Source organism: Spermophilus citellus (assembly GCF_964194105.1).
Source record: "Spermophilus citellus genome assembly, chromosome: 10".
Taxonomy (NCBI): Eukaryota; Metazoa; Chordata; class Mammalia; order Rodentia; family Sciuridae; genus Spermophilus; species Spermophilus citellus.
This window is the reverse complement of record NC_138197.1, coordinates 76,440,774-76,584,952: the sequence shown is the minus strand read 5'-3', so window position 1 is coordinate 76,584,952 and position 144,179 is coordinate 76,440,774. Positions and strand designations below refer to the sequence as shown.

General features: G+C 38.8%; 5 protein-coding genes across 6 annotated transcripts; 1 reads left to right on the top strand and 4 right to left on the bottom strand.

Annotated features, from left to right (window-relative positions):
- Positions 1-19,626: 19,626 nt before the first annotated feature.
- LOC308658270 (olfactory receptor 6C4-like) lies at positions 19,627-20,577 on the bottom strand (the record flags this gene model as incomplete). The annotated part of the gene is made up of 1 exon (XM_081310845.1): positions 19,627-20,577. The coding sequence occupies one exon, from the start codon at positions 20,575-20,577 to the stop codon at positions 19,627-19,629; it is 951 nt and encodes a 316-aa protein (XP_081166971.1).
- A 12,479-nt stretch (positions 20,578-33,056) lies between these two features.
- Positions 33,057-33,992, bottom strand: LOC308657690 (olfactory receptor 6C4-like; the record flags this gene model as incomplete). The annotated part of the gene is made up of 1 exon (XM_081309628.1): positions 33,057-33,992. One exon carries the CDS (start codon positions 33,990-33,992, stop codon positions 33,057-33,059), a length of 936 nt encoding a protein of 311 aa, XP_081165754.1.
- Positions 33,993-64,477: 30,485 nt separating this feature from the next.
- Positions 64,478-124,514, bottom strand: LOC308657692 (olfactory receptor 2AP1; the record flags this gene model as incomplete). 2 transcript variants are annotated; one of them, XM_081309632.1, is made up of 2 exons in its annotated part: positions 64,478-65,347; positions 124,449-124,514. In XM_081309632.1, 2 exons carry the CDS (start codon positions 124,512-124,514, stop codon positions 64,478-64,480), a joined length of 936 nt encoding a protein of 311 aa, XP_081165758.1. The 2 variants fall into 2 exon arrangements, with proteins under 2 accessions (XP_081165758.1, XP_081165757.1); XM_081309631.1 differs by lacking the exon at positions 64,478-65,347 and having other exon boundaries at positions 123,588-124,514.
- On the top strand, positions 115,579-119,879 carry LOC308657694 (thiol S-methyltransferase TMT1B-like). The gene is made up of 2 exons (XM_081309633.1): positions 115,579-116,311; positions 117,795-119,879. Exons 1-2 carry the CDS (start codon positions 116,144-116,146, stop codon positions 118,029-118,031), a joined length of 405 nt encoding a protein of 134 aa, XP_081165759.1. The 5' UTR covers positions 115,579-116,143; the 3' UTR covers positions 118,032-119,879.
- An 18,577-nt stretch (positions 124,515-143,091) lies between the features above and the next one.
- On the bottom strand, positions 143,092-144,021 carry LOC308658269 (olfactory receptor 6C4; the record flags this gene model as incomplete). The annotated part of the gene is made up of 1 exon (XM_081310844.1): positions 143,092-144,021. The coding sequence occupies one exon, from the start codon at positions 144,019-144,021 to the stop codon at positions 143,092-143,094; it is 930 nt and encodes a 309-aa protein (XP_081166970.1).
- Between the last annotated feature and the right edge of the window lie 158 nt (positions 144,022-144,179).

Here is a 144,179-nt window from a genome sequence, read left to right as displayed (position 1 = left end):
TTTATATGACCATTTTTCTGATGACTCTAGGTCCTCCTGAATATTTAGGCTGTCCTGCATTGTTTGTACTCCTTTTCTTCCTTGCTTTTTGAAGCTGCTCATGTTACTTCTTGTTCTGTTTGACTGCTGAGTTACTGTTTACTCCTATAAATTTATTTGATGCTTGGGAGGAAAGGTATTAGAAGGGAAGGGAAGAAGTCAGTAAAGAGAATGAGAGTAAGCAGGTAGAATTCAAGGAAGGGGGGATAAGAAAAATGAAAAGACAAAAGAAGAAAAATAATAGGAAATTAAAAAAAGAAAAAAAATTAAAAAAATAATAATAAAAATTAAAATTAAAATTAGAAGAAAAAAAATTAAAAAAAATTGTAAAAAAATTTAAAAAATCAACAAGAAAGAAAAATGAAAATGAAAGAAAAACCCAAATCAAAAAAAAAGAGAAAAAAAAAGGAAAAAAAAAAACTAATAAATGCAGTCTTAGAGTTTGATTAACTTCTCTTCCAGTAGGTGGCGCTGTGCCCACCAGGTCAAGTTTCTCCTGTCAATACGCGGGAACCAATCACTGTGCAGCAGCTCCTCCTCCCAGACTGGGCGAGTCTCCAATCCTGAGTGTCTAGGGCCTCCTCTTGTGTCTAGTCACTTCCCACTTTTCCTCTAGCCAGGCCCCTCTCACGGGTGCCGCTCATCACAATACTGGCTACATGCCAGGTCTGCTGCTCCCGGGAGCCCTGTTTTCATGAACGACTGGGCACACTCTTCCAGTTTGCCATTCCCTCAGACCCTAAGTTTGTAGAGCTTGGGGCTGAGAATCCTCAGCGAATTTTACTTGCCCTCTGGTAGCCACTCCCCCGGTAGCTGGTGCAAGAGACCTCACAGTCATCCCTGGTGGGAGCGGTAGTTCTGCGCCGCGGGTCCCCCGCCACCTCTGATTCCCTCGGGCTGGCTGTCGCACTCAGGGGAGAGCTGGGAGGGGCCCTTAAGGTTTCCTCGATGTGTGGAGAGGGAACGCTAGGGGATTACACACCTGTAGCCGCAGGTTTCAATGAAGTTATCTCCTCCGCTGCAGTCTGATGACATCAGTTCTCTGCCATAGTGGTGTCTCTTGCAAATGGCGACAGTTCTTTTCCCTTTGCCGGGCGACCAATGCAATGGGTGGGTCCTTACTGTCTCTCCCAAGCCCCGTTTCAAACCTGTGGCCACTACCTATGAAGGCTCGGTAGGCATTTACCTCCCTAGGATGAGAAGGGCTGACCAGTTGTTTCAGCTGGATGGATTAATGCTGAGTCACAGCTGTTTGTCTGTGGGAAGCAGGCGAACGGGAGCTTGAATTCAGCCGATCCGGGCTCATTGTGTGTTCTGAGAGGCCCAGACTGTTTGCCCCAGATCCACGTCAGCTCAGCATTGCCTAGTGATCCTGAGCAAACATATTTAGGTTGTTTACGATTCCCTATGCCCGCACAGCTGAAGAGGTCAGAGACTTGATCTCTCTGTGCCCGCTGCCATGTTGGAATCCCCTCCGTTGGCTCTATTTCTGTGTGGAATCATTAGTAGACTAACTAACCAGACCACAGACAACTTGACCTTGCAGACTTTTTTTTGTTTTTTTTAAAAATCTGGGCATCTCTGTTCCTACCTTCCCCTTCTCCTCAATAGAGGCACTGGCCTTCTCAGATCTGTATTCACAGCAAAAGTTTCTACCTCCTAAAGCATCAATCACATTTGTCACATGTAATTTTGGTGTAAGAAGCCATTTTTCAGTCACCTTGCCATTTGTTTACACTAGACTCTTTAAAAACTTCCCCCAAACCCAACCAACCCACCAACCCACCAACCCTGCCTGACCTTCGTATCTGGATGGTGAATCACCTGAAGGTAGGAATGAATGTCCTCTCATCTTTGCCCAGACCCCTTTTGTATAGATCCTGGGGTTTGACATACCATAGTTATCTATAGGAAAGAAACACCATAAGACTTGTTGCATCCATTTTTTTTGATTAGGAAGGTAAGCATCAGAAAAATTAACTATTGACCTAATGCCATGGTAAGAATCTGAAAAATAACTCAGAGGCACTTGAATGGTTCCATGCCATGATCTGAGGCTTTCAGACTTACTATTTCACTGAGTGAAGGAGGGTTTTCCCTGAAGACACTATTGAATTCTCATGAGTGATTTTCTCCCACTCTTTTTTGTTTTGAGGCAATGGTCCAGGAACTCCATTGTCCCTGTCACTGGTTTTCAAATGTGGGTGGCACCCATATAATGGTGATTCAATCAGATTCCTTGTGTCATATGTTCCTTTGGGTATGGGAGGGAGGTATGAGAGCTTTTAGTTATTCTGTGTTTCATAAAATCTAAGGCACAATCTGGGCTGGGGTTGTGGCTCAGTGGTAGAGTGCTCGCCTAGCATGCATGAGACACTGGGTTCAATCTAAGGCACAATCCAATGTGACCTTCAGTATTATTTTGTGAGCCATTAACAAAGAAAAAAAAATGATGCCAATTAGACTAACTAGTAAACATGTTGCCTTGAACTCATGGGTAATAGATATATAATAATAGCACAGGATCTCTGCATGTAGTAGGTGATCAATCAACATTTATTTAAAAAATATAAATGTATTTGTATTTTTATTTTTACATAACCTTATTGTAATTGACAAATAATGATAGTATAAATTTTGGAGTATTAAGTAATTAAAAATTTTTTTGAAGTTGTAGATGGACAGAATGCCTTTATTTTATTTGTTTATTTTTATGTGGTACTAAGGAGTGAACCCAGAGGTAGGCAAGCACTCTGCCACTGAGCCTCAGCCCTAGCCCCAGCCCCTTAGGTGATATTTTGATATGTATACATATTATATACTAATTATTTCAGTTGATTAGTATACGGTATCACCTAATCTGCTTTTTTTTTTGTTAGGACATTTAAAATCTACTTTTTAAAAAGCATATTTGAAACATGCATTATTATGTACATAACACATATATACCAAACTGTGCAATAGATTTGGATAACATTACTCCTAACTGAAACCTTAAATCCTCTGAGGAGCATCTTCTCACTCCCTTCTCTCTTTTGTACCTCTCACCCCCAGCCTTCACCATCATTCTCCTCTCTGTTCCTATGAGTTTGATGTTTTTAGATCCATATGCAAGTGAGTCATGCAGTATTTGTCTGGCTTATTTCACTTGGCATAATGTCCTCCGGCTTCATCCATGTTGTAAGCAGCAAGAGAATTTCCTTCATTTTCTTTTAGGCTAAGATTTCTATTGTTCATATATATATAATTTTCTTTACCCGTACATCCACTGATAGATTGGTTTCATACCTTGTCCATTGTGAATAATGCTGCATGAACACGTGAACGCAGATATCTCTTTGACATACCGATTTCAATTTCTTTGTGTTTATACTTGAAGTGAGATTGCTAGATCATGTTATAACTCAATTTTCAGTTTTTTTCAGGGGTCTCCATACAGTTCTCCATAATAGTAATTCTGATAATGGCTATACACATTTACATTCCCATCAACAGTGGCTTATTGGTTGTTATTGTGTTTTGCTATTGAGTTGTATGAATTCCTTATACATTTTGGCTATTAACCACTTACTGGTTATATGGTGCAGAAATAATTTTTCTGATTTTACAGGCTGGCTTACTTTTTTTTGGTACTGGGATTGAAACCTAGGGTGCTCAACAACTGAGCCACATCCCCAGCCCTTTTTATATTTTTTATTTTGAGACAGGGTTTTGCTAAGTTGCTTAAGGCCTTGCTAAGTTGCTGAGGCTTGGCTTTGAACTCATGATCCTCCTGCCTCAGCCTCCCAAGCCACTGGGATTACAGGTGTGCACCACTACAACTGGCTCAATTTTCCATCTTTTAATTGTTTCCTTTGCTGTGCAGAAATTTTTTAGTTTAGTGTAGTCTCATTTGTATGTTTTTGCTTCTGTTGCTTGTGTTCTTGATGTCATTTCCAAAAAACTCAATGCCAAGATTAATGTGATGGAGATAGTTCTTATGTCTTTTTCTAAGAGTTTTATGTTTTTAGGCCTAAAGTTTAAATCTTGAATCCATTTTGTGCTCATTTTTTTGTGTGGTATAAGATTAGAATCCAGTTTCATTTTTTTGCATATAAATATACAGTTTCCCCAAACCATGTATTGAAGGGGCTATCCTTTCCCCATTGTGCATTCTTGGAACCTTTGTGGAAGATTACTTGATTGTGTGTGTGTGGGGGGGTTTATTTCTAGGCTCTGTTCTGTTCCATTTGTCTGATATACCTGTTTATACCAGTACCAAACTCTTTTGATTATGAAGGTTTTGTATATAGTTTGAAATCAGGAAGCACACTCACTACTTGTCTCCTGCTTCTCCTCCTCCTTCTCTGTGGTGCTGGGAGTGTATCCAGGGCTGTGTGCATTCTAGGCAAGTGCTATATCCCAGTCCTGTTCTTGTCTAACATTGTTTTGGCTATTTGAGGTTTTTTTTTGATTCCATATAAATTTTAGGATTATTTTCTCTACTTATGTGAAAAATACCATTTGAATATGAATATATACTGTATTGAATTTTTGTGGTGGTATGAACACTTTAACATGGTTAATTCTTCCTATCAAAGGATACAGAATAGCTTTCTATTTATTGTCTCTTTCAATGTTTTTCATTGATTTCTTGAAGTTTTCCATATATGGATGTTTCTTCCTCCTTGGTTAAATGTACTTCTAAGTATTTTATTTATTTTTTATCAACATACAAAATCAACTACATTTCTACACACTAATAATATCAATTTTAGTTTCTATATACTTATATTGCAAATGGGATTGCTTTCCTAGGTTTTCTTTCAGGTAGTTAATGTTTGTGTATAGACATGTAATTGGTCTTTGTTGATATTTAAATCTTGCAATGTCATCAAATTTGTTTATTAGTTCTGACAGTATTTTGGTGATCTTTTTAGAATTTTCTAAATAAAAGATTATGTAGGGAGCCACTCTGATTGATTTGTGTCTTTCATCTTGGAGCTGAGTGGCTTTGTCACTACATCTCCTAGTGACTCAGACATTGCCCCAGTTTGAGGATGTCTTCAGACATAGGTGTCACCCTACAGCCCTAGGGTGAATTACACTCACTTGTCCCTTGTAACTCCGCCCCTTCTTTCCTTTTTTGGATGGAACTTTCTAAGAATGAGGGTCCTCCCAATAAAAGCCTACTTCTGAACGTGTTTACTTGCGAGCTTGTGCGAGCACATATGCGTGGGGGGACTTGTGTGCTCTCTTTCTCTCTCTTTCTCTCCAGCCTCTTGTGACTATCCCTGGCTCTCCCATTTGGGGAGCTTGAGGCCGAGAGTGGAGGAGCCGTCCTGAAGATTGTTTAAAGGTAAAGTATGAGTCTGTGTTTTATTTGGTGTCCTTGGAAATTCACACAAGCGACCTTAAGTTCAGCTGCCCCTGAAGGCCAGGGGTGGCAAGATTATGATATGGTATATTAATATTATAAAACAATCTGCTTTAAATAGTGTTACACTTCTTCACATGCTGTGTATGAAAATTATAACCCTGTGTTACTGGTTTTATGTTTTTGGTACTGGGGATTGAATTCAGGAGCACTTGACCACTGAGCCACATTCCCAGCACTATATTATATTTTATTTAGTGACAGGGTCTCACTGAGTTGCTTAGTGCCTTGTTATTGCTGAAGCTGGCTTTGAACTCACAATCCTCCTGCCTCAGCCTCCTGAGCTGCTGGGATTACAGTCATGTGCTACCACACCCAGCTAATACTATTGTTATTACACACACTATTTTACATGCTATTAACTCCTCCATATAGAAGGTATTTTTGTTTTATAGTTCAATATCTTTTAAAAATGATTAATAATGAGATAATGTCTTTTATAATCACTTTTACTTTTTACCAATTCTAGAAGTCTTTGTGTAGATCCAAATTTTCGTCTGTTATATTTGTTTTACTTGAAGGACTTCCTTTAAAATATCTTGTAGCATAGGGTACTCCTTCTTCTTCTTCTTCTTCTTTTTTTTTAAAATAATACCACATTTATTAGAGTGATTAAAAAAATCAGTCGTTGGAAGGATGTAAAATGACTGGAGCCTACATTTCACAATGAAGCAGTTTGGCAGTTTCTTATAAAGGTGAACATGATGTGCCAGGTCTCCCAGAAATCTCATATCTCCTCAAAAGAGAAAGCTAATGTTTACACAAAAACTTTTATGAAGATATGTAGAGCAGCTTTACTTGTAATCACTACACATTGGAAGCAAAGAAAATATCCTTCATTTGGTGAATGGATATGCAAACAATAATTCATCCATATAGTGGAACACTATTTAGCAATAATATTGGAGAAAAAACTCAACAACTATTGATATATGTAAAGACATGGATAAATCTTGCTGGACATGGTGCTGCATGCTTGCAATTCTAGCAATTTGGGAGGTAGAGGCAGGAGGACGGCAAGTTCAAAATCAGCCTCAGAATCTTAGCAAAGCCCTAAGCAATTTATCAAGACACTGTCTCAAAATAAAAATAAAAGAGCTAGAAGAAGCCAGATCAAAGACCTCTAAATGATTCCATTTATATGTCGTTCTAGAAATGGTAAAACTATAGAAGTGGAAAAAATATCAATAGTTGCTAGAATTTCAGCGTGGAGTAAAGAGTTATGTACAAAGGAATAGCATGAGGAAAATTTTTGAGTTGAAAGAACTGTTGTGTGTCATGAATTTGGTACTTGATAAAACTCATAGACTGTATGACACAAAGTTAATTTTACTGTATATAACATAAATCATTTAAAAAGAATAAAACATAATTTTGTAATTTTTCATCAGTTATTAGATTGTTAACTGTGCCACATTATGTAATATCACAGCTTCAGATTTATTATAGCATAAGTTTCTTTTTTTATTTTATTGGTTCTTTTTTAGTGATACATGACAGTAGAGTCCATTTTGATATAATTATACAAGCATGGAATATATATTATTCTAATTAGGATCCCAGTCTTGTAGACATACATGATGGTGAGATTTATGATGTTGTAATAATATGTGTACATAGAAAAGTTATGTTAGATTTATTCTACTGTATTCTTTTTTTCTATACCTCCCTTCTCTTCATTCCCTTTTGTCTAATCCACTGAACTTCTATTTTTCCCACTGACCCCTTAATTGTAGGTTAGCTTCCATATATCAGAGAAAACATTTGACCTTTGTTTTTTTTTGGGGGGGGATTTGCTTATTTTACATAGCATGATAATTTCTGGATCCATCCATTTACCAGCAAAAGTCAAAAAGTCATTCTTCTTTATGTCTGAATAATACTCTATCATGTGTATATACCACATTTTCTTTATTCATTCATCTTGTGGATGGCACCTAGTTTCACCTCTTAGCTTGGATATTGTAAATTGTGCTGCTGTAAACATTAATGTGGCTGAGTCACTGTACTATGCTGATCTTAAATCCTTTGGATATACACCTAGGAGTGTGATAACAGGGTCAGCTAGTGGTTCCATTTCTAGCTTTTTGAGGAATCTCCATACTGCTTTCCAGAGTTGTTGTACCAATTTGTAGTCCCACCAGCAATGTATGAGTGTACTTTTTCCTTTATATCCTCGACAACATTTATTGTTGCTTGTACCAGAAATGGAAATAATTTGAGCTCTTCTTTTCCTAATTGTATCTAGCTAGAGTTTCAAGAACTATGTTGAATAGAAGTGGTAAAAGTGGGCATCCTGTCTTGTTCCTGTTTTTAGAGGGAATGCTTTCAGTTTTTCTCTGTTTAGAAAGATATTGGCCTTGGGTTTTAGCACATGTAGCTTTTACAATGTTGAGATATGTTCCTTCTACCCTAGTTTTTCAACATGAATGGGTGCTATATTTTGTCAAATGTTTTTTCTGCATCGATTGAGATAACCATATGATTCTTTTCTTTAAGTCTATGTGGTGAATTACATGTATTTATTTTTGTATGTTGAACCAACCTTGCATCCCTTGATGAAATCCACTTGATCATGGTGTACTATCTTTTTAATGTGATTTTGTATGTGATTTTCCAGTATTTTATTAAGAATTTTTGCATCTATGTTTATCAGGGTTATTGGTCTGAAGCTTTCTTTCCTTCAAGTGTCTGTCTGGTTTTGGTATCAGGGTGATACTAGCTTTGTAGAATGAGTTTGAAAGTGTTCTCTCCTTTTCTATTTTGTGGAATAATTTGAGGAAGATTGGTGTTAGTTCTTCCTTAAAAGTATGGTAGAACTTTGAGAATTCATCCTCTCCTGGGCTTTTCCTTGTTGGTAGGCTTTTAAAGGTGCCTTCAATTTAATTTCTTGGAATTGCCCCGTAAATTTTCCATGTCCTCCTGTTTCAGGTAGGTCATATGACTCTAGGACTCTAGGACTCTGTTGATGTCTTCTAGATTTTCCACCTTATTGAGTATAAATTTTCAAAATGTTTCCAATAATCTCCTATTTCAGTAGTGTCTGGGATATTTTCTTTATCATCATGGATTTTATTAACTTGAGATTTTTCCTTCTTTCTTTTGGTTATCTTGGCTAAGGGTTTATCAATTTTCCTTATTCTTTCAAAGAGCCAACTTTCTTCTTTTTTAAACATTTTTTTTAGTTGTTGACAGACCTTTATTTTATTTATTTATATGTGGTACTGAGAATTGAACCCAGTGCCTCACACATGCCAGGCAAGTGCATTACCATTGAGCCCCAGCCCCAGCCCTTCAAAGAGCCAACTTTTTGTTTGTTGAGTTTTTGAATTGCTCTTTTTAAAAATTTTAATTTCATTGATTTCAATCTGATTTTAATTATTTCCATTGATTTTTGTGTTGATTTGTTTTTATTTTTTCTTGTTTTTCTTCTTTTAGGACCTTGAAATATAATGTGAGATTATTTATTTGGTGTCTTTCTAGTCTTTTAATCTGTGAGCTCAATGCTATGAACTCTCCTCTTAAAACTGCCTTCATAGTGTTTCAGAGATTTAGATGTTTCATTATTATTCTAATTTACCTGAGTATTTTTAAATTCATCATCCATTTGCATATTATTTAGTATCCAGATGTTATAGTAGCTTCCATTTTTACCTTAGTGTTGATTTATAATTTTATTCTATTATGATCTGATTGAATACAAAGTATTTGCTCCTTTTTTTTTGTATTTGCTAAGAGTTGCTCTGTGGCCTAAGATATGATCTCTTTTAGAAAATGACCCATGTGCTGTTGAGAAGAAAGTATGTTCAGTTATTGATGGATGAAATATTCTCTGTATATCTGTTGTCTAAATTATTAATTGTACTTTTTATTTCTTGTACCTTCTTTATTTAGTTTTCATTTGGAAGATCTATCCAGTGATGAGAAAGGCATGTTGAAGTCACCCAATATTATTTTGTTGTGGTCTATTTGATTCTTTTTATTTATTTATTTTTTAAAATTTTTAATTTGTTTTAATTAGTTATATATGACAGTAGAATGCATTTATGTACTTTGATATATCATACATAGATGGGATATAATTTCTCATTTTTCTGAGTGTACATGTTGCAGAATCATATTGGTCATGTAATCACATATATACATACAGTAATAATCTCTGTTTCATTCTACTATCTTTTCTATCCTCACATCCCCTTCTTTCCCCTCCCATCACTTCCCTCTACCTAATCTAAGGTAATGCTATTCTTCCCTAGTGCCCCCTGCCTTATTGTGAATTGGCATTCATATTAGAGAAAACATTTGGTCTTTGGTTTTGTAGGATCGGCTTATTTCATTTAGCATTGTATTCTCCAATTCCAACCATTTACTAATAAATGCCATAATTTTATTCTTCTTTAAAGCTGAGTAATATTCCATTGAGCATATATAACACATTTCCTTATCCATTCATCTATTGAGGGACACCTAAGTTGGTTCCATAGTCTAACTATTGTAAATTGAGCAGCTATAAACACTGATGTGGCTGTGTCACTATAGTATGCTGATTTTAAGTCCTTTGGGTAAAAACCAAGGAGTGGGATAGCTGGGTCAAATGGTGGTTACATTCCCAATTTTCTGAGGAATCTCCATACTGCTTTCCATAGTGGCTGCACCAATTTGCAGTTCCACCAGCAATGTATGAGTGTACCTTTTTCACCACATTCTTGCCAACATTTATTATTGCCTATATTCTTGATGATTGCCATTCTGACAGGAGTGAGATGAACTCTTAGAGTAGTTTTGATTTGCATTTCTCTAGTTGTTAGAGATGTTGAACACTTTTTCATATATTTGTTGATCAATTTTATATCTTCTTCTTGATGTGTCTGTTCGGTTCCTTAACTCATTTTGGATTGGGTTATTTGTTTTGATATTGAGAAGGGTTTTTTGATGTATGTAGATGCTCCATTGTTTGGGGTATAAATATTTATTTATTTATTTTAGAGAGAGATGTGAGAGAGAGAGAATTTTTGATATTTATTTTTTAGTTTTTGGCAGACACAACATCTTTGTTTGTATGTGGTGCTGAGGATCGAACGCGGGCCGCACGCATGCCAGGCGAGCGTGCTACCTAGCTTGAGCCACATCCCAGCCCCAAATATTTATGATTATTATTTCTTGTTGTATGATTCCATTAAGCAACATGAAATGGACTTCTTTGTCTCTTCTGATTAATTATTAATTTTTGCTTGAATTCCACTTTATCTTACAGGACAATAGTAACCCCTGTTTGTTTACAAAGTCCATATAAATGATATGTTTTTTCCCATCCTTTAACCTTCAGTATGTGGATGTCTTTGCCTATGAAGTGAGTCTCTTGAAGATAGCTTATTGTTGGGTCTTGTTTTTTAATCCAACCTGCCAGTCTGAGTCTTTTGAGTTTAGGCTGTTTACATTCAATATTATTATTGAGATATGATTTGTATTCCCTGTAATTCTGATTTTTTTGAGTTTTTATTGAATTTGATTAATAAATTTTAATTGGATTAGATTCTCCTTTGGTTGACTATTCTTTAGTGTATTTCATCACTTTTCTGGTTTTCATTTTTATTTTTCATTTATGTTTTAGTGAAAGTTTTCTAGTTATAAATTCTTTTAACTTTTGTTTATTATGGGAAATTTTTATTTTATCTTCAAATATGAATTTTAATTTTGCTAGGTATAATATTCTTGGCTGGCTTTCATTTTCTTTCAGAGCTTGGTATATATTATTTCAAGACCTTCTAGCTTTTAGTGTTGAGAATTCAACTGAGATCCAGATTGGCTTACCTCTAAATGTGACCTCTTGTTTTCTCTAGCAGTTTTTAAAATTCTATCCTTATTTTGTATGTTAGGCATTTTGATAATAATGTACCTTGGTATGGATCTGTTGTAATTTTGTATATTTGGAGTCCTGTATGCCTCCTGTTTTTGATTTTCCATTTCATCCTAAAGGTTTGGGAAATTTTCTGATGTTATTTTCATGGAAAAGATTGTACATTCCTTTAGTTTGTATTTTAGAGCCTTCATCTATCCTCATGAATCTCAAATTTGACCTTTTCATGTTAGCATATATTTCTTGAAAATTTTGTTGATTGTCTCTTAACATTTTTTCTCCATGGTCAACTTTATTTTCAAGATTATATATTTTGTCTTCATTGCCTGAAACTTTGTCTTCCAAGTAGTCTTGTCTGTTGGTAATGCTTTCCATTGATTTTTAAACTTGGTTTATTTATTAAAAAATTCTTTTGCAGTTGTAGATGGACAGCATGCCTTTATTTTATTTGTTTATTATTATGTGGTGCTGAGGATCAAACCCAGTGCCTCACATGTGCATGGCAAGCAATCTGGCACTGAGCTACAGCCCCTGCCCTAATCTGGTTTATTGCTTCTTTCATTTTGAGGATTTCCATTAGGTTCTGTTTCAGTATCTCTATCTTTTTATTGGAGTGATCTTTCACTTCTTATATTTTTTCTCTGGTTTCACTTCTTATATTTTCTGTTACCTTGTATATAAGTTTAATTATGAACTTTCTAAATTCCTTCTCTGACATTTCCTCCAAGGTGGTGTCAATGGGATTTGTTGTTGGGGCATATTGGATTGTTTGGGATAGTTTGTTCTTTTGCTTTTTCCATATTGTTTGTGTGTTTACCATCTATCAGTATGGGTTTGAAGCAGAAATTTATGCTCTATGAACTCTTAGTGTCTCTGTTGTTTTCCAAGTACCTCACAGATTAAGGGAATACAAATAATAGCAACAACCAATGCAAGTAATATATAGCATTAGACTAAATACTTAGTGCCTACTATGACATCTACAATGTTATTGGCATAATAAGCAGAAATGGTTGGATGAGCAATTGCCAGAAATAAAAGCAGGAAATTATCATGTATTATGTCTGGCATAAAACCAAACATTCGGTGTCATCTGTGATTTTCATAGCATTAATAATTGATATAGTATTAGTGGTGGGGGCAGGTGTTATTTTAATTAGTGCAATTAGTGCTTAAAATGTTAAGAATAGAGTTATTTAAGAGAGAATAATAATAGGTGGGCATAAAAGAGCTTGCAATTTCAAAAGGTGAAGTAAGAATTTAGAAAAGATGGAGAAGGTGATGGTTATGAGGTTGTTGGAGAGAAAACAGAAGTAAAAAATTAAAGGAAGAGTGAAAGAGAGAACAATAAAGTTTGGCTATTAGTAAAAAGAAAGAGACAGAGACAAGGGAAACAGAAAAGTGAAAAAAATACAAAACAAACCCCAAAAATATTAATCAAAAACCCTAGACCTCAAAAGACACAGCAAGAAAAAATAACTGCCCTAAAAAAATGCTAGAAATGAGGGCTGGGATTGTGGCTTAGAGATTTAGAGCACTCACCTAGTATGCATGAGGCACTGGATTCAATCCTCAGCACCACATAAAATAAAATAAATATATTGTGTCCACCTATAACTAAAAATAAATATTAAAAATGCTAGAAATGAGAAATAAGAAACAAATATATAAATGTACAAATGTCCGTGAACCATTCAGTATATATACAGAGGGTGGGGGAGAGAGGGAGATAGATAGAGAGATAGATATGGAGATTATTGATGAAAAATTAAGGAATTATTTCCATTGTGGTAGTCAAAATTGTGAGTAATATGTTTACTAGCTCTGCCCAACTGTCTTTCTTTCTGTTTCTTCTTGAGGTAAGTACTGAGCACAAGACTAGCAGCTGTGGGCTGTCAGACCCTTTCTCTCTCTCTTTAAAAATTTTTTTCTTGTAGTTGTAGATGTACATCATGCCTTTATTTTATTTATTTTTGTATGTGGTGCTGAGGATCAAACCCAGGGCCTCACATATGCTAGGCCAGAGCTCTGCCACTGAGCCACAACCCTAGCCCCCAGACCTTTTTGCTTTTTGTGTTGCTCACCAAGTTGCCATTTGGAGTTTAGAAGTTCTCAGCTTCCCTTCTTGGCAGCATGAAGTGGGGTTGGACGGGAAGTCCTGTCAGCTGGGGTTTTGTCTGCATAGACCAGATCGATACTGTTTTAGTCAGCTTTTTCACTGCTGTGACTAAAAGATCTGATCATAATAATTTTAGGGGAGGAAAAGTTTATTTGAGGGGCTCACGGTTTCAGAAGTCTCAATCAATAATAATAGACTCCATTCCTTGAGGGTCAAGGTGAGGCTGAACATCATGGAGGAAGAGTGTGGCAGAGGGAAGCAGCTCACATGGTGATCAGGAAGCAGAGAGGCTCCACCCTCCAGATACAAAATATATCCCATAGCCATGCCCTCAATGAACCACTTCCTCAGTCATACCCTACCTGCCTCCAGTTACCACTTAATTAATCCCCTCAGGGATTAATTCAGAGATTAGGTTAAGGTTATAACCCAATCATTTCTCCTCCAAACCACCTTGCATAGTCTCACACATGGGCTCTTGGGGGACATCTCACATCCAAACTGTAACAGATGCACACCCAGGGTGGAGTTGCAGCAGAGTTCTGTGAGAGGAATTCCTAAGTAGGGCTTAGGTCTAGTCAGGCTCCAGGTGTTTTGTTAAGTGGCAACTGGTCTGGAGATGTTACATCAGTCCACCTCCAGGGCCCAGCAGCTGCTGATCAACACTGGGAGACTGCACCTGAGGAGTCTGCCCATGGTTCCACTTGTGAGGTGGAGGTGTCAATCCTTTGAACCTTCTGATTTAGTCCCTGAGCACTGTTACACTCACCCATTCAAATTTCCCACATGCCCCAGCTGGTCCTCTGAGCTACCAGACTCAAAATTGGGGGAGGGAGCTGGGCTTTCCTGGCTTCTCCAACCCATATTCTCCTGGGTAAAATAGTCTCTGTGCTTGTTTTCCTCTTTGCTTGTCAGGCACGATCCGGGCTACATAGCTGTCTGCCAGGACAATTTATCAGACCCAGCTTAGATTTCCTGAATCCCAGTTCTCAGTTCACATAGCCACCAGAGGACATAGCATGGTCGCCTCAAAATGATCCCTGCCTAAGCTTTCTGTGGACAATTGGGAAACACAAGGCATCTTTCATGCACCAGCATATTGTTCAGTACAGACACTGGATCAGCCTAGGGCAGGTTGCCCCTCTGATGGGAGGATTTTCTGCACTAAGATAGCTGTTGTATTTCCCTGTGGTCATGCTGCTGCTACTGCTGGCAGCTTAGCGCCAATGTTGTCCCTCTTCCTTGTTTAATGTACTCTAAATTTCTGAGTCTATAAGATACTCTGTCCAATATTGAGTTTCAGCAAAATCCTTCTTTTACCCACCTTGCAGAGAACAGTATTCTGATGCTTAAATCTTGGGTCATTGAGTGAAAACAAACACAGCTTTTCTCTAGTCTGCCATCTTGTGATCCTTCACATAGGTTTATTGATTGTTTCCAAACTATTTATTTAACCTTAATTTTTATTTTTTTAATATATACATGACAGTAGGGTGTGTTTTGACATATTATACATATATGGAGTGCAACCCATTCTAATTTGAATACCATTCTTGTGGTAGTACATGATGTGAAGTTACACTGATCATGTATTCATATATAAGCATTATGTCTGATTCACTCTACTGTCTTTCTTATTTCCATCCCCCTCCCTTCCCTTCATTCCCCTTTGTCTAACCCAACAAACTTCTATTCTTCCCTTTTCTACCCTCCCTTGTTATGGGTTAGCATCCATATATCAGAGAGAACATTTGACTTTTGGTTTTTTGGGACTGGCTTATTTTACATAGCATGATATTCTCCAGTTTCATCTATGTACTGGCAGATGCCATAATTTCATTTTTCTTTATGGCTAAGTAATATTCCATTGTGTATATATACCACATTTTCTTTATCCATTCTTCTGTGTAAGTGCACCTAGGCTTATTCCAAAACTATGCTATTGTTAATTGAGCTGTTATTAACATTGGCGTGCCTGTATCACTGTAGTATGTGATTTTAAATCCTTTGGGTATAAGCTGAGGACTGGGATAACTGGACCAAATTTTGTTTCCATGTGTGGGCTCTCTCTCTTCCAATGAGGAGGTCCATGAACAGGGTAGAGGAGAGTGTGGCTGTTGAGTTGCTGTTCAAGACCTCTGGAGACCAAGCTGGAAGCAGATCTGATTTTATTGCATAGTTACCATGTATATATACTCAGGCAGCAGCTGAACAGATTATAGGCAGCCACTAATGCAATTTCTGCTAACTATCCTTGCAGCAACCAATCAAGAAGTGGGCCAAGGAGTAAGCACTGGGACTGAAACACATGGCCTCAGGCCCAGGGCTGTGCCTATGGAGTAAGCAGCCTGCTGCTTCTGTGCCTAGCATGAGGGGGAGTGGCCTGCCGCTCAGGCACCCTTAACGTGTAATAATGCCATGTATGCAGTACTCCATGCACTTGTCCCCACATCCCCCCACTCTGACTGTACTGCAAGGACTTCAGCCAGCATTGCAGTTTTTTGTTCAGTGGCCTTCATATGATTTCATAAGTGTGTCATAACACAAGAAAAAACTATTACTGTCACAAATAGTAGGGCCAGGGTAATAGCATTATAAGGATCAATTAATTTGTTTATCAGGTTTTTCCAGTGTTCAGTTAAGCCCTGAAAGAAAGAGGAGGCCATTAAGATAGACACCTTTGTCTCACTGATTTTGATAATTGCCTTGGTAAGGTTAAGCATAGTCATAATATAGTAAGTATCCCAAGTGCCCTCAATATACTGAGAAAAATTGGAGAAGTATAAAGTTACATTTTCAGGTACAGCATATTGGGTGACACAAATACTATGAAATTCAGGGTCACAAGTGAGTACCTTTGCAACATAAACAGAGTATCTGTTTGTTCCTGGTGGAGGTCCAGTTCTTGATGAATGACTAAAGTAGCCACTCAGGACAGTTTATTTAAGTGATTTTGAATGGCAAAGGCTTCTGCAATGGCAGTAGATAAATTGTTTACAGTCTGAGCAGTCTGGATACTCTGAGTGAATGAAGTAGCAGCAGTGGCTGTGGCAGTGATGGCAGCTACCAGGGCAATAATCCCAGGGATGATGAGGCTAATAGCACACCTTGTCCAGTGTAGGATCTCATTCAGAAGACTCTTCATCTCCACGTCCCATGGACTCCTCCACACTCTGGACAGGTTTGCTGGAAGCCAGATTGCTGGGGGCACTCTGAGGATAAATATACATTTAGCTTTCATAGTAGAGGTTAGACAATTTGTGAGCTAGCAGGATGTATTGACTGTATGAATGATATTTATGCCACCAGTATCATTGATTATTAGCATAGCAAAAGGTGGCATAACACAAGCTTGTGCATAGTGGGTATGGGCATAATTTGGCATAAAGGCATAGGCATGGTCAGGGTCTTGACTCACTATTGACCTATTCTTTTGATGGACCTAGCAGCCAGCAATATTGGCATGCTATCTATCATTTCATACTAATTTCCTGCATAATAGTTGGTAACGGCTTGTCCCATGTAGCATGTACTGCAGTAGCCCATGCAGTTTTTGGGAACATCAGTTACATTCCAGGGGGCTGTTCCTGCCCAGGTGCATAGATGTTGTTCTTCCCCAGAGAAATTCCTGTTGTCAAGGAGATAAGGTATGGCTGAGACAGATTGATTCCATGGGATGCTATCATTTTCTGAGGGGGGGTTTGCCAAAAGGGTTTTTTTGCATTTGCCATGGGGGAGGCTATGACTATAGGTAGCATTAACTATAACTCTAAGGTCAGTGAGAGATAGTCCAACATATGACTTATTATAGTTATCTACAATAGTTTCAATACCAAGAGAAAAACAGAGGGGACTGTCTGGATTATAAGTTTCACTGTCTACTACGGAGAAATAAATGGGCTGAGTAGGTATGGAAATGTGGTATTCCAGGGTACAGTCACCTCCTGGATGGACAACTCAGGATCACTAAGGTTGGAATTATTAGAGAAGAGCTTAGGTAAAGTTCCTTCCCAATTAGCAACAGCCAGAAGGTGTGGTCTAGTGATTAGCGCCCAATTTACCTGATGGGAGGCTTCAGTGTTAGCTGTCAGTGCTGCAGACAATAAGATCACCATCATAGGCCCAGAGATGAGGTTGCCACCAGGCAAAGGGGCCAGTCTGGTGGCTTGTTCAACAAGACCTTTAATATAACCCCAGGTTACTTTACGTGAGGTCTGTTTGCATTGTTGAGTCCTTTGTGAGGTTTCTCCTCCAGAGTTAGTTCCTTCATCTTCTTGGTTTGTGGCTGTGGGTGTCCAGGGCTTGACTTTCCGGCAGGCACCCACCTTGTTTACTCTGTCAATAAACTGCAGCAAGTCCTCAGTGGCTTTCTGCCTTAACCCTGTATAGAAACTGTACCTCCCCCAGCTGGTAACTTCTTCCAGGCTCTGAGAGCACAGAGCTGCACCTGATTGAAATAATTTGGTGGGCCTGTGGCTTGTACTGCAGGGGAACTATAGATTCCTTCTTCCTGCAAGCATTAAGCCAGGAGGTTCACATTTGTGGTGTGGTTACAATCCCCCTGCTCTTCATGTTCATCATAGAAGAATGCCTTCCACTCCAAAAATGTTGTGGGCTCAAGAGCTGCTCTGGCTAGGAATTTCCAGTCTTGAGGGCAGTTAAGTTCAAGACTGAGTGATTGGAGCATTTGCTCTGCAAAAGACTCCCAGGGCCCATCCTATTTTACTGCCTCTTCATCTCCTTCAGGGTACCCAATGTGTGTGGATACCAAGTGGCAGGGTGGTATGGTGTGGGGGCCATGTTGACTGGGAAGGCTTGTACTCCCTTACCCCACTTTTCATCCCTTATCCTACCTAGATCTTTAAAAGGATCTCTGGCCTCTTGGAATGGGTTTCTGGGAGATCATGTCTTGGGCCTGTCCAGGGGCCTAGTCATTTCTAAGCTGTCATAATCCCTTGCTGGCTTTGGCAATGCCTCATAAGGAGGCAGTTGCCATTGACTCAGGGAAGGTTATAGTCTTTTTCTGTCAGCAGAAGGAGCACCCACACCATTTGTGGTCCCCTCTTTCTTCATCATGAAGGCTAGCAGTAGTTTCCTGTCTCTCCCCCTCCTGCACTTGTTGTGGTTGCTTGCTTTGAGGTAGATTTATGCCCCTGCTTTTTCCCCTTGTCTGTGTCTCACAGCCTCAACTTCCCTCATTATATGACAAGGGTCTGTTTTAGGACCCCCTACACTTTGCTGACTGGCTTTCACAATAGGAAAAAATGTAGTGGTAAAGTATACCCCTGTCTCACTTCAGCTTGCCGTGCTTTTGCCATTATCTTGTCCCATATCCTAGGATCAAAACCAACTGCAGCATTGATTCATGGGCTAGTCTCTGTCATACATCTCAGAACTTCTTGGCTTCTCTCTTATTCAGGGTTAAACAGCACTTGCAGCTGTGAGTCTTTGGTAGGTTCCCCATTTCCCCTTCTTCACTGCTCTGTGAGGGGCCATGCCCTGTCTTATAGGCTTACCTCAGGTCCCTGTTCAGGTGCCAGCTGCATGGGCCCTCTCTCATCCAGCAAGGAGGTCCACAGAACAAGTTAGAGGAGTGTGTGTCTGTGGAGTTGATAATCAAGACCTCCAGGACCAAGCTGAAAGAAGGTCTGAGTTTATTGCACAGTTACCATGTATACATACTCAGGTGGTAGCTAGGCAGATTATAGGTGGCCACCAATACAACTTCTTGCTAACTGTCCTTGCAGCAACCAATGGAGGAGTGGACCGTGGAGCACCAGGACTGCAACACATGGCCTCACGCCCAGGGCTGTGCCTACGGTGTAAGTGGTCTGCCATTCATGAGGGGAGTGGCCTGCCACTCAGGAGCCCTTAACATATGTCATGTAAGTAGTACTCCAAGCACTTGTCCCCACAGATTAGTTTTTGGCATAGGTTATGAGTATCTCTTTGAAAAGTAGCCAGTCATTTTGACACAATATACTTGCAACTTTTTGATAATAAAACAATTATTTTTTTTAGTTCTGGACATTCTAGTGAAGTACTGTGTAATTGATCTCCACCCCCAGTCCCAATAACTTTTGATGAGCCCAAGACTTCCTTGTGGGAAGATAGAATCATTCAGCTGATTTTCAGATTTATAATGGGAAAAATAGTTTTCATTCAGTTTTTTTTGGGGTACACAATTTAACATTATTATTTTTCTCCTTTATTCAAATGAATAAATATGCACAATTTTCTGGTCATATCCTTAAAAGCTTGTTTTACCTGTTTATTTCTCAGAGTATAAATGAAAGGGTTCAGTAAAGGGGCAACTGAGTTATTGAGCACAGCTACTCCCTTATTGAAGGCAACTCCTTCTTTTGCTGAAGGCTTTATGTACATGAAGATGCAGCTTCCATAAGAGAGGGAGATGACAATCATGTGGGAAGAACATGTGGAAAAGGCCTTTTTCCTTTGCTGAGCTGAGGGGATCTTCAGAATGGTCCTGATGATGTATGTGTAGGAGAGGATCACCAGCACCAGTGTGACTACCAATGTCAGAAGTGCTAAGATAAATTCAAACAGTTCCAGTAGGCTTGTATCTGAGCAAGATATTTCTACGAGGGGTCCATAGTCACAATAATAATGATTCAGCACATTGGACCCACAGAAATCTAACTGATTGGTCAGGATGATTAGGAAGAAGATGGTCAGGAAGCCACACAGCCAAGAGCAGAGTACTAGTTGGATGCAGACCTTGCTGTTCATGATGGTGGTATAATGCAGAGGTTTGCAGATGGCCACATAGCGGTCATAGGACATGGCAGTCAGAAGGTAAAACTCACTGGCCCCAAAGAGAATGGCAAAGAAATACTGAGTGAAGCAGCCAGCAAAGCTGATAGTCTTGATCCCAGTTGAGATGCTGAACAGCAGCCTAGGAGTGAAAGTGGATGTAAAAGAAATTTCCAGGAAGGAGAAATTCCGGAGGAAGAAATACATGGGAGTCTGGAGGTGGGAGTCCAGCAGGGTGAGGATGATGATTGTCAGATTCCCAATAATGCTGAACATGTATGTGAGGAGGAGAAATATGAAAATGATAATCTGAAGCTCTGGGACATCTGATAGGCCCAGAAGGATGAATTCAGTCAAAGAGTGGTTTTTCATTGCTAACTTTTGGTGCCTGTAAGCTGAGAAAGAGAAAAAGGAGTGTTGAGAAGGAGAGCAGAGCTCAGGAATATTGAGCAGAGGTTTAGATTTCCCTGGAAACTTCTTCATAGGGAATTCCTCTGTCTAATGTGACCCAAAGAGAATGTCTCTTGGTCTCATTCTGGTGCTTCACAAAATCTATTTTTCAATTCCCACCTGGAAGTCTTTGTGTTTGGGTTCCTCTTGTCAGTGTAGAATAATGTCCACCTTGGTCTCCTGAATGTTTCATCTGATTTTAATTTTTATCCCTACTTCTCACTTGGCTTTGATATGCTGTCAGATGCATGGAACAATTCTCCTATTATTTTTGTAGAAATGTGTCATCCTTTCCCAGCCTTAATGCTTTGGTGATTTGCTTTACCACAGCCCTCTCCAACATATTGGATGCCTGTTCAATCCTTTTGTTCTGATAACAATTTCCAATATGTTAATGCCAGAGTAAACCACTCTTTTCATCGGTGCTAGATTTCATGCCAGGGAGTAGATAGAGCCCAAGAAAGCTTCAAAATATTGAAATTTGTATGAATCTCTCTTTCCATTTTTAAAATGTAATGGAATAATTATAGCAGCTAGTCAATAATTCTAAGAATTGTTGTTTTTTAAACTGCCTTAAACCTATTGGTACATTGGTGCATGTGTATAATCCCAGAGACTCAGGGATTGAGGCACAAGTATTGCTAGTTCAAGTCTAGCCCAGGCAACTGAAATACATTGAAGAATACCAAAATATAGGAAAAAGTGTTTATCTGAACTAGGATTCCTTTTTTGATTTTCAGGGTGCAGGACACAGTTATGATTCTGTAACAGGATATTAGGGAGGATTTTGCCTTATAGACTGTTCAGGGTTTCTTCCAGAGAAGAACCTACTACAATCAAGGGTCCTTTGGGACATTTATCTTGTGTTGCAATCTTCAAGGAAATTATGGACCCTCTGGGTGCCATGTGAACTGAGTGCTTTTCTGGAACAAAAATTCACAATGGAGTTCCATCCATGCCTTTGTTCCATCACAACCATTGGGATTGAAGGTCCAAGGCCATGCCACCCAGTGACTGGGAGACTTGGGCTTCTGCAGAATATCTGTTCACTGGCCTGGTAGATTTTAGACCATTTTTCTGCTTTATAATTCAAACATTCACATTCATATTGTATAGAAGTTCTAGAACTAGTCCACATAGATGATTGTTTGGAGATATTCATTGCATCATTGTTTTTAATAGTCAAATCTTATAAGCAATAAAAATTTTACTAATGAATAAATGGCCAAATAAATTATGATCATTTCTTTTGTGGAATAAAATAGGAAATGTCTATGTAGTGCCTTACATATGGTGATTATAACATATGGCTACAGAAAGATGTTGCAGCCCATTACACATAGTGTGATTTTATCTGGATGTTATACAGTCCAACATCTGGAAGAATACAAAATGGTCAGGAATAGTTATTTGGAATCACACTGTACAAAAAGAATGGAAAACTTCCATTTGAACTTCAGCCTTACTTAATGATTTAAAAATTTAAAAACAAGGGCTGGGGTTGTGACTCAGTGGTAGAGCATCTGCCTAGCATGTGTAAGGCACTGGGTTTGATTCTCAGTACCACATAAAAAATGAATAAATAAAGTAATGATATTGTGTCCATCAACAACTAAAAAAATAAAAATAAAAACAAAAGTATTAAAAATTCAAAAACAAGCCCAAATGAGATTTTTATAACAAAAAATTTAAAAAGATTAGAAGATTTTCAATTCAGATGGATCTTATAATTCATTACCATGGAAGGACAACATTGATGACCTGTGTACATACTCACTTTTTGACACAGGAAAGACGATGAAAGATTGTATCTCTGAAGGCTGAGTAGCAAGCATCAGGCCTGAGAAGTCAGATGTGCATGAAAAGTTGAAATAAAAATTACATGTTTTGTTCCTAATCCTAATGGATGCCCTGTTTGCTCACAAAGCATTTAGGCAGGCTTATTGGGTCCTAATTAGACAAGAAGTCATTCTAGTTCTTCCTGCAATTAATCAAATGTTTGCTGCTACCCTTTCTCCATTGTTACAAATTGGAACTCTTCCTATAATTCCTTGAGACTGGCTTATTAAACTCATCAAAGATCAAGGAACTTCCTATTCTTTATAGTCTCATTTTTTCTCTCTTTTAAAAAAGATTTTTAAATTTGTTTTAATTAGTTATACATGACAGTAAATGCATTTATGCACTTTGATATATTATACATAAATGGGGTATAATTTCTCATTTTACTGATTGTACATGTTGCAGAATCACTTTGATCATGCAGTCATATATGTACATAAGGTAATAAAGCCTGTTTCACTCTATTATTCTTCCTATCCCCATAACCCTTCATTTTCTCCATTTTGTCTGAAGGTTGGTAATGGACTTCATTACAATTTTATATCAGATTCAGAGATGCACATTTCATATAGTTTAATCAGCAGAGACCTGGAGGGATAAATTATTGCCCTGGGATCTAGGTCCAGAAGTGTTAATTAGCCAACTGTAAAAAAACTAATATTGGGAATAAACTTTGAACAGGTAGCTAGGGAAGATGTTCCAAACAGACCCAAGAGGAAATGGCATTGAGCATCACTAAGAGGGTAAATTCTTGTGGGTACTGAAGCAATGAACATGACAAAGTAAAAAATGAAACATGACGAGCTTCTTGAGCATCTTACCTGAGCTGGGCAGAGTTTTAGCAATATTCATTGTTTTTATCATTTAATTCTTATGCCATTTGGGGCAGTGGTTATTATTGGGCTCTTATAACCAATAAGGAAATCACCTAACCTTTGAGGAAATCACCTAACCTTTCTATGTAGGTTTGCTTCATAGTGGTTTTTGGATGTGGCAGGTAGAAGTAAATCTCACTGTCTCAATGAAATACTGAGTGAAGCAATGAGCAAAGACGACAGTCTTAATACCAGTTGAGATGCTGAATAGCAGCCTTGGGGGGGGGTAAAAGTAGATATAAAGGAAATTTCCAAAAAAGAGAAATTTGGGGGGAATAAATACATAGGAGTGTGGAGGTGGGTGTCTAGTAGGGTGAGGGTGAGAGTCTAGTAGGGTGAAGATTATGATTTGTCATATTTCCACTGATGCTGAGTATGTAGGTGAGGAAGAGATGTGTAAAAATTATAACCTGAACCTTCAAGGTGTCTGTTAGTCCCAGAGAATGAATTTTGTCAGAAAGTTTTGGCTTTTCATGTTTTGACTTTTTTTGCCTATGAGAAAACAAAGCAATTAAGTCAGTGAAGAACAGAAGAGCTGTGGTACCTTGAGGAGAGGCTACATGTTCATGTTGAATGAGTTGAAGTGTGTTTTTCCTTCAATGTGAGTCGATATTGATTTTCTATTGGGAGGGACTGGCTTTTCACAGGAACTGTTTTCTTAAATTCTCATGTAAGCAGATTTTTTTTCTCTCTGGCTCCCTTTTAGGATTTTCATGTCCTTTCCTAGCCTACCTTCTAAACTAATGCTTAAAGTATTTTCTCCATTTATGTTTGTATTTTCTGTTTGAACATATGTTTCCTTTATTTTTAATTTTTAAAATGCCTTTTATTAGTTATTCTTAGTTATACATGACAGTATAATCCATTTTGTTAAAATTATACAAGCATGGAATATATCTTATTATAATTAGTACTCCTTTCTTGTGGGTGGGCATGATGGTGGGATTCACTTAGGCATTTTCATATGTGTCCATAGGAATATTATATGAGATTTATTCTACTGTCTTTCCTATTCCTATCCTCCCCTGTTGTCTAATCAACTGAAATTTTCTTCTTCTCTTCCCTTCTTTATTGTGGTTTAGCTTTTACATAATAGTGAAAACATTCAATCTTTTTTTTTGGGGGGGGGATTGGTATACTTCTTTGCTCTTTCATTATATTTGCTAATTTGGCAGTGATTTATCACTCTCTTGGTGTCAATGGGGGTAGAAATGAGGGTAACTCCCACCTGAGGAACCTTCAGTAGGAAATCAGCTGAACCATTAACACTGCCATAACTAAAGATTTCCCAACTTTCATTTGAGTTTTTGAATTTATGGGATATCAGAGTTGATATCATGAGACTCTTACGTGTTTGCTTCTGGTGCCTGCTTTCCCTTAGATTCCAATTCTTATTTAAATGGTTTCAAGCAGAAGAAAGATAATATATTGCCAATTAGATTCCTGCTCTCATCCAGGTTTATTAATAGCTTGTAATTGTGCTTTGACTAGAAAAATATAACTGAAATCAAAAGCTGAAAACCTCACTTAAGAGTCTGTAGTGTAGAACTTGATTGAATGGGGGCTATTCACATGCTTTGGGGATTTGTATAAGTACTATTTTTTTAGTATGTAGATGAGAAATAATTTTCTGAATATTTACCTAATACATCAAAATTGTATTTAACTTTAAGATTTATGTTAAATTGTTTTATGGGGACAAGTGCATGGAATACTACATATATGGCATACGTTAAGGTGCCTGAGTGATAAACCACTGCCCTTGTGCTAGGCACATGAGCAGCAAACCATTTAACCCATGGGCACAGCCCTGGCATGAGGCCACATGTTGTAGTCCCGGTGCTTGCTCCATGGTCTGTTCCTTGATTGATTGCTGCAAGGACTGGCAAGAAGTTGTATTAGTGGCTGCCTATAATCTGCTTAACTACTGTCTGAGTATATATATATGTGGTAACCATGCAATAAAATTAAACCTGCTTCCAGCTTGGTCTCTGGAGGTTTTGATTAGTGACTATGCAGCCACACTCTCCTCTACCCTGTTCCATGGACCTCCTCGCTGGATGAGAAAGAGACCACACATTGTATGTAACTTTTATTTAACATTCTCCATAAATTTAAATTCTCAAAGACATTTTCCACAGGTAACCCACATGCATTTTATTAATAAGTGAAATTTCTCTCATATAATCCCCCTCATTACCATTCTTCTGGTTGTACCTGATATGGAATTACATTGGTCATGTATTCATATATAAACCTAGGAAAGTAATGTCTCATTCATTATACTATCTTTTGTATTCCCATTCCCCTTCCTTTTCCTTCATTCCCCTTTGTCTAATCCAAAGTACTTCTATTCTTTCCTGGGCCCCATCCTTATTGTGAGTTAGCATCTACATATCAGAGAGAACATTTAGCGTTTGGGTGTTTGGGATTGGTTTATTTCACTTAGCATGATAGTCTTTAGTTTCATCCATTACCAGCAAATGCCATAATTTCATTTTTATTGATGACTGAGTAATATTTCATTGTGTATACACACCACATTTTCTTTATTCATTCATTTGTGGAAGGGCACCTCTATTGGTTTCATAGTTTAGCTATTGTGAATTGAGCTGCTATAAACATTGATATAGCAGCATTACTATAATATTTAAGTCCTTTAGGTATAAACTGAAGAGTGGGTTAACTGTGTCAAATGGTGGTTCTATTCCAAATTTTCTGAGGAATCTCCATAAAGCTTTCTAGAGAGATTGTACCCATTTGCAGTCCCACGAGCAATGTATGAGTATACCATTTTCTGCACATTCTTGCCAACATTTATTGTTATTTGTGTTCTTGATAATTGGAGAAAAGACAGCCTCAACAAATGGTGCTGAGAAAACTGGAAATCCATATGTATCAAAATGAAATTAAACCCTAATCTCTCTCCCTGCACAAAACTCAACTCAAAATGGATCAGGGACCTAGGCATTAGAACAGAGACTCTACACCTAATAGAAGAATAAGTGGGCCCAAATCTACATCATGTTGGATTAGGAACTGACTTCTTCAATAAGAGTGCTAAATTGTAAGAACTAAAATCAAGAATCAACAAATGGGATTGTATCAAACTAAAAAGCTTCTTCACAGTAAAGGAAACAATCAAGAATGTGAAGAAAGTGCCTATAGAATGGGAGAAAATCTTTGCTACCTGCACCTCAGATAGAACATTAATCTCCAGGATAAATAAAGAACTAAAAAAAATTAACATTGGAAAAACAGATAACCCAGTCAGTAAATGGGCAAAGGAACTAAACAGGCACTTCAGAGAAGAAGAAAAAGGATCAGTCATCAAATATATAAAAAAGTTCAACATGTCTAGCAGAGAAATGCAAATACAGAGATTTCATCTCACTCTAGTCAGAATGGCAATTATCAAGAATACAAGTAAACTTTGTTCTTCAAGGCATTTCTATTTCCAGATTCTACATCTCATATCACTCTTCAAAAGTGTCAGGTGAATTCTTTATAAATCCTGGAAATTAGTGTTCTATCTTGCTCTATCTGATGTGTGTGTAGTAAAGATGTTCTTCCACTCTCTGGGCTCTCTCTTCGTGTTATTGATCATTCCTTTGCTGAGAAGAAGCTTTTTAGTTTGAATCCATCCCATTTATTTTTTTAAAAATTTTTTTCCATCCCATTTATTGATTCTTAATTTTATTTCTCACAATTTAGGAGTCTGCTTAAGGAAGTCAATGTGGGCTTGCTCAATCCAGCTGAAGCTTACCGAACAACTGAGGAGGATGTGGCAAATGGAGAAAAAGAGACCTCTGGAGACCAGTTTCAGAGAACTCATTTCACTTTATTATCATAGGCAAGCCTTTTATGGATAGCCTGTTACTGGGCAAATTAGCTGAGGGTCATAATAATCCGATGAGCTAGCAACACCCTTATGAGCAGCAACCAATGGGCTAATAGGTCAGCAGAAAATAGCAGAAGGAAAAGGAATATCCTGTGCACCAGAGGGTGGCCAAGTTACCATGATGATGGGGCTGGTCATGGTCAGTGTTCCAACCACAAATATCTGGACTCAGTGGGCTGACTCCTGAGAGCCCCTCACATAGGCATCATAGGCTGCTTTCCAGCTCATGGGCCCAATAAGTCAAGACCTAATTTGACATGATAAAGATATGGGTCTATTTTTACTTCTATTAGGTGCAGGGTCTTTGGTCTAAGTCTAATTCCTCAGTCCTTGAACTCAAAAAACTTAATACCAACCCCCCCCAAAAAAAAACCCCAAAAAACAAAAAAGCCAAAACCCACAAACCAAATAACCCAATCAATAAATGGACTAAAGAACTGAACAGACACTTCTCAGAAGAAGATATACAAGTGATCAACAAATATATAAAAAAATGTTCAACATCTCTAGCAATTAGAGAAATGCAAATCAAATCTACTCTAAGATTTCATCTCACTCTAGTCAGAATGGACATTATCAAGAATACAAGCAACAATAAGTGTTGGTGAGGATGTGGGGGGAAAAGGTACACTCCTACATTGCTGGTGGCACTGAAAATTGGTGCAGCCACTATGGAAAGCAGTATGGAGATTTCTTAGAAAACTTGGGATGGAACGACCATTTGACCCAGCTATTCCATTCCTTGGTCTATACCCAAAGGACTTAAAATGAGCATACTATAATTATGCAGCCACATCAATGGTTATGGAAGCTCAATTCACAATAGCTAAACCATGGAAGCAACTTATATGCCCTTCAGTAGATGAATGGATAAAGAAACTGTGGTATATATACAAAATGGAATATCACTCAGCATTTAAAAGAGAATAAAATTATGGCACTTACAGTTGAATGGATAGAATTGGAGAATATCATGCTAAGAGAAGTAAGCCAATTCCAAAACGCCAAAGGCCAAATGTTCTCTTTGTTAAGTGGATGCTGATTGATAATGGAGTGAGGGAGCATGAGAATAATGGAGGAACTTTGGATTGGTAAAAGGAGAGTAGGGGAAGAGAGGGGTATTGGGAGTAGGTAAGATGGTGGAATGAGATGGACATCATTACACGTATGATTGCACAAATGGTGCGACTCTTCATCATGTACAACCAGAGAAATGAAAGTTGTGCTCCACTTGTGTACAATGAAGTGAAATGCATTCTGCTGTCCTGTATAACTAATTAGAAAAAAAAGTTTAAAAAAGGTGTCAGGTGACTCTTGTGCCAAAGATCAGTTTCTTTCTAATTTTTAATAAAAGAAAACAGTAGCAAATGATATTTACCATAATCTAAAAAGCATTTTAATGTGCATGGCTTTATTTGATTATAACTATCATAATGGAAAATAATAACTATCATTAATTGAAATCTTTCTGTGTACCAAACCTTGTCATTATTTGATTTGATTCCAATATTAACTCATTGAGGTAGGTATTATTACTATTCCCATTTTTATTTATTTTTATTTTTTTAAAATTGTAGTTGAACACAATAGCTTTATTCAATTTATTTATTTTTTGTGTCATGCTGAGAATCAAACCCAAGGCCTCATCCGTGCTAGGCAAGTGCTCCACTGCTGAGCCACAACCCCATTTTTTTAGATAAAAGAACTAAAGTTTGTTGAAACAGGCACATTGCTTCAAATCTCAATTACTAAATTGTGCACCCTGACTCCATAGTCTAAACTCAGCAGCCATGGTGGGATGGTTTTCCACCCTCACCCAGAGGCAGGGAGATTAAGACTTTTAGCCCAAATTTACAATGAGATAATGTGGATTAATGACATGGTGAGGATAGCAGTTGTGGTGAGTGTGGAACTGAAGCTTGCAAAGTGATTTAGTCAAGAGTCTATTCTAATAAGAATTAGAAGAATATATAAGTTCAAATTAGTGTTGTTTTAGCATAATCCTGGCCCTATGTATGCCTTTTCCAGTCACCTGCCATCTGCCACTGTGGGCCTCTGGACTGTCTTTCTTTTTTAAAGAGAGAGAGAGAGAGAGAGAGAGAGAGAGAGAGAGAGAGAGAGAGAGAGAGAGAAAGGAGAGAGAGAGAATTTTTTTAATATTTATTTTTTAGTTTTCGGCGGACACATCTTTGTTTGTATGTGGTGCTGAGGATTGAACCTGGGCCGCATGCATGCCAGGCAAGCACGCTACATCCCCAGATGAGCCACATCCCCAGCCCTCTGAACTGTCTCGATGCCAAGTATGCTTAACAATCTATCTATCCATGCCCCACCAGATTCAGAACAAGTACTTTGGGTCAGTTTCCCCAACTTCACCCTCTTTCATTACCCCACTCTTTCAGCAGGAAGAAGCTTGGAGATGTCATTGCCCATTTTTTACATAGAAAATGACAGTGGAGGAATGTAACAGTGACTCACTTTATGCTTTGAATATAGCCTTTGCTGCTCTGCCAATGCAACTTATTATTAAAATGGACATGGTTCTTTTCCTCTCTCCCTGCTCCTCCCTAATCTCTCCCGCTCCGTAATCTCAGGGAAAACAGAATTACCTTTTTTTCCCCCTCCTAGGCAGAGTTATCTGTCCTTGAGCACATACCCATCACAGGAATGAAGTAACTGAGACTTTGGGGATGGCAGAAGAACCTCTCAGAAATGACTATATTCCAGCTTAACAAGTGAATTACAACTTGGACAGAGAACATGTGGAATATAACTTTTGAACCAGCTCTTTAAAAGCTAAAAGCCCCTCCTCAACTGGATGGGCAGAATCACAGCATCTGGGGATAGGAGTCCCCTGTGCCTCTTCTTTGCTAACAAGGCAATATACCTTCTTTTTCCTTTTTAAAAAATTGTATTACTATATCATTGTAAATATTTATTCCCCCTTATTCTTGCTCTCTTCTTCAGGAATACACATTGCACATGTTTTATAGTATTTGATCTTGTGCCATGATGCTGGAATGATCTTTCCCTCTTTTTGGTTTTTTATTTTTGCATTTAATTTGGGTATTTTTTTTGGCTGGGCTGTAGCTTAGTGGCAAAGCATTTGCCTAGCATGTGTGAGACACTGGTTTCAATCCTCAGCACTATTAAAAACAAACAAACAAATAATTTGGATATTTTCTCTTGACTTATCACTGATTGTTTCTTAAACTGTGTTCAGTACGCTTCTGAGAAATTCTTTATTTCTGTCACTATGTGTTATATTTCTAGCATTCAATTACACTCTTAAAAAATACTTTGTTTCCACGAAATTTCCAAAATGTACAGGCATATTTTCCCCATTGTCCACTAAATCCTTAACATGATAAGCACCATCATTTCCTAGTTCCTGCATGATAATATGAGTATTGGTTATATGTGAGAATAGTTATATTTAGTAATTTATGTTTTACATAAGAAATTTGCTTTAGTTTTTTCCTCCTTTTTTGTGGAAATGGGGATTAATTGTTTCCTCTTTATTTTGTATAACATGTAGTATTTTATTTTATGTTGGACTACATATGTAGGTAAATATTTACAGGTAAGTTGTATTGATGCCCTAAAGAGGGATCACAGGAGTCTAAGATTGAATTAGTAGCTAATTTTGAGAGCCAGAGGGACAATGTGGTGGCTTACAAGGGGAAATTGATCTCCTATAGTATAAGGACATACAGAGTTTAGTGGCATGTTGATCTACTTGTTATGGTTGTTGAGCTCCAGAAATCTCTGAATTCTTAGCAAGGCAGGTGTGTTATGAAGCTTAGGATCCTGATGGGGGAAACATGACTAGAAATAGGAAAAAAGGATGTCTGGAAATATGTCTGAGTATTTTCACATTTTTAACCCTATGAACAATTGGAATTCAGATGTGACTCACTCTTCCTTAGTAAGAGATAGCGGGAAGATGTTTCAGAGGTGTCTTCTATGCAAGAGAACAAATGTTCCCTTTGGGAGCTGTTCCCATCTCTTTTCCTAGGTACTAGGCTGATATAAGGGTTAAATTCCATATAGTGTAGGTGGAGACCTGGTGGCTTAGTCAGGGAGACAGAATCTATATACTGAAATAATTGTAATCACCAGACAACTTGTCCAGGCTGCAGTCAGAGGTAGTCTATTGGGAATCTATATTGCTTAGGGGTCAGGCATGTAAGACTATTGGAGCTAGACTTTATGGACTTGGGAGAATTTCTCAAGATGTGGGATTTAATGTCTGGGCAAAGACCTGGCTTCATGGCTATGCTGTCTCCTAGAGCCTGGAAAAAGCAATGTCCAACACTCATTGATGTGGAAATTCCTGGTTCCCCTGGAAGGTGACAAAGGAATGAATAAAGATGTAAGAGCCTAAGGGCCTCCAAAGATTTGTTCCAGAAGAGGTCCTACATTCTCCAATGAGATGGGGACTGGGATTTTGAGAGGGGAACCAGCATCAGTAAGGTTCAATGGTGACTTTCATTCACCAAGGGTGATGGTGGGAGAGATAGATGGTCATGGAGCTGTGCTTGTTAATATTCCTGGGAGTGAAGAGGCTTGAAGCATTAGAGGCCAGTTTGCTCTACTTATGCACAGAAGCCAGGGGTCTACCATTCTCACAATGACTGGCGAGGCCAGAGGGGCACCCATGGGACCTTCTATGCAAGGAGCTGTGGAGAGGGTTAATAGACCATGGTGTAGCATCCTTAATAATCACCCTAACCTCCCAGAATCATCTTTAAATGTGTCCTCTAAACATCAGGAGCAGCCTTGTTACACTCTAGTCTTGATGGATTTTTATCATTGCCAATACTGCCTAAGATTTCTCTTTTCCTGAGTCTCCCTTACGATGGAATCTAGATGATTACATTTAAAACCTTTCCTCCTGATTTCAGCACCCAAAAAGGACAGCCAAACCTTAAGACTACTCATATTGGGGCTGGGATTGTGGCTCAGCAGTAGAGTGCTCACCTAGCACACGTGAGGCCCTTGGTTCGATCCTCAGCACCACATAAAAATAACTAACTAAAATAAAGGTATTATGTCCAACTACAACTAAAAATGAATATATATATATATATATATATATATATATATATATATATATATTTATTTATTTTTTTAAAAAGAATATTTATGTTACCTAACACTGTAACATAAAAATTCTTTTTGTGATGACAGAAAGAGGCAGTTATTAGGGTCATTGAAAGGAAAAGCTACAGAAATAAATTTGTTTAAAACTATAGAAAAGGTGATCTTATGAAGTAGTTTTATGCATAGATTATGAACAACCTATTCTGTGAAGCAGCCAGTCATTTTTGACACAGTATATTTACAGCTATTTGATAATAATAAAATAATTACTATTTTTTTCAGTTTTGAAAATTGCAGGGAAGTGCTCTATCACTGAGCTCCACCCACAACTTTGATAATTATTGATGAGCCCTAGACCTCCTTTGGGAAGATAGAGTCAATCATTTAGCTGATCATAAGATTTACAATATTTTTAAATTAAATATTTAATTTTAAAATATTTTTAAATCAGTCTTTTTTGTGTACACACTCTAAAAATATTTTCCTATTTTTAAAATAAATCTAAAAGTTATCTACCAGACAAATTGAACTAGCCTTCTTTAATTATCTATTTCTTGGTGGAAATTTGATTTAAAATTTTGATAGGTACTTACACTGAAGTTATCTAAGAAATCACTTTAACAACCAAAATTCACCTTCAGGAATATCATTAACAGTTTTCATTTGTTTTGAGGCCACTAAAATGAATCAAGATGCACAATTTTTCTGGCTATATCCTTGAAGGCTTGTTTTACCTGTTTATTCCTCAGAGTATAAATGAAAGGGTTCAGTAAAGGGGCAACTGAGTTATTGAGCACAGCTATTCCCTTATTGAAGGCAACTCCTTCTTTTGCTGAAGGCTTTATGTACATGAAGATGCAGCTTCCATAAGAGAGGGAGATGACAATCATGTGGGAAGAACATGTGGAAAAGGCCTTTTTCCTTTGTTGAACTGAGGGGATCTTCAGAATGGTCCTGATGATGTTTGTGTAGGAGAGGATCACCAGCACCAGTGTTACCCCCAATGTTACAACTGCTAGGATAAAATCAAACAGTTCCAGTAGACTTGTGTCTGAGCAAGATATTTCTATGAGGGGTCCATAGTCACAGTAATAATGATTCAGCACATTAGACCCACAGAAATCTAACTGACTAGTTGGGATGATTGGGAACAAGATGATCAGGAAGCCCCATAGCCAAGAGCAGAGTACTAGTTGGATGCAGACCTTGCTGTTCATGATGGTGGTATAATGCAGAGGTTTGCAGATGGCCACATAGCGGTCATAGGACATGGCAGTCAGAAGACAAAACTCAGTGGCCCCAAAGAAAAAAGCAAAGAAGAACTGAGTAAAGCAACCAGCAAAGCTGATAGTCTTGATCCCAGTTGAGATGCTGAACAGCAGCCTAGGAGTGAAAATGGATGTAAAGGAAATTTCCAGGAAGGAGAAATTCCGGAGGAAGAAATACATGGGAGTCTGGAGGTGGGAGTCCAGCAGGGTGAGGATGATGATTGTCAGATTCCCAATAATGCTGAACATGTATGTGAGGAGGAGAAATATGAAAATGATAATCTGAAGCTCTGGGACATCTGATAGGCCCAGAAGGATGAATTCAGTCAAAGAGTGGTTTTTCATTGCTAACTTCTGGTGCCTGTGAAGCTGAGAAAGAGAAAAACTAGTGATTAGAATCAGAGCAGAGCTCAGGAATATTGAGCAGAGGTTTAGATTTCCCTGGAAACTTCTTCATAGGGAATTCCTCTGTCTAATGTGACCCAAAGAGAATGTCTCTTGGTCTCATTCTGGTGCTTCACAAAATTTATTTTTCAATTCCCATGCAGATGGCTTTGTTTTTGGGTTCCTATTTTCAGTATAGAATAATGACCACCTGGATCTCCTGAATGTATCATCTGAATTTTAATTTTTATGTGTTTATTTTTATTTTTTCTCCTGTCATATATATGATATCTCTTTTCCAGTATTGTAGTCATCATGTTTTATCTTTCCCTTACTTTTATTTCTTGGTGATTAGCTTTACTGTGGCCCTCTCCAACATGTTGGATGTCTGTTTGATTTTTTTTCCTCTGATCAATAACAATTTACAACCTACTATTGATGGAAGAATCACCCTTTTTCTGAGTTCTTTTTTTTTTAGTTTTTGTGCCTGGAAGCATAGCTTGAGAAAGTTTCAAAATAATTAGTTCTGTATAAATAATTTCCTCCATTTTTATCTAATGACAAAACAATAGTAGATAGTCAATCATGGTAAGAAGTGTTTCTTTAATTAATTTAAACATATAGAAAGAAATGTATATGAATTGGAATTCCTTCTTATATCTTTAATGGTGCAGGTACAGGACATAGTTTTGACTCTGTTATTGGAAATTAGGGAAAGGTTGCCCTTACAGACTGATAAATATCCTCTCAGGCATTTATCTTGTGCTCTGCTCTTCCAGAATCCTTGAAACCAATGAATCTCAGGGTGCTTTTGAACTGGGTGATTTTCTGGAACAAAGATTCACAACAAAGGTCCATCATGCCTTTGCTCCATCATAACCACTGGGATTGAAGTCCAAATTCATGTCACCCAGCCAACTGGGAGGCTTGGACTTCTGAAGCACTATCCGTCCACTGGCCTTTGGCTTTTAGAGCATTTCTCTGTTTTATTATTCAAACATTCACATGCATATTGTATAGGAATTCCAGCACAAGTCCACAGAGAAAATTGTTCAGAGATATTCTTTTCATCTTTGCTCATAATAGTCAAATGTTATAAGCATTAAAATTTCACTAATAGGTAAATAAATAAATATATCATGGTCATTTCTATTATGGAATAAAATAGGAAATGTCTATGTTATAATTTGCATATGGTGATTTTAACATATGGATAGTGAAAGAGGTTGCAGCCCATTACTCTTAGAGTGATTTTTTCTGGGTGTGTGCGCAGACCAACATCCAGAAGAACACCAAATGGTTGGGCATTGTTTTGGAATCACACTGTAAGAGAAGAAAGGAAGATTTTCCCTTTTATTTCATGCTTACCTGATCATTAAAAAAACCTAAAAAGAAGATTTAAAATAAAAATCCAACAAATATTAGTAGATATTCAAATTGATAAAGAGCTGATATTTCACCATCATGGAAGGGTAATGTCGTTGACCTCTGTACATACTCACTTTTTGACACAGGAAAGATGATGAGAGACTTTATCTTTCTGGAGGCTATGTAGCATCAGTCCTGAGATGTCACATATGCATGAAAAAGTCAAATAAAATATCACATATTTTCTTTCTTAATCTTAATATATGCCCTGAGTACTCACAAAGAATTCAGGCAGGCTTTGAAAGAAAGTCATTTTAATCTTTCTTTGCATTTAATCAATTGCTTGCTGCTGCCCTTATTCCATTGATTCAAATCAGAACTCTTATAATTCCTTAAGAAGCTGGCTTATTTAAAATCATCAAAGATCTGGGAACATCCTACTCTTTAAAGTCTTAATTTCTTTATTCTTTCTTAAGATTGGTAATGTACCTAGTTGCAATTTTATAGTAGTTTCAGTGGTGCACATTTCTTCTAGTTTAATCAGCAGAGACATTGGGGGATAATTTATTTCCCTGGGACCTAGATCCAGAAATGTTAATTAGCCTCTTGTAAAAGAAATAATACTGGAAATTAACTTTGAACAGGTAGTTAGAGAAGATGTTCCAAACCAACCCAAGAGGAAGCTGGCATGAAGTATTATTAAGAGGGTAAAAACCTTGTGGGAACTGAAGCAATGAACATGACAATAGTGAAAAATAAAACACAATCAGTTTCTTTACAGTAATGATATTTTTATTAATGCATTATGGTTATACATAATAGGGACCTCATTTAAACCTGATCATATAAGGAATACATTTTGTTCCATTTTAGTTCCCAGTACATCTTATTACCTCTTTCTCTCTGCTTCCCTCCTGGTTTCTCTTATTCTACTTGTCTTCTATTGATTTATGGGTTTTAATTGGTGCTTGATATATATATATATAGCTGAAATTCACTGTGGTATATTAATATATGTACATAGCATAATTTGGTAAGTTTCATCCTTTAGTTTCTCCCTTTTCCTATCACTCTTCTCCCCCACTCAATCCCCTTCCTCTATACCACTGATCTCCCTCCAAGTTTTATGGAACTATCCCTTTCCCTTTAGTTTGCTTTAGCTTCCACATTTGAGAGAAAACATTTGACCCTTGACTTTTTGAGTCTGATTCATTTCACTTAGAATGTTGTTCTCCATTTCCATCCATTTACTGTAAATGCCATAATTTAATTTTTCCTTATTACTGAGTAAAACTCCTTTGTGTATGAACACCACATTTTATTTACCCATTCACCTGTTTATAGGCTCCTAAGTTGGTTCCATAACACAGTTATTGTGAATTGTGCTGCTATAAACTTTGATGTGCCTGTATCACTATAATATTGCTGATTTTTATTCTTTTGCATAAATACCAAAGAGTGGGAAAGCTGGGTCATAGGGTTCTAGTCCTAGTTTTTTGAGGGATATTCATAGTGCTTTACAGTGGTTGTATAAATTTGCATTCCTGCGGGGACAAATGCATGGAGTACTGCATATGGTATACATTAAGGGCACCTGAGTTACAGGCCACTCCCCTTGTGCTAGGAGTGTGATCAGCAGACCTCTCCCCCTGTAGGCACAGTTCTGGGCATAGGACTATGTGTTGTAGTCACAGTGCTTGTTCCATGGCCAGGTCCTCGATTGGTTGCCCCAAGGACAGTTGGCAAGAAATTGTATTGGTGGCTGCCTATAATCTGCTTAGCTACAGCTTGAGTATATATACATGGTAACTATGCAATAAAATCAGACCTGCTTCTACCTTGGTCTCTGGAAGTCTGGAATTGCGACTCTGCAGCCACACCCTCCTCTACCCTAATCCGTGACCTCTTTGCTGGACAAGAGAAAGCTGATGCAGCTGGTGCTTGAACAGGGACCTGAGGTAAGCCTATAAAACAGGGTGTGGCCCTTCACAAAGTGTGAGCAAGGGAAAGATGGGGAACCTACTGAGTTCCACTAAAGACACACAGTTGCAATTACTGTGTATTCTCCTGGAAACTAGAGGTTTAACCTAGAATAAGAGAGAAGCCCACAAGTTTTGGGATGTAGTGGTAGAGACTAGCCCATGGATTAGTACCACTGATGGTTTTGATCCTACTAAATGGGACAAGATAATGGCAAATGCACAGCAAGCTGAAGTGAGACAGTGGTATACTTTACCCCTATACTTTTTCCCTATTGTCATGGCCATTCAACAAAGCTTAGGGGGCACTGTGATAGACCCTTGTCATATAATGATGGCCTTGAGGGGGGATGAGACAATGGAAGAAAAACAAGTGGAAGAAAGCAGGGGCAAAAATCTACTTCAAAGTAAGCCACCACAACTGGTGCAGGAGGGAGAGAGACATGAAACCATACTGCTATCCTTCATGGTGCAGGAAGGGGTGACTGCAATGGTGCAAGTGCACCTTCTACTAACAGGCAAAGATTATATCCTTTCCTAGGTCAATGGCAACTGCCTATTTATGAGGCAGAGCCAAAGACAGCAAAGGACTGTGACAACTTAGAAATAACCAGGTCACCAGACAGGCCCAAGCCACGGTCTCCCAGAAACCCATTCCAAAAGGCCAAAGATCCTTTTGAAGATCTGTGTAAGATACGAGATGAAAGTTGGGGTAAGGGAGTTTACAAGCCTTCCCAGTCAACTCTGCCCCCACACCACAGCACCACCGTGCCACTTGGTATCCCACACATTGGGTACTCTGAAAGAGTTGAAGAGGCAGTAAAAGTGGATGGGCCCTGGGGATATTTGCAGAGCAAATGTTCGAATCACTCAGTCTTGAACTTAATTGCCCTCAAGACTAGAAAGACCTAGCCAGAGCAGCTTTTGAGCCTGCAACACTTTTGAAGTGGAAGGCTTTTTTCTATGATGAATGTGAACATCAGGGAGATTGCAACTTTCCAGTTGAATGCTTGCAGGGAGAGGGAATCTATAGTTCCCTTGAGGTATAAGCTACAGGTCTGCCAAATTATTTTGATCATGTGTGACTCTGTGCTTTAAGAGCCTAGAGGAAATTACCAGCTGGAGAAGGTAGAAAGCCACTGAAGACTTGCTGCAATTTATTGATAAAATAAACAAGGCAGTGGAAGGGAAGGTATCTCATGTAAGAGCTAGGGAAGCCCTAGCCAAGGAATTAATCTGGGAAGGATTGAACAAGGAGCATAGGGCTGCAGTTGTGCCCTTGTGCAATGGCACCCTAGATTATTTTGGCCACCCAGGACACAGGGACACAAGTGACTCAAGCCTCTCTGCTGGCATCTGCCATGGCAGTTACATTAAAGAAGGAACAAGGTAATAATAAAGAAGAGGGAGCCTCACTTGTTGGGGATGTGGAGGAACAGGACAGTCCTGATGAGAATGCCTAGAGCCTCCACAAATTATTTCCAGAACCAACAAAGGGGGCTTGCAAACAGCTATCCAGAGACTGCAAAAAAAATGTGCACCCTTTCCTCCCATTGACCCTTTACAACCTGCTGGAGTGAATCCCCAAGGGTTAAAATCCAGTGCTTATACCAAATGGATATTGCTTATTATGCACATTTTGGAAATTTAAAATATATTTCCCTAGTCATTGATACCTGTTCAGGCTGTGCAATGGCCATAGCCTCTCCAGGAGAAACCACAAAAAAGGTCATCTCCCATATACTTAAATGTTTTGGAATTATGGATGTTCCCATGTCTATTAAAACTGACAATGGGCCAGCCTACACACTAGCAAAACATTTCAAGCAGTTTCCAATGATTGTTATATGTAGCTTTTAACTGGGATCCCCTATAGCCCTCAGACTTAAGGCATCATAGAAAGAACACACAAGGAATTAAAGACCATGCTACAAAAACAGAGGGAGGAAAACTATACCAAGTTCCCTCACGATGACTTGGACAAAACCTTATTTGCTTTAAATTTTCTTTCAATTTCAAAATTTCGTGTGGAAATGGCAGCCCATAAACATTGGGCCCCCCTCACAGGGCCCTCCCATCTACCTATGGTCTCATGGAAGGATTCCATAACAAACACATGGAATGGTCCAGGGCTCCTCCTAACAATGGGTTGAGGGTTTGCATGTGTTAATAGGAGTTTCACCCCATCCAGGTGCCTGCCAGAAAGTCAAGTCCTGGACCCCCAGAACCACCAACCAAGAAGATGAAGGAACTAACTACGGAGGAAAAACCCCACAAGCAAAGAACTGAACAATGCAAACAGACCTCACATAAAGTAACCTGGGGTGATATTAAAGTTCTTGTTGACTGAGCCACCAAATTGGCCCTTTTGCCTTGTGGCAACCTCATCCCTGGGCCTATGATGGTGGTCCTATTGTGTGCAGTGCTCACTGCTAAGGGTGAAGCCTCCCATCAGGTAAATTAGGCTTTGGTCACTAGGCCACCACTTTTAGCTAATTGGGAAAGAGCCCTACCTTAGTTCTTTTCCAATAACTTCAACATTATTGATCCTGAATTAGCTGTACAAGTAACAACCATCCAAAGGAATACCAGCATTCTCATGCACACTCTGCCCATTTGTTTCTCTGCGGTTGATAATGAGACCTAAATTCAGGCAAGTCCTCTTTGCTCTTGCCAATGAAACTGTTATAGATAAATATAACAAGTTATATGTTGGGCTGTCTCTCATTGACCTTAGAATTGTAGTTAATGCTACCAATAGCCCTAGACTGCCCCATGGCAAATGCAAAAAACCTGTTGATATGCTCTAAGACACTTTTTGGTAAGCCCCCCTCAAATAAGGATACCATTCCTGGAATCAATGCATCACTTCTAGGCCTTATCTTCTTGATAAGAGGGATATCTCAAGGGAAGAATATACTTATGCACGAGGGTGTGTGCAGCTCCCTGGAATCTCTCTGATATGCATACCAACCATATGGGCTACCACAGTTCCTGTTACATGGGACAATCTGTTATCAACCATTATGCAGGAAATCAGTATGAAATGTTGGATATCACACCAATATTGCTGGCCACTAGACCCATCAAATGGGCAGCAGCTGACTGGATGAATGGGTTGATGTTGATACCAGGCTGTAAGCATGGATTTACCTTTGTCCCAAGTTATATCCATACCCACTATGCACACCCTTTGATAAACTAATAATCAATGCTACTGATGGCATAAATATCACTCACACAGAGATCCCTTGTGCAGTCAATACATCCTGATGGCTCACAAATTGTCTAACTCCTGCTATGAAAGATAAACATATATTTATCCTCAGAGTGCCCCCCCCAGCAATCTGGCTTCCAGTGAACCTGTTCAGAGAGTGGAGGAGTCCATTGAACATGGAGATGAAGAGTCTCCTGAATTAGACCCTACACCAGGCAAGGTGTGAAATTAGCCTCATCATCCCTGGGATTATTGCCCTGGTAGCCACCATCACTGCCACAGCCACTGCTGCTGCTCCACTCAGAGTATCCAGACTGCTCAGACTGTAAACAACTTGTCTAATGCCATGGCAGAAGCCTTTGCCATTCAAAATGACTTAAGTAAATTGTCCTGAGCTGCTATTTTAATCATTCAGCAAGAACTAGACTTCCACCAGAGACAACTAGATGTACTGTTGCAAAGGCACACTTGTGACCCTGAATTTCATCATATTTGTGTCACCCAATATGCTGTATCTGACAATGTAACCTTAACTTCTCCAATTTTTCTCAGTATATTAAGGGCACTTGGGATGTCAACTATGTTATGACTATGCATAATCTGATTAAGACAATTGTCAAAATCAATGAGACAAAGGTGTCTATCTTAATGGCCTCCTCTTTCTTTCAGGGCTTAACAGAATACTGGAAAAACCTGATAAACAAATTAATTAATTCTTTTTTTTTAGGTGGACACAAAATCTTTATTTTATTTTTTTTACTTTTTTTATTGGTTGTTCACAACATTACAAAGCTCTTGACATATCATATTTCATACATTAGATTGAAGTGGGTTATGAACTCCCAATTTTACTTTTGCTTTCTCTGCGTCTATCGAGATGATCATATGGTTCTTATCTTTAAGTCTATTGATGTGGTGAATAACATTTATTGATTTCCGTATATTGAACCATCCTTGCATCCCAGGGATGAATCCTACTTGATCATGGTGCACAATTTTTTTGATGTGTTTTTGTATTTGATTCGCCAGAATTTTATTGAGGATTTTTGCATCTAGGTTCATTAGAGATATTGGTCTGTAGCTTTCTTTCTTTGAGGTGTCTTTGTCTGGTTTCGGAATCAGGGTGATGTTGGCCTCATAGAATGAATTTGGAAGAGCTCCCTCTTTTTCTATTTCCTGAAATAACTTGAAAAGTATTGGTATTAATTCTTCTTTAAAGGTTTTGTAAAAGGGAAATCACATGGAAATGGAGGGAGACCCTCATAGTTATACAAAATAACATATAAGAGTTTACAAGGGGAAGGGGATAACAAACATGGAGGGAAATGAATTACAGTAGATGGGGTAGAGAGAAGATGGGAGGGGAGGGGAGGGGGGATAGTAGAGGATAGGAAAAGTAGCAGAATACAACAGTCACTAATATGGCAGTATGTAAAAATGTGATGTGTAACCAATGTGATTCTGCAATCTGTATTTGGGGTAAAAATGGGAGTTCATAACCCAATTGATTCTAATCTATGAAATATGATTTGTCATGAGCTTTGTAATGTTGTGAACATCCAATAAAAAAAAAAAGGTTTTGTAAAACTCTGCTGTATACCCATCCGGTCCTGGGCTTTTCTTGGTTGGTAGTCTTTTGATGGCTTCTTCAATTTCTTCCATTGATATTGGTCTGTTCAAATTGTGTGTATCCTCCTGACTCAGTCTGGGCAAATCATATGACTTAAGAAATTTATCGATGTCTTCACTATCTTCTATTTTATTGGAATATAGGTTTTCAAAATAATTTCTAATTGTCTTCTGTATTTCTGTAACATCTGTTGTGATATTGCCTTTTTCATCCCGTATGTTAGTAATTTGAGTTCTCTCTCTTCTTCTCTTCGTTAGCATGGTTAAAGGTCTGTTTATCTTATTTATTTTTTCGAAGAACCAACTTTTAGTTTTGTTAATTTTTTCAATAGTTTCTTTTGTTTCAATTTCATTGATTTCCGCTCTGATTTTAATTAATTCTTGCCTTCTGCTACATTTGCTGTTGTTTTGCTCTTCCTTTTCTAGGGCTTTGAGATGAAGTGTGAGGTCATTTATTTGTTGGTTTTTTTCTTTTTTTGAGGAATGACCACCAGGCGATGAATTTTCCTCTTAAAACTGCTTTCATTGTGTCCCATAGATTCCGATATGTTGTGTCTGTATTTTCATTTATCTCTAAGAATTTTTTGATTTCCTCCTTTATGTCTTCTGTAACCCATTGATCATTCAGTAACATATTGTTCATTTTCCATGTGATGTAGGATTTTTCCTTCCTTCTTTTATCATTGATTTCCAGTTTCATTCCATTATGATCAGATAAAATGCAAGGTATTATCTCCACCCCTTTATATTTACTGAGGGTTGCCCTATGGCATAATATATGGTCTATTTTTGAGAAGGATCCATGTACTGCTGAGAAAAAAGTATATCCATTTGATGATGGTTGATATATTCTATATATGTCAGTTAAGTCTATGTTATTGATTGTGATATTGAGTTCTATAGTTTCTTTATTCAACTTTTGTTTGGAGGATCTGTCCAATGGTAAGAGAGGTGTGTTGAAGTCACCCATAATTATTGTGTTGTGGTCTATTTGATTCTTGAACTTGAGGAGAATTTGTTTTATGAATGTCACAGCACCATTATTTGGTGCATAAATATTGATAATTGTTATGTCTTGTTGGTGAATGGTTCCTTTTAACAGTATATAATGTCCTTCTTTATCCCTTTTGATTAACTTAGTCTTGAAGTCGATTTTATTCGATATGAGGATGGCCACCCCTGCTTGCTTACGAGGACCGTGTGCATGGTATATTTTTTCCCATCCTTTCACCTTCAGCCTGTGTATGTCTTTTCCAATCAGATGTGTCTCCTGGAGGCAGCATATTGTTGGATTTGTTTTTTTAATCCATGATACCAGCCTATGTTGCTTTATTGGAGAGTTTAAGCCATTAACATTCAGAGTTACTATTGATATATGGTTTGTACTTCCATCCATGTTTGATTATTTATCCTTTTTTAAAAAAAATTTAGTTTGTTTCTCCATGATTATCTTTCCCCTCGCCCTCTGTCTTTACCAAGGCACTTCCTACTGATGGTTTTGGTTATTGTTTTTCATTTCTTCCTCGTGTAGTGTTTTGCTCAAAATGCTTTGCAATGCCGGTTTTCTGGCTGCAAATTCTTTTAACTTTTGTTTATCATGAAAGATTTTTATTTCGTTGTCATACCTGAAGCTTAATTTTGCTGGATACAGAATTCTTGGTTGGCATCCATTGTCTTTCAGTGTTTGAAATACATTGTTCCATGACCTTCTTGCTTTCAGTGTCTGTGATGAAAAATCCCTTGTTAACCTTATTGGTTTACCCCTGAATGTAATCTGTCTCCTTTCTCTTGTAGCTTTTAATATTTTCTCTTTGTTCTGTATATTGGATATCTTCATAACAATGTGTCTTGGCATTGGTCTACTGTGATTTTGTGTGCTCGGTGTCCTGTATGCATCTTCAATTTGTATATCTGTTTCCTTTTTTATATCTGGAAAGTTTTCTGTAATTATTTCATTCAGCAAGTTACTCATTCCCTTGGTTTGAATCTCTGTACCTTTTTCTATCCCGATGACTCGTAAGTTTGGTTTTTTTATGTTATCCCATAACTCTTGGATGTTTTTCTCGTGATTTTTTACCAGCCTTTCTGAGTTGGCTAGACTCTTTTCAAGATGATATATTTTGTCTTCATTATCTGACGTTCTGGCTTCTACTTGCTCCACTCTGTTAGTGATACTCTCAATTGAGTTTTTAATTTGGTTTATCATTTCCTTCATTTCTAGAATTTTTGTTTGATTATTTTTTATAATCTCTATCTCCTGATAAAGATGCTTAACTTCTTCTTTTATCTGTTTATGTAATTCATTCTCAATGTGTTCTTTCACTGCTTGAATTTGCTGTCTTGTATCCTCTTTAAGGTTCTATTCCTCTGTCTAAGGTGTTCCTTGAGTTCTTTATATGACCATTTTTCTGATGACTCTAGGTCCTCCTGAATATTTAGGCTGTCCTGCATTGTTTGTACTCCGTTTCTTCCTTGCTTTTTGAAGCTGCTCATGTTAATTCTTGTTCTGTTTGACTGCTGAGTTACTGTTTACTCCTATAAATTTATTTGATGCTTGGGAGGAAAGGTATTAGAAGGGAAGGGAAGAAGTCACTAAAGAGAATGAGAGTAAGCAGGTAGAATTCAAGGAAGGGGGATAAGAAAATTTTAAAAAAATGAAAAGACAAAAGAAGAAAAATAATAGGAAATAAAAAAAGAAAAAAATTAAAAAAAAATAAAAAAAAATAACATTAAAATTAGAAGAAAAAAATTAAAAAAAAGTGTAAAAAAAAATTAAAAAACAACAAGAAAGAAAAATGAAAATGAAAGAAAAAACCCAAATCAATAAAAGAGAAAAAAAAACTAATAAATGCAGTCTTAGAGTTTGATTAACTTCTCTTCCAGTAGGTGGCACTGTGCCCACCAGGCCAAGTTTCTCCTGTCAATATGCGGGAACCAATCACTGTGCAGCAGCTCCTCCTCCCAGACTGGGCGAGTCTCCAATCCTGAGTGCCTAGGGAGGGCCTCCTCTTGTGTCTAGTCACTTCCCCACTTTTCCTCTAGCCAGGCCCCTCTCACGGGTGCCGCTCACCACAATACTGGCTACACGCCAGGTCTGCTGCTCCCGGGAGCCCTGTTTTCATGGACGACTGGGCACACTCTCCCTGTTTGCCATTCCCTCAGACCCTAAGTTTGTAGAGCTTGGGGCTGAGAATCCTCAGCGAATTTTACTTGCCCTTCGGTAGCCACGCCCCCGGTAGCTGGTGCAAGAGACCTCAGTTGTCAGCACTGGTGAGAACAGTAGCCAGGAGTTCCGCCCCACGAATCCCGTGCCACAGGTCCCGCGCCACGTCTGATTCCCTCGGTCTGGCTATCGTGCTCATGGGAGAGCTGGGGGGGGGCCTTACAGGAGAGCTGGGAGAGGCCCTTAAGGTTTCTCCGATGTGTGGAGCGGGAAGGCTAGGGAATTACATACCTGTAGCCGCAGGTTTCAATGAAGTTATCTCCTCCGCTGCAGTCTGGTGACGTCAGTTCTCTGCCATGGTGGTATCTCTTTCAAATGGCGACAGTTCGTTTCCCTTTGCCGGGTGACCAATGCAATGGGTGGGTCCTTACTATCTCTCCCAAGCCCCGTTTCAAACCTGTGGCCACTACCTATGAAGGCTCGGTTGGCATTTACCTCCGTAGGATCAGAAGGGCCGACCAGTTGTTTCAGCCGGATGGATTAGTGCTGAGTCACAGCTGTTTGTCTGCAGGAAGCAGGCGAACGGGAGCTTGAATTCAGCCGATCCGGGCTCAGTGTGTGTTCTGAAAGGCCCAGACTGATCGCCCAGATCCACGTCAGTTCAGCATTGCCTAGTGATCCTGAGCAAACAGAATTTAGATTGTTTACGACTCCCTATGCCCGCACAGCTCAAGAGGTCAGAGACTTGATCTCTCTGTGCCCGCTGCCATGTTGGAATCCCCTAATTAATTCTTATAATGCTATTACCGTGCCCCTACTATTTGTGATAGTAATAGTTTTTTCTTGTGTTTTGAGACACTTATGCAACCTTATGAAGTCCACTGAACAAAAAACTGCAATGCTAGTTGATGTCCTTGTGGCACAGTCAGAGGGGCAAAATGTGGGGACAAATGCATGGAGACTGCATATGTGGCATACCTTAAGAGTGCCTGAGTTTCAGGCCACTCCCTTTGTGCTAGCAGTGTGAGCAGCAGACCGCTTACCCTGTAGGCACAGCCCTGGGCATGAGGCCATGTGTTGTGTTCCCAGTGCTTGTGCCATAACTTGCTCTTCCATTGGTTGCTGCAAGGACAATTAGCAAGAAATTGTATTGGTGGCTGCCTGTAATCTGCTTAACTACTGTCTGAGTATATATACATGGTAACTGTGCAGTAAGATCAGATCTGCTTCCTGCTTGGTCTTGGAAGTATTGATTAGTGACTCCACAGCAACATTCTCCTCTACCCTGTTCCATGGACCTCCTCGCTGGATGGGAGAGAGCCCACGTACATTCCCACCAACAATGTATGAGTGTAGCTTTTCCTAATCCTTGCCAGTCTTTATTATTATTTGTATTCTTGATGATTGTCCTTCTAAATAAATTGAAATATTAGTGTCCTTTTTTCTTTCTTAATTTGTAGTTTTTAGTTATACATGACAATGAATTTACTTTGTCATATGTATACAAACATGGAATATATCTTATTCTAATTAGGACCTTAGTCTAGTGGATATACATGATGGTGAGATTCAGTGTGGTGTATACCTATGTGTACATCAGAAAGTTATGTCAGATCATTCCACTATTCTTCTTATTCTTATCCCACCTTCCCTTCATTCCATTTTATCTAATCCACTGAACTTCCATTCTTCTCATCCTCCCATATTGTGGGTTAGCTTGTGGAAGAAAAAACATTTGATTTTGGCTTATTTTACTTAACATGATAGCATCCAGATCCATCCATTTACTGGTAAATGTCATAAAGTCATTCTTCTTTATGGCTGAGTAATATTCCATTGTGTATATAAACCATATTTTCTTTATTTGTTCATCTGTTGATGGGCACCTAGGTTGGTTCCATAGCTTAGCTACTGTGAATCGTGTTGCTATGAACATTGATGTGACTGTATCACTATAGTATGTTGATTTTAAATCTTTTGGGTGTTCACTGAGGAGTGGTATAATTGGGTCAAATGGTGGTTCCATTTCTAGCTTTTTGAGAAATCCCCATACTGTTTTCCAGAGTGGTTGCACCAACTTGCAGCCCCACTGACAAAGTATGAGTGGGCCCTTTCACCAACATCCTCACTAATATTTATTGTTACTTGTACTCTTGATAATTGCCATTCTGGCTGGAGTGAGTTGAAATCTCAGTGTAGTTTTAATTTACATTTCTCTAATTGCTAGAGATACTTAACTTTTTAAATATATTTGTTGAATGTTTATATTTCTTCTTTTGAGAAGTGTCTGTTTAGTTCCATTGTCCATTTATTGAGTGGGCTATTTGTTTTTTTTTTTTTTTGGTATTCAGTTTTTTGAGTTCTTTGTATATCATGGATATTAATGCCTTATTTGAGGTGAAGCTCCCAAGATTTTCTCCCATTCTGTAAGATTTCCACATTCTTGATTATTTCCTTTGCTTTGAAGAAGTTTTTAGTTTGATACCATTCCATTTGTTGATTTTGATTTTTACTTCTTTTTTTAAAAATTTTAATTGATTTTTTTTGAAAATAAATGACAGCAGAATGCATTGCAATTCTTTTTTTTTGTTTTTTATTATTTTATTGTTGGTTGTTCAAAACATTACATAGTTCTTAATATACCATATTTCACAGATTGATTCAAGTGGGTTATGAACTCCCATTTTTACCCTGTATACAGATTGCTGTGTCACATCAGTTACATTTCCATTGATTTACAAATTGCCTTTCTAGTGACTGATGTATTCTGCTGTCTATCCCATTCTCCACTGTCCCCCCTCCCCTCCCCTCCCCTCCCCTCCCCTTCTCTCTCTCCACCCCCTCTACTAAATCGTTTCTTCCACTTATATAATTTTTCTCCTACTCCTCCTTTCCTCTTATATGTAATTGTGTATAACCCTGAGGCTCACCTTCCAATTCCATGCAATTTTCCTTAACTCTCCCTTTCCCTCCCGCCTATCATCCCTGTTTAATGTTAATCTTCTTCTCCAGCTCTTCGTCTCTACCCTGTCCTTGGTTACTCCCCTTATATCAAAGAAGACATTTGGCATTTGTTTTTTAAGGATTGGCTAGCTTCACTTAGCATAATCTGCTCTAATGCCATCCATTTCCCTCCAAATTCTATGATTTTGTCATTTCTTAATGCAGAGTAATACTCCATTGTGTATAAATGCCACATTTTTTTAATCCATTCATCTATTGAAGGGCTTCTAGGTTGGTTCCACCATCTTGCTATCGTGAATTGTGCTGGTATGAACATCGATATAGCAGTGTCCCTGTAGCATGCTCTTGTTAGGTCTTTAGGGAATAGACCGAGAAGGGGAATAGCTGGGTCAAATGGTGGTTCCATTCCCAGCTTTCCAAGAAATCTCCATACTGCTTTCCAAATTGGCTGCACCATTTTGCAGTCCCACCAACAATGAACAAGTGTACCCATTTCCCCGCATCCTCGCCAGCACTTGTTGTTGTTGGACTTCTTAATGGCTGCCAATCTTACTGGAGTGAGATGGTATCTTAGGGTGGTTTTGATTTGCATTTCTCTGACTGCTAGCAATGTTGAGCATTTTTTCATGTACTTGTTGATTGATTGTATGTCCTCCTCTGAGAAGTGTCTGTTCAGGTCCTTGGCCCATTTGTTGATTGGGTTATTTGTTATCTTATTATCTAATTTTTTGAGTTCTTTGTATACTCTGGATATTAGGGCTCTATCTGAAGTGTGTGGGGTAAAGATTTGTTCCCAGGATGTAGGCTCCCTGTTTATCTCTCTTATTGTTTCTTTTGTTGAGAGAAAACTTTTTAGTTTGAGTAAGTCCCATTTGTTGATTCTGGTTGTTAACTCTTGCGCTATGGGTGTCCTATTGAGGAATTTGGAGCCTGACCCCACAGTATGTAGATCATAGCTGACTTTTTCTTCTATCAGACGCCGTGTCTCTGATTTGATATCGAGCTCCTTGATCCATTTTGAGTTAACTTTTGTGCATGGCGAGAGAAAGGGATTCAGTTTCATTTTGATGCAAATGGATTTCCAGTTTTCCAAGCACCATTTGTTGAAGATGCTATCCTTCCTCCATTGCATGCTTTTAGCCCCTTTATCAAATATAAGATAGTTGTAGTTTTGCAGATTCGTTACTGTGTCTTCTATTCTGTACCATTGGTCCACAAGCCTGTTTTGGTACCAGTACCATGCTGTTTTTGTTACTATTGCTCTGTAGTATAGTTTGACGTCTGGTATCGCTATACCGCCTGATTCACACTTCCTGCTTAGCATTGTTTTTGCTATTCTGGGTCTTTTATTATTCCATATGAATTTCCTGATTGTTTTATCTATTTCTACAAGAAATGCTGTTGGGATTTTGATTGGGATAGCATTGAACTTACAGAGAACTTTTGGTAATATCGCCATTTTGATGATGTTAGTTCTGCCTATCCATGAACAGGGTATATTTTTCCATCTTCTGAGGTCTTCTTCTATGTCTCTTTTTAGGGTTCTGTCGTTTTCATTGTATAGGTCTTTCACCTCTTTTGTTAGGTTGATTCCCAGGTATTTTATTTTTTGGGGGGATATTGTGAATGGAATAGTTGTCCTCATTTCCGTTTCAGAGGATTTGTCGCTGATATACAGGAATGCATTTGATTTATGCATGTTGATTTTATATCCTGCCACTTTGCTGAATTCATTTATTAACTCTAATAGTTTCTTTGTAGACCCTTTTGGGTCTGTTAGGTATAGAATCATGTCGTCTGCAAATAGTGATAATTTAAGTTCTTCTTTTCCTATTTTTATGCCTTTAATTTCTTTCGTCTGTCTAATTGCTCTGGCCAGTGTTTCGAGGACTATGTTGAACAGAAGTGGTGAGAGAGGGCATCCCTGTCTTGTACCAGATCTTAGAGGGAATGCCTTCAATTTTTCTCCATTCAGAATGATGCTGGCCTGTGGCTTATCATAGATTGCTTTAACAATGTTGAGGTATGATCCTGTTATCCCTAATTTTTCTAGAGTTTTGAACATAAAGTGATGCTGTACTTTGTCGAATGCTTTTTCTGCATCTATCGAGATGATCATATGGTTCTTATTTTTAAGTCTATTGATGTGGTGAATAACATTTATTGATTTCCGTATATTGAACCAGCCTTGCATCCCAGGGATGAATCCTACTTGATCATGGCGTATAATTTTTTTGATACGATTTTGAACCTGATTCGCCAGGATTTTATTGAGGATTTTTGCATCTAGGTTCATTAGAGATATTGGTCTGTAGTTTTCTTTCTTTGAAGTGTCTCTGTCTGGTTTAGGTATCAGGGTGATCCTGGCCTCATAGAATGTCTTTGGAAGTTCTCCCTCTTTTTCTATTTCCTGAAATAGCTTGAAAAGTATTGGTGTTAGTTCCTCTTTAAAGGTTTTGTAAAACTCTGCTGTATACCCGTCCGGTCCTGGGCTTTTCTTAGTTGGTAGTCTTTTGATGGTTTCTTCTATTTCCTCTATTGTTATTGGTCTGTTTAGGCTGTCTATATCTTCCTGACTCAATCTGGGCAGATCATATGACTTAAGAAATTTATCGATGTCTTCAGTATCTTCTATTTTATTGGAGTATAAGGATTCAAAGTAATTTCTGATTATCTTCTGTATTTCTGAAGTGTCTGTTGTGATATTGCCTTTTTCATCCCGTATGCAAGTAATTTGGGTTCTCTCTCTTCTTCTCTTCGTTAGCATGGCTAAGGGTCTGTCGATTTTATTTATTTTTTCAAAGAACAAACTTTTGGTTTTGTCAATTTTTTTCAATTGTTTCTTTTGTTTCGATTTCATTAATTTCAGCTCTGATTTTAATTATTTCTTGCCTTCTACTTCTTTTGCTGTTGTTTTGCTCTTCTTTTTCTAGGATTTTGAGATGATATATGAGATCGTTTATTTGTTGGTTTTTTCTTTTTTTAAGGAATGCGCTCCAAGCAATGAATTTTCCTCTTAAAACTGCTTTCAATGTGTCCCATAGATTCCGATATGTTGTGTCTGTGATTTCATTTAACTCTAAGAAGTTTTTAATTTCCTCCTTAATGTCTTCTATAACCCATTGATCATTCAGTAACCTATTGTTCATTCTCCAAGTGATGCATGATTTTTCCTTCCTTCTTTTATCGTTGATTTTCAGTTTCATTCCATTATGATCAGATAAGATGTATGGTATTATTTCTACTCCTTTATATTGTCTAAGAGTTGCCCTGTGACATAATATATGATCTATTTTTGTGAAGGATCCATGTGCTGCTGAGAAAAAAGTGTAACTACTTGATGTTGGGTGGTATATTCTATATATGTCAATTAAGTCTAGGTTGTTAATTGTGTTGTTGAGTTCTATAGTTTCCTTATTTAACTTTTGTTTGGAAGATCTGTCCAGTGGTGAGAGAGGTGTGTTGAAGTCTCCCATGATTATTATATGGTGGTCTATTAGACTCTTGTACTTGAGAAGAGTTTGCTTGATGAACGTAGCTGCACCATTGTTTGGGGCATATATATTTATAATTGTTATGTCTTGTTGGTGTATGGTTCCCTTGAGCAGTATGCAGTGTCCCTCTTTATCCTTTTTGATTAACTTTGGCTTGAAATCTATTTTGTTTGATATGAGTATGGACACTCCTGCTTGTTTCCGCAGTCCATATGAGTGGTATGATTTTTCCCAACCTTTCACCTTCAGTCTATGTATATCTTTTCCTATCAAATGCGTCTCCTGTAGGCAACATATTGTTGGATCTTGTTTTGTGATCCATTCGACTAGCCTGTGTCTCTTAATTGGTGAGTTTAAGCCATTAACATTTAGGGTTATTATTGAGATTTGGTTTGTTCCTCCAGTCATATTTGTTTATTTATGTTACTAAACCTGATTAGTTTTCCTCTTTGATTACTTTCCCCCCTTTCCTGTCCTACCTCCCACTGATGGTTTTCAATGTTATTTTCAGTTTCCTCTTCCTGTAATGTTTCTCCAAGGATTTTTTGAAGAGATGGTTTTCTAGCTGCGAATTCTTTTAACTTTTGTTTATCGTGAAAGGTTTTAATTTCATCTTCCATCCTGAAGCTTAGTTTCGCCGGATACACGATTTTTGGTTGGAACCCATTTTCTTTCAGTGTTTGAAAAATGTTATTCCAGGATCTTCTAGCTTTCAGAGTCTGTGTTGAGAGATCAGCTGTTATCCTGATTGGTTTGCCCCTAAATGTAATCTGCTTTCTTTCTCTTGTAGCTTTTAAAATTCTCTCCTTATTCTGTATGTTGGGCATCTTCATTATAATGTGTCTAGGTGTGGATCTCTTATGATTTTGCACTTTTGGCGTCCTGTAGGCTTCTAGGATATGGGATTCTGTTTCATTCTTCAAGTCTGGGAAGTTTTCTCGTATTATTTCATTGAATAGATTGTTCATTCCTCTGGTTTGGAGCTCTGTGCCCTCCTGTATCCCAATGACTCTTAAGTTTGGTCTTTTAATGTTATCCCATATTTCTTGAATGTTCTGCTCATGGTTTCTTAGCAGTCTTGCTGAACTGTCTATGTTCTTCTCAAGTTGAAATACTTTGTCTTCATTGTCTGATGTTCTATCTTCTAAGTGATCTATTCTGCTGGTAGTATTGTCAATTGAGGTTTTAAGTTGGTTTATTGCTTCCTGCATTTCTAGGATTTCTATTTGTTTGTTTTTTATTACTTCTAACTCCCTGTGAAATTGATCTTTTACTTCCTGGATTTGTTTCTGTAGTTCCTTGTCAATGTGATCTTTCATTGTCTGATTTTGCTGTCTGATGTCTTCCTTGAGAGTCCAGATCATCTGAAGCATGTATATCCTGAACTCTTTATCTGACATTCCATCTTTTGCAGCTATTACCTCTTCTAGGGTTGAGTTGACCTGCATTGCTTGTGGTCCTTTCTTTCCTTGTCTTTTCATGTTGCTTGCATTTCTTTCTGCTTGGTGAAACTGTTGTGTTTTTGAAATTTTTCCCCCTGTTTATTTATGTTGCTCTTGTATAGTTGGGATATCTCTCTTGTAGGGTGGGTAGTGGCTGTGATCCTCCTCTAATCAGGGTGATCTATCCACTACGCTGGTTGGTCGTAGGTCTGCCTGCCCTGCGGGCATGGGTGGCTGCTCTACTCTGCCCCCACTCCAATTGCAGTGACGTTCCTACCACGTCCTCGGATCGTTGGTCCTGATCCGGATGTGGGCGGCAGCTCTTCTCCACCCCTACTCCAATTGATGTGACGTGTCTACCACGCTGGTCGGCCTCCAAGCCTGTTCCGCCGGTGGGTCTCAGATCTGCCCACCCTGCGGGCCTGGGCGGCAGTTCTGCTCAACCCCCACTCCCAGTGAGGGTACCTAACTGCCTCTCCAACGGGTCTCTGGGTTCCTTCTGGACGCTGGCGGCAGCTCCGTTCAACCCCCACTCCAACCAGTGTGACGTGACTGCCTCGATGCTACTCGTCCACCACACTGGCAGGCTGCCGAGCCTGTCCTGCCAGTGGGACGCAGGACTGCCTACCTTGCAGGATCAGACGGCGGCTCTTCACGGCCTCCACTCCAAGTGGGTTGACTTGGCTACCCTGCCGTCGGGTCGGTGGTCCTGTTCCAGGCGTGGGCGGCTACTCTCCTCGGCCCCAGCTGCAGTTGGGATGTCGCGATACCACACCGGTGGGACCCTTAGCCTGCTCTGGGCGCAGGAGGCAGCTCCACTCTGCCCCCCAGGCCCCCACAGCACCCAGCAGGATCTGGACCAAGAAGCAGTCCCTGTAGGATCCCCAACCCTGAGCCAGAGCCGCTTCGGGAGCCAGGAGCCGGTCTCTCCAATCCCCGCCACGTTCTGCTAGGAGCAGGCTCCTCAGAGCAACCGCCACGGGTTCCCCAATCCCAGGCCAAAGCAGCCCCGGGAGCCCAAGCCTGGCCGCACCAGACTCTCCCTGCTCGGTGTCCAAGCCTGGCCACACCAGACTCTTCCTGCTCGGTGCACGCTCCGCTGGGAGCAGAGTCTAAGACGCACTTCCCGCGGGCTCCCCAGCTCCGGGCCAAAACTGTTCCGGGAAACAGAGTCCTGCTGCCCCTCGTCGCAAGTTTCACTTGTGGCTGGCCTCAGCTCGCGGTCCCCGCAGGCTCCGCGGCCCTGGGCTCAAGCAGCCACGAGAGCCAGAACCCAGCCTCTCCGATCCCTGCCACACTCTGCTAGGAGCAGGCTCCACAGAGGTACCCCAGCCTCAGGCCCAAGCAGCCCCAGGAGCCCGAACCTGGCAGCTCCAACCTCTCCCAGCTCAGTCTGCAATTCTTATTATACATATATAGCACAAATTTTCATATCTCTGAGTGTATATAAAGTATGTTCACCCAATTCGTGTCTTCATACATGTACATTGAATAATGATGTCCAACATATTCCACCATGCTTGCTAATCCCCTGCCCCCTCTCTACCCCTTCCACCCCTCTGCCCTATCTAGAGTTCATCTATTCCTCCCATGCTCCCCATCCCAACCCCACTATGAAGCAGTCTCCTTATACCAGAGAAAACATTTGGCATTTTTTTGGGGGGGGATTGGCTAAGTTTACTTAGTATTATCTTCTCCAGTGCCATCCATTTACCTGCAAATGCCATGATTTTATTCTCTTTTATTGATGAGTAATATTCTATTGTGTATATACATCACATTTTTAAGTCCATATCCATTATCTACTGATGAGCATGTAGGTTGGTTCCACAGTTTAGCTATTGTGAATTGTGCTGCTATAAACATTGATGTTGCTGTGTCCCTGTATATGCTGTTTTTAAGTCCTTTGAGTATAGATCTAGGAATAGGATAGCTGGGTTAAATGGTGGTTCCAGTCCCAGTTTTCCAAAGAATCTCCATACTGCTTTCCATATTGGCTGCACCAGTTTGCAGTCCCACCAGCAATGTATGATTTTAACTTCATGTACTTTGGGAGTCTTGTTAAGGAAGTTGGTTCCTGAGCTGACATATTGGAGTGTTGGGCTTGCATTTTCTTCTAGTAGGTGTAGGGTTTCTGGTCTAATTCCTAGGTCTTTGGTTCACTTTGCATTGAGTTTGGTGCAGGGTGTGAGATAGGGGTTATGTTTCATTCTACCATATATGGATTTCCAGTTTTTCCAGCACCATTTGTTGAACAGGCTGTATTTTCTCCAGTGTATGTTTATGTTGCCTTTGTCTAGTATGAGATAACTGTATTTATGTGGGTTTGTCTCTGTGTTCTTTACTCTGTTTCACTGGTCTTCATGTCTGTTTTGATGCCCACACTTTGTTGTTTTTGTTACTATAGCTCTGTAGTATAATTTAAGTTCTGGTATTGTGATACCTCCTGCTTCACTTTTCATGCTAAGAATTGCTTTGGCTCTTCTGATCTTTTTTTTGTTCTAAATGAATTTCATGACTACTTTTTCTATTTCTATGAAGAATGTCATTGGAATTTTAATGGGAATTGCATTAAATATGTATAATGCTTTTGGTAGTATGGTCATTTTGACGATATTAATTCTGCCTATCCAAGAACATGGGAGATCTTTCCATCTTTTATGGCTTTCTTCAATTTTATTCTTTAATATTCTGTAATTTTCTCTGTAAAGGTCTTTCACCTCTTTTGTTAGATTGAGTCCAAAGTATTTTGTTTTATTTTTTGTGGCTACTGTGAATGGTGTAGTTTTCCCAATTTCTAGTTCAGCTGATTCACCATTGGCGTATAGGAATGCAATTGACTTATGGGTGTTTGGTATATTTTATCTTCATTGCTTGAAAATCTTTCTTCTAAATGGTCAAGTCTGTTGGTGATGTTTTCCATTGAATTTTTAATTTGGTTTATCCATTCTTTCATTTTGAAGATTTCCATTTTGGTCTTTTCCAGAATTTCTATCTCTTTACTAAAGTGATTTTTTTTTACCTCCTGTATTTCATCTCTGTACATCATCTTTTATCTCACAGATTAGTTTAACTACAAACTTTCTGAATTCCTTCTCTGACATTTCCTCCATTGTGGTGTCAATGGATTTTGATATTGAGATATTTTGGTTTGTTTGGAATGGTTTGTTTCCTTGATTTTTCCTGTGTCTACTCATTTATCAGTATGAATCTGAGGTGGCAGAACTTCCACTCTATGAACTTAGAGTGTCCCTGAAGGTTTTTAGCATCTCACATTTTAAGGGAAGACAAATAATAGCAACAACAAATGCAAACAATATACAGCATTAAACTAAATACTCAGTTACTATTTTGATATTTACAATGTTAATTGGCACAATAAACAGATACTGTATGATAAGCAATCACCAAGAGTAAGTTTGCAAAAGCATTTGCTATTTTAAAAGGTGAAAAGGGAGAATGCAGAGGAGATATAGGATGTGATTATTATGAGGGAGGAGGAGAAAAAGTAGAGTAAAAAATTAAAGAGTGAAAGAGAAAACCATAGAATTTGGCTGTTAGGAAAATAAAAGAGAGAAAGAGAATCAAGAGAAATAGACAAATGAAAAACAATATAAAACCAAACCAAAATATACTAATAAAAGCTCTAGCCCTCAAAAGACAGAGTCCTGAAAAATAATCACCTTCAAGAAGTGCTAGAAATGACAAAAATGAGACAAATATGTATATGTAAAAATGTCCATGTACATTGAGCACACAAACAAATAATAAATAAAAAAGAGATAAAGAGATAAGAAAGGAGGGAAAAAGGAAAAGAAATAAAATAAAAATAACAAAGTTCTTGATGAAAAATTAAGCAACTATTTCTTTTACAATGGTCATAAGTTGTCAGTAAGAATACATGTTCATTATCTGTTCCTAAATGTCTTTCAAGTTTTTCTTTAGGTATGTAGTGTTTATAAGAGTAGTAGTCAAGGCTATCATGTTTTACCTCTTTTTGTGTTGCTTGTCAAGTTAATGGATGAAGTTAAAACATTCTGCTTTCCTTCTCAGCAGGATGAGGTGGAGTCACTTGGAGGGTGTTGTCTTCTCCATCCTCAAGGTGGAGTTGCTGTAGAGTTCTGTGAGAAGAGTTCTCATAGGGAGAGCTCCTGGGGTTTGGGTCAAGGTAGGCCCCAGATTCTTCCTTGAATGGGAATTGGTCTGAAGATTATAAATCAGCACACTTCCAGTGCCCAGTAATTGCCAATCTGTCTGGGAGTCTACACCCCAGCGGGCACCCCCAAGTTCCACTTGAACAGTCGAGGAGCCAATCCTTTGCCCTCTCTGCCACCCACAGATCCTGTCCTTCCTGGCCTTTTGGGCTCAGTCTGCAAGCACACAGTCCCTCCCACCTGCTTGCCCAAATTCTTGGCCTGCCCCAGCTGGTCCTGCAAGTCACCAGTCTCAAAGGGTGAGAGGTACCTGGTATCTCTCAGATCTCAATGACCCATAGCTCCCGGGATAAAATGCTCTCTGCACCCGAATTTCTCCTGGCTTCCTAGAATACTCTGAGTCTTTTGGCAGGACTCTACCATGTCTGTTTTTCAGACTCAGCTCATATTATACACGTCTGGGCTCCTGGGCCTGGTCCCACAACTGCTGGCTGTCCTAGTGTGGCAAGACATGTGTGTCCTAGTGTTGCTTCAACTTTCTGTGGACAACTGGGAGACATGCAGCATATTTCCCCCATGAAGATATAATGTAGTTCACCCTCTGGATCAGACTGGCAGTATTCTTGACCTCTGATTTCTCCATACCAAGACACGCCATGGTACCACCTGCAATGTCCCCAATTTGCCCAGGAAGCTTCTGGCTCTGTTGGTGGGTTTTATTTTTTATACCCAAACTTCTGAGTCCCCAAGATGTTGTGAGAGTCCAGTATTAAATTCCAGTAAAATCCCTCTTTTCACCCTCGTCACTGAGAAGCTTTTTGTCTGCTTTCTTGGTCTCATGCTGTGGAGCAGCTTGGAGAGCAACCTCTTCTATTTTGCCATCTTCCAAAATCCCTCAGTGGAGCTTTGATTTGCATTTCCCTGATTGTTAGGGAAGTTGAACATTATTTTTTTCCAAATATTTTTGTCCACTTTTATTTATTCTTTTGAGAAGTATCTGCTTAGTTCTTTTGTGTATTCATTGAGGGTTTTTTTTGGTGTTAAGTTTTTTGAATACTTTATATATTCTTGTTTTTTAATACCCTGTCAGAGGAGTGGCTGGCAAAGATTTTCTCCTATTCAGTACACTCACAATTCATGCTCTTACTTGTTTTCGTTGCTGTGCAGAAGCTTTTTTGATTTGATAGCAACCCACTTATTGATTCCTTGTTATATTTATTGAGTTTTAGAGACCTTGATAAGGAAGTTGTTCCCTGCACCAATATGTTGGAGTTTTGACTCTATGTTTACTTCTAGAAGTTGCAAAGTATGTGGTCTCTTTCCTTGGTCTTTGATCCACTTTGAATTGACTTTTGTGCAGGGTAAAAGATAGGGATCTAGTTTCATTTTTCTAACATATGGGTATATAGTTTTCCCAGCACCATTTGTTAAAGAGTCTATGTTTTCTCCAAATGTGTTTTTGGCCCCATGCTGAGTATCAGATGATTGTAACTATGTGGGTTTGTCTGTGTGTTCTATTACATTGCTCTTCATGTCTGTTTTGATGCCAGTACTATGCTGTTTTAGTTACTTAGCTCTACATTATAATTTGCAATCAGGCCTGGCAAGGCCTGTTTGATGTTATAATGTGGACTCTGGAAAAACATTACCAGTTTAGCTGTTGGTGGTGCAGGGCTAGTAAACTAAAGCCTCATGAGCTCAGCACTTAGTGGCCCCAAACTGGATCTGGTCCTAAGTTAAGGGTGCAAAAGTCTTAGGTTCAAGGAAGATAAAAGTCACTTGAAAACAACCTGGTTTGTTTGGCAATTGTAGCCAAAGTGAAACCAGATCCCTCATCTAGGGCCACACCAATCCAGTCCATGGGGGAAGGTGGTGCTGGGAGGCAGAGAGAAGCACATAATGTAAAGGTAGGAGAATTAACCTGTGAGAAGAGAGATTTGGGATTTGGCACCAGGAGGAACTCTGAGCTATCATGGCTCCGTCACACGGCAGGGTCATGGTCACTCCTTAAAACATGACTCTTGTGATTTATTTGTTAGAAGGAAATCTAAGGAGCTCTGTGGACATTCTTTTCCTCTGACAACTCAAAGAATGCTTTTTAATTTCAGGTAGACTCCTTGGAGTGAGAAAGAGCTCCCATAACAACCGTGGGTAGTTTCACTACTGCTTATAATTGAATGAGGGTTGTGGTCAAACTTCAGAACATCAACAAGGATTTGTAGGGCTCCTGATGCTGCTAATGGGATTTTTATTACTTCTGTATCTCTTTTCTGCTGAGGAGGAAGACTATCCTTAGTGGTTCCCTGGGACCTCCTATTAATCAATATTCATTGAGCACCTTCTATATGTTAGGAACACTTTATAAATTATTCCTCAACCATGGTAAAAGAAAGTGCAATTACTATACTTTTATAAGCAAAATATAGGTCCAAAGTGCATATAGCAACTTGGCCAATTTTGCTCCTGTTGTGTTATCAAAGTGGGACTTGAACCCAGGCGTGTTCTGATGGTACTGTAATCCTACTGCCAGAATTTGCAAGGTAGCAGAAATAGATAATCTACATATCAGGGTTAGCACCTCTCTGGGAATACAATATCCAGAAATTGAGCTGGACCAACAACTATCCCCATTGCCCAAGTGGGTCCTCCATGCCCAAGAGACTGGGTGGGAATTCCATGCCTCTGTGAAAAGGGCTAATTTGAGTGAGAGAGAAAACTTGGCAAGTTGGCCAAGGCAATTCTCAGCATTACCTTTGTTTGACTAGACTGGAACTTTAAGTGGTGTGATTTTTCTCTTGAACATGTCAAGAGGCCAAAGATGCCAAAAGCATGGTAGATACATGGTAAGTCTTAGCTGTTCTTGAAGGATGCAAGCTTGGCAACTAGCATCATTTCCTTTCACCAGTCTGTAGGGATCCATGAACAAGATAGGTACACATCCAATTGTCAAGAAAGTGCCAGAGATTGAAACCTCTGAACCCCAGGGAGTTCCTGATAGTGAAACATCAGGGCCAACAAGGACCCAAGCAAGGACTTGAGGGCCAGGATTCTTTATCACACTGCACATATGGCTGGTGCCAGAAGGATAGCCCTTGACACAGGAAGGAGGCTCATTGAATGTTTCATGCAGGAGCCCAGTTACATTTTAGGAGATCTAAAGCCATGGAGTAGAACCAAAATCCCAGAAGAGACACTTCTGTTACTCTGATTTAGTAAAAATGCCTCCAATGGGTCCGGTCTTTCTAGAAGGAGGACTAAGTAATAAGGGTGAGGAAATTCTGGTCCCAGTGCCACTAGTGGTAACCTAATGGTAACCTAGTGGTAACCTCCAACATTGGAACTCAGACCTTCACAATCGGCTCCTACAGCTGGCGCCACTGGCTGATGGTGGTGGGGCTCAGCTTGGACAAAGGGCATAGGAGACAGACATAGAGCAAGTGGTGGGGGAGTCTGCAGAGAGGGAGGGAGGGGAGAGAGAGAGGGGAGAGAGAGAGGGGAGAGAGAGAGGGGGGAGAGAGAGAGAGAGAGAGAGAGAGAGAGAGAGAGATAGATAGATAGATAGATAGATATTTGGAAGAGCTGGACAAAGGAAGTAAAAAGATGCTTCAGTGATGGACAAACAAAAACATGACCAAAGGGGCAAAGAACAGATCTGCCACCAATGGCACACAGATCTAAGGAATCTATACCGACAGTTTCACTTCTCATTGTTGTCATTCCACATCCAGGAGTCCTGGTTTAGGAACCTGGTTATCATTTTATGTAACATTCTGTCAGCATAGGAGAGGTGAATGAAGCAGAGGTGTACAGGAAAGGCTGTTCCTTGTGCTGAGGTCTGCAAGCACTCCAGTTATCTCTCTTATCTCTGAAGAATCACCTGACAGTTATGTAGCTTGGCTAGAAATTGCCTAGATCATATATTTGTAGTCCCCACTCTCCAGAATGTTCTGGTACATGTTGATCTCACTTTCTATCCAGTATTGACAACAACAGTCCTTGGTACTACTGGTTCTACCACTCCCAGAAGTTCTGGTCTTAGACAAAGAGTTTCTCCACAATACTAATAAGGCTCCGCTTCTGAGCCAGCTCAGAGCTTTAAAGGTCTTGGTTTTACATAGTTCTTCTGCATACTGTCCTTTAGGCCATGCTGGGCTTGGTGCTTCACCTCCAGAATGTTCAACATGCCTGTCAGCTCTAGGATCTCAAATTGGCAACACTATAGCTCCTTAAAGAAGGATGTGACCTGATGGCTGTTGCAGTTGGTCTCAACCACTGCCTCATACTGGCACATCTCCAGCACTCTGCCCAGGTCCATGGTGGACACAGTGTCTAGTTCTGTATAGAACTTGTCCCCCAGTGGGCACCTCAGAGTGTGTAATTTCTGCTCATGGCTACTGTTGAAGCAGAGCTGCTTATCCTTCAGAGACTCTTGCTGGGTCTTCAGGCTGGCCTTAGCTTGGCTCAGAACATTCAGGAGTTTATGCATCCTGCATGTGTCCACATCCACAAGTTGAGTCATGGAGCAATTAGGCATGTAGCCATCATCTAATCCACCACCCAGCTCAACTCAGTCTTTCTCCTCTACCACTGTTTGTGAAGCAGGCTTGTCAGTTTTGCCTGTCCCTTTATCTCCCTTTATCCTCCAGCCTTGTCCTCCTGGTGCAGCTGCTAGTTCCAAGCTAACCAATTCTTTCCTGTTTTGTTTTCCACTAATCAGAATTACTGAGTCCTTCCAACCTTCTGTCATTCCAATATTGTCAGTCAGTGCCACCCACCCCTTTGATCAGTTTTTCCCCCCAATTTCTTTGATTCCAACTTGCAGAGAAGTTGAGATACACTGTCTATGTCCTCTTTGCATTCTTGGGTCACAACCAACAAATTCTTAATGAAAAATGAAAGAACTGTCTTCACTGAGATGTTAGAAATGGTGGACAATACTCATTTCCTATGCCAGATTGCCCTTCTTTCTATTTATTATTGGGCTATGCCTCCCTTAGAAAGACCAAAAGCTAGAGTTTTTAAGACCCTTTCTCTTTTTGTGTTGCTCACTGAGCTGCCAGTTGGAGTGGCCTGAGACCAAAGCTGGTTAAAGGCTCTCAGCTTCCCTGCTCACCAGTAAAGTTAGGGTGAAAAAGAAGAACCCTGTATTGGAGTTTTGACCAGGCAGTAGATGAACTCACAGGGCAGGACTGATGCAGAGTTCTAAGTCAGAAGTTCCACGGCCTGAGTTCTAGCTCTGATTGGAACTCTGGAACTTTGTTGGGTAGTGTCTACCTTGAGGTTAGAATGAACACACTCTTAGGGCCTGGCGGATGACAATATCTGCTGGGAGTCTTAATTCAGGCATCACTGGAAAATTCTACTTGTAGGGTAGTGTAACAAATTTCCCCGGGTGGAAGGGGCATGGCAAGTCTTATGTATTCTATCATCCATGAGTATGGCCTTCAGTCACCACGTGCACCAATGCATTTTTGTTAGGTTTTCTGATCCTTTTCTGCTGGTGGCAAGAGCCACACAACTCAAAGGGAAAGTAAGTGGCATGCCTCTCCATATCTCTGTTCTGAATCCCCCTGGATGCAATTTTCCCTGCTAGTTTTAATCATGTTCTGCCAGGTGCATGTTAGATCACACAGTAAGCACTGGTTGGGACAGTGACAATATTTGCTATGATCTCCAGGGTTCTCACAATGTGGCTTCTCCACTCACAAGTTGAGAACCAGAGCACTTTTGAAACACCCAGCTAACTGGGCAGCCTCTAGAGCAGCTGAGTTCTGACTTCCCTCCTGTTCTACAGGTATTTACATGCCAAATTTGTCTGCTGTATTTCTCTTTCCCTTTGGGTTACCACTACCTTCTGGTGACTCAGCACAACTGCTGCATCTGGCTTAGTAAGCATGCACTCTTTCTTGTCCTCTGATCAAGAAATTAGTGTTTTTGGGTCTTTCAGAGACCCACAGTCACTCAGCTTGCTGAAAAGTAGTATTCCTGCTGCTTTAATTCTGAGACAACTGTCTTAAAGATATAAGAACTTGAAAATGGAAAGGAGATCCTAAAATGGATAGCAGAATAGAGGAAAGGGACCAGGGGGAGGAAGGAGAGGGAAAGGGGAAATACTGGGGAATGATACTGGCTAAGTGATATTGTTATATTGTGTGCATGTATAAATATTTAACAATAAATCCCACCACCATGTACAACTGTAATGCACCATAAAGTATGAAAAATAAAAAAATGCTGAAGACTCCTAAATTAAAGAAAAAGACATAATCAACTTAAAAGCCCATTTGTAAAGATAAGCATTACCAGTACACCCAGGACTGTCAGTACTGTGACAATCCTCGTAATTTTAGCCTGATGTTCTTTTCTTATACTCAGACTAATAATGTTATTTGGTTCTATTTTTTTCTCTAAAAATTTTCTGTTATGGGAATATAGTTGTATATCTTTTTTATATACTAGAAATGAAAACTGAGGACTTAAAAATCTGTATAACTTCCCTATGCACATATATGAATACACCACAGTGAATCTCTAGATCATGTACAACTACAAGACTGGGATAATACTAATTAGACTAAGATGTACTCCATGATTGTATAAACAAGCCAAATTATACTCTACTGTTATATATAACTAAAAAGAACAACAACAACAAAAAAAACTATGTATAATTCGTTTAAAAATAACTATAGTAAACAGATCTAAAAATAGATATTTTTTAGTACAAATAATATATTTTTATTTAAGTAACTATAATGAAAACGTTTTAAGAAGAGTGATATTATTTTATATTTTTGCAGTTTTTAAAGTAACTCAAAAATATATTTATTAGAAAGAAATATTTGAATTGTATTTTGGGAAGATTTCCCCCTCACTGGGAGGTTTAAAATGTAATGTTGACATCCTTTCATGATAAATTTATCTGAGATGTTGTCTTAATGAGGAGAGTGCTAGAGAAGCTCCCCTAAGTTTTCAAGGAGAGGAAATTTATGAATGTTGTCTGGAATTTCCATTGAGTTTAAGGTCATTTTATTCATTAAATACTCACAATTTTTCTGGCCATATCCTTGAAGGCTTGTTTTACCTGTTTATTCCTCAGAGTGTAAATGAATGGGTTCAGTAAAGGGGCAACTGATGTATTGAGCATAGCTATTCCCTTATTGAAGGCAACTCCTTCTTTTGCTGAAGGCTTTATGTACATGAAGATGCAGCTTCCATAAGAGAGGGAGATGACAATCATGTGGGAAGAACATGTGGAAAAGGCCTTTTTCCTTTGTTGAACTGAGGGGATCTTCAGAATGGTCCTGATGATGTTTGTGTAGGAGAGGATCACCAGCACCAGTGTTACCCCCAATGTTACAACTGCTAGGATAAAATCAAACAGTTCCAGTAGACTTGTGTCTGAGCAAGATATTTCTACGAGGGGTCCATAGTCACAATAATAATGATTCAGCACATTGGACCCACAGAAATCTAACTGACTGGTCAGGATGATTGGGAATAAGATGATCAGGAAACCACAAATCCAAGAGCAGAGTACTAGTTGGATGCAGACCTTGCTGTTCATGATGGTGGTATAATGCAGAGGTTTGCAGATGGCCACATAGCGGTCATAGGACATGGCAGTCAGAAGGTAAAATTCAGTGGCCCCAAAGAAAATAGCAAAGAAGTACTGAGTAAAGCAACCAGCAAAGCTGATAGTCTTATTCCCAGATGAGATGCTGAATAGTAGCCTAGGAGTGAAAGTAGATGTAAAGGAAATTTCCAGGAAGGAGAAATTCCGGAGGAAGAAATACATGGGAGTCTGGAGGTGGGAGTCCAGCAGGGTGAGGATGATGATTGTGAAATTTCCACTGATGCTGAATACATAGGTGAGGAGGAGAAGTATAAAAATTACAATTTGAACCTCTAAGATGTCTGTTAGTCCCAGCAGAATGAATTCTGTAAGATAAGTTTGGTTTTTCATTTTTAACCTTTGCTACCTGTGAAGGAACAAAGGACTTAAGTCAGTGATGGGGACAGAAGAAGATGTCTGTCTGATACATTGAGAAGAGGCTATATTTTCATGTTAAATTAGTTCAAATGTCTACTATTTTTCCATCAGTGTGAGTCAGTCAAGGTTTTAGATAGGGGCTGACTTTTTCAGAAGAGCTGTTTTCTTAAATTCTCATGCAGAAAGATTTTTCTCTATGGTTTCTTTTCAGGATCTTCATGTATTTTCCTGGTCTACTTACTAAACCAATACCAAACTTCAGTTTCTTCATCTGCAAAATGGGGATAGTAATAGTACATATCTCAAAGGGTTATTATTGGAATACAGTGATATAATGACAAGGTTGGCACATGTTAAATTCTGAATTATTGATATATTGCCATAAAATTATATATATATTTTCTCTCTTTTTCTTGTCTAGAACTTTCCAGAATCAGCTGAGGGTAAAGGGTAAAGTCACCTGAATCTACACACTGATTTAACTTTGTCATCTTTCTTTTACTGAAGAATGATCAGTGAGTCATATATGTTACCTTGTCTCTGCTGGAAGTTTAAGAGCTGGGAGTCATGCCTGTGTTGGCAAACTTGTATTCTGATATTTTTCTTGATAATAGTTGGTAAATTCTCTATCACCAAGTAATGAAAATCTGTATTTGTTCTATTTGTTAATGAGGGTAAGGGAAGTACAATAATTTTATTTTTTTAGGGTCTGGTCATTTTTAAACCTAGAGATAAAATTGTACGTATGTTTTGTGCACATTATGGTTGAGTATATGTACATTATGGACTGACTAAAAAATAATGACAGTGTGTATAAAGTTTATTTCATTCAGAGCTGACCCTTGAGCTTAGTTTTCATGATTCTGAGCTATCTATTACTAATGGAAAGAGAAACCTCAGGTATCAAGTGATTTCAGGAGAGGCTCATAGAAACCACTTTAAATTCTTCTCACTGACACTGAGGGAGGAATGTTCATCTGCACTTCAGGCCTCTCATTAAGCTTCCTGAATGGGCTGCATCACTTTCCTTGGCGTATGGGTATAATCCCAACACAGAGAATAAAGAAGGAGCAGACAGGTTGTTGTTCATAGTATTGTTAATATCCTTTTCCAGAAAGATCAGTGTTTCTCCCAAGAAGCCTCAAACATCAACAATTCTTTGGGCTATTTTATTTGTTCTTATCTTCTAAGATCCCTAAGACACTGCCTTGAATGCCTGGGCCATGTTCTTTTTTAAAAAAAATTATTTTGGCTATTTAAAATTTATCTAAAGGTTTAAAAATGACAAGACCCTAAAAAATGACAGCAGAATGCATTTGGATTTATTATACACATTTGCAGCACAACTTTACATTTCTATGGTTGCACATGATGTAGCATTGCAACATATGTGCAGTTATACATGTACCTAGGGTAATGATGTCCATCTCATTCCACTATCTTTCCTACCCTCATCCCCCTTCCCTTTGCCATGCTGGGCCATGTTTGAAATAGCAGAGACTCATTCTTTTTGTTGTCACTAAGAATGTCCTAATTACTAGGATGTATGAAACAAGGCCAGGTTATTGTTTGACTTGAATTTCTAGGGTCTCACATTTGTAATTATTTTTTGGGTGAAGAGCTCTATGCTATCACTTGAAAATTCATATAAAATATATAATGATTCCACATCAGTAATTTTACAAGACATTCATTTAACATTGTAAATTATAAAAGTTGGAAATAATTTACGCTTCCATCCACAGGGAAATGACTAACTCTTGATGTATCCAAATTATAAGATGTGATCGGCCAATAAAAAATTTATATGAACCCACTTGCAAATATCTATTTGATAAACTGGTATTAAAGTCATCACATAAATCTTAAAACATAATTGTTAATTACTTTTATGTTCTTAGGGAAGCAAGAGACATAAAAGGAGTTTTTCCTTTATTTCTGTAGCTTCACTATTGTGAAACAAGTTACTTTCTAATTAAAAAAATAAAAATTACAGTTATATGATTTCATGCTCTACAATCATAAGATGATAACATTGATTTAACTATAAACTAAGATTATACTTACACTTGACATTCAGGGCAAATCCTGCAGAATTTTAACCACAGAAGTCCATGGGATGAATCATAACTTAAAAGTCAGGTGTAGAAGATGGGTAGCATAAAACTTAACTTATTTGCTTTCCCAACACCACTTGATGATATAAAGATTCACAGAAGTTCACAAATTTAAGAAAATTTAATAGAAAAAGTCCTTCTCATCCTGCTATATTTCAGGTTAGCTATCATTTACTATTTCTTATTTCTACATTAACTTAAACAAATTAATTTACTGGCACCCTGGCCAGTTAATAATCCTTTGAGATGTGACTTTTTAAGCCATGCATATTTATAATAGTGATAATAAAACCCTATGAGGCACGCTCCATTCATAGCCTTACTTCCTCTGTTCTGACTTGCATGAGCCTGGTTATGTGCTTCTTCTCTGATTTTACCCTAGACTAAAGCATATTTTCAATGATCTATTCAGAGGAGACCTCAGAATACTCAGTTGAGGAAAGAAATGAAAGATCCCAAGAGACCTAAATTTAGAACATGTTAATGAATCTTGTTTGTCAGAAACTCTTGAATTGAACTTTTAATAAGAGATTAGGGAAGAAGTCCAAAGAGACTCTTAGAAGGTAATAAGGGAGCATCTATAGAGTACAAAACCTTATGGAAACTACAATAATAATAATGATTAAAAATGGTCACAGGAAATAGAACAAGACACATTTTTTTAACAGTTTACTATGTGATGGGCATAAGGATAAGCAACATATCTTCATTATACTAAAGTATAATGCTAGACTATATAAATGAGTTTTTTGTTTAATGGTCATAATGCCATATGTCACAAAAGAATAAGATGTTTGCAGGTTTAGGGCATTTGCCTTTGGTTGCTGTGGAGATCTTACACATATAGGTTAAGGAATATGAGTGGTGAAGGATGGCTTATTATTTTCCCCCAGTAACTCTTTTTCTTTCCTATTGGTCTTTAGTACCCTGATAACTGTCCTCTGGTAGAAGAATGGAGCCCCTGTGTTCTTTTTCTGTTTCCTTCATAAGGCTGGAAAACTGATGCTCCTGCTCAACACTTTTTCAATCCATGCACTCTATATCTCTAAATATTTGCATGAAAATAATTGTCATGTGATGCTCCTAAGAGTTGTTAATATGACTCTATTTAATAAGAAGATTTTCAGATTGGATGGTTCCGAGGAACATGGTTTTGGAGTGATCAATGATTGACTTTGGCCAAGAGCAAATATAAAGTATTAATTTTTAGTTTTTATTTAGTGAAAGGAATGTTCCTATTTGAGATTGCTTCTGGATCAGTCTGTGATTAACTTGTGAACAATCTATTTCCCCTGCCTCTATTTTGGCTTTAAACAGAGAGAGATAAAGGGTGAGTGTGCCCAATATGGATATTCGAAAAGCTAATGAGAGAGAAATAAAGGGTGAGTGTGCTCAATATGGATATTTGAGAAGCTAACAGAATAACAGCATATAGACTCTTTTGACAGACATAGTCTTCAGAGATTGTTGGAGGGCAGTAACATATAAACCAGATGTTATGGTTTGGATATGAGGTGTCCCCCAAAAGCTCATGTGTTAGACAATGCAAGAAGTTTCAGAGGAGAAATGATTGTATTGTGAGAGTCTTAACCCAATCAGTGAATGAATCCCTGATGGGATTAACTGAGTGGTAACTAGAGGCAGGTGGGTTGTAGGTGGATGAAGTGATTAACTGGAGGTGTGGCTATGGAGTATATATTTTGTATCTGGAGCTGGAGTCTCTCTATATGCTTCTTGATCACTATGATGTGAGCTATTTTCCTCTGCCACTCTCTACCTCCATGAGGTTCAGTCTCACCTCTAGCCCTGAGAAATGGAGCCAGCCATCTCTGGACTGAGACCTCTGCAACCATGAGCCTTCAAATAAACTTTTCTTTCCCTACAGTTGTGCTGATCAGATTCTTTAGTCATAGCAGTGAAAAAGCTGACTACAACACCAAGGCAATAGGTGTGTAGGAGAAGGGCAACAGAGAGGAAATAACAAAATGAGAACAGTGTAATTTTCAGAAGAAATTAATGCAATGTAGAGTTTTGGGAGGATTTATTTGTGGATAATTCTTGGGTCAGGAGGCTAGACAAAGAAATAATTTCATAGTAGACATCATAGATTGACTTTCCCCCTCCTAGCCCACACTTCCTGTTGAGACACCAGAGAAAACAGAACTAGGTGTAGACTTGAGGCAAGCTGAGCCATTATGTTCTCCCTTTTGAGAATATGGTGTCAGGTATAGAGTTTGGGTTGGTGAATTGTGAATCATGAAACTAGCAGGTGATATACACACATACACAATAAATCTACAAATATATTATAAAACATTTGTGCTTGTTTATAAGAAATATTGTGTGATAAAATAATGATACACAATGCATTTGATTTGCTTGTTGGATAATAATGCTGAAATGAAATAGAAATCCACAACCAGAATAAAGGTATCTTCAAGTAAAGGCAATTGCTGCTCCCACTGTAGAGTAGACCTCCGTTATCCCCAGGAGATATATTCCAAGATCTCCAATGAATGCCTGAAACTGTGGATAGTACTGAATCCTACATGTCTTCTCTCTTACTTGTCTCCCCAAAATCACTTTCTCTCTCTTCTCCTGCCACTAACCAACTTCTTTAGATTTCTCTTTCATGCTTTCTAAAATCTAATAACTCTATATCCTCAACTCCTACCCCCTCAACATCTCATCTTGCATCTCACCTCCAGCTTTTTGTCCACCTTCAGAAACTGTAGACCCTATTGCAAACCTACCATTTATAATGTAGATAATAATTGAACTTACCATTTCTGTATATTGTGACAAAACTATAAATGTCTTAATAACAACTACTTGGTTTAAGATTGTATGTTGTTTATATTGAGATCTGTTCATATTGTTCTCTCCCTTAAAGAATAAGTATTGGAAACCTGCAGGGACACTATAAGCCTGTAGGGTAAAAACTGTAATGATTCAGATCCACAGTGCTAGAAGAGAAGACACATGAAAAAACAAGGGAAGAAAGTGCCCCAAACAAATCAAGATATTATATTACTAGAATCCATGGCTAGCTCTGCAGAAGAAATTAGAGAGAAAGACTTCAGGATGTACATAGTTAAAATGTTGTATGGATTAAAGGATGATATAAGAGAGCAAATACAGGCAGCAAAATATCATTATGATAAAGATCTACATAAGCAAATACAGGAAGCAAAAGATTATATCAATAAGGAGATAAAGGTTCTGCAAAAAACAAACAAACAGAAATCCTTGAAATGAAAGAAACAATAAACCAAATTGAAAGCTCAATAGAAAGTATCACCAACATATTAGATCACTTGGAAGGCAGGACCTCGGACAATGAAGCAAAATAAATAATCTTGAAAAGAATGTTGACTACTCAATAAAGATGGTAAGAAGCAATGAGCAGAATATTCAAGAATCATGGGATAACATAAAAAGACCAAATTTAAGAATTATTGGGATAGAGGAAGGCATAGAGTTCCAAAGGAAAGGAATGAACAATCTATTCAATGAAATAGTATCAGAAAAATTTCCAAACATATAGAATGAATTGGAAAATCAAATACAAGAGGTTTATAGGACATCAAATGTACAAAATTGCAATGATACACACCAAGACACATTATAATAAAAATGTCTAGCATACAGATAAAGGAGAGAATTTTAAAAGAGAAAGGAATCAGATTACATAGGGGGGAAACCAATTAGGATATCTGAAGATTTTTCAACCCAGACTCTGAAAGCTAGAAGATCCTGGAACAACATATACCAAGCTCTGAAAGAAAATGGATGCCAACAAAAAGTCTTATATCCAGAGAGATTAAGCTTTATATTGGATGATGAAATAAAAACTTTCCATGATGAACAAAAGTTAAAAGAATTTACAACCAGAAGCCAGCACTACAGAACATCCTCTGCAAAAATATTCCATGAGGAGGAAATGAAAAACAACAATGAAAGTCAGCAAAGGGAGTTATTACTCTAAAGGAGGAATCAAATCAAGAATAAACAAATATGACAGGGAATACAAATCATGTCTCAATAACAATCTTGAATGTTAATGGTCTATATTCATGAATCAAAAGACACAGACTGGCAGATTGAATTATATGCTGCTTCAAGAGACTCATCTCATGGAAAAAGACATCCACAGACTGTAGGTGAAAGGTTGAGAAAAAACATACCACTCACATGGACTGTGGAAACAAGCAGGGAGTTTCATTCTTATATCAAATAAAGTAGACTTCAAGCCAAAGTCAATCAAAAGGGATAAAGAAGGACATTTCATACCACACATCAATAAGACATAACAATTCTAAATATATATGCTCCAAACGATGGGGCATCTATGTTCATCAAACAACTCTCCTCAAGTTTAAGAGTCCAATAGACTACAGCCCAATAACACTGGGTGACTTTAACATACCTCTTTCACCACTGGATAGATCTTCAAAACAAAAGCTAAACAAAGAAACTATAGAACTCAATAAAACAATAAATAACTTAGACTTAATAGACATATATAGGATATTTCATCCATCAATGAAAGAATACACTTTCTTATCAGCAGCACATGGATCCTTCTCTAAAATAGACCAGATATTATACCTCAAAGCAACTCTTAGAAAATACAAAAAAATAGAGCTACTACCCAGCATTTTATCAGATCATAATGGAATGAATTAGAAATCAATGATAAAATAAAAAACAAAAGCTACTCCAACACCTGGAGACTAAATAATATGCTACTGAATGGACAATGGGTTGCAAAATACATCAAATAGTAGATTAAAAAATTCTTCAAGGTAAATGAGAACACTGATAAAACATCAAAAACTCTGGGACACTATGAAGGCAGTTCTAAGAGGAAAGGTCATTGCAGGGAGTTCATTCCTTAAAAGAAGAAAAAGACAACAAATAAATAACCTAATATTACAAGTCAAAGCCCTTGAAAAAGAAGAACAAATGAACACTAAAAGCAGTAGAAGACAGGAAGTAATTAAAATCAGAGCTGATATCAACAAAATTGAAACAAAATAAATAATTGAAAAACTTGACAAACCAAAAAGTTGGTTCTTTGAAAAAATAAATTAAATTAAATGTTCAATATCTCTAATGAACACACATGCAAAAATTCTCAATAACATTCTGGCAAAAAATCATACATGTAAAAATTCTTCATAAAATTCTGGCAAAACAAATACAAAAACATATCAAAAAGATAGTGCACCATGATCAAGTGGCATTCATCCCAGGGATGCAAGGTTGGTTCAACATATGGAAATCAATAAATGTAATTAATCACATCAATAGGCTTAAATATAAGAAACATATGATCATCTCAATAGATGCAGAACAAGCATGTGACAAAATACAGCACCCTTCATGTTCAAAACACTAGAAAAACTAGGGATAACAGGAATGTATATTAACATTATAAAAGCTATTTATGCTAAGCCCCAGGTCAGCATCATTCTAAGTGGAGAAATATTGAAACCATTCTCTCTAAAAACTGGACACTTTAACCACTTCTATTTAATATAGTTGTTAAAACACTGGCAATTAGACAGATGAAAGAAATTAAAGGCATATGAATAGTTAAAGAACTCAAATTAGCACTATTTACCGATGATATGATTCTATACTTAGAAGACCAAAAAAAAAAAATTCCACCAGAAAACTTCTAGAACTAGTAAGTTAATTTAGGAAAGTAGCACAATACAAAATTAACACCCATAAATCAAAGGCATTTCTGTATATCAGTGACAAATCCTCTCAAAGGGAGATGAGGAAAACTACCCATTTACAATAGCCTCAAAAAAAAAAATACTTGGGAGTCAACTTAACAAAAGAGGTGAAAGACATCTACAACAAAAACTACAGAACACTAAAGAAAGAAATTAAAGAAGAACTAAGAAGATGGAAATATCTACCCTACTCTTGGATAGGCAGAATTAATATTGTCGAAATGACCATATTACCAAAAGCACTATACATATTTAATGTAATTCCAGTCAAAACCTCAATGACATTCCTCATAGAAATAGAAAAAGCAGTCATGAAATTCATCTGGAAAAATAAGAGACTGAGAATAGCTAAAGCAATCCTTAGCAAGAAGAGTGAAGCAGGTGTCATCACTATACCAGACCTTAAGCTATACCACAGAGCAATAATAACAAAAACAACATGGTATTGGCTCCAAAACAGACCTGTAGACCAATGGTATAGAATAGAGGACACAGAGACTAACCTATATAACTATAGTTATCTTATTCTAGGCAAAGGTGCCAAAAATGAACATTGGAGAAAAGATAGTCTCTTCAACAAATGGTGGTGGGAAAATTGGAAATCCATATGCAACAAAATGAATTAAACCCTATCTGTCACCATGCACGAAACTCAATTCAAAGTGGATCAAGAACCTAAGAATTAAACCAGACACACTGCATCTATTAGAAAAAAGTAGGCCCAAATCTCCAGCATGTTGGATTAGGCCTCAACTTCTTTAATAAGACTCCTACAGTGCAACAATTAATATCAAGAATCAATAAATGGGATAAATTCTAACTAAAAAGCTTCTTTTCAGCAAAAGAAATAATCAGTGAGGTGAATAGAGAACCTACAATTTGGGAACAAATTTTTACCATATGCATGGCAGATAGAGCATAATCTCTAGGATATATAAAGAACTCAAAAATCTTAACACCAAAACCCCCAAATAACCCAAACAATAAATGGCCTAAGGAACTGAACAGACACTTCTCAGAAGATATACAATCAATCAACAAATAAATAAAAAAGTTCAACATCTCTAGCAATTAAAGAAATGCAAATCAAAACTACTTTAAGATTTCATCTCACTCTTGTCAGAATAGCAGATATTAAGAATACAAACAACAATAAGTGTTGGCCAGGATGTGGGGAAAAAGTCACACCCATACATTGCTGGTGGGGCTGCAAATTGGTGCAGCTAATATGGAAAGCAGTATGGAGATTCCTTGGAAATCTGGGAATAGAACCACCATTTAACCCAGCTATCCCACTCCTTGGTCTATACCCAAAGGACTTAAAAAGAGCATACTGCAGGGACACAGCCACATCAATATTTATAGCAGCACAATTAACAACAGCTAATTTTTTTTTGTGGATCCAACTTAGATACCCTTCAGTAGATAAATGGGTAAAGAAAATGTGGTATATATACACAATGGAATACTACTCAGCAATAAGTGAGAATAAAATCATGGTACTTGTAGGTAAATGGAAGGTGTTGGAAAATATAATGCTAAGTGAAGTTAGCCAATCCCCCAAAACCAAATGCTGAATGTTTTCTCTGACATAAGGAAGTTGATTCATAACAGGGTTGGGGAGAGGAGCATGGGAGGGTTAGATGAACACTAGATAGGGCAAAGGGGTGTGAGGGAAAAGATGTTACATTTTACATTTTATTTTTCCTACCTATTCTGCTTCTTTTATCTTTAGCCAATTATCTTTTGTGTGTGTTTGTGTGTGTGTGTGTGTGTGTGTGTGTGTGTGGAAAAAAGGGGAAATGGGTGTAGCAATGACGGTGAAATGAGATGGACATCATTACCCTAAGTACATGTATGAAGACATGAATGATGTGACTCTATTTTGGGTATAACCAGAGTAATGAAAAATTGTGCTCCATATGTTTCATATGAATTGTAAAGCATTCTTCTGTCATATATAACAAATTAGAATAAAAAATTAAAAAAAGCAAAATACCCATACCACCAAAAATATATATTATTAAATATTAAGTTTTACTCCATACTGAAATATTAATTAAGTGTCTTCTCTTATGTGTTTGTAGGTATCTTTCTAATTTTTTTTAGAGAGAGTGAGATAGGAGAGAGAGTGAGAGAGAGAGAGAAAGAATTTTTTTAATATTTATTTTTTAGTTCTCGGCGGACACAACATCTTTGTTGGTATGTGGTGCTGAGGATCGAACCTGGGCCGCACGCATGTGAGGCGAGCGCACTACCGCTTGAGCCACATCCCCAGCCCGGTATCTTTCTAATTTTTAAATGATTAAGGAAATATACTTCTTATATTTTATTGTTTTCTTCCCTTTTTATTGTGGACAATCTATATTTAACAGGGTTTTTTAAAGATTTTTGAGCTAATGTGACATTTCTTATCATGTGATATTATCACTTTTTCAAATTTATGATTCATTTATCAATGAATGATAAATTCCCCAAGTGAGCATGAATGCCTGAAAGGAGTATATTTTATTTTTTACAGATAAGACTTTCTCTATTTTTCTTAATGTTTTGTATGCAGGAACTTGATTGACAATGATGTAACAATAGTTCTTTCTTATCCTCTCCTTACTAGGTTGTAGTGTTTAATGTCAAAGTTTGGGAGAATTAAGTGTTCTAGCTTTATTTATTTCATATGGAACAGCACCATTGGCTTTTTTGCCCATATTTAGAAAATGGTAGTGATGGATATTAAGCTTGAAGATTTCATTGTGAAAATTTGTAAAACATTTAATTTCTGTCATAAGTATATGACATTTGGGTATTCTATTTCTATTTTTGAGAATCTGGAAAGGTGTTTATTTCTATAAACTATGAAATAGTTTTCACTCATTCTCATTTTAGCATAAATTTGCTTATAACTTGTATATTGTTAATGACTATTCTAGCGTACCTATGGCAATATCTTCCATTTCATTTCCAATGTTTTAATCACCTCTTTTTTATTTTGTTCATTTATAAATGACTTATTATGTCTATTAGTATTTTTGATGAATTTTAGAAAGTAAATGAAGAGATTTTTTCCTTCTAGTTTGACTCTGTTTTAAATTAGATAATCTATTTTATTTATGGAATTATTGATATATTTTATTTTATGTTGAGTTACATTTTACATTCTATTTTTGCTATCTATTCTGCTTTTTTATTGTTAGCCATTGAGCTTTTTTGTGATCACCAAAAAAAATTTCATTCAATTTTTTGTTTTGATAGTTTACAACTAATATACTCTTACTATTTTCTTTTAGTGGGTAATCAAAAGAATCACAATAGTCTTGATTTTTTTCTAATGGACTCTTGAATTTTCCTGATTTTTGCTCTCTGTGATCACATTCTAATATGCAAAATTTAAAAAGAAAATGATCTGAAGAAATATTTTGAGGTTAATAAATGTTACCTTTATCCAAAAAATGCAAACAATAGTAAGTGTTGACAAAGATGTATGGAAAAAGGCACACCCATACATTGCTGGTGGAACTGCAAATTGGTGAAGCCAATATGGAAAGCAGTATGGAGCTTCCTTGGAAAACTGAGAATGGAACCACTATTTGACCATTTCTTGGTTTATACTCAAAGGACTTAAAAATGGCATACTATAGGGACACAGCCACATCAATGTTTATAGCAGCACAATTCACAATAGCTAAATTGTGGAACCAACCCAGATGCCCTTTAGTAGATGAATGGATAAAGAAATGTGGTATATATAACAATGGAATATTACTCAGGAATAAGAGAGGAAAAATATCATGGCATTTGAAGGTAAATGGGTGGAATTGGAGAATACAACTATAAGTGATGCTAGCCAATCCCAAAAAGCCAAATGCTGAAAGTTTTCTGTGATATGAGGAAGCTGATCCATAATGGGGATTGTGGGGAGCATGGGAGGATTTGATTAACTCTAGATAAAGCAAAGGGGAGGGTGGGTGAGGAGGGGGAATAGGGGTAGGAAAAACACTGGAATGAGATGGACATCATTACCCCAAGTACATGTATGAAGACACAAATGGTGTAACTCTACTTTTTGTATAACCAGATACATGAAAAATTGTGCTCTATATGTGTAATATGATTTGAAAAAAAAGAAAGGTAAGATTAACCAAGGATTTATTTAAAGAAGTCTCTACAAAGCAATAACCATGTGGTTCAAAATATACTTAAAAAGGTTTAGTAGAGAAATGATATGGTCTTTTAAAAAACAAGTAAGTGGTAGAAAAGCCTGTGAAAAGTAGTTGCACATTAAGAAATAATAACATTATTCACTCATCTATTTGTTCTTTTATTATTTGAACATTTGTTGAGGCTAATGCTAATTTATGCAGTAAGACCATCAATTCTTCTTTCAAAGCATTGTTTTATAGCTCAGAAATAAGATAAATTGGAGGAGGTGAAACAGTAGTTGCTATGAATCCTCATTGGAATCTCATTAGGGTGAAGAAAGAGGCAAAATAGTTCATTAGTTCTCATGCTCTTTGGGGGTTTTATGTTAACTCTGAAAGAGAAAATAAATAAGAGATTCAGGTTGTTCAGAAAAGATAGGACATTTGAAAAGAGAAACATCATGAGAGAAATCAAGAACAATAGGACACCTGCCATTTTTGAAAAGAAGAAATGCAAATGGCCAGTAAATATAAAAAAATCTTCAACATCCTTAGCAATTAGGGAAATGCAATTCAAAATTACACTTAGATTTCATCTCATTCCAGTTAGGATGGCAATCATTAAGAATGCAAATAACAATAAATGCTGCCAAGGATATAGGGAAAAAGGTACCTTCATGCATCATTGATGGGATTGTAAATTAGTACAATGATTTTTGAAAGCAGTATAGAGATGCCTCAAAAGACTAGGAATGGCTCCAACATAGAGACAGGTGTCTCAATCCTTGATATTTATCTAAACTAAAATAAAAGAACTAATAAAAGAACTAAAATCAGCATACTGCAGTGATTCATGCATATCTATTTATAAGAAGCACAATTCATAATATCCAACTTATAGAAATATCCTAAGTGCCCATCAACAGATGAATGGGTGAATAAAACAAGGTATATATACACACAATGTAATTTTATTCAACTATAAAGAAGAACACAATTATGTTATCTGCAGGAAAATGGTTGGAACTGGAGAATATCATTTTCTTTATCCTTTCTTCTACTGAAGGGCATTTAGGTTGGTTCCATAGTTTAGCTATTGTGAATTGTGCTTCTATAAACATTGATGTGGCTGTGTCCCTGTAGTATGCTAGTGAAATAAGACAAACTCAGAAAGTCAAGGGTCATTGTTTTCTCTCATGTGTAGAAGATAAAGAGAAAATGGTAAAAAGAAGGGGACAAGTCAATGAAAAAAGAAGGGAAATCAGGAGAGGTAGAGGAAGGGGACCGGGGCGGGAGTACGAGAAAAAGAGGAGGTACTGGGAAATGAAATTGATCAAATTATGTTATTTGCATGTGTAAATATATCACAATGAATTCCAAAATTAAGTGTGTGTGTTTGTACATGTGTTTAGGTTTTTTTTTTTTTTTTGGTATGGTACTGGAAACTGAACCAAGGGGCACTCTACCACTGAGTTACATCCCAATCTCTTTTTTTGTTTTTTTTAAAGACATTAATGAAAGGAATTTTATTATTCTTTTTTATTTTTTCAATTTTTAAATTTTGTTATATATTACAGAAGAATGTATTACAATTCATATTACACATATAGAGCACATTTTTTTCATATCTCTGGTTGTACAAAAAGTAGGGTCACACCATTCATGTCTTCATACATGTACTTAGGGTAATTATGTCTATCTCATTCCACCATCTTTCTTACCCCCATTCCCCTTCCTTTTCCCTCCCTCCCCTTTTCTCCTTTGCCCTATCTAGAATTCATCTAATCCTCCCATGCCTCCTGCATCACATTATGAATCAGCAGCCTTAAATCAGAGAAAACATTTGACATTTTTGTTTTTTGGAATTGGCTAACTTCACTTAGCATTATATTCTCCAACTTCATCCATTTACCTGAAAATTCCATGATTTTATTCTCTTTTAATGCTGAATAATATTGTGTTGTGTATTTATACATTTTTTATCCATTCATCTACTGATGTTCATCTAGGTTGGTTCCACAGTTTAGCTATTGTGAATTGTACTGCTATAAACATTGATGTGGCTGTGTCCCTGTAGTATGAAAGCAACCACAATAGGTGCTGGAGGGAGAGAGGCAGGAAAAGGTCCTGCCAGCCTTCATGATGCAGGAAGAGGTGATTGCAAATGGTGCAAGTGTGCCTTCAGGCAAAGATTATATCCTTCTCTAGGTCAATGGCAACTGCCTCCTTATGAGGCAATGCCAAAGCCAGCAAGGAACTATGACAGATTATAAATGACCAGGCCCCTGGACAGGCCCAAGTCATGGTCTCCCAGAAACCCATTCCAGAGGCCAGAGATCCTTTTGAAGATCTAGGTAGGATAAGAGATTGAAAGTTGGGTAGGGAATACAAGCCTTCCCAGTCAACATGACCCCCACACCACAGCACCCTGCCACTTGGTATCCACACACATTGGGTACGCTGAAGGAGTTGAATACACAGTAAAAGAGGATGGGCCCCAGGGGGTGTTTGCAGAGCAAATGCTCCAATTACTCAATCTTGAACTTAATTGCCTTCAAGACTGGAAAGACCTAGCCAGAGTGGATCTTGAGCCCACAACATTTTTGAAGTGGGAGGCATTTTTCTATGACAAATGTGAACAGCAGGGGGATCATAACCACACCACAAATGTTAACCTCCTGGCTGAGTGCTTGCAGGGAGAAGGAATCTACAGTCTCCCTGAGGTACAAGCCACAGGCCCACCAAATTATTTCAATCAGGGGCAGCTCTGTGCTCTCAGAGCCTGGAGGAAGTAACCAGCTGGGGGAGGTACAGTTTCTATACAGGGCTTAAGGCAGAAAGCCACTGAGGACTTGCCACTGTTTATTGACAGAGTAAACAAGGTGGTAGAAAGGAAAATGTCTTATGAAAGAGCTAGGGCAGCCCTAGCCAAGGAATTGACCTGGGATGAACAAAATAAGGAACATAGAGCAACAGTGGTGCCAGTACAAAATGGCACCTGGATGACTGGAATTTGGCCATCCAGGACATAGGGACTCAAACAGCTCAAGTCAGTCTGCTTGCCTCAGCCATGACATTTGCATAAAAGCCTGACTAAGGAGGCTTGCAAACAGGTAGTCAGAGACCGCAAAAAATGTGCACCTTTCTTCCCATTGGCCCTTTACAACCTGCTGGAGTGAATCCCTAAAAGTTAAAATCTAATGTTTTATGGCAAATGGATGTCACTCATTATACACCTTTTGGAAATTTAAAATATATTCATGTAATCATTGATATTTATTCAGGCTGTGTAATGGCTACAGCCTCCACAGGAGAAACCGCTAAAAAGGTCATCTTACATTTATTAAAATGTTTTAGAATTATGGATATTCCCATGTTTATTAAAAATGACAACAGGCCAGCCTACCCTAGCAAGACATTTCAAGCATTTTATAATTATTGGCATATACAGCACTTAACTGGGATCCCCTATAATGCTCAAACTCAAGGCATCAGAAAAAACACATAAGGAATTAAAGATCATGCTACAAAAACAGAGGGGGGAAACTATACCAAGTTTCCTCATGATGTCTTGAACAAACCTTATTTACTTTAAATTTTCTTTCAATTTAAAAATTTTCTATTGAAATAACAGCCCATAAGCATCAGGCCCTCCTCATGGACCCCTCCCATCTACCTATGGTCCTATGGAAGGATCCCATAACAAATGCATGATATGGCCCAGGGCCCCTCCTAACCATGGGTCAAAGGTTTGTATATGTTAACAGGAGCCTCACCCCAACTGGGTGCTTGCCAGAAAGTCAATCCCTGGACTCCCAGAACCATCAACCAAGAAGATGAAGAAACTAACTTTGGAGGAGAAACCTCACAAGAAAAAGACTCAACAATGTGAATGGACCTCACGTAAACTAACCTAGGGTCATATTAAAGGTCTTGTTGACCAAGCCACCAGACTGGCCCCTTTGCCTGGTGGCAACCCCATCCCTCGGCCTATGATGGTGGTTCTGTGGTATGCAGCACTCACTAATAACAGTGAAGCTTCCCATCAGGTAAATTGAGCTTTGCTCACTGGGCCACCACATTTAGCAGTTGCTAACTGGGAAGGGGTTAGTTCTTCTCTAATAATTCCAACCATATTGATCCTGAGTTATCCATCCAGGAGGTGACCATACTGTGGAATACCAGCATTTCCATAGCTACACTACCCATCTACTTCTCTGTGGTATAAATATCTCATGGCATAAATATCACTCATGCAAAGATCCCTTGTGCAGTTAATACATCCTGCTGACTCACCATGAGACATGGAGATGAAGAATCTTCTGAATGAGATCCTACACCAGACAAGGCATGCAATTAGCCTCTTCATCGATGGGTTTATTGCCCTGGTAGCCTCCATTGCCTCCATAGCCACTGCCACTGCTCCACTCACTCAGATCCAGACTGCTCAGACTGTAAATAATTTGACTACTGCCATGGCAGAAGCCTTCGCCGTTCAAAATGACTTAAATAAACTGTCCTGAGTCACAATTTTAGTCATTTGGCAAGAACTAGACCTCCACCAGGAACAACTAGATATTCTGTTTATGTTGTAAAGGCGCACTTGTGACCCTGAATTCCATAGTTTTTGTGTCATCAAATATACTATATCTGAAAATGTAACCTTATACTTCTTCAATTTTTCTCAGTATATTAGGGAACTTGGGATGCTAACTATGATATGACTATGCATAACTTTACTAAGGCAATTGTCAAAATCAATATGGGTAAAATATTTGTCTTTACAACCTCCTCTTTCTTCCAGGGATTGACTGAATATTGGAAAAACCTGATAGCCAAATTAACTAAACCTTATAATGTTTTTACCCTGGCTCTGCTGTTTATAATAGTGATAATTTTTTCTTGCCAGATGCTTATGTAACCATGTAAAGGCCACCGAATGAAAAACAGCAATGCTGGATGAAGTTGTTGCAGCAGTCAGAGGTGGGGAGATGTGGGGACAAGTGCATGGAGTACTGCATACATGGCGTACATTAGCGTGCCTGAGTGGTAGGCCACTCCTCTTGTGCTAGGTGCGTGAATGGCAAACCATTTACCCTGTAGGCACAGACCTGGGTGTGAGGCCATGTGTTGCAGTCCTGGCACTTGCTTCACAGGCAGCTCTTGTTTGGTCACTGCAAGGACAGCAAGAAATTGTATTGGTGGCTGCCTGTAATCTGCCGAGCTACTGCCTGACTATATATACATGGTAACTGCACAGTAAAATTAGACCTGCTTCCTGCTTGGTCTCCAGAGGTCTTGATTAGAGACTCCACAGCCACACTGTCCTCTACCTTGTTCCATGGACCTCCTTTCAGGAGAAGAGAGAGCCCACACAATATCTAATATAACCAGCAATGTGAGGACTGCTAAGGATGGCTTTGTTTCTGGGACGCAAAAGGAATGAAGGTAATTATGTGTCTATATGTGCATGTAAATTTGTATGGTGTGGGATATCATCTCTACAGATTAGAAATAAATCAGACAAACTAAAAAATATAGAGTGATAGATTGAGGGGGAAGGAGATGGTGAATGGAAGGTGAAAAAGTCAAGATAACCTAAACAGAGGACTCAAGAAGTTTGACTTTGGTTGGGCATGGTAGCGCAAGCCTATAATCCCAGTGACTAAGGACTCTGATGCAAGAAAATTGAAAGTTTGAGAGGCCTAGTGACCTGCCGGCGTGGTATCACTTCACCCCAACTGCAGTAGGGGCCGAGCAGAGCCGCCGCCCGAGCCCGCAAGGTAGGCAGACCTGCGACCAACCGGCGGAACAGACTCAGGGGCCTGCCGGCGTGGTAGACACGTCACACCAATTGGAGTAGGGGCAGAGCAGAGCCGCCGACCGCACCCAAAACAGGCCTAGTGACCCGCCGGCGTGGTATCACTTCACGCCAACTGCAGTAGGGGCCGAGCAGAGCCGCTACCCGAGCCCACATGGTAGGCAGACCTGCGACTGACCGGTGGAACAGGCCCAGCGGCCTGCCGGCGTGGTAGACATGTCACACCAATTGGAGTAGGGGCAGAGCAGAGCCACCGCCCGCATTTGGAACAGGCCCAACGACCCGCGGGCGTGGTAGTTACGTCACCCCAATTGGAGTAGGGGCAGAGCAGAGCCGCCACCCGCGCCCACAAGGTAGGCAGACCTGCGACCGACTGGCAGAACAGGCCCAGCGACCTGCCGGCATGGTAGACACGTCACCCCAATTGGAGTAGGGGCACAGCAGAGCCGCTGCCCAGGCTGGGACAGGCCCAGAGGCCCGCCGGCGTGGTAGTCACGTCACCCCAATTGGAGTAAGGGCAGAGCAGAGCCACTGCCCACGCCCAGAATAGGCCCAGCGGCCTGCCAGCGTGGTAGTCACGTCACCCCAATTGGAGTAGGGGTAGAGCAGAGCCGCCGCCCACGCCCGGAACAGGCCCAGTGACCGACCAGCGTGGTAGACACGTCACCCCAATTGGAGTAAGGGCAAAGCAGAGCCGCCACCCGCACCTGCAAGGTAGGCAGACCTGTGACCGATGGGCAGAACAGGCCCAGGGTCCGCGGGCGTGGTAGACACGTCATACCAACTGGAGGAGGGGCAGAGCAGAGCCACCGCGTGCGCCTACAAGGTAGGCAGACCCGCGACCGACCAGCAGAAAAGACCCAGCGGCCCGCCAGCGTGGTAGACAGATCACCCCAATTGGAGGAGGAGCACAGCCACTGCTCGCCCTGCAAGGGAGATTTGTTAACTATACAAGAGCAATATAAATATATAGGGGGTAAATTTCAAAAACACAACAGTTTCACCAAGCAGAAAGAAATGCGAGCAGTATGAAAAGACAAGGAAAGAAAAAACCACAAGCAATGCAGGTCAACTCAACTTTAGAAGAGGTAATAGCTGCAGCAGATGGAATGTCAGATAAAGAATTCAGGATATACATGCTTCAGTTGATCTGGAGTCTCAAGGAAGACATTAGACAGCAAAATCAGACAATGAAAGATCACTTCGACAATGAATTACATAAACAAATCCAAGAAGCAAAAGATCAACTATACAGGGAGATAGAGGTAATAAAAAACAAACAAACAGAAATCCTAGAAATGCAGGAAGCAATAAACCAACTTAAAAACTCAATTCAGAATACTACCAGCAGAGTAGAACACTTAGAAGATAGAACATCAGACAATGAAGACAAAGTATTTCAACTTGAAAAGAACATAGACAGCTCAGCAAGACTGTTAAGGAACCATGAGCAGAACATCCAAGAAATATGGGATAACATAAAGAGACCAAACTTAAGAGTCATTGGGATACAGGAAGGTATAGAGGTCCAAACCAAAGGAATGAGCAACCTATTCAATGAAAAAATACGAGAAAACTTCCCAGACTTGAAGAATGAGACAGAATCCCAAATCCTAGAAGCCTACAGGATGCCAAATGTGCAAAATCATGAGATCCACACCTAGACACATTATAATGAAGATGCCCAACATATAGAATAAGGAGAGAATTTTAAAAGCTACAAGAGAAAGGAAGCAGATCACATTTGGGGGTAAACCAATCAGGATAACAGCTGATCTTTCAACACAGACTCTGAAAGCTAGAAGATCCTGGAATAACATATTTCAAACACTGAAAGAAAATGGGTTCCAACCAAGAATCGTGTATCCAGCGAAATTAAGCTTCAGGATGGAAGATGAAATTAAAACCTTCCACGATAAACAAAAGTTAAAAGAATTTGCAGCTAGAAAACCATCTCTTCAAAACATCCTTGGCAAAACATTTCAGGAAGAGGAAATGGAAAATAACAATGAAAACCAACAGTGGGAGGTAGGACAGTAAAGGGGGGGAAATAATCAAAGAGGAAAACAAACCATGTTTAGTAACATTAATAAACAAATATGGCTGGAAGAACAAACCATAACTCGATAATAACCCTAAATGTTAATGGCTTAAACTCACCAATTAAGAGACACAGGCTAGTAGAATGGATCACAAAACAAGAAGCAACAATATGCTGCCTACAGGAGATACATTTGATAGGAAAAGATATACATAGACTGAAGGTAAAAGGTTGGGAAAAATCATATCACTCATATGGACTTCGGAAACAAGCAGGAGTGTCCATACTCATATCAAATAAAATAGATTTCAAGCCAAAGTTAATCAAAAGGGATAAAGAGGGACACTACATACTGCTCAAGGGAACCATACACCAAGAAGACATAACAATCATAAATATATATGCCCCAAACAATGCTGCAGCTATGTTCATCAAGCAAACTTCTCAAGTTCAAGAGTCTAATAGACCACCATACAATAATCATGGGAGACTTCAACACACCTCTCTCACCACTGGACAGATCTTCCAAACAAAAGCTGAATAAGGAAACTATAGAACTCAATAACGCAATTAACAACCTAGACTTAATTGACATATATAGAATATACCACCCAACATCAAGCAGTTACACTTTTTTCTCAGCAGCACATGGATCCTTCTCAAAAATAGATCATATATTATGTCACAAGGCAACTCTTAGACAATATAAAGGAGTAGAGATAATACCATGCATCTTATCTGATCATAATGGAATTAAACTGAAAATCAATGATAAAAGAAGGAAGGAAAAATCATGCATCACTTGGAGAATGAACAATAGGTTATTGAATGATCAATGGGTTATAGAAGACATCAAGGAGTAAATTAAAAAATTCTTAGAGATAAATTAAAACACAGACACAACATATCGGAATCTATGGGAAACATTGAAAGCAGTTCTAAGAGGAAAATTCATTGCTTGGAGTTCATTCCTTAAAAAAAGAAAAAAAACTAACAAATAAATGATCTCATACTTCATCTCGAAATCCTAGAAAAAGAAGAGCAAAACAACAGCAAAAGAAGTAGAAGGCAAGAAATAATTAAAATCAGAGCCGAAATTAATGAAATTGAAACAAAAGAAACAATTGAAAAAATTGACAAAACTAAAAGTTGGTTCTTTGAAAAAATAAATAAAATCGACAGACCCTTAGCCATGCTAACGAAGAGAAGAAGAGAGAGAACTCAAATTACTAGCATACGGGATGAAAAAGGCAACATCAAAACAGACACTTCAGAAATACAGAAGATAATCAGAAATTATTTTGAATCCTTATACTCCAATAAAATAGAAGATAGTGAAGGCATCGATAAATTTCTTAAGTCATATGATCTGCCCAGATTGAGTCAGGAGGATATAGACAGCCTAAACAGACCAATATCAATTGAGGAAATAGAAGAAACCATCAAAAGACTACCAACTAAGAAAAGCCCAGGACCGGATGGGTATACAGCAGAGTTTTACAAAACCTTTAAAGAGGAACTAATACCAATACTTTTCAAGCTATTTCAGGAAATAGAAAAAGAGGGAGAACTTCCAAATTCATTCTACGAGGCCAACATCACCCTGATTCCTAAACTAGACAAAGACACTTCAAAGAAAGAAAACTACAGACCAATATCTCTAATGAACCTAGATGCAAAAATCCTCAATAAAATTCTGGCGAATTGGATTAAAAAACATATCAAAAAAATTGTGCACCATGATCAAGTAGGATTCATCCCTGGGATGCAAGGCTGGTCCAATATATGGAAATCAATAAATGTTATTCACCACATCAATAGACTTAAAATTAAGAACCATATGATCATCTCCATAGACGCAGAGAAAGCATTCGACAAAGTACACCATCCTTTTATGTTCAAAACATTAGAAAAACTAGGGATAACAGGAGCTTACCTTCACATTGTAAAAGCTATCTATGCTAAGCCTCAGGCTAGCTTCATTCTGAATGGATAAAAATTGAAGGCATTCCCTCTAAGATCTGGTACAAGACAGGGATGCCCTCTCTCACCACTTCTGTTCAACATAGTTCTCGAAACACTGGCCAGAGCAATTAGACAGATGAAAGAAATTAAAGGCATAAAAATAGGAAAAGAAGAACTTAAATTATCACTATTTGCAGATGACATGATTCTATACCTAGCAGACCCAAAAGGGTCTACAAAGAAACTATTAGAGCTAATAAATGAATTTAGCAAAGTGGCAGGATATAAAATTAACGTGCGTAAATCAAAGGCATTCCTGTATATCAGTGACAAATTCTCTGAAATGGAATTGAGGAAAAACACTCCATTCACAATATCCTAAAAAAAAAAAAACTTGGGAATCAACCTAACAAAAGAGGTGAAAGATTTATACAATGAAAACTACAGAACCCTAAAGAGAGAAATTGAAGAAGATCTTAGAAGATGGAAAAATATACCCTGTTCATGGATAGGCAGAACTAACATCATCAAAATGGCGATATTACCAAAAGTTCTCTATAGGTTTAATGCAGTGCCAATCAAAATCCCAACAGCATTTCTTGTAGAAATAGAGAAAGCAATCATGAAATTCATATGGAAAAATAAAAGACCCAGAATAGCAAAAAAAATGCTAAGCAGGAATTGTGAATCAGGTGGTATAGCGATACCAGACTTCAAACTATACTACAAAGCAATAGTAACAAAAACAGCATGGTACTGGTACCAAAACAGGTGGGTGGACCAATGGTACAGAATAGAGGACACAGAAACCAATCCACAAAACTACAACTATCTTATATTTGATAAAGGGGCTAAAAGCAAAAGAAACAATAAGAGAGGTACATAGGGAGCCTACATCCTGGGAACAAATCTTTACTCCTCACACTTCAGATAGAGCCCTAATATCCAGAGTATACAAAGAACTCAAAAAATTAGACAATAAGATAACAAATAACCCAATCAACAAATGGGCCAAGGACCTGAACAGACACTTCTCAGAGGAGGACATACAATCAATCAACAAGTACATGAAAAAATGCTCAACATTGCTAGCAGTCAGAGAAATGCAAATCAAAACCACCCTAAGATACCATCTCACTCCAGTAAGATTGGCAGCCATTATGAAGTCAAACAACAATAAGTGCTGGCGAAGATGTGGGGAAAAGGGTACACTTGTTCATTGTTGGTGGGACTGCAAATTGGTGCAACCAATTTGGAAAGCAGTATGGAGATTTCTTGGAAATCTGGGAATGGAACCACCATTTGACCCAGCTATTCCCCTTCTCGGTCTATTCCCTAAAAACCTAAAAAGAGCATGCTACAGGGACACTGCTACATCGATGTTCATAGCAGCACAATTCACAATTGCTAGACTGTGGAACTAACCTAGATGCCCTTCAATAGATGAATGAATAAAAAAATGTGGCATTTATACACAATGGAGTATTACTCTGCATTAAAAAATGACAAAATCATAGAATTTGGAGGGAAATGGATGGCATTGCAACAGATTATGCTAAGTGAAGCCAGCCAATCCCTAAAAATCAAATGCCAAATGTCTTCTTTGATATAAGGAGAGTAACTAAGAACAGAGTAGGGACGAAGAGCATGAGAAGAAGATTAACATTAAACAGGGATGAGAGGTGGGAGGGAAAGCGAGAGAGAAGGGAAATTGCATGGAAATGGAAGGAGACCCTCAGGGTTATACAAAATTACATACAAGAGGAAGTGAGGGGAAAAGGAAAAATAATACAAGGGGGATAAATGAATTACAGTAGAGGGGGTAGAGAGAGAAAAGGGCAGGGGAGGGGAGGGGGGATAATAGAGGATAGGAAAGGCAGCAGAATACAACAGACACTAGAATGGCAATATGTAAATCAATGGAAGTGTAACTGATGTGATTCTGCAATCTGTATACAGGGTAAAAATGGGAGTTTATAACCCACTTGAATCAAACTGTGAAATATCATATGTCAAGAACTATGTAATGTTTTGAACAACCAACAATAAAAAAATAAAAAAATTGAAAGTTTGAGATCAGCCTCAACAACTCAGTAAGACCCTAAGCAACTTTGTAAGACACTATCTCAAAATTAAAACAAAATTTAATTTAAAAAAATGACATAAAAGCGCAGAGGATGTGGCTCAGCAGTAAAGCACTTCTAGGTTCAATCCCTAGTACAAAAAAAAAAAAAAAAAAAAAAAGAAAAAAAGAAAAAAAGAAAAAGATTTTGAAAAAGCTAACATGGGGTGATAATAAAAGTGTAGACTTAAGACTCAAGAGAGGGTTGTTTTTTATTATATATTATAGTATATAGTATTATATTATATATATTATAGTATGATATATTATAGTATAGTATTATATGTTATATATATTATAGTATGTAGTACATATATTATAGTATGTTACTATGTTGAAAGATTCATGAGGAGATTCATGAGAGTAATGATTTAGGAGACAGAACAGACAAAAATAAGGCAAGAATTTACAGAAGCATTATTCAAATACCCTAAAAGTGGAAACAACTCATTCATCACTTGGTGAATGGATAAATATAGCATGGCATATCTATACAATAGAATTTAACTTGGGCATAAAATGATTAAAAGAATGAGCATTGATACATGCAAATATTAGTAAATAAAGAACAGAACCCCTTTTATAATAAAAACAAAGTAAAATAACAAAGAATATAATTATAAAAGGTTCAAAATCTATATAAACCTATCTTTATAATATTTTCTTTGGGCCAGGTGCAGGGCACCTACCTGTAATCCCGGCTACTCAAGAGACTGAGGTAGGAGGATTGCAAGTTCGAGGCTAGCCTGGGCAATTTAGTGAGATCCTGTCTCAAGAAAAGTCTAGTGATGTAGCTCAGTGGTAGAGCTTCCCTCGGTTCAAACCCCAGTATCACAAAAACAAAACAAAAGAAAGAAACAAACAAACAAAAAAGACAAGCAAAAAAACCCCCAAACAAACCAAAAAATGCAAAGCAAACCAAAGTGAACAAAACAAAAAAAAATCTTCCTTTGGCTACTATACAGCTGGTGTTCGGCCTTCAATGCTCTGTGTGGGGATCTGCTCCCAAGATGCTAAGGAAGGCTTCAGCCAAAGGAGAAGCCACCATTAATATCCTGGGAACTTTGTGGTAAGATTCCTGTGATTCAAAAGATTGGTATCTTTATTTTATTTTTTATTTTTTTCCTTTTTTTTATTGGTTGTTCAAAACATTACAAAGCTCTTGACATATCATATTTCATACATAAGCTTCAAGTGAGTTATGAACTCCCATTTTTACCCCAAACACAGATTGCAAAATCATATCAGTTACACATCCACATTTTTACATAATGCCATATTAGTAACTGTTGTATTCTGCTACCTTTCTTATCCTATACTATCCCCCCTCCTCTCCCCTCCCATCTTCTCTATCTACCCCATCTACTGTAATTCATTTCTCTCCTTGTTTATTTTCCCATTCCCCTCATAGCCTCTTATATGTAATTTTGTATAACAATGAGGGTCTCCCTCCATTTCCATGCAATTCCCCTTTTCTCTCCCTTTCCCTCCCCCTTCATGTCTCTGTTTAATGTTAATCTTTTCTTCCTGCTCTTCCTCCCTGCTCTATTCTTAGTTGCTCTCATTATATCAAAGAAGACATTTGGTATTTGTTTTTTAGGGATTGGCTAGCTTCACTAAGCATAATATGCTCTAGTGCCATCCATTTCCCTGCAAATTCCATGCTTTTGTCATTTTTTAGTGCTGCGTAATACTCCATGGTGTATAGATGCCACATTTTTTAATCCATTCATCCATTGAAGGGCATCTGGGTTGTTTCCACAGTCTAGCTATTGTTAATTGTGCTGCTATGAACATTGATGTGGAAGTATCCCTGTAGTACACTCTTTTAAGGTCTTCAGGGAATAGTCCGAGAAGGGGAATAGCTGGGTCAAATGGTGGTTCCATTCCCAGCTTTCCCAGGAATCTCCATACTGCTTTCTAAAGTGGCCGAACCAATTTGCAGTCCCACCAGCAATGTAAAAGAGTACCCTTTTCCCCACATCCTCTTCAGCATTTGTTGTTTTTTGACTTCATAATGGCTGCCAATCTCTCTGGAATCCAAATAGGCTGCTGTTCTCCCTGTGGAAACACACAAACAGACCCCCAACTCCAGACAATTACTGGGTCAGGACCTTTCCATTGTCCTGTTAGAATATCCTTCCAAAGTACCTTGGGCTTATGCACATTTTTTGGACACATATGCCTTTCCACAGCACTAAGTCCTGATGAATCCAAATTTAAAAGGTTTAGAGTAAAAAGGGTTATTTTAAGTTTATCTTTGGGGAATATATACCCCTTCCCAATTCCTTCCTTTTGCTTTAATAAGTACATTTTAATAGTTTGATGAGCTCTTTCAACTATGCCTTGTCCCTGTGGATTGTATGGGATTCCTGTTATATGAGTAATGCCAAATGATGAGCAAAATTGTTTAAAAGAGGTAGAAGTATAACCAGGGGCATTATCTGTTTTTAACTGTTTTGGAATGCCCACAGTGGCAAAATTTTGTAAGCAATGAACTATAACATCTTTAGTTTTTTCTCCGGCATGAAGTGAGCCCATCAAAAATGCAGAAGAAGTATCAACTGTAACATGCAAATATTTTAATTTTTCAAATTCTGGCAAGTGTGTGACATCCATCTGCCAAATATGGTTAGGTATCAATCCTCTAGGATTGATTCCAAGATTAACTTGTGATAAAAAGGTCACACAATTTTGACATTGTTTTATTATTTGTCTAGCTTGTTCCTTAGTTATTTTAAAATGCTTTTGTAAAGTATTAGCATTGACATGGAACTTTTTATGAAAGTTTATAGCTTCTTCTAGTGTAGAGAAAATATGTATGTCATGTGTAGTTTTATCTGCTAAATCATTGCCCAAACTAAGGGCTCCAGGCAATCCTGTATGTGCCCTGATATGTCCTATAAAGAACGGATCTTTTCTGTCCCAGATTAGACTTTGTATAGTGGAAAGCAAAGAGAAAACAGTAGAGGAAGGGGAAATCCTACCAGCATCTTCAAGGGATACTATAGCATTAACTATATACTGACTATCAGAAAATAAATTAAATACAGAATCTTTAAACATCACAAAAGCTTGTAATACTGCATTAAGCTCTACCTTTTGAGCTGATTGTTTGGGTACTAAAAATGTAAAAGTTTGATCAGGTGTAACTATTGCTGCTGTACCATTATTTGATCCATCAGTGAATATATTTGGAGCAGTCATTTTTGGAAAAATTACAGGATGCGATGACCAAAAAGACAATAAAGGATTAGATGGTAAGTGGTTATCAAATGAAACATTAGATTTGCACATGATTATTGCCCAAGTATTTAACTCATTAGCTAACTCATCAATTTGATTCATAGTATATGGAGTAATAATTTTATTGGGAGAAATTCCAAACACTCCCTTTGCTGCTTTTATTCCTTTGAGTATTAATTGTCCTACAGCTTCAGGATACCTAGTAAGAATAGTGTTAGGAGAAAAAGATAAATGTATCCATAATAATGGACCTTCCTGCCAAAATACTCCTGTAGGAATATTTTTTGTTGGTAGTACAATAAATAATAAAGGCAAACTTATATCAATTCTATCCAAATGCATATTTTCCATATATGTTTCAATGATTTTTAATGCCTTTCTTGCTTCAGGCGTTAACATTCGGGGTGAATTTGGAACTGATGGACCTTTTAGGATATCAAATAAAGATCCCAACTCTCCTGTTGGTATACCTAGATAAGGCCTTATCCAATTTATGTCTCCTAATAACTTTTGAAAGTCGTTAAGTGATTTGAGTTGATCTACTCGTATTTGAATTTTTGGTGGACAGACCATGGTGGAGGATAATAGAATTCCTAAATAATTAATTGGAAAATTTAATTGTACTTTATTTATTGCTATTTCTAGATTATAATTTTTTAATAAGTTTGTAAGTGTGGCATAACATTCTAGCAATGTGTTTTTAGCTTTGTGTGCTAATAATACATCATCCATATAGTGAAATATTTGTAGTTCAGGATTTTGATTTCTAAGTGGCTGGATTACTTTGTTAACATAAATTTGACACATAGTTGGGCTGTTAGCCATCCCTTGAGGGAGTACTTTCCATTCATATCTCTGATCTGGACCTTCATGATTCAGTGCAGGGATAGTAAATGCAAAATGTGGACTATCCTCAGGATGAATTGGAATTGAAAAAAAAACAATCTTTAATATCTATAACTAAAACATACCAAGTTTTTGGCAAAGCAGACAATTGAGGAATCCCTGATTGAGCAGGTCCCATAATAACCATCTCATTATTAATGGCTCTTAAATCTTGCAATAATCTCCATTTACCAGATTTCTTTTTGATGACAAAAATGGGAGTATTATGGGGAGATACAGAAGGTTGTAAATGTCCTTCCACTAATTGTTGTTTGACCAGTGATCTGGCTGAGGCGCAGATGTCCAACCCTGTGCTCCCTCTGGTTTGTCTGATGAGGGATCTGATGGGCAATGTTTCCTGGGCACTACCCTGATGGGGTTGCTGGGTTCCTCCAGTGCTCCGTATATTTGTGGTTTTGGGCCCCGGAGCATTGGGCCCCCCTGTCCATTTTTTGGCAATGGAGCCCAATGCCTTTCTCCATGATATTGTGGATAAACACCTGGTCCTTGTTCGTTTTTTGATAATGGAGTACCCTCTATGGTGGTTTGAGAATGGCATTCATTAGCCCAATGTCTCCTTCTACGGCATCGTGGGCAAATACCCGGTATTCTACTCCTTTGATACCTAGTTTTGTTAAACCCTCCTCCTATGGGGCAATTCCTTTTAAAATGCTGATCCTCATAAGGTCCCTTTCCTAACAACATATCTAGATTTCTCTGAGGATAACCAGCTGCTGCATTTCGCCTAGCCATCTCCTTGCAAAATTCCTCATTGGCAACCTTCCATAACATGTATTGACCTCCATTTAGCACAGCTTTACACATATTAGCCCAATCTTCTGGCGTCATGTTCAAGTTGTTAATGGATTCGACCAAGCTTACAGTGAAGGGTGCTTGAGGACCATAGGTTGTTACAGCCTCTTTTATCTGCTTCACTATTTTGAAATTTAAAGCATGGTGAATTCGCTGCCCTCCTACCTCAAATACAGGGAATGTTAATACTTGAGATCCTGTCTCAGGATCCGAACTATCAACTGCGGGGGTTGGGGGCCTCCCAGCATATGGAGGTGGCCTTGTTAGTTGGACATTTATGTCCTCTGGTGATAGAAAGGTGTTAGTAGCAGTGTCCTGTAGAGGTGGCGCTGTTGGTTGGACACTTACGCCCTCTGGTGATAGAAAGTTGTTAGTAGCAGTCTCCTTTTGTAACTTTCCCCCTGATGGCTTTTTCTGCTCTAAGCTTTCTTCCTCTATCTTTGTCTGAACTGAAGGCTTTGGACTAAGCAAACCAGATACGAACGTCCACAATGGCAATGTGCCAACTGGAAGAGTCCCTGGGCTGTTCTTTTCTATTCTTTTTAAATCTTCACCATGATGGTTCCATTGTGATATATTTAACAACTCCTCCTTAAAAATCCATGGGCTACATTTTTGTATTGTATCAACGTATGCCCTGACTGTTCTTGATTTTACTGAGATGCCTCCTTCCTCTAACAATTTACTTAACATTATTTCAGTTTGTTTTTTACTAATTTCTGTACAGTATTTCTACTATAATACAACCCAACAAGATGACGCCAAACAAAACCGAGACAGAATGAAATAAAAAGGGAACAACAAAAAGTATTTATAGCCTTTCTATCCTCCTGACATGTGCATCAGTCCTTTCTCCCTATCTGTTCCTCAGACGTAAATAGTTTTTCCTCAGATGTGAGCGGTTTTTCTTCCATCTCACTCATCTCCAGGGACAGGCAACTTAAAACAAAAGTGAAGCAAAACAAAACCTTTTTAAAATGGCTACCCATCCTCTCGCCCTGCCTTCCCTCAGGGGCGAGCAGTTTACCTTATCACTTACCCTCAGTCGCTCCCCGTACGGGCCATCAAATGCCACAGTCTGGCTGGGCACAATTCGGGAGCCACTTGTCAAAAGAAACAAACTTTATTTTTAGAACCACACACGCCAAACAAAACAGCTCCTCAGGAAAAACCCTCAGTGCCCAACTGCCACCACCAGCTTCCCACAAGCCTCTCTCACAACCACAAGCCTCTCCACCTCCCACAATCCTCCTGCTCTTGAGGCCAATTGGCTGGGTCATGTGGGCAGAGCCAAAAAAGTCCCCCAATGAGCAGCTCTGTGGTCTGAATGGGCAGGGAAACAGCCCAATGAGCATCACCACAGAGGAGCCAATCAGCTAGATGTTGCTGGGGCCGCTGTGAGCCAATCATCAGCTGGCAGCTGGAAGTTTGCTGGGGCCCCTTCAGCTGTGGCTCTCAACAAATAAAGAACTCAAATTAGCACTATTTACCAATGATATGATTCTATATTTAGAAGACCAAAAAAATTTTCACAGAAAACTTCTAGATCTAGTAAGTAAATTCAGCAAAGTAGCAGGATACAAAATCAACACCCATACATCAAAGGAATTTCTATATATTAGGGACAAATCCTCTCAAAGAGAGATGAGGAAAACTACACCATTTACAATAACCTCAACAACAACAACTTGGGAGTCAACTTAACAAAAGAGGTGAAATACCTCTACAAAGAAAACTACAGAACACTAAAGAAAGAAGTTAAAGAACTTATAAGATGGAAAGATCTACCTTGCTCTTGGATAGGCAGAATTAATATTGTCAAAATGACCATACTACCAAAAGCACTATACAGATTTAATGCAATTCCAGTTAAAACCCCATTGACATTTCTAATAGAAATAGAAAAAGCAGTCGTGAAATTCATCCAGAAAAATAAGAGATCGAGAATAGCTAAAGCAATCCTTAGAAGAGTGAAGCAGGTGTCATCACGATACCAGACCTTAAGCTATTCTACAGAGCAATTGTATCAAAAACAGCATGGTATTGGCTCCAAAACAGACTGTAGACCAATGGTACAGAATAGAGGACACAGAGACTAACCTACATAACTACAGTTACCTTATATTAGACAAGGTGTCAAAAGTGTACATTGGAGAAAAGGTAGTCTCTTCAACAAATGGTGCTGGAAAAACTGAAAATCCATATGCAACAAAATGAAATTAAACCCATATCTGTCACCATGCACAAAACTCAACTCAAAGTGGATCAAGGACCTAAGAATTAAACCAGAGACACTGCATCTATTAGAAAAAAAGTAGGCCCAAATCTCTATCATGCTGGATTAGGCTTCAACTTTCTTAATAATACTGTTATAGTGTAAGAATTAATATCAAGAATCAATAAATGGGATAGATTCTAACTAAACAGCTTCTTTTCAGCAAAAGAAACAATCAGTGAGGTGAATAGAGAACCTACAATTTGGGAACAAATTTTTACCATATGCATGGCAGATAGAGCACTAATCTCTAGGATATACAAAGAACTCAAAAAAATCTTAACACCAAAAAACCCCAAATAACTCAATCAATAAATGGCCCAAGGAACTGAACAGAATCTTCTCAGAAGAAGATATACAATCAACCAATAAAAAAATGCTCAACATCTCTAGCAATCAGAGGAATGCAAATTAAAACTACTCTAAGATTTCATCTTACTCCTATCAGAATGGCAGATATTAAGAATACAAACAACAACAATAAGTGTTGGTGATGATGTGGGGAAAAAGTCACACCCATACATTGCTGGTGGAACTGCAAATTGTTGTAGCCAATATGGACAGCAGTATGAAGAATCCTTGGAAAGCTGGGAATAAAACCACTATTTGACCCAGCTATCTCATTTCTTGCTTTTACCCAAAGGACTTAAAAACACCATCCTCCAGGGACACAACCACATCAATGTTTATAGCAGCACAATTCACAATAGCTAAATTGTGGATCCTACTTAGATACCCTTCAGTAGATGAATTGATAAAGAAAATGTGGTATATATATATATATATATATATATATATATACACACACACACACACACATACATACATGATGGAATATTACTCAGCAATAAGTGAGAATAAAATCATGGTACTTGCAGATAAATGGATGGAGTTGGAAAATATAATGCTAAGTGAAGTTAGCCAGTCCCCCCCCAAAAATGCTGAATGTTTTTTCTGACATAAGGATGCTAATTCATAATGGGATTGGGAAGAAGAGCATGGGAGGCTTAGATGAACCCTAGATAGGGCAAAGGGGTGTGAGGGGAAAGAAGGGGAAATGGGTGTAGCAATGATGGTGGAATGAGATGGACATCATTACCTTAAGTACACGTATGAGGACATGAATAGTGTGACTCTACTTTGGGTATAACCAGAGTAATGAAAAATTGTGCTCCACATGTTTCATATGAATTGTAATGTATTCTGCTGTCATATATAATAAATTAACTAAATTTTAAAAATAAAATACCCATACTACCAAAAATATATATTATTAAATATTAAGTATTACTCCATACTGAAATATTAATTAGAGTAGCTTCTCTTATGTGTTTGTGTGTATATATTTTTTTAGAGAGAGAGAGAGAGAGAGAGAGAGAGAGAGAGAGAGAATTTTTTTTTAATATTTATTTTTTAGTTTTCGGCAGGCATAACATCTTTGTTGGTATGTGGTGCTGAGGATCGAACCCGGGCCGCACGCATGCCAGGCGAGCGTGCTACCGCTTGAGCCACATCCCCAGCCCCAATGTGTATATTTTTTATTTTTAAATATTTAAGGAAATATCCTTTTTATGTTTTATTGTTTTCTTCCCTTTTTATTGTGAACAGCATATATTTAACAAGTGTTCTTTTAAATTTTAGAGCCAATGTAACGTTTCTTATCATGTGATATTACCATTTTTTCAACTGATAAATGAATCATAAATTCCCCAAGTGAGCATGAATGCCTGAAAGAGTATACTTTATTTTTTTTTTACAGATAAGACTTTCTCCATTCTGCTTAATGGTTTTGTATGTAGGAACTTGATTGACAATGATATAACAATAGTTCTTTCTTATCCTCTCCTTACTAGGTTGTAGTGTTTAATGTCAAAGTTTGGGAGAATTAAGTGTTCTAGCTTTATTTATTTTAAATGGAACAGTTTGTGAAGCACCATTGGCTTTTTTTGCCCATATTTAGAAACTGGTGATGGAAATTAAGCTTGAAGCTTTCATGTGTGAAAATTTGTAAAATGTTTAATTTGTGTAATAAGTATATGACATTTGGGTATTCTGTTTCTATTTTTGAGAATCTGGAAAGGTGTTTATTTCTATAAACTGTGAAATAGTTTTCACTCAAATTCTCATTTTAGCATGGATTTGCTTATAACTTGTACTTTGTTAATGTCTATTCTAGCATACCCATGGCAATGTTTTCCATTTCATTTCTAATATTTTAATAATCTCTTTTTTATTTTGTTCACTTATAAATAACATTATGTCTATTAATATATTTGATAAATCTTAGAAAGGAAATGAATAGATTTTTTTCTTCTAGTTTGATTCTGTTGGATAATCTATTTGATTAATAGAATTATTGATATGTTTTATTTTGTGTTGTTACATTTTACATTCTATTTTTCCTATCTATTCTGCTTCTTTTATCTTTAGCCATTTACCTTTTTTTTGTGAACTCCAAAATTACAACAAAATGTCATTCAGTTTTTTTGCTTTGATAGTTTAGAACTAATATACTGTTACTATTTTCTTTTAGTGGGTGATGAAAAGAATCACAATAGAGATGTTTTTCCTCAGGGACTCTTGAATCTTCATGATTTTTGCTCTCTGTGATCACATTCTAGTAGGCTAAATTTAAAAAGAAAATGATCTGAAGAAATATTTTGAGGTTAATAAGTGTTACCTTTATTAAAAAAAAGAATGCAAACAATAATAAGTGTTGGCAAGGATGTATGGAAAAAGGCACACCCATACATTGCTGGTGGGACTGCAAATTGGTGCAGCCAATATGGGAAGAAGTATGGAGATTCCTTGGAAAACTGGGAGTGGAACCACCATTTGACCCAGCTATCCCACTCCTTGGTTTATAAACAAAGGATTTAAAAACAGCTTACTATAGTAACACAGCCACATCAATATTTATAGCAGCACAATTCATAATACCTAAATTGTGGAACCAACCCAGATGCCCTTCAGTAGATTAATGGATAAAGAATTGTGGTATATATTCATAATGGAATATTACTCAGTAATAAGAGAGGAAAAAAATCATGGCATTTGCAGGTAAATGGATGGAGTTGGAGAATACAATGCTAAGTGAAGTTAGCCAATCCCAAAAAACCAAATGCTGAATGATTTCTGTGAAATGAGGAAGCTGATCCTTAATGGGGATTGGGAAAAGCATGGGAGGAGTTGATGAACTCTAGATAGAGCAAAGGGGAGGGATGGGTCGGAAGCGGGTATGGGGGTAGGAAAGATGGTGGAATGAAATGGACATCATTCCCCCAAGTACATGAATGAAGAGGCAAATGGTGTGACTCTACTTTGTTTACAACAAGAGACATGAAAAATTGTGCTCTATATGTGTAATATGAATTGAAAAAAGAGAAAGGTAAGATTAACCAAGGATTTGTTTAAAGAACTCTCTATAAAGCAATAACCATGTGGTTCAAAATATACTTAAAAGGGTTCAGTTGTGAAATGATATGGCCTTTTAAAAACATGTAGGTGGCAGGAAAGCCTGTGAAAAGTAATTGCATAATATTAAGAAATAATGACATTATTCACTCATCTATTTGTCCTTTTACTATTTGAAAATTTATTGCAGTTGATGCTGTTTTATGCAGTAAGACTATTAATGTTACCTTCAAGCCTAGGAATCAAAGCAACTGTTCTATAGCTCAGAAAGAATATAAATTGGAGGAGGTGAAACAGTTAGTAGTTGCTATGAATCCTCATTGGAATCTCATTTGGGTTGAAGATAGAGGCAAAATAGTTCATTAGTTCTCATGCTTTTTGGGGTTTTTATGTTAACTCTGAAAGAGAAAATAAATAAGAGATTCAGGTTGTTCAGAAAAGATAGGACATCTGAAAAGAGAAGCATCATGAGAGTAATCAAGAACAACAGGACACCTGCCATTTTTGAAAAGAAGAAATGCAAATAGCCAACAAATATATATAAAAAAATCTTCAACATCTTTAGCAATCAGGGAAATGCAATTCCAAATTACACTTAGATTTCATCTCACTGCAGTTAGAATGGCAATCATTAAGAATGCAAATAACAATAAATGCTGCCAAGGATATAGGGAAAAAGGTACCTTCATGCATCATTTGTGGGATTGTAAATTAGTACAATGATTTTGGAAAGCAATATGGAGATACCTCAAAAGACTAGGAATAGTTCCACCATAGAGCCATGTATCTCACTCCTTGATATTTATCTAAACTAAAAAAAAGAACTAATAAAAGAACTAAAATCAGCATACTACAGTGATTCATGCATATCTATTTATAAGAAGCACAATTCATAATATACAACTTACAGAAATATCCTAGGTGCTCATCAACAGATGAATGGGTGAAAAAAACAAGGTATATATACACACAATGTAATTTTACTCAGCTATAAAGAAGAACACAATTATGTTATCTGCAGGAAAATGGTTGGAACTGGAGAATATCATTTTCTTTATCCTTTCTTCTACTGAAGGGCATTTAGGTTGGTTCCATAGTTTAGCTATTGTGAATTGTGCTGCTATAAACATTGATGTGGCTGTGTACCTGTACTATGCTAGTGAAATAAACCAAACTCAGAATGTCAAGGGTCATTGTTTTCTCTCATGTGTAGAAGATAAAGAGAAAATGGTAAAAAGAAGGGGACAAGTCAATGAAAAAAAAGGGAAATCAGGAGAGTAGAGAGGTAGAAGAAGGAGACCAGGGCAGGAGTACGAGAAAAAGAGGAGGTACTGGGAAATTAAATTGATCAAATTATGTTATTTGCATGTGTGAATATATCACAATGAATTCCAAAATTAAGTGTGTGTGTTTGTACATGTGTTTAGGGCTTTTTTTTGATATGGTACTGGAAACTGAACCCAAGGGCACTCTACCACTGAGTTACACCCCAATCTCTCTTTTTGTTTTTTTTAAAAGACATTAATGAAATAAATTTTATTTAAAAAATATTTTCAATTTTTAAATTTTGTTATATATGACAGAAGACTACATTATAATTCATATTACACATATAGAGCACATTTTTTCATATCTCTGGTTGTACTCTACAAAGTAGAGTCACACCATTCATGTCTTTATAAATGTACTTACGGTAACTATGTCTATCTCATTCCACCATCTTTCTTACCCCCATTCCCTCTCCCTTTCCCTCCCTCCCCTTTTCTCCTTTGCCCTATCTAGAATTCATCTAATCCTCCCATGCCTCCTGCACCACATTATCAGCAGCCTTAAATCAGAGAAAACATTTGGCATTTGGTTTTTTTCAGAATTGGCTAACTTCACTTAGCATTATATTCTCCAACTCCATCCATTTACCTGCAAATGCCATGATTTTATTCTCTTTTAATGCTGAATAATATTGTGTTGTGTATTTATACATTTTCTTTATCCATTCATCTACTAAAGGGCATCTAGGTTGGTTCCACAGTTTAGCTATTGTGAATTGTGCTGCTATAAACATTGATATGGCTGTGTCCCTGTAGTATGCTAGCAACCACAACAGGTGCTGTGGGAGAGAGGCAAGAAAGTGTACTGCTGGCCTTCATGGTGCAGGAAGAGGTGACCGCAAATGGTGCAGGTGCGCCTTCTACTGACAGGCAAAGATTATATCCTTCCCTAGGTCAATGGCAACTGCCTCCTTATGAGGCAGTGCCAAGGCCAGCAAAGGACTATGATAGCTTAGAAATGTCCAGGCCCCTGGACAGGCCCAAGTCATGGTCTCCCAGAAACCCATTCCAGAGGCCAGAGATCCTTTTGAAGATCTATGTAAAATAAGAGATGAAAAGTGGAGCAGGGGAGTACAAGCCTTCCCAGTCAACCTGGCCCCTATGCCACAGCACCCTGCCACTTGGTATCCACACTCATTGGGTACCCTGAAGGAATTGAAGAAGACAGTAAAGGAAGATAGGCACTAGGGGATGTTTGCAGAGAAAATGCTAGAATCACTCAGTCTTGAACTTAATTGCTCTCAAGACTGGAAAGACTTAGCCAGAGCAGCTCTTGAGCCTGCAACATTTTTGAAGTGGAAGGCATTCTTCTTTGATGAATGTGAAAAGCAGGGTGAACATAACCACACCACAAATGTGAACCTCCCAGCTGAATGCTTGCAGAGAGAGGGAATTTACAGTCCCTCTGAGGTACAAGCCACAGGCCCACCAAATTATTTGGTGTAACTCTGTACTTTAAGAGCCTGGAGGGAGTAACCAGTTGGGGGAGGTACAGTTTCTAAACAGGGCTTAAGGCAGAAAGCCACTGAAGACTTTCCACAGTTTATTGACAGAGTAAACAAGGTGGTAGGAGGGAAGGTGTCTCATGAAGGAGCTAGAACAGCTCTAGCCAAGGATATCATCTGGGCTGGATGAAATAAGGAACATAGAGCAGAAGTAGTGCCAGTACGAAATGGCACACTGGATGACTGGATTTTGGCCACCAAGGACAGAGGAACACAAACAGCTCAAGCCACTCTGCTGGCCTTAGCCATGGTATCTGCATAAGAGTAGGACTAAGGAGACTTGCAGACAGCTAATCAGAGACTGCAAAACATGTGCACCATTTTTCCCATTGGCCCTTTATAACCTGCTGGAGTGACTCCCTGAGAGTTAAAATCTAATGTTTATGGCAAATGGATGTCACTCATTATACATCTTTTGGAAATTTAAAATATATTCATGTAATTATTGATATCTATTCAGGCTGTGTAATGGCCACAACCTCCACAGGAGAAACCACAAAAAAGGTCATCTTGCATATATTAAAATGTTTTGAAATTATGGATGTTCCCATGTCTATTAAAGCTAAAAATGGGCCAGCCTACCCTAGCAAGACATTTCAAGGAGTTTGCAATAATTGGTATATGTAGCTTTTATCTGAGTTCCCTATAACCCCAAGACTCAAGGCATCATAAAAGAACACACAAGGAATTTAAGACCATGCTACAAAAGCAGAGGGGGAGAAACTATACCAAGTTCTCTTGTGATGCCTTGACAAAAAACTTATTTTCTTTAAATTTAAAAATATTTTATGGAAATAACAGCCCATAAGCATCAGTCCTCCCTAATTGGGCCTTCCCATCTACCTATGGTCTCATGGAAGGACCCCATAACAAATGCATAGGATGGTCTGGGGACCCTCTTAAACATGGGTGGAGGGTTTACATATGTTTTTTTTTAATATTTATTTTTTAGGTTTAGGTGGACACAATATCTTTATTTTATTTTTATGTGGTGCTGAGGATCGAACCCTCATCATCGCTGGGATTATTGCCCTGGTAGCCTCTGTCGCCTCATACATGCCAGGCGACAGTGCTACTATTTGAGCCATATCCCCAGCCCTATACATATGTTAACAGGAGCATCACCCCATTTGGGTGGCTGCCGGAAAGTCAAGCCCCAGATCCCCAGAACCACCAACCAAGAAGATGAAGGAACTAACTCTGGAGGAGAAACCTCACAAGCAAAGTCTCAACAATGCAAATGCACCTCACGAAAAGTAACCTGGGGTAATAGTAAAAGTCTTGTTGACCAAGCCACCAGACTGGCCCTTTGCCTGGTGGAAACCCCATCCCTGGCCCTATGATGGTGGTTCTATAGGGTGTGGCACTCACTGTTAACAGTGAAGCCTCCCATCAGGTAAATTGAGCTTTGCTCACTAGGCCACCACAGTTAGCAGTTGCTAACTGGGAAGGGATTTTACCTAAGTTCTTCTCTAATAATTCCAACCATATTGATCCTGAGTTATATATCCAGGAGATGACCGTACAGTGGAACACCAGCATTTCCATAGCTACTCTGCCCATCTGTTTCTCTGTGGTAGATAATGAGACCTATAATCCAGGCAGTCCCCTCTGTTTTGCTCTTGCCAATGAAACTATTGTCGAGAACTATAATAAGTCATATGTTGGACTATCTCTCAGTGACCTTAGAGTTATAGTTAATGCTACCTATAGCTATAGACTCCCCTATGGCAATGCAAGAAAACCCTTGCTGCCAACATGTCCAACAATGCTTTTTGGAAAGTCCCCCTCAGATAATGATGGCATCCCATGGAATCAATCTGTCTCAGCCATACCTTATCTCCTTCATAAGTGGAATTTCTCTGGGGAAGAACAACATCAATGTGCCTGGGTGGGTGCAGCTCCCTGGAATGTAACTCATGCTCAAAATCACATGGGCTACTGTAGTACCTGCTACATGGAACAAGCCATTACCAACCATTATGCAGGAAATCAGTATGACATAATAGATATGATACTAATATTGCTAACTGCTAGGCCCATCAAATGGGCAGCAGCTGGCTGGATGAATGGGTCTATATTGAGTCCAGACCCTGACCATGGATTTGCCTTTATGCAAAATTATACCTATACCCACTAGGCACATACTTGTATTATACCACCCTTTGCTATGTTAATAATCAATGATACTGATGGCATAAATGTCACTCATGCAAAGATCTCTTGTGCAGTTAATACATCCTGCTGACTCACCATGGGACATGGAGATGAAGAATCTTCTGAATAAGATCCTACACCAGACAAGGTGTGCAATCAGCCTCATCATCACTGGGATTATTGCCCTGGTAGCCTCCATCGCCTCTATAGCCACTGCTGCTACTCCAGTCACTTAGAGTATCCAGAATTGCTTAGATGGTAAATAATTTGTCTACTGCCATGGCAGAAGCCTTGGCAGTAGACAAATAAATAAATTGTCCTGAGCCACAATTTTAGTCATTTGGCAGTAAATAGACATACACCAGGAACAAATAGATATTCTGTTTATGTTGTAAAGGTGCACTTGTGACCCTGAATTCCACAGTTTTTGTGTCACCCAATATACTGTATTTGAAAATGTAACCTTATACTTCTCCAATTTTCTCAGTATATTAAGGGCACTTGGGATGCTAACTATGTTACAACTATGCATAAACTTACTAAGGCAGTTGTCAAATCAATGCGGCTAAAGTATCTATTTTTACAAGCTCCTCTTTCTTCCAGGGATTGAATGAACATTGGAAAAACCTGATAGCCATATTAACTAACCCTTATAATGCTTTTACCCTGGCCCTACTGTTTATAATAGTGATAATTTTTTTCTTGTGTTGTGAGATGCTTAGGTAACCATGTAAAGGCCACCGAATGAAAAACAGCAATGCAGGATGAAGTCCTTGTAGTAGTCAGAGGTGGGGAGATGTGGGGACAAGTGCATGGAGTACTGCTTACATGGCATATGGTAGCGCGCCTGAGTGGCAGGCCACTTCCCTTGTACTAGGTGCGTTAATGGCAAACCATTTACCCTGTAGGCACAGACCTGGGTGTGAGGCCATGTGTTGCAGTCCTGGCACTTGCTCCATGGCCAGCTCTTGATTGGCTGCTGCAAGGATAGCAAGGAATTGTATTGGTGGATGCCTGTAATCTGCCTAGCTACTGCCTGACTATATATACATGGTAACTGCACAGTAAAATTAGACCTGCTTCCTGCTTGGTCTCCAGAGGTCTTGATTAGAGACTCCACAGCCACACTGTCCTCTACCTTGTTCCATGGACCTCCTTTCAGGATGAGAGTGAGCCCACATAATATCTAACTAATATAACCAGCAATGTGAGGACTGCTAAGGATGGCTTTGTTGCTGGGACGCAAAAGGTACGAAGGTAATTATGTGTCTACATGTGCATGTAAATTTGTGTGGTGTGGGATATCATCTCTATAGATTAGAAATAAATCAGGCAAACTTAAAAATTTAGAGTGATGGATTGAGGAGGAAGGAGATGATGAATGGAAGGTGAATGGAAGGTGAGAAAATCAAGGTAGCCTGAACAGAGGACTCAAGAAGTATGACTTTGGCTGTGCCTGGTGGCACAAGTCTATAATCCCAGCAATGCTAATGTAGGAGGATTGAAAGTTTGAGATCAGCCTCAACAACTTAGTAAGGCCCTAAGTAACTTTGTAAGACCCTATCTCAAAATTAAAACAAAATTCAAGCAAAATTTAATTAAAAAAATGACATAAAAGGGCAGGGGATGTGGCTCAGCAATAAAGCACTGCTAGTTTCAAACCCTAGTACCAAAAAAAAAAAAGACTTTGAAAAAAGCTAACATGGGGTGATAATAAAAGCATAGACTCAAGAGAGGGTTGTTTTTAAATTATATATTATAGTATATAGTATTATATATTATATTATATTATAGTATTATATATTATATCTATTATAGTATGCAGTATTATATATTATAGTATGTTAATATGCTAAAAGTTTCATGAGGAGATTCATGAGTGTAATGATTTAGGAGACAGAACAGACAAAACTAAGGCAAGAATTTACAGAAGCATTATTCAAATACCCTAAAAGTGGAAACAACTCATTCATCACTTGGTGAATGGATAAATATAGCATGGCATATCTATACAATACAATTTAACATGGGCATAAAATGATTAAAAGAATGAGCATTGATACATGCAAATATTAAATAAAGAACAGAACCCCTTTTATAATAAAAACAAAGGTAAAATAACTAAGAGTATAATTACAAAAAGTTCAAAATCTATATGAACCAATCTTTATAATATTTTCTTTGGGCCAAGGGCAGGGCACATACCTGTAATCCCAAGCTACTCAAGAGACTGAGGTAGGAGGATTGCAAGCTCAAGGCTAGCCTGGGCAATTTAGTGAGAGCCTGTCTCAAGAAAAGTCTAGTGATATAGCTCAGTGGTAGAGCTTCTCTGGGTTCAATCCCCAGTATCACAAAAACAAAACAAAAGAAAGAAACAAACGGGGGACCCAACATGGCATACAGTGAGGAGGCAGCACTTTCAGTATCTCCACATTAACGGGATCAGAGAGACCCATTAATACTCCTAGATTCTACCTGCTGAGAAACTTCTAGCAAAATTCCGCTGAAAGGAGACCTGCTGGGAATTAGTAAGTTTATTAGAGGTGACAGTTTGTCCCAGACGAGTAAATCTCGGCCACGCGGTGCAGAGGTCCAGTCCCGCCGGCCGCTGCCTAACGGCCGCCTGCCCGGCTCTACAAACGGCCCCTGGCGGCCTGACGCGGCGAAGGGCACCTGCCAGGCTCTGCGAAGGGTCCCTGCCGGGCTCTGCGAACAGCCCCGCCCGCACGGCGAATGGCCCCCGCCTGCACGGTGAATGGCCCCCGCCTGCCCAGCTCAGGAGGCAATGTGAAGGGACTCTAACCAAGCCTTTATGAAATAGCAAACTGGGAACTAAAACCAGAGATTGAGTCAGACCAGAGACAAGCCAGTCCCATCCCTCCCTTAGGACACTCCGGCAAGGAGCCAGGGGCCCGCCATAGCAGAGAGGGGAAGTCACCTGAGTTTGGCCAATGAGATTCCTTCCCAGCGGAATCTACTTTAGCAGGTGTGTGACTCCCACCCACATCAGATACAAACAACCAGGAAACTTCAAAAATCTCTCCGTGGGCATGACCATAAGGGCCAAGGGACTCCCGACCCCCAACTCCCCCTACCGCCGTGACTGTAGGGGCAGAGGGAAGCAGAGAAGACTCCCCCCCCAACTCCCCCAATCGCCAACTGAGAGGGCATGATGGTAGGGGTGGAGGGAAACAGAGGACACTCCTGACCCCCAACTCCTCCTACCGCCAGCGGAGTGCTCGTGATTGTAGGGGCTGAGGGAAGCAGAGGGGATCCTCAACCTCCAACTCCCATTACCACCAGTGGTGACACCCATGTTCTTAGCTGCCAGCTTCTGAGGGCGTGCCCACCAAAGGGGTCCGGAAAAATTAAACTATTGACTCCCAGACCACAGCTCCACAGCACTGGGGCTTAGATCAATGACAGATAGAGTGCTCAGTCGTTTGGGAAATAGGGCACGCGGTGGGGCTGAAAGTATAACCAGATCCTTGGGGAACCGCTTCTGGTGAGTAGGACCTGGCTGGCTGGCAGGAGGAAGGGGAGGAGGGGCCATAGAAGTGAAACAGCTCTGGACTAACAGGATTGAGAGAGACTCCCAGGGGCCACCTTACAGGGATTGCTGTTGACACATAGAGGGCAAAACTCAGCTCGGACGGCACAGCTCTGCCTATGGGAAGAGAAGAAAATGGATCCCTAAGACCTAATTTTATTTCTTATTTTATTTTATTTTTTCTCTCCCCTTTTCCTTCTTTCTTTCCCCTTTCAAGTTTTATTGTTCTTTCATTCTCTTCTATTCTATCTGTCTCCCTCTCCTTTCTTTTCAAGAGCACCTTCCTTCCCCTTCCCCCCAACTTTCATCCCAAGCATTACATCCTCCATTACGTGTAATTGTCTAAATGCAAATAGGTGAATGTTTTGAGGCCATCTATAGGGCTCCTAAATACCTAGCTACTACCAACACCCTGATCCAATCGACAGTTAGTATCCCCCTTCAGTAGAGCAACCTTCTAAAGTAGCCAAGACATACTAACCCTTATACCTTCATAGCACCTAACCTAAAGTCCTAAGAACAAACAACAAATCACTATATGCATACAGAATCTGGAAGCCCTTTATAAATTGAATGAATCAGCTTTAAAGTACAATAAAGCCCAACATCTCTAGGCATAATCTCCCACCACAAAGGAGAGACAACAGAGATATACAAAGCCAAAACAAATGTATAGGAGAAAGCAGTTACAAAGCAGTCAAACAGAACTGGAAAGTAACGTGAACAACATGAAAAAACAAGGGAAAAAAGGATTACAGACAATGCAGGACAACTTAAATCTACAGGAGGACCTAGAAGCATCAGAAACATGGACAGGGAAAGAAATCAAGGCATACCTAACTCAGATGGAACAGAATATTAGAGAAGACATGAGACAGCAAGTCCAAGCATTGAAAGTATATTTTGAAAATGAACTAAACAAACAAATTCAAACTGCAAAGAACGAGCTTTACCATGAGATAGAGATCTTAAAAAAACCAAACAGTAATCCTAGAAATGCAAGAAACCATAAACCAGATTAAAAACTCTAATGAGAATATTACAAATAGACTAGATCAAATAGAAGTCAGAATATCAGATAATGAAGACAAAGTTTATCAACTTGAAAAGAATAGGTCAACACAGAAAAGATGCTTAAATCTCATGAACAATCTATCCAAGACATATGGGATCTCATAAAAAAACCAAATTTGAGAGTCATTGGGATAGAAGAAGGCACAGAGGTTCAAACCAAAGGAATGGACAACTTATTAAATGAAATAATCCTAGAAAACTTCCCAGAGATGAAAGATGGAATGGATTGCCAAATCCTGGAAGCCTACAGGACCCCAAACATCCAAAACCATAATAGACCAACTTCAAGACATAAAATTATGAAGATAGCCAATGTACAGAACAAGGAGAGAATATTAAAAGCTACGAGAGAAAGGAGGCAGATTACATTCAGGGGTAAACCAATTAGGTTAATGACTGATTTTTTATCACAGACTTTGAAAGTGAGAAGATCCTGGAACAATGTATTTCAAACACTGAAAAATAATAGATTCCAACCAAGAATACTGTATCCAGCAAAATTAAGCTTCAGATTTGACAATGAAATTAAAATCTTTCATGATAAACAAAAGCTAAAAGAATTTGCAGCTAGAAAACCAGCACTGCAAAGCATTTTGGGCAAAATACTACAAGAAGAGGAATGGAAAAATAGTGCCCAAAACTAACAGCAGGAGGTATCTCAGTAAAGGGGGAGGGAAATAACCAAAAAGGTAAACTAGCCAAATTAAAATAAATAAATAAATAAACATGACTGGAAGTACAAATCATATTTCAATTGTAATCTTACATGTTAATGGCCTAAACTCACCAATCAAGAGACATAAGCTAGTAACCTGGATCAAAAAAACAAATCCAACAATATGCTGCCTTCAGGAGACTCATATGATAGGAAAAGACATACACAGGCTGAAGGTGAAAGGTTGGGAAAAATCATACCACTCACATGGCCCGCGGAAGTAAGCAGGAGTGGGCATACTCATATCGAATAAAATCAACTTCAAACCTAAGTTAATCAAAAGGGATAAAGAAGGACACTATATCCTGTTAAAAGGAACCATCCACCAACAAGACATAACAATTATCAATTTGTATGCACCAAACAATGGTGCGGCAACGTTCATAAAACAAACTCTCCTCAAGTTCAAGAGTCAAATAGACTACAACACAATAATTATGGGTGACTTCAACACACCGCTCTCGCCATTAGACAGATCCTCCAGACAAAAGCTGAATAAAGAAACTATAGAACTCAATAACACAATCAATAACCTAGACTTAACCGACATATATAGAATATATCAACCATCATCAAGTGGATACACGTTCTTCTCAGCAGCACATGGATCCTATTCAAAGATAGATCATATATTATGCCATAGGGCAACTCTTAGTAAATATAAAGGTGTGGAGATAATACCATGCACCATATCTGATCATAATGGAATAAAACTGGAAATCAATGATAAAAGAAGGAAGGAAAAATCCTGCATCACATGGAAAATAAACAATATGTTACTGAATGATCAATGGGTTACAGAAGACATAAAGGAGGAAATAAAAAAATTCTTAGAGATAAACGACAATTCAGACACAACATACCAGAATCTATGGGACACAATGAAAGCAGTTTTAAGAGGGAAATTCATTTCCTGGAGTTCATTCCTCAAAAAAAGAAAAACCCCAACAAATAAATGAACTCACACTACATCTCAAAACCCTAGAAAAGGAAGAGCAAAACAACAGCAAATATAGCAGAAGACAAGAAATAATTAAAATCAGAGCGGAAATCAACGAAACTGAAACAAAAAAAAAACCATTGAAAAAATTGATAAAACTAAAAGTTGGTTCTTTGAAAAAATAAATAAGATTGACAGACCCTTAGCCATGCTAACGAAGAGAAGAAGAGAGAAAACTCAAATTACTAACATACGGGATGAAAAAGGCAATATCACAACAGACACTACAGAAATACAGAAGATAATTAGAAAGTATTTTGAAACCCTATATTCCAATAAAATAGAAGACAGTGAAGATATCGATAAATTTCTTAAGTCATACGATCTGCCCAGATTGAGTCAGGAAGACACACACAATTTAAACAGACCAATATCAAAGGAAGAAATAGAAGAAGCCATCAAAAGACTACCAACCAAGAAAAGCCCTGGACCGGATGGGTATACAGCAGAGTTTTACAAAACCTTCAAAGAAGAATTAATACCAATACTCTTCAAGCTATTTCAAGGAATAGAAAAAGAAGGAGCTCTTCTAAATTCATTCTATGAGGCCAACATCACCCTGATCCCGAAACCAGACAAAGACACTTCAAAGAAAGAAAACTACAGACCAATATCTCTAATGAACCTAGATGCAAAAATTCTCAATAAAATTCTGGCGAATCGAATACAAAAGCATATCAAAAAAATTGTGCACCATGATCAAATAGGATTCATCCCTGGGATGCAAGGTTGGTTCAATATACGGAAATCAATAAATGTTATTCACCACATCAATAGACTTAAAGATAAGAACCATATGATCCTCTAGATAGATGCAGAAAAAGCATTCAACAAAGTATAGCATCCCTTTATGTTCAATACACTAGAAAAACTAGGGATAACAGGAACTTACCTCAACATTGTAAAAGCTATATATGCTAAGCCTCAGGCTAGCATCATTCTAAAAGGCATTTCCGCTAAAATCTGGAACAAGACAGGGATGCCCTCTCTCACCACTTCTATTTAATTTAGTCCTTGAAATACTAGCCAGAGCAATTAGACAGACAAAAGAAATTAAAGGCATAAAAATAGGAAAAGAAGAACTTAAAATATCACTATTTGCGGACGACATGATCCTATACCTAGAAGACCCAAAAGGGTCTACAAAGAAACTACTAGAACTAATAAATGAATTCAGCAAAGTGGCAGGATATAAAATCAACATGCATAAATCAAAGGCATTCCTGTATATCAGCAACAAAACTTCTGAAATGGAAATGAGGAAAACCACCCCATTCACAATATCCTCAAAAAAAAAAAAATAAAATACTTGGGAATCAACCTAACAAAAGAGGTGAAAGATTTATACAATGAAAACTACAGAACCCTAAAGAGAGAGATAGAAGAAGATCTTAGAAGAAGGAAAAATGTACCCTGTTCATGGATAGGCAGAACCAACATCATCAAAATGGCGATATTACCCAAAGTTCTCTATAGGTTCAACGCAATGCCAATCAAACTCCCAATGGCATTTCTTGTAGAAATAGATAAAGCTATCATGAAATTCATATGGAAAAACAAAAGACCCAGAATAGCAAAAGCAATTCTAAGCAGGAAGTGTGAATCTGGAGGTATAGCGATACCAGATTTCAAACTGTACTACAGAGCAATAGTAACAAAAACAGCATGGTACTGGTACCAAAACAGGCAGGTGGACCAATGGTACAGAATAGAGGACACAGAGACCAATCCACAAAATTACAACTTTCTTATATTTGATCAAGGGGCTAAAAGCATGCAATGGAGAAAGGATAGCATCTTCAATAAATGGTGCTGGGAAAACTGGAAATCCATATGCAACACAATGAAGCTGAACCCCTTTCTCTTGCCATGCACAAAAGTTAATTCAAAATGGATCAAAGAGCTTGATATCAAATCAGAGACTCTGCGCCTGATAGAAGAAAAAGTTGGCTCCAATCTACATATTGTGGGGTCAGGCTCCAAATTCCTTAATAGGATGCCCATAGCCCAAGAGTTAAATACAAGAATAAACAAATGGGACTTACTTAAACTAAAAAGTTTTTTCTCAGCAAGAGAAACAATAAGAGAGGTAAATAGGGAACCTACATCCTGGGAACAAATTTTTACTCCTCACACTTCAGATAGAGCCCTAATATCCAGAATATACAAAGAACTCAAAAAATTAAACAATAAGATAACAAATAACCCAATCAACAAATGGGCCAAGGACCTGAACAGACACTTCTCAGAGGAGGACATACAATCAATCAACAAGTACATGAAAAAATGCTCAACATTGCTAGCAGTCAGAGAAATGCAAATCAAAACCACCCTAAGATACCATCTCACTCCAGTAAGATTGGCAGCCATTATGAAGTCAAACAACAATAAGTGCTGGTGAGGATGTGGGGAAAAGGGTACACTTGTACATTGCTGGTGGGACTGCAAATTGGTGCGGCCAATATGGAAAGCAGTATGGAGATTCCTGGGAAAGCTGGGAATGGAACCACCATTTGTCCCAGCTATTGCCCTTCTCGGTCTATTCCCTGAGGACCTTAAAAGAGCATACTATAGGGATACTGCCACATCAATGATCATAGCAGCACAATTCACAATAGCTAGACTCTGGAATCAGTCTAGATGCCCTTCAACAGATGAATGGACAAAAAAATCTGGCATTTATACACAATGGAGTATTACACAGCACTAAAAAACGACAAAATCATGGAATTTGCAGGGAAATGGATGGCATTAGAGCAGATTATGCTAAGTGAAGCTAGCCAATCCTTAAAAAACAAATGCCAAATGTCTTTTTTGATATAAAGAGAGCAACTAAGTACACAACACGGAGGAAGAGCATGAGGAAAATATTAACATTAAACAGAGACGAGTGGGGGGAGAGAAAGGGAGAGAGAAGGGAAACTGTATGGAAATGGAAGGAGACCCTCATTGTTACACAAAATTACATATAAGAGTTTGTGAGGGGAAAGGGGAAAAAAAAGGGAGAGAATTGAATAACAGCAGATGGGGTAGAGAGGGAAGTTGGGAGGGAAGGGGAGGGGGGATAGTAGGGGATAGGAAAGGTAGCAGAATACAACAGTCGCTAATATGGCATTATGTAAAAATGTGGATGTGTAACCGATGTGATTCTGCAACTTGTATTTGGGGTAAAAATAGGATTTCATAACCCACTTGAATCAAATGTATGAATGATGATATGTCATGAGCTTTGTAATGTTTTGAACAACCAATAAAACAAACAAACAAATAAACAAACAAAAAGACAAGCAAACCCCCCCCCCCCAAACAAACCAAAAAATGCAAAGGAAACCAAAGTGAACAAAACAAAAGAAATCTTCCTTTGGCCACTATACAGCTGGTGTTCGGCCTTCAATGCTCTGTGTGGGGATCTGCTCCCAAGATGCTAAGGAAGGCTTCAGCCAAAGGAGAAGCCACCATTAATATCCTGGGAACTTTGTGGTAAGATTCCTGTGATTCAAAAGACTGGTATCTTTAGACTTTTATGCTTTGGTGGCAATTTCTGGTTCTGAATTTTGGAGGTTACTGTCCTAGGCTGTAACTGAGGTCCTCAGGGAGCTGTGAGGACACCCAGGGTCCATAGCTTCCTTCTGCTACCTGACTCTCCTTAGAACACACAAACATGGGAGCAGGGGGAGATCTTGGAAATTGTGAGAGGCCCTCCAGCCTCTCCTTGACTCCCCATTTTGTACATAAGAAGTCGACACTTGCCCAAGAGACACAGGACTAAGTGGCAGAACTCAGACTTCTCAGCACACAGATCTCTTGACTTCATCTGTACTCTGTTTTTTTTCTTTCTTCTATTTCTTGAGTCTTGAGGCCTTGGATTTAAAAATGAACAGCAGTAAGCTCAGAAAGTGCCTTTCTTTTGACCAGTAACCTCCCTTTTTCTTAAGATATATCAGGTCTAACTCTGAACCTTCTGTTAGGCTTCCTCCTGTTACAGTTTACACAGCCCTCAGGGTGTACTCTGGGAACCCAACCAGAATGTCCAGCTTGCACAACCAACTGAAGCAGACCTGAGATTGGGATGAGACTCGGATATCCCCCATGATGCAGCCCTTCCCTGGCATTTGGCTCCCATGAAGCAGTGATCTGAGACATAATCCTTGGTCCCCCTTAAGACTCCCCTCTAAGGTGAGTCAGCCTTAGAGATACCACCCTCCTCAGCTGGGCAGCGCTCCCCAGAACACAGGCACCACCTGTCCCTTCGCCCCACATAAAGCTTTTGGAGAGCCCATAGGACTGTGAGAACTTTGCCCTCTGGAGGAATTCCACACACCCTCTCCACCCTGTAAGGAAGATTGCCAATCCAGACCCAAGGAGCAAAGTCCTAAAACAGGAGGAGGGGAGACTGGTTTCTGCCGAGGCTGGGCAGAGAAAGAAAGCCAGTGCCCCAACAGAAGCACCACCAGAAGCTGGTGCCATGGATGTCCTGGTCCGGCTCCTGCAGCTGCTCATGCTGCTCCTGACGCTGCCCCTGCACCTGATGGCTCTGCTGGGCTTCTGGCAGCCCCTATGCAAAAGCTACTTCCCCTACCTGATGGCCGTGCTTGCTGCCAAAACCAACCGAAGGATGGAGAACAAGAAACGGGAGCTCTTCAGTGAGATAAAGGGGCTGATGGGAACCTCAGGGAAGGTGGCCCTGCTGGAGCTGGGCTGTGGCACTGGTGCCAACTTCCAGTTCTATCCTGCTGGCTGCAGGATCACCTGCCTGGACCCAAATCCCCACTTTGAGAAGTTCCTGTGAAGGAGTATGGCTGAGAACAGGCACCTCCAATATGAGCGGTTTGTGGTGGCCCCTGGAGAGGACATGAAACACGTGGCTGATGGCTCCATGGACGTGGTGGTCTGCACTCTGCTGCTGTGCTCTGTGCAGAGCCCAAAGAGGGTCCTGCAGGAAGTCCACAGAGTGCTGAGGCCAGTGAGCAGAGTGGGAAGGACGTGGGCCTGGGGCAGGCAAACAGCATTGGCCACCCCAGTGTTTGGGGGCCCCAGGAGGGGGAACTGACGCTCTAGTACATTAGACGCCTGCTGCTGAATAAGAGATGTGACCAGGGTGGGCCCAATAGGATGCTCTTGGGGCACAAAGGACAGTCACCTAACAGGAGGTGGAGGGGGGTGGGGAAGTCACCTAAGGAAGTGAAGTTTAAATTGAGATCAGAGGAACTAAACAGGACATGGAGGGTGGGGAAATAAGTGTGCCAGTAGAGATATTAGGGGGAGTAGAATCCATACATTTGTTTTTTAAATCCATAATATTTCAAGTGGGGCATAGAGAGAGGGGAGTTTAGGATAGTTTCCAAGTTTCTGGCGTGAGCAACTGAAGGGATAATGGGTGCTAGTGCCATTTGCTGGAATGTTAGGTCCCAGGAGCTGCTGAGACAGCCAAGCAGAGAAACCATGTGGGCTGTTAGAAGGCTAGAACTGGAGGCAGGAAAAGATGCAGCGTGGAGATAGAGAGTTGGACATCGCCAGCTTGTAGCTGCTAATTAAGAGCTCAGGGGTGAGTGAATCACTAGGGGAGGGAGTGGGAAGAGAAGAGCTGGAGAAACCCCCTGTAGTTATCGGGCAGGGTCTGGGGCTTCCTTGGGATGTTGGAGGAGATGTCAGGAACAGCTATGGCATGCACCTGAGTCTTGATAGAGAGGCCTGGTGCATCTGTATATAGTGAGCCATCTGCCCTTGTTTCTTAGTCACCCTCTGTCTGCCCTCTGCACCTTCTTTAAAGATCTCTCAGCAGACATTTCCCCCTCAGTTACAAGAGGTTCTTCACAGGCCCCTTGAGGGAGGGTAGGAGCAGGGGGTGCAGAAAATTCTGCCACGAGACCAGCGCTGGCTTCATGAAAGAAGGTTTGATTCATAAGTAATTGCTAGGGAGTTTTAAATTAAAGAGACAAAACTCTCATTACCTTTAATACCAGCTCTGGGATGGCTTCTCTTAGCTCCAGCCTCCAGCCACCTAAGGTGGTGGCGAGGTTTACAGAAAAGTCTAGGGAGAGAGCGAACACGCCAGGGAGTGGGCTTTTCTTGGGGAAAAGAAATTCCAGGGAAAATCCCATCCAATGTAGGCTAATGGGGGAAGCATTCCAAGATCAGGGGTGACGACTGGGTCTTCAGGGCAGTGGCCAGACAGGCCTCTGCATGGACAAGCCCTTGGACTTGGGAAAGGGTGGGAAAAGCTCTAACACAGCCGCGTCTAAGCGCCTCTCACCCATCCAGGGAGGTAACTCAAATCACATGCGAGGATGGCCTCCCACAGAAAATGTCAGAGCAGCAGTTTGCTCCATAAACTCTCAGACCAGCTGCTCCCACTTCACTAAGTGATTTGGCCAGGCTTGATCAGAGGGAAGGAGGAAGGAGCAGGATGGAGCAGCTAGTGACACTGACCCTCTCCTCCCTCCCAGGGAGGAGTGCTGTTCTTCTGGGAGCACGTGGCTTATCCGCGAGCAAGCCAGGCCTTCATGTGGCAGCAAGTTTTTGAGCCCACCTGGAAGCACATTGGGGATGGCTGCTACCTTACCAGAGAGACCTGGAAGGACCTGGAGAATGCCCAGTTCTCTGAGATCCAAATGGAACAACAGCCCCCTCCCCTCAAATGGTTACCTGTTGGGCCCCACATCATGGGGAAGGCTGTGAAATAAACTTCCATGGAGGGGGGTCATTTGCTCCCTCCCCTGTCCCCAGTCAGAAAAAGCCACCCACTGCCAAATCTGTCTTCTGCTGAGAGGGATCTAATCAAGAATGAGAGAAGCTTCCCCTACCACCATCATCCCTAGTTTCTCCCTCCCTCTCCCTGAGGGGTCTCTAGCTCTAAAAAAAAAAAAAAAACAAAAAAAAAAACCTATTCCTACCCTGACTAGAGGGAGGAAAACATTATGCTCTGTCATTCCTTAACTAAAAATTCCCAGACTTCACCCACCCACTTCCTAGGACAGCTCCCATCCCTTCCCTTGTCCCCATGGGAAAGGTCCCCCTGCCCTCCTTAGGTTACTCCTATGTGCCCCTGGGACTAGTCACAGAAGCCATGGTACTGCAACCCTGCCTGGCCACCAGAGTGTCCCTCCCCCCCTACCACCTTTATCCTGAGCTGTGGGGGTACCAGAGAGAAGGGGAGACCCTGGGGAGGAGGGAGCAGCACTTAGCAAAGAAGCCAGAGGTTTTGTCTTCAAATGTTTTTTAATAAATAGACAAAATCCACTAGACTGATGCAGCAAACTAAGGTCAGAGGAGAAGGGAAACTGAGGAGGGAGAAGCCCCTGAGTCAGCAACACAATCTCCTCCCTGACTGTCCTGCTAAGGCACTTTGGGGGAGACAGGTTACACAGGGGGAGTGGCAGAAGGAGGGATTCTGATCCCCACCGTATAGCAGGACATCCCTGCCCTTCTTTCCCTGCCCCACAGCCCCATCCCTGGTTGACACCCTCTTGTCTCCCATCATTCCAAGGGGAAGATCGGGCTGGTTCTCATGGGTGGGTGAGGTCTGTGCTCCTGAGAAAGCAGATCCTGCCAAATCTTGAGGCAGTGTCAGCAACCAATTCTACTCTCTTCATCCAGAGGAGCCACTCAGGAAGAGATGGAAGGGACCCTTGGGCCAGGCTGAGACCAAGGAAGCTAGGCAGTGCCTGGCACAGGGTGCACCTCAGGGCCCAGCTCTGGGTGCCCATCAGCAGCCAGGATGGGGTGTACATCAGGACTTTCCTGTCAGGGACTGCCCCAGTTGTTCCTCAAGATGGTCCCTGTCTTCTCTTCCTTGAACTGTTGCCGGTCTTCATGGGGCATCTTCACTGCATGGTACTGGGGCACTGTGGCCTCAGGGTGCTTTGCCCGCTTGAAGAATCCCATCTATAAGGATGCCAAGCCAGACTATGAGGAGCTGCGGGGCTGAGGTCCTGGGGACACACACCCACAGCACAGAGCCTTGCCCCCACCACCCCTGGGAGAGAAACAACCAGCTGAAGCAGAAAAGAGACAGGCCAGCCAGCACCCAGCACCATGGGCAGCACCCAGGGTGCCACCAATGCCAGGGCCCCAGGTTCTCATTCACAGCAAGAGGAAGATCAAGAGGGGGCCCGAGGAGCAGGAAAGGAAATCTCCTTGAGCCTCTGAAAGGGAGGCTTGGAGGTGGAACATCAGGACCTCTAACTCCCAAGATTTCTATCCACCCAAGCTTCTTAAGAGGCCAACAGCATCCCCCATAACACTAACAAGATCTGAGGAGGAAATGGCTTTCTCAACCCCTGCATACCTGGCCCCTTCGTGCCTTACACACCCCCTGTGTGCGTGTATACTGGGTAGCACCTCCCTTAGGCAGGGACCTCTCCTCCCTGAATCCAGTACTCCATCCCCTCCTTACATCATGACCATGCTGGTCCTGCACACCAAGACGGCCATGTGGCCTTCCATACTCATACTCAGAACTGCCCAAGACTCCCACAAGCTCAGGCTGCACAGCATCTCTTTGCACATCCATCTCTGCACACTCATGTCCACAGAAGAGAGGTGCATGGAGCCTCCCCACACTCCTACATGCTCAGCCATGAGCCCACCCAGCTCTTAGTGCATGCCCCCAGCTGTGTACACACACCCTTATAACCTCAGCCTCCTAATGACTTCTCATCTCTGTCACTAGGACTCACATCACCCTCGTGAAAACACATTCCTTATTCCTGATCCCTGAATGTTAGAGCTCTGTTCATTCTCACATACATACATACATATCCACATGCACACACACATATTTGCATACACACTCATGCACGCACACAAGTTACCCCATAAACCCTGGACCCCCAACTTCCATGGCTGAGGGCTGCACGGCCAGATGGGCTCTGTGATATTTGGTGGGGAAAGATGAGCTCTGACTGCTCCAATGGGAGAAGATGCATTAGGAAGTTGAGGGAGGAGGGGGGCAAAGTTTTAAAACTTCTGCATAGCAAGGAAATGATTAATAGTATGAAGAGAGAGCCTACAGAGTGGGAGAAAATCTTTGCCAGGTACTCTTCTGACAGGGAATCAATGTCCAGAATATATAAAGCACTCAAAAAACATAACACCCAAACCAACAAGGGAACTCCTCCAATAACCGAATCAATAAATAGACAAAAGAACTATATAGACATTTCTCAAAAGAAATATAAATTGCCAACAAATATTTGAAAAAAAATGTTCCACAACTCTAGCAATAGCAAATCAAAACTTCATTGAGATTTCATTTTACTGCAGTTAAAATGGCAATAATCAATAATAAAAATAATAATAAATGCTGGTAAGGATGTAGGAAAAAAGGTATAATCATACATTGTTGGTGGCAAAGCAAACTAGTACAACTAATTTGGGAAGCAGGATGGACATTCTTCAAAAGACTAGGAATGGATCCACCATATGCCTAGGTATTCCACTTCTTGGTATTTATCCAAAAGACCTAAAATCACCATACTATAGGGATATAGGCACATCCATGTGAAATTCACAATAGCCAAGTTATGGAAGAGCCCAGGTGCTCATCAACAGGTGAATGGATAAAGAAAAGAGGGAAGGAGAAGTCACTGTGGACTGAAATGAAGCAAATTGTATTATGCCAATGCATGAATATGTCAAAATGAATCCAACTATTTATTTATAATTCATTAATAAAAACATTAAAAAGGGTCTCATAAAAACAGAAGGGAGAACAATGGAGTAAAGGAAGGGGATTGAGGAGGAGTAAGAAGGAACAAGGAAAGGGGAGAAATTCGAAATATAATTGACAAAAGCATGCAGTGTGCATATATAAATATGTCACAGTGAATTCCACTTTTAAGTATAACACTTAAAAACAAATTAAAAGAAGGAGGTCAATAAGGTCAAGGAAGCAGGTGAGGGGGAAGGAGGAGGTGTGGGAAGGAGGCATCACTGGAGATTGAAATGGAGCAAATTATGTTATATAAATGTATTAATAGGTAACCCCCCAAAAATTATGTGTAACTATAATGCACTAATAAAATGTATATAATTAAAAAAAGAACAATAGGGTGGAGTAATATGGCTTTTTGTATGCTTCTGATATCCTAAATAGATTTATGTACTAAAGCTTTCTGATCAAGCCTGTTGAGATCTTGGAGAAGCAGGCAACAGGTAAAAACATCAATGGTACTTAAAATACTTGTTCATGCTGAAGAGAGCAAATGTTAAAGTCTACTGGAATGGCTGCATGGCTCAGTCGTTACACAGGTGCCAAAAATATTCAACTTCTGATTCTAGTCCAGGCACTTAGCTGTGTGTCCTTGCAGAAGCTGTTTCACTTTTCTAAGTTTCAGTTTCCCCATCTGTAAATTTTCTATGCAGACCTAAGAAGTTCATATGAAGCATGCTTTTCTAATTGAGTGCTTTTGGTAAATATTAAAATGATCAAAGGTCTTCACTTAAAAATATCCTGTCCTGGGGCTGGGGATGTGGCTCAAGCGGTAGCGCGCTCGCCTGGCATGCTTGCGGCCTGGGTTCGATCCTCAGCACCACATACAAACAAAGATGTTGTGTATGCCGAGAACTAAAAAATAAATAAATAAATATTAAAAAAAATAATGTTAAAAAAATATCCTGTCCTGGCTTCCCTCATCCATTTGTTTATACAGCCATCTATCCATCTATCATTCATTCATCCATTCAATAGCATACTCTTGCTTGGCATTACAGTTGGAATTGTGATCAAAAAGATATTATCTCTAGGCTGGACTTGTAGTGCAGTGATAGAGCACTTGTCTAGCATGTGTGAGGCATTCGGTTTGATCTTCAGTACCACATTAAAAAAATAAAGTTGTTATGTTCATCTACAACTAAAACAAACAAACAAACAAACAAAAAGAACATAGTATTTCTGCACTCCTAGACCTTACAGACTAGAAAAGAATACATTAAAAAATATAACCATTATTTTGGTTATACTACGAATGACAAAACACAGAATACTATGAGGGAACATAACTAGGTGGTCATTTATTTTATTCCTCTGTTCTTGAAATTCCATTTTTACCATTCTCTACCTTTTCAGCTTTAACTTTTCACCAATAACACTCTACAGTTTGACTAATTCTTACCCTACCTCCAACTTCGACATTTTCTCAAAGTGGTTAGGATAAACAATGAAAGTCTAATTATTTATTCAAATACTTTAATTCTTCGTTTTAATTGCTCTCTGCAGCATTTCACATTGACAACAACCTGTTTCTTAAGATATTCTCTTTCTATGAATTCCACAGATATTTTATTTTTCTTATTGTTCCATCTGCATTTGCTGCTCTTTAAATATTGGGAGGAACTTTAGAGCTTACTATTTGAGCCCCTATATTCCTATATAATCAATGATCACCTATGTGATAAGGGTTGCAAAATCCAGAGGGTGGTCCTGAATTCAGATGCCTTGACACTATCAGCATTGATTTTATTTTAGATGAGAATTTAACTTAATTCAAAACTAAAATTATAATCTCCACACTCTTCTTACTCCTTTTGTTTTGATTGATATAAATGACAGTATCACTTATTCAAGCTCCTTGGATTAAAATTTTTGGCTCCTACCCCTAATATTTTTTCTACTCCATGTTTTTGATTTCTTGTCTTATTTCTACTTGTAAAAATCCAGTATAAATGGTATCCTCTCTGAAGACATTTATGGGCTAATTCACATTGAGTTGTTCAACTGAGTAATTCAATTGCTTTTTCAATTAAAAAAACTTATTCATTTCTTTTTTTCCAAGCATATGCAATTAACTTTATTAATATGTAAGTTTAAGTGAATAAATATGAAAAAATTCTAAAATTTAAAATAATAATACATTGCCCAAATGAAAGTATAGAAATTAACTGCTTTATCAATTGTCTTAAAATTTCCACTTTCTTTTTTATTCACTTTTTCTTAAGTAGGAAATTGAACATATAAATTCATGTAAATAAAATGGTCATTAAAATGGAGTTTATGGACAATTGCAGGTTGTCATACAGTCTCCAGTGCCAAACAACAAACAACCACAAACAACCACACATTATTTTGGCTTAGATACTCTTTTGCTTGCTCTGTATCAATTTAACAACAGGTTGCAATTTTTTATTTCCAAGTTTCACTAGACTGGATTTTAATTCTTTGTTGGGTACCTAGTAACCGTCAGAGAGCTGGGTATATGGTTGATACCCATCCAGTTCCAAATCTTTAATTTTTAAGTTCTTTAAAGATTCACAAGCTTTTTGACAATATCCTGGAAGGCTTGTTTTACCTGTTGGTTCCTTAGGGTGTAAATGAAGGGGTTCAACAAAGGAGCAACTGAAGTAATGAGTAGAGCTACTCCCTTGTTGAATGTGTCTCCTTCTGTTGAGGGTTTAATATAAATGAAGATGCAGCTTCCATAAGAGAGGGAGATGACAATCATGTGGGAAGAACAGGTGGAAAAGGCCTTTGACCTCTGCTGGGCTGAAGGAAGCTTCAGAATAGCCCTGATGATAAATGTATAGGAGATAATCACTAGTACCAGAGTGACAATCAGGGTCACAGATGCCACAAGAAAGACTATCTTCTCCATGAGGCTAGTGTCTGAACAGGAGAGTTCTCGAAGAGGCTCAAAGTCACAGAAATAATGATTCAGCCTGTTGGATGCACAAAAGTCCTGCTGATTCATTAGAGTGAATGGTGGTATAATAACCATTAACCCAGCCAGCCAAGAGCAGAGAACCAGCTGGGTGCAGACTCTGCCACTCATGATGATCGTGTAATGCAGGGGTTTGCAGATGGCCACATAGCGATCATAGGACATGGCAGCTAGAAGATAAAACTCTGTGGATCCAAGGAATATGGCAAAGAAGTACTGAGTGAAGCAACCAACAAAGCTGATACTCTTGTTCCCTGTGGTGATGCTGAAGAGGACCCTGGGAATGAAGATGTTTGTGAAGGAAATTTCCAAGAAGGAGAAGTTCCGGAGAAAAAAATACATGGGAGTCTGAAGGTGGGAGTCCAACAAGGTGAGGATGAGGATAGTCAGGTTTCCAATGATGCTGAGAAAGTAGGTCAGGAAAAAAAAAGTGAAAATTGCCACTTGGAATTCAGGGACATCTGTTAGACCCAGAAGGATGAACTCAGTCAATATGGTTTTATTTTTCATTGTTGAATAATTTTTGAGTCTCAAGGTAAAAAAGAGAGAAATCAAAGGGGAGAAGGGAAGAGGTGCTCTCAAATGGACATGGGAAATCTGAAGAGAACAAAATGGAGGGAACCATGAACTTTTCCTGTGATGACATGATCCAGATCAATGGCTCATTTGAATGGTGTTGATTTCTCCACAGTCCCTTTTGTAGGAAAATTCTTGTCATTATTTCCCAACACCGTACCCTTCCCAGTGCCTGGTAGTCATTTAACAAAGGAATGCCTCGAGCTGTGGCCTCCTTCCAGAATAATTGCTAATTTCTTTTCCTCAGCATTCACTTCCCCAACTTTCCACCAGTGCCATTCATTGCCTTACCTCCTTTGTTTGCTTAACTCCTCTCAGAATTGCTGTTTTCTTTTCCAAATCTCTCATTTTTCTTCTGGTTCAACTTCCTTAATTCTCTTGATGTCAAAGAAATGCCAGTTCCTCATTTCCTCCCAATGGACCCTCCAGTCTTTTCTGCCTGTGTCTGTCAATGAGAATTTGAAGTTCTCTGTGTTAGGCACATGTCATTCTGTCCTTTGGAACATCTTCATCACCTGTCAATATTAGCAGTAGCTTTATTGGGTAATAATCTGCATTTACTTACTCTAATGCATTCAGAATCTTTAGATATAGTTTTACTTTCCTGTAAGGATAAAGAGATTGCATCACATGCTAAGGATTTTTAGGAACTTAAGGATCTTTAAGGCAGAAACTCTTAAGTAGGAGTCCAGTAATTCCTAGGTTAGATGTGCTACGTCTGTGAATCCACTAAACCATGAGCAAACCATTTTGTGTGAGTAGGTAACTTTTATGGGGAAAGTGTATAAAACTATGTTCTATGGTTTTCTAGGAGGCTTTACATTTGAGCACTTTATGGGCATTTCAAGTCTTTACTTATTTGTGAGCTCATGTGGTTAAAGAGGCACTTTATCTGGGAATTTCCTCACTGATTTATTCAAGACTTTTTCTACTTATTGTTTTTATAAACATTTACAATGCAGCAGCTTCCAAGCATTTTTTATCATAATTCATTCTAAATTTTATGTATTTTTTTCAGCCAACATATATAATTTAAAGAAAAGTTTTATAGCACACTCCTTGTTACATATTTCTATTTTATTATATTTTAATTTCCTTTAAAATATTGTTTGCAACTCACTAAATTGACAACATAACCCTCTAGTGGGTTGTAGTCCATTAACAGATGGAATCTGGGATCAAGAAAAATCACGCAATGCTCTGGATACCCTTGCCCTTCTGGTTACCAACCTGGAGTTTTTAGAGAGTGGCGGAGTATTCACCTTTGCATAAGTTTCAGGATTCACAACCACAGAGAAGTAGTCAATGAGGCTACGAACAGTGAGCACACTTCCTTACTTGACCATCTAATTGGCCCAGGGAGATTTTACTCCTAAGTATTCTTAGAAGGAAACCAAAATTATAAGGCCACATAATTAAAAGATAATATAAACTTTATTGCATTTTCTACATTCTCTGCCATCAAATCCCATCATGGATTTCGGAAAAACCCCATACACTTCCAGGGCTTATCTTGATAAGAAGTAACCTTCTTCTGCTCCTGTCCCTTCTTGATTTATCAAGGTTTTGATGGTTTCTGCTATTCCACTCAGTGAGACTGGAGTTGAAGAAAGAAGAGTTAATAAGTAGGAGGCTAAAAGCAAAGATTTTTGAGGAATAAAGTAGTTCTGGATTTTTCTTGCCTAGAAGAAATGAGGCTGTTGACCTCCGAAGGCAGAATATGAACTCTCTCTTACATCTCAGATATTCCTTATTCACAGCGACAGAGGTTATGTCTACTTTGTTGAGAACATGCACTGGGGGATCAATTGAATGTAAAAGCACAAGTTTCCCTGGGGATGCTTGTTTGGAACAGGTTAATGAGTGTCCTTGTTGACAATTTGGGAATGAGCTTTATACATATAGCTGAGCCAAGTTGGTCCAGAGAGACTAGAGGGTCTGGAGAGATGGGTTGATGTGGAGACGGTGGGGGTCATAGCAAGAGAGCATCAGAAGAGGAAGAGTATAAAGTGTTATTATCCTTCCCCAGTGGATGGGCACAGCTGATCTTGACTTGGATAAGCAGACTGGGTGGAACCGTTGTCAGATCATGGAAATCCTGAAAAGCCACATTATTAAAAAACATCACTGGCCTCGTTTCAGTTAGCTCACTTACAGACTATTGGTTAGAGACACGTCAGGAGCAGTTTTCATTTTTTTGAAGGATGCATAAAGAAATGAAATACAAAACAACAACAACAACAAAAAAAGTGGAATGGTCAAACTGAAGTAAGAATAGAAGCCCATAATGAGAAAATGCTTGCAACTCTCTAGTTTACAGTAGTGGAGAACTTGTTAAGACATGTATTTATTTCCTAGGAAGACTGACACATTGCTATCCAAGGACTTCTTCACAGTAATTAATTTATTAGGTTAATAAATACAAACACCAGGAAAACCAATTATAGCTTTAGAAATAAAATGCCAGAATTATGGACAAAATAACCACTACACATGCCTTACAAATGTCTTTTTTATACATGGTTTTATATATATTTCATAATGGGGAGGCCAAGAGAGGAAATGTGGTCAACCAAATAATCAAGTATCTTTTTTAAAAAAAATTAACTAATTTCATATTTTGATTGACATGTAGTATTTGTATATGTTTAAGGTACAATGTGATGTTTTGATTTCTGTATACATTGGGTTACTTTAACATTTCTTTGTGAGGTATATCTTTGAAATCCTTTCTTCTAACTATGTTGAGATATATAATGCATTATTGTTAATCATATTCACCACCCCATGCCACAGAACATCAGAATTTATTCTTCTTGTGTGCCCATTACCAATCTCTCTGCCTGCCCCAATTACCTCCTCTTACACTCCCTTGTTGTTGGTATAAACTATTCTATCTCAATCTCCCTAAGATCTATTTTTTTTTAGATACCACATATAAATCAGCTCATATGGTATTTGTCTTTCTGTGCCTGACTTACTCAATTAAACCAATATCTTTCAAGTCCATCCATATTTTTTTTTTAAAAAAGTAAAGGATTGGAGGAGGAAGATGGCGGCGAAGCGAGTGCATCACCCCAGTGCTGCGTCACTGTGCGGGAGAAAGACGAGGTGAAACAGCTGAAGGCTATCTTGTTGGGAATTTCCAGTGAAATTGAGGTGCTCCAGAATCTAGTGGACGAATTTCCATCGCGCGAGGTTCGGCTGCGGGGGCTCGGAGGCGGGCGATTTCTCTGCACGGAGGGTCGCGCCCTGCAGCTGGAGTCCGCGCGCGCGGTGAGGTGCCGGAGCGGGGGTGCAGCGATGCGGATTCTGGGGGCTCCTGCCAGTGGTGCAATGGCCGTGCTTAGTGCTGAGTTCCGGCTTTGAGACAGAGGAGAGAAGCGGTCCAGTTCGGTTCTCGACACTGGTGGGACCACGGAGGAGGACAGCAGCCGCCATCTTGGAGAGCTGATGTAATCATCCCTGTTTTCTACTGATCTCACCTCATTCAGCTACGGAACAGGTGATTTCAGGCTGGTATTTGCCTGCGTCTCGCAGACAGATCGCTCAGGCTCAGGGCTGGAGAACCAGTGGAGAATACTCCTAGGGGCTCGCTCCTGGCAAGGCGTGCGCCGGGCTCTGAGTGGCCGGATTCTGGTTCCAGGGGCTGCTTTGGCCCAGGGCTGGGGAACCTGTGGAGACTGCGTGTTGAGGCCAGCTCCAAGTGGAGCGTGCGCTGAGCTCAGGGCGGCTATGTTCTGACTCCTGGAACAGTTTTGGCCCGGGGCTGGGGAGCCCTAGGGGACTGCGTCTTTGAGCCTACTCCCAGCGGAGCGTGCACTGAGCTCGAAGAGATTGGAGTGGCTGGGCTCTGGCTCCCGGAGTTGCTTTGGCCTGGGGCAGGGGAACCCGCGGGGGTTGCTCCTTGGAGCCTGCTCCTAGTGGAGCATGAGCCGGGATCGGAGAGGCCGGGTCTGGCTCCTGAAGCTGCTTTGGCCCAGGGTTGGGGAACCTGTGGTGACTGCTTCTCGGTCCGGGTCCTGCTAGGTGCAGTGGGGGCCAGGGGGGCAGAGTGGAGCTGCCGCCTGTGCCCAGAGCAGGCCAAGTGACCCGCCAGCGTGGTATCACGACACCCCAACTGCAGCTGGGGCCGAAGAGAGTAGCCGCCCACGCCTAGAACAGGACCAGCGACCCGATGGCGTGGTAGCCAAGTCACCCCATTTGGAGTAGGGGCTGTGTAGAACCACCGTCTGAGCCTGCAAGGTAGGCAGACCTGCGACCCACTGGCAGGACAGGCCCGGTAGCCTGCCAGCGTGGTGGACACGTAGCACCGAGGCAGTCACGTCACACTGGTTGGAGTGGGGGTGTAGCAGAGCCGCCGCCTGTGTCCGGAAAAGGCCCAGCAACCCGTTGGAGAGGCAGTCAGGTACCCCCATTGGGAGTGGGGGCTGAGCAGAACTGTCGCCCGAACCCGCAAGGTAGGCAGACCAACTTAAAAACTCAATTGAGAATACTATCAGCAGAGTAGATCACTTAGAAGATAGAACATCAGACAATGAAGACAAAGTATTTCAACTTGAAAAGAACATAGACAGCTCAGCAAGACTGCTAAGAAACCATGAGCAGAACATCCAAGAAATATGGGATAACATTAAAGACCAAAATTAAGAGTCATTGGGATACAGGAAGGCACAGAGCTCCAAACCAAAGGAATAAACAATCTATTCAATGAAATAATATGAGAAAACTTCCCAGACTTGAAGAATGAGACAGAATCCCAAATCCTAGAAGCGTATAGGACGCCGAATGTGCAAAATCATAAGAGATCCACACCTAGACACGTTATAATGAAGATGCCCAACATACAGAATAAGGAGAGAATTTTAAAAGCTACAAGAGAAAGGAAGCAGATTACATTTAGGGGTAAACCAATCAGGATAACAGCTGATCTCTCAACACAGACTCTGAAAGCTAGAAGATCCTGGAATAACATATTTCAAACACTGAAAGAAAATGGGTTCCAACCAAGAATCGTGTATCCGGCGAAATTAAGCTTCAGGATGGAAGATGAAATTAAAACCTTCCACGATAAACAAAAGTTAAAAGAATTCGCAGCTAGAAAACCATCTCTTCAAAAAATCCTTGGCAAAACATTAAAGGAAGAGGAAATGGAAAATAACAATGAAAACCAACAGTGGGAGGTAGGACAGTAAATGGGGGAAAGTAATCAAAGAGGAAAACAAATCAGGTTTAGTAACATTAATAATTTGGCTGGAAGAACAAACCATATCTCAATAATAACCCTAAATGTTAATGGCTTAAACTCACCAATTAAGAGACACAGGCTAGTTGAATGGATCACAAAACAAGACCCAACAATATGCTGCCTACAGGAGACGCATTTGATAGGAAAAGATACACATAGACTGAAGGTGAAAGGTTGGGAAAAATCATACCACTCATATGGACTGTGGAAACAAGCAGGAGTGTCCATACTCATGTATAATAAAATAGATTTCAAGCCAAAGTTAATCAAAAGGGATAAAGAGGGACACTGCATACTGCTCAAGGGAACCATACACCAACAAGACATAACAATCATAAATATATATGCCCCAAACAATGCTGCAGCTATGTTCATCAAGCAAATTCTTCTCAAGTTCAAGAGTCTAATAGACCACCATACAATAATCATGGGAGACTTCAACACACCTCTCTCACCACTGGACAGATTTTCCAAACAAAAGTTAAATAAGGAAACTATAGAACTCAATAACACAATTAACAACCTAGACTTAATTGACATATATAGAATATACCACCCAACATCAAGCAGTTACACTTTTTTCTCAGCAGCACATGGATCCTTCTCAAAAATAGATCATATATTATGTCACAGGGCAACTCTTAGACAATATAAAGGAGTAGAGATAATACCATGCATCCTATCTGATCATAATGGAATGAAACTGAAAAGCAATGATAAAAGAAGGAAGGAAAAATCATGCATCACTTGGAGAATGAACAATAGGTTACTGAATGATCAATGGGTTTTAGAAGACATCAAGGATGAAATTAAAAACTTCTTAGAGTTAAATGAAAACACAGACACAACATATCGTAATCTATGGGAGACATTGAAAGCAGTTCTAAGAGGAAAATTCATTGCTTGGAGTTCATTCCTTAAAAAAGGAAAAAACCAACAAATAAATGATCTCATACTTCATCTCAAAATCCTAGAAAAAGAAGAGCAAAACAACAGCAAAAGAAGTAGAAGGCAAGAAATAATTAAAATCAGAGCTGAAATTAATGAAATTGAAACAAAAGAAACAATTGAAAAAATTGACAAAACTAAAAGTTGGTTCTTTGAAAAAATAAATAAAATCGACAGACCCTTAGCCATGCTAACGAAGAGAAGAAGAGATAGAACTCAAATTACTAGCATACGGGATGAAAAAGGCAATATCACAACAGACACTTCAGAAATACAGAAGATAATCAGAAATTATTTTGAAGCCTTATTTCCAATAAAATAGAAGATAGTGAAGGCATAGATAAATTTCTTAAGTCATATGATCTGCCCAGATTGAGTCAGGAGGATATAGACAACCTAAACAGACCAATAACAATAGAGGAAATAGAAGAAACCATCAAAAGACTACCAACTCCCATTTTTACCCCGTATACAGATTCTATACCTAGCAGACCCAAAAGGGTCTACAAAGAAACTATTAGAGCTAATAAATGAATTCAGCAAAGTGGCAGGATATAAAATCAACACGCATAAATCAAATGCATTCCTGTATATCAGCGACAAATCCTCTGAAACGGAAATGAAGACAACTACTCCATTCACAATATCCCCCCCAAAAATAAAATACTTAGGAATCAACCTAACAAAAGAGGTGAAAGATTTATACAATGAAAACTACAGAACCCTAAAGACAGAGATAGAAGAAGACCTTAGAAGATGGAAAAATATACCCTGTTCATGGATAGGCAGAACTAACATCATCAAAATGGCGATATTACCAAAAGTTCTCTATAAGTTCAATGCAATGCCAATCAAAATCCCAACAGCATTTCTTGTAGAAATAGATAAAACAATCATGAAATTCATATGGAATAATAAAAGACCCAGAATAGCAAAAACAATGCTAAGCAGGAAGTGTGAATCTGGAGGTATAGCGATACCAGACTTCAAACTATACTACAGAGCAATAGTAACAAAAACAGCATGGTACTGGTACCAAAACAGGCAGGTGGACCAATGGTACAGAATAGAGGACACAGTAACCAATCCACAAAACTACAACTATCTTATATTTGATAAAGGGGCTAAAAGCATGCAATGGAGGAAGGATAGCATCTTCAACAAATGGTGCTGGGAAAACTGGAAATCCATTTGCATCAAAGTGAAACTGAATCCCTTTCTCTCGCCATGCACAAAAGTTAACTCAAAATGGATCAAGGAGCTTGATATTAAATCAAAGACACAGCGTCTGATAGAAGAAAAAGTTGGCTATGATCTACATACTGTGGGGTCGGGCTCCAAATTCCTCAACAGGACACCCATAGCACAAGAGTTAACAACTAGAATCAACAAATGGGACTTACATAAACTAAAAAGTTTTTTATCAGTAAAAGAAACAAGAAGAGAGGTAAACAGGGAGCCTACATCCTGGGAACAAATCTTTACTCCACACACTTCAGATAGAGCCCTAATATCCAGAGTATACAAAGAACTCAAAAAATTAGACAATAAGATAACAAATAACCTAATCAACAAATGGGCCAAGGACCTGAACAGACACTTCTCAGAGGAGGACATACAATCAATTAATAAGTACATGAAAAAAGAGAAGTTTTGTCGCTGATATACAGAAATGCCTTTGATTTATGTGTGTTGATTTTATATCCTGCCACTTTGCTGAATTCATTTATTAGTTCTAGTAGTTTCTTTGTAGATCCTTTTGGGTCTTCTAGGTATAGAATCATGTTGTCCGCAAATAGTGATAATTTAAGTTCTTCTTTTCCTATTTTTATGCCTTTAATTTCTTTTGTCTGTCTAATTGCTCTGGCTAGTATTTCAAGGACTAAATTAAATAGAAGTGGTGAGAGAGGGCATCCCTTTCTTGTTCCAGATTTTAGAGGGAATGCCTTCAACTTTTGTCCATTCAGAATGATGCTAGCCTGAGGCTTAGCATAGATAGCTTTTACAATGTCAAGGTAAGTTCCTGTTATCCCTAGTTTTTCTAATGTTTTGAACATAAAAGGATGCTGTACTTTGTCGAATGCTTTCTATGCGTCTATCGAGATGATCATATGGTTCTTATCTTTAAGTCTATTGATGTGGTGCATAACATTTATTGATTTCTGTATATTGAACCATCCTTGCATCCCAGGGATGAATCCTACTTGATCATGGTGCACAAGTTTTTGATGTGTTTTTGTATTCGATTCGCCAGAATTTTATTGAGGATTTTTGCATCTAGGTTCATTAGAGATATTGGTCTGTAGTTTTCTTTCTTTGAGGTGTCTTTGCTTTCGGAATCAGGGTGATGTTGGCCTCATAGAATGAATTTGGAAGAGCTCCCTCTTTTTCTATTTCCTGAAATAACTTGAAAAGTATTGGTATTAATTCTTCTTTAAAGGTTTTGTAAAACTCCGCTGTATACCCATCCGGTCCTGGGCTTTTCTTGTTTGGTAGTCTTTTGATTGCTTCTTCAATTTCATCCATTGATATTGGTCTGTTCAAATTCTGTGTATCCTCCTGACTCAGTCTGGGCAAATCATATGACTTAAGAAATTTATTGATGTCTTCACTATCTTCTATTTTATTGGAATATAGGTTTTCAAAATAATTTCTAATTGTCTTCTGTATTTCTGTAGCATCTGTTGTGATATTGCCTTTTTCATCCCGTATGTTAGTAATTTGAGTTCTCTCTCTTCTTCTCTTCGTTAGCGTGGCTAAAGGTCTGTTGATCTTATTTATTTTTTCGAAGAACCAACTTTTAGTTTTGTTAATTTTTTCAATAGTTTCTTTTATTTCAATTTCATTGATTTCCGCTCTGATTTTAATTATTTCTTGCCTTCTGCTACATTTGCTGTTGGTTTGCTCTTCCTTTTCTAGGGCTTTGAGTTGAAGTGTGACCTCATTTATTTGTTGGTTTTTTCTTTTTTTGAGGAATGACCACCAGGCGATGAATTTCTCTCTTAAAACTGCTTTCATTGTGTCCCATAGATTCTGATATGTTGTGTCTGTATTTTCATTTATCTCTAAGAACTTTTTTGTTTCCTCCTTTATGTCTTCTGTAACTCATTGATCATTCAGTAACGTATTGTTCATTTTCCATGGGATGTAGGATTTTTCCTTCCTTCTTTTATCATTGATTTCCAGTTTCATTCCATTATGATTTGATAAAATGCACGGTATTATCTCCACCCCTTTATATTTACTGAGGGTTGCCCTATGGCATAATATATGGTCTATTTTTGAGAAGGATCCATGTGCTGCTGAGAAAAAAGTATATGCATTTGATGATGGTTTATATATTCTATATATGTTAGTTAAGTCTAGGTTATTGATTGTGGTATTGAGTTCTATAGTTTCTTTATTCATCTTTCGTTGGGAGGATCTGTCCAATGGTGAGAGACGTGTGTTGAAGTCACCCATAATTATTGTGTTGTGGTCTATTTGATTCTTGAACTTGAGGAGAATTTGTTTTATGAATGTCGCAGCACCATTATTTGGTGCATAAATATTGATAATTGTTATGTCTTGTTGGTGAATGGTTCCTTTTAGGAGTATATAATGTCCTTCCTTATCCCTTTTGATTAACTTAGTCTTGAAGTCGATTTTATTCGATCTGAGGATGGCCACCACTGCTTCCTTCGAGGACCGTGTGCGTGGTATATTTTTCCCCATCCTTTCACCTTCAGCCTGTGTATGTCTTTTCCAATCAGATGTGTCTCCTGGAGGCAGCATATTGTTGGATTTGTTTTTTTAATCCATGATACCAGCCTATGTCTCTTTATTGGAGAGTTTAAGTCATTAACATTCAGAGTTAATATTGATATATGGTTTGTACTTCCAGCCATGTTTGATTATTTATCCTTTTTTTAAAAAAAATTTAGTTTGTTTCTCCATGATTATCTTTTCCCTCGTCCTCTGTCTTTACTGAGGCACTTCCCACTGATGGTTTTGGTTATTGTTTTTCATTTCTTCCTCGTGTAGTGTTTTGCTCAAAATGCTTTGCAATGCTGGTTTTCTGGCTGCAAATTCTTTTAACTTTTGTTTATCATGGAAGATTTTTATTTCGTTGTCATTCCTGAAGCTTAATTTTGCTGGATACAGAATTCTTGGTTGGCATCCATTGTCTTTCAGTGTTTGAAATACATTGTTCCATGACCTTGTTGCTTTCAGCGTCTGTAATGAAAAATCCCTTGTTAACCTTATTGGTTTACCCCTGAATGTAATCTGTCTCCTTTCTCTTGTAGCTTTTAATATTTTCTCTTTCTTCTGTATATTGGATATCTTCATAACAATGTGTCTTGGCATTGGTCTACTGTGATTTTGTGTGCTCGGTGTCCTGTATGCATCTTCAATTTGTATATCTGTTTCCTTTTTTATTTCTGGAATGTTTTCTGTAATTATTTCATTCAGCAGGTTACTCATTCCCTTGGTTTGAATCTCTGTACCTTCTTCTATCCCGATGACTCATAAGTTTGGTTTTTTTATGTTATCCCATAACTCTTGGATGTTTTTCTTGTGATTTTTTACCAGCCTTTCTGAGTTGGCTACACTCTTTTCAAGATGATATATTTTGTCTTCATTATCTGACGTTCTGGTTTCTACTTGCTCCACTCTGTCAGTGATACTCTCAATTGAGTTTTTAATTTGGTTTATAATTTCCTTCATTTCTAGAATTATTGTTTGATTATTTTTTATAATCTCTATCTCCTGATAAAGATGCTTAACTTCTTCTTTTATCCGTTTATGTAATTCATTCTCAATGTGTTCTTTCGCTGCTTGAATTTGCTGTCTTGTATCCTCTTTAAGGTTCCATTCCATCTGTCTAAGGTGTTCCTTGAGTTCTTTATATGACCATTTTTCTGATGACTCTAGGTCCTCCTGAATATTTAGGCTGTCCTGCATTGTTTGTACTCCTTTTCTTCCTTGCTTTTTCAAGTTGCTCATGTTACTTCTTGTTCTGTTTGACTGCTGAGTTACTGTTTACTCCTATAAATTTATTTGATGCTTGGGAGGAAAGGTATTAGAAGGGAAGGGAAGAAGTCACTAAAGAGAATGAGAGTAAGCAGGTAGAATTCAAGGAAGGGGGAATAAGATAATTGAAAAGTAATGAAAAGACAAAAGAAGAAAAAAATAGGAAATAAAAAAGAAAAAAAATTTAAAATAATAAAAATAAAAAAAATAAAAATTAAAATTAGAAGAAAAAAAATTAAAAAAAATTAAAACAAGAAAGAAAAATGAAAATGAAGAAAAAAATACCCAAACCAAAAAGAAAAAAGAAAAAACCCCCTAATTAATGCAGTCTTAGAGTCTGATTAACTTCTCTTCCAGTAGGTGGAGCTGTGCCCACCAGGCCAAGCTTCTCCTGTCAATATGCGGGAACCAATCACTGTGCAGCAGTTCCTCCTCCCAGACTGGGCGAGTCTCCAATCCTGAGTGCCTAGGGCCTCCTCTTGTGTCTAGTCACTTCCCCACTTTTCCTCTAGCCAGGCCCCTCTCACCGGTGACGCTCACCACAATACTGGCTACACGCCAGGTCTGCTGCTCCTGGGAGCCCTATTTTCATGAACGACTGTTTGCCATTCCCTCAGACCCTAAGTTTGTAGAGCTTGGGGCTGAGAATCCTCAGCGAATTTTACTTGCCCTCCGGTAGCCACGCCCCCGGTAGCTGGTGCAAGAGACCTCAGTTGTCAGCACTGGTGGGAGCGGTAGCCGGGAGTTCCGCTCTGCGGGTCCCGCTCCACGTCTGATTCCCTCTGTCTGGCTATCGCACTCACGGGAGAGCTGGGAGGGGCCCTTAAGGTTTCCCGATGTTTGGAGAGGGAGGGCTAGGGAATTACACACCTGTAGCCACAGGTTTCAATGAAGTTATCTCCTCCGCTGCAGTCTGGTGACGTCAGTTCTCTGCCATGGTGGTATCTCTTGCAAATGGCGACAGTTCGTTTCCCTTTGCCGGGTGACCAATGCAAAGGTGGGTCCTTACTGTCTCTCCGAAGCCCCGTTTCAAACCTGTGGCCACTACCTATGAAGGCTCTGTTGGCATTTACCTCCATAGGAACAGAAGGCCGACCAGTTGTTTCAGCTGGATGGATTAGTGCTGAGTCACAGCTGTTTGTCTGCAGGAAGCAGGTGAATGGGAACTTGAATTCAGCTGATTCGGGCTCAGTGTGTGTTCTGAGAGGCCCAGACTGTTCGTCCCAGATCCACGTCAGTTCAGCATTGCCTAGTGATCCTGAGCAAACAGAATTTAGATTGTTTATGACTACCTATGCCCGCACAACTGAAGAGGTCAGAGACTTGATCTCTCCACGCCCGCTGCCATATTGGAATCCCTATTTCTTTTTCTTGTCTGATCAGGATTGCTGGACTATCTAATTTGAGATAGTGGAGGTAGAAATGGTATGAGCAGAAATTCCTCCCTTGTTATTTTTATCAAGGGGAAAACAAGGAGAAAAGTTGTTAATTGCAGCTTTTTCACTGATACCTTTTATCAGGATGAGGAAATTACTTTCTATTTCTAAAGTTTGTTGAAAGCTTTCCTCAGAGAGAATATTGGGTTTTGTCGAATGCTTTTTCTGCATCTACTAAAATAGTCACGTGGTTCTGTTTTTTATTTTGTCAATATCATGATTAAATAGATTGATTTTTAGATGTTAATAGTGTGGAGCAATTAAATCAAGTGAATTAATGTATCTACCACTGAAAATACTTACTATATTTGTGGTGCAAATATTTAAAACTTACTCTTTTTTAAAAAAAATATTTTTATAAATGTCGATGAAATTTTTATTTATTTATTTATTTGTATGTGGTGCTAATAATTGAACCCAGTGCCCTACATATGCTAAGGAAGCACTTTACCACTGAGCCATAATACCAGCCCCTGAAACTTACTCAATGATTTGAAATGTATACTACACTATTATTAACTATATTCACCAAGCTGTGCAATAGATCTGAAAATGGACTGATCTTATTTCTCCTGAGGCTTCTTGTCCTTTGACCATCATCCTTCTACCATGTCCTAATCTCTGCTAATCATGATTCTACTCTCTGCTTCTATGAGTTCTGTTGTTTTAGGTTCAACAATAAGTGAAAACATGCAGTATTTGCCTTTGTGTGACTGGCTTATTAGCGTAATATTCTACAATTTCATTCATATTGTTGCAAATGATAGGATTTCTTTATTTTTAAAGGCTGAATAGTATTGTTTTGTGCATATATACACTGAATTTTCTTCATCCGTTAGTCTGTGATGGACTTGTAGGTTGATTATATAACTAGGTCATTGTGAGTAGTGCTGCAATGAATGTGGGAGTGTGAACTTCTCTTCAGTATTCTGATTTCATTTCTTTTGAGGAAATACCCAGAAGTGGGATGGCTAGGTCATATGGTAGTATTATTTTTTGTTTGCTCCCCAAATTCCATACTCTTCTTCATAATGATTGTACTAATTTACATTCCTAAAAACAGTATAAAAGTTGAGCTTTCTTCACATCCTCACCAAAATGTATCTTTTTTTTGATAATATCCATTTTTTTTGGTACCAGGAATTGAACCCAGGGGTGCTTAACTACTGAGCAACATCCCCAGTCCTTTTTTTATATTTTATTTAGAGACAGGGTCTTGCTGAGTTGCTTAGGCCCTCGCTAATTTGCTGAGGTTGGCTTTGAACTCACAATTCTCCTGTCTCAGCTTTCTAAACTTCTGGGGTTACAGATGTGCACCACCATGCCCTACTAGTATTAGCCATCCCAACAGATGTGTGGTAATATCTCATTTAGGATTTAATTTGTGTTTCCCTGATGATTAGAGATGTTAAGTATTTTTCATATACTTATGGTCATTTGTATGTTTTTTGAGACATGTCTACTCAGGTCTTTCACACATTTTTAAATCAGTTTTTTCTTCATATTACTGAAGCCCCTTACATAAGCCTTAGCACCACTTCTTTGTTCCTAGCCATTTTCAGACATCTCAGATATGTCTTCCTCCCCATTTATCCTTCTTGTGTGGCTAGTCTCCATTTCTGTTTGTTCTACCGTGTTTCTGTAGGTTCCTAAATGGTCACTGGAGCCCTACAAAGGCTATTATCACTTACAAAAAAAACAACTGTGCATTTCTTGTATTTTGTGGGGGTAGAAGGTTAGTGTATCCTATGTTGCCATGTTTTCTATTTTTATTACTTTTCAATCATTTGATCTCTTTTATTGGATAATAATTTTAATTTTGTTGATTTAAAAGTTATAAATCACCTCTTATTTTTTTTAAAAAATTTTTAGATGGACACCATATATTTATTTTATTTATTTTTATGTGGTGCTGAGGATCTAACCCAATACCTCACATATGCAAGGCAAGTGCTCTGTCATTGAGTCCTAGTCCCAGCTCAGTTACCTCTTATTTTTATCATGGATACTTTAAGACTCATGCATGTTCATTTTCATCTTCTGATTAATTTATGCTTTTTATTTCTTCCTTTGACCATATTATCTTTCTTATATGTTACTTTGGTCTTTCTTTGCAATCCCATCATGCGTTTTATAGAATTTTATTTCTAGTTATAGACATATTTTCTTTTTTCTTGAGTCTTATTTTTTTAAAATATACTTATAGATAATATAAATTATGTTATCATTTTAATGTTTCATATCATTTTCATCATCCTTCTGGATTTATCTCCCTTCTTTTTTGTTTCTTTAAAAATTGTTTTCAATTTTTTTCGTGTGTGTGCGGCAAACCTTCTGAGGTTTTTAAAATTATTGTTCTAGTACATGTGATGCCTGATTTTTAAAGTTCTACTCTTTCTTTTTCCATCCTACATCACATTTTATGATACCCATTGCCATTATTCTATTTCCCTTTGCCTATGACTCCCATTATCTAGATTTATTTTGGCAATTGCACTTGTCTTTAGGTGTCTATATATCATTTATTACCTATATATGTACTTACCTATAATCTCTCTCTAGTCAAATATTTTTATTGTCTTTGGTTGTATTTGGATATTTTACCAGAACTTAAATTTTATCTTGTTGTGTATGCTTTGACTCTACCTCTCCTAGTATTACTCTCATTTTTTTTCATTTCATTTATTGTGCTTTTTAGCAATATTTTAACCTCTTAATTTTTATGTTTTTAATAGTATCAGTATCTTCCATATATTTTTTCAGAATATTATACTGATTTAAAAATTTTGATGCTTCTGTTTCAATAATCTCCTTTACATCATATATTGTCCAGGGAAGATCTCGCCCCTCCCCCAGTGGTCAGTTCCTCAGATGAGTGATGGTATTAATTTCAGAGTTATGATTCTAGTAGAGTTTCATCTGTACTCCCTATTGATAGGTATGAACAGATGCTCAAGCTCTCATTTGTGACCTTCTGGGTGATTTTAAAGAAAGGATTGAAGATGGTCCTTAGGCCAGAGTACTCATGGTATTACAGAACTGTTCTCAACCATCTCTTTGTTCTACCTTAGCAGATTTCCTAAATTTTTTTTTCTTTAGAATTTTCCTTTGAACTCTTTGTTCACATTTGGCATTGGAGTTGACCACCTCTTTAGATTTCAAAGCCATAAGTCCGCAAGCTCTGGAGGTGTTAAGAAGAGGCAATGGGAACATGAATGTCCAAGTGTGGCAGATCAGCCCTCCCTCATTTTCATAATCTCACCCTAGCACTGCAATGAAATTATACTGAGACTACTAGGTACCTAAATCTGTATCTTTTGATTCTTGTCTACAGTATTGATAGCAGGAATAAAACTCATCAATTCACATACTTAGTATTGAACATTCCAGTAACTCAGTCTCAGAATCAATGAAATCATTACTTTTGCTTATCTCTGACCTAGATTATATTCCAAGAATGTATGAACATAAAGCCAGTCTAGATGAACACCTTCAGAATAACATGAATTGTTTTTTATATTTTGCATTTTGGGAAGGTAATTTTTTTCCTTCCCAAATTCATTTCTAAATGCTTAGATTGTGAAAACAGTGATGTCTTGCCTTATGATTATAGACTTTGACTTACTTGGTGTGCTTACTTCTCTGTCCCAGAATATTCATCCACTCTTTCCCATAGATATCCAGTATACATAAGTCTAGTGTTAACCCAATTCTTACAACCCATTTCTGAGCATTCTGATATTTTCATTTGTAATATGGGCGGGACTTTCACAAATCTGGCAATCCAAACATGCACTGAGACACAGGAGGAGTGGAACTATATTGGTCTTGTTGAAGAAGGATTTCATGTAGAAATGAAATGGCCTATGTTTTAGAGTCCTATTTATATTAAACCAATCAATTTAATATCTGTTCTTAGTTAAGCTATAGTTCTTCAAAAAAGATATTGTTACAATTATGTGGTTATGATGGTTTACAATTAAGTGGTTATTATTAAATCACAAATACTGGCTCTCTATTTTATGTCTGTTATTTTATTTAATTCTTAAGGTACCCTATAAAATAGACACTATTAATATCCACATTGTACAGTTGAGAAAGATAAGCCCTTTAAAGGTCAAGTAACTAAATCTAGGTAATTCTGATAGATCATTGATAATCTGGGATTTGAATAAAGCCTGTGTTTTAAACCGGTTTACCACACAGGTTTTCGGAGACATTTGGATGTGGAGGCTCTTAATAATGCAGGTGTGACTGTTTAAGAACATTTCTGTACCAATTAAAAGATAGCTCAGTGAATCCGGAATATATTGAAAGTCAAATTAATTACTAATTTCTAGCAATAAAAGAACCCAGATATTCAAAATAGCAGAGGCTTTCCATAAAAGACTTTTTATTCAGAAATACAACATAGACGCCAATACTTTCTGTGGGTCTGACAATTTGTTCTCATGATCAATATAATCCAACTTTTCCTTAAATGCTTGAGAAGCAATATGCTGCTCATGTTAAAACAGATAAAGTATGTCAATATACTGGATTATGTTCCACTTTTTGTACTCAAAACAGTAAACAACATCCCACAGTGTGTTAGGATAGCATCAAACTATGTAGACATGCTCAGATTAGAAAAAGTCCTTCCATTGAAATCAAGGTCCTACCAACACCCGTTAAAATTTAAGTTGTTATCTTGAATCCATGTGTCCACTTCTTTTGGTAGGGGAGTCTATTCCCAGCTGTTTTTCAAGACCCATAATTTGGAACATTCTAGATAGAAAACTGTATTCATATCTTACATTCTTTTCACTTTACAAAATAGTTATCCATGGTGGTTTGTGTTAGCAACAAAAACAGTATATTTGAGGGAAAGTTAAAGGAATGAAGCAGATCATAGAATTTGTCTTTTCTAATATCTAATTAATATAAACAAAAAGATGAAAATAAAATCATAATAGGATAAAGGGAGGCTGGATTTGATTAGTGTATACTGTTTGCATGTAATTGAAATATGACACTGAACTCCATTAATGTTTCCAACTAATACATACAAATAAAAAGATCACCAGGAACTATGAAAGAGAGAGGAAGCAGATCTCCTGCTGTTAACTTAAAAAGATGTCATCTAAGAAATTAAACAATAGATTCTGTCAAGGAGAGGCACAAACAGAGAGGCTCCCAACCTTCCTCTAGGAGCCTCTTTTAACCCTAACCTCTAGAAAGGACACATGTAAGGTGACAATATCTAAAAAATTTTCTTCTAATTTGAATAATGTGGACCACATGTATATTCTTTCCTTTCATTTTCCACTTACAAAAGGATGAAGGTTGCAATGGCTATAACTGAAACCTAAATGATAAAGGGAGAGAATTGGAATTACACTTTAATGGAAGCACAGTCTCTGAGGCTGAGGAAAAAGGCCAATACCTCTCCCCTTGAAAAAATTTTGATGGCCACATGGTGTTTTTTAAGACTCCTTTTGACTCATAAAACTCAACTAACTCCACAGTTTGCAATTATACACTTTACAATCTGGCCTTCTTTGTCACTCCAAACTCTTCTCTCAAAAAAGCAGTGTTTTGCTTCTTAAATTTGAAGTCATTTCTGGAAGGAAGAGTTAATTCTTCCCAACTGTTCTTTTGCTGGGTTCATTAACCCTTTTCTAGTAACACTTACTATGTCATGTTTTTGTAAATTTATCCAAAAATTTACAGTTTACACACCTTACCTCTGGACTGTAGATTCCTTGAACATTAGAACATGTGATTTCTGTATTTTTATTTTCAGGGGCCAGTTAAGCCTTTGATATTTAGTAGACTCTCAAAATATTTCTATGAAGTGGAAATACATTTTTCATCTTTTTTTTTCTTAAAACTTTACAATCTTTTTGACAGTGTCATTGAAGGCTTGCTTTACTTGTTGATTTCTTAGAGTATAGATAAAGGGATTCAACACAGGGGTGACCGAAGTAATGAGCACAGCTATTCCTTTGTTGAAAGCACCTCTTTCTTTTATAGAGGGATTAATGTACATAAACATGCAGCTGCCATAAGACAGGGAGATGACAATCATGTGGGAAGAGCAAGTGGAAAAGGCCTTTGTCCTTTGCTGGGCAGAAGGGATCTTCAGAATGGTCCTGATGATGTATGTGTAAGAAACTGTCACCAGAATCAAAGTAATCACTAGAGTCACCACAGCCATGAGCATGACCATCCTTTCTAAGAGGCTTGTGTCTGAGCAGGCCAGCTCCAGGAGGGGCCCATAGTCACAGAAATAATGATTCAGAACATTGGAGGCACAGAAAGCTACCTGACTCATCAAGATGACTGGCAGTAAGATAGCGAGGAATCCCCCCAGCCAGGAGCAGAGCACAAGCTGTGTGCAGACTCTGCTGCTCATAATGGTCAGGTAATGCAGGGGTTTGCAGATGGCCACATAGCGATCATAGGACATGGAAGCCAGGAGGTAAAACTCTGTTGCCCCAAGAAATATAGCAAAAAAATACTGAGTGATGCAGCCTGCAAAGCTGATGGCCTTATTTCCTGTTGTCATGCTGGTCAGAAATCTGGGAATAAAAATGGATGTGAAGGAAATTTCTAAGAAGGAGAAATTCCGGAGGAAGAAATACATGGGGGTTTGGAGCTGAGAATTCAGTAAGGTGAGGATGATGATAGTTAGATTTCCTAGGACACTGAGCATGTAGGTGATAAACAGAAACATGAACATCACCACCTGAAGTTCAGGTTGACTCGTGAGGCCCAGTAGAATAAATTCAGTCAGCATGGTCCTGTTTTTCATAGTTGACCTCCAGCAGATCTAAGAGGGGAAAAGTGAGAAAGATGAAAACTGCAGAATTCCCCAGTAGAAGAGATAAGGCTTATTTTAAGAACAGAATGAGGTCACACATTGCTCTTCATCGTATCAGCCCAAATCAGTGTTCCTTGGATTATACTTGC

Coding starts and splice junctions, on each gene's coding strand:
- LOC308657694 (XM_081309633.1), top strand. CDS start 116,144: ATGGCTGAGAACAGGCACCTCCAATATGAGCGGTTTGTGGTGGCCCCT. Junction 116,312..117,794: donor TCCACAGAGTGCTGAGGCCA/GTGAGCAGAGTG, acceptor CCTCCCTCCCAG/GGAGGAGTGCTGTTCTTCTG.